Source organism: Zootoca vivipara, chromosome 11, assembly GCF_963506605.1.
Source record: "Zootoca vivipara chromosome 11, rZooViv1.1, whole genome shotgun sequence".
Taxonomy (NCBI): domain Eukaryota; kingdom Metazoa; phylum Chordata; class Lepidosauria; order Squamata; family Lacertidae; genus Zootoca; species Zootoca vivipara.
In genome coordinates this window covers 6566065-6687960 of record NC_083286.1, presented here as the reverse complement: position 1 = coordinate 6687960, position 121896 = coordinate 6566065, and the positions used below count along the sequence as shown (strand labels likewise).

The 121896-nt window shown below is 44.5% G+C and overlaps 2 protein-coding genes across 4 annotated transcripts; both read left to right on the top strand.

Moving 5' to 3' along the window:
• The first annotated feature begins 1062 nt into the window (after positions 1-1062).
• Positions 1063-47621, top strand: RASEF (RAS and EF-hand domain containing). Of its 3 annotated transcripts, XM_035099748.2 has the most exons (18): positions 1063-3162; positions 16398-16418; positions 17579-17725; positions 20476-20566; positions 22719-22814; positions 24222-24299; positions 25576-25691; positions 25797-25865; positions 26602-26686; positions 27803-27894; positions 29199-29433; positions 30468-30605; positions 31423-31570; positions 34610-34691; positions 36087-36201; positions 37551-37670; positions 38072-38148; positions 40053-47621. In XM_035099748.2, exons 1-18 carry the CDS (start codon positions 2735-2737, stop codon positions 40156-40158), a joined length of 2244 nt encoding a protein of 747 aa, XP_034955639.2. In that variant the 5' UTR covers positions 1063-2734; the 3' UTR covers positions 40159-47621. The 3 variants fall into 3 exon arrangements, with proteins under 3 accessions (XP_034955639.2, XP_034955637.1, XP_060136060.1); XM_035099746.2 differs by lacking the exon at positions 16398-16418 and having other exon boundaries at positions 1064-3162; positions 40053-47620; XM_060280077.1 differs by lacking the exon at positions 16398-16418 and having other exon boundaries at positions 3051-3662; positions 40053-47620.
• A 25466-nt stretch (positions 47622-73087) lies between these two features.
• On the top strand, positions 73088-83069 carry LOC118076957 (splicing factor C9orf78-like). The gene is made up of 3 exons (XM_060280206.1): positions 73088-73209; positions 82063-82285; positions 82389-83069. The coding sequence occupies exons 1-3, from the start codon at positions 73088-73090 to the stop codon at positions 83067-83069; spliced, it is 1026 nt and encodes a 341-aa protein (XP_060136189.1).
• The last annotated feature ends 38827 nt before the right edge of the window (positions 83070-121896 follow it).

The window sequence follows — 121896 nt, the reverse complement described above, 5'->3', positions numbered from 1 at the left end:
TCTTTTTCAACAGACAGCGAGTCTGTTTCTGTCCTTGTAATATATGTAGGCAATACAATCTAAGTGATATCTGTTAACTGTAGTTAGAGCAAAGAAACCTGTTCAGCAAGTGAGCCCTTTCTTAGCGAATCCCAACCTCGCAGAACCAGTGTTGCAACTCTAAGTCACTTCCTTTCTCTGGTTCTCAGGTACTGTATTCTATTTTGAGCACACTGTTCTGCAAGCAGAAAGGTCAGAGTGTTTAATGTTTAGAAGCCACACACTTGTAAAGTCTAGACTTGTTACTCTTTGAAATGATCCCTTATATTAAGGAAAAGAGGTTAGATTCCTTTCAGTTTTTCCCTTATATTCAGCAATAATCCATACAAGATGAGAGTTTAGTGGCACAACACATGGAAAGGTCTACTAGGTCCTTTGACCAAGTTTTTGAACAAGGCAACTAAAAGATTTCAGACTACAGGAACACAGGGAAATATATATGAAAACTTACAAACTGTGGCTAGTTAGACCAATGGCCAGCCACAGAATTAAAAGGCAGCTTCTTGAGCATTTTGCTTGTAGCCTTCCATGCGTTTTTTGCCCCCAGGATGTATACACTCCATTTTAAAACACATTACTTCCCCCGAAAGAATCCTGGGAACTGTAGTTTGTTAAGGGTGCTGGGAATTGTAGCTCTGGAGGGGGTAAACTACAGTGCCCTGGATTCTTTGGGGAAGGCATGTGCTTTAAATGTGTGGTGTATGCAGAAACTCCCAGCAGCAGCACCCAGTCAGGAATTATGGGAGTTTTAGTCCAGTAGCAGCAGCAGGACCACAGGTCCTTTTTTATAAGAAGGTAATTCTACCGGTATAAGAAGCGGGGCGCGGGTGGCGCTGTGGGGGGTTAAACCACAGAGCCTAGGGCTTGCTGATCAGAAGGTCGGCAATTCGAATCCTCACGATGGGGTGAGCTCCCATTGCTTGGTCCCAGCTCCTGCCAACCTAGCAGTTCGAAAGCACATAAAAGTGCAAGTAGATAAATGGGTACTGCTACAGCAGGAAGGTAAACGGAAGCTGCTCTGGTTTGCCAGAAGCGGCTTTGTCATGCTGGCCACATGACCTGGAAGCTGTATGCTGGCTCCCTCGGCCAATAATGCGAGATGAGCGCCACAACCCCAGAGTCGGTCACGACAGGACCTAATGGTCAGGGGTCCCTTTACCTAATTCTACTTCACAGAAACCTATTTACTGTAGATAGTTTACCTTTCCCAGACTCTCCACATACATATCTATAAGGAAACTGTCTTAGTTGGAGTGTGCCAAAAGATGTGTCACCACACCACCTCACAATCCTGCATTTTGCCAGTGCTGCACATGCAGTGTGTTGCCCTGAGTGGTTGGCCTGAGACCCAGGTCTCTCAAGTTCCATTTTGAATCCAAGACTCTTTCTGCCCTCACAAATTTGCCGGACAAATACAAAATGCTGAAATGCAAGTGAGATAAGGGAGGGAAAAGAATGTCTCCATGGACAAGATGCCTTGTGGTGAAAATTCCATGCAATTTTAACACACTCCCAGTATGTTTAATGGGACTTAGTTCTGAGTAAGTGATTTTAAGTAGAAGCCTAAATAGGCTGTAGTCCTATGTATGCTTATTTGGGTATGAGCAAGCCTCACTTGCTGTATAATCCTAAATGTGTTTACTCAGAAGTAAGTTCAACTTGTTTAGGATTGTTGCAAACAAAAACATGTCTGCTACCTTAGCTAAGCAACTGAAATAACTTACAGCACAACCCTATGTGAGTTTATTTGGAAGCGAGTCTCATATGCAGTTGGACTTACTGCTGGGTAAGTGAGCGCAGAACTGCAGCCTCAGGTATGCAAGAGAAATAACGCCCATTGTGTATTTGGGCCATTGAAGGGATTTTCCACGGGTGGCTTTATAGGAAGCAGTGAACAGGAAGCTTTGAACAGGTAAGTGATTTTTGTCCAAGATAAAGAGATTCTCAAAGCAACCTTCTCTACTTAGGCAGAAAAGCCGCCCTGGGCAAGAAAAAGCCAAGTCTGTTTGCAAAAGTTTTGGATAGAATCCTTCGAAATTAAGATGGAGTGTTATAAGAGACATCGGTGATAAAGCTCAAGGTCCCACGTTTAACTCCCGGTACTTTCAGCTAAGAAGGAGGAGGTAGCCGGTGCTTTAAGAGGCCAACCGTGGATGTGCTTTTAGGCGGGCTACTTCTTGTATTCCCTACGGACTACAACTCCCGTCATCTATGGTCATTGGCTGGGGGCCGCAGGCTGCCTAGTCCGGATTAAGCGCTTTCAGCAAACCCTGAAATCCACGCCTTGGCGTCTAGTCTCCGCACTGTGCTCTGCACCCTTGGCTAATCCTAAAATCGAGACGAAAAGAAAAAGAGAGTCTCGGAGGCGTGTGCTCCGACGTAATAAGCTAGGGCGCGTTTGCAGCCCCGCTACCCTCCTCCTGGCTCTGCGTTGCTCTTGGAAGGCGTCGACGGCGGGGCCGCCTCTCCACCGCCCAACGCAGCGCTCCAGGTGAAGAGGCGGGCGCGCTGAATCGCTCTCCACTCTCGGAAGAAACTTTCTTCGCCGAGGGGGTGGAGCGCCGAAGGGGCGGCGCCGAAGGTAACAGGCACCAGCGGGGGCTCCGCGCGGGCAGGGTGGCTGGGCTCAGTCGCGGGTGCTGCTCGTCCCGCTTCCGATCGTCCTTCCGAGCCGGATCCAGCCTCCGGGTGCCCGATGGGCTCCCCCGGGGGAGAGCAGGGGCCCTTGGACGACGTGTCCTGGCTCCGCTCGCTCTTCGTGGCCTGCGACGTGAACGGCTCGGGCCGCATCGAGCGCGACGACTTCGGCGCGCTGTGCGCCGAGCTGCGGGTCCGGCCGGCCGAGGCCGAGGCGATCTTCCAGCGCTTGGACACCAACCACGACGGCGCGATCACCTTCGCCGAGTTCGCCCGCGGCTTCCGCGGCGCCACCCAGCGCCGGAGGCGGCAGCAGCAGCAGCGACGGCGGGACAGCGCGCAGGAGCCGTCCGAGGACGCGGCGGACGAGCTGGGGCTGGGAGATGCCCTCGACGTCTTGAGCCAGGCGGCAGCGGCGATGGAGCCGAGCCAGGCTTGGCGGGAATTCGAGCAGCGGCTCGGGGACGAGGCCGGCTTCATCCCCAGGTAACCCCCGCCATCTTCCCCTGCCGGACTGCGGGGCGAGCGAGGAGAAAGCCGCGGGGAAGAAGGCAGGCAGGCAGGCAGGCGCAACCTGGCCTCGGCGCCCGAAATGCCAGAACCTCGTGGCCGGCTAAGCCCTCGGATGTGTTCAGGGTGTTATCAATGGTTAAAAGGGCTTCTGAGCATGTGCCGAGTAGCGTTGCTGGCCTTTTCCTCTCTGGCAGCGACTAATTACAAAGTAGACAACGGTAGGAATTCCTATGCACCTTTCCGCCTGGAAAACTTGTCCACCTTTCAAGAATGATGGAGTGATGTGGTCCTCCAGAAACGGTTGGACTCCCAACGCCTCTCGGCCCCTGTCAGCAAGGCCAATGCTCAGGGATACAGAGAGCTGTAGTCCAACAACATCTGGAGGGCTGTAGATTCCCCCATCCTAAAGTGTGCACAGGGACATCCTGCTTGGAACAAGGCAGCATCCCTTTTGTCATGGATCAGCTTGTGAGGTACCGTATTTCTCCGTGTATAACACCCCCCCCCCTGTATAAGATGCCTCTATTTTGGGGGACTCAAAATTAAGAAAATGGGGGGAGATTGCCCCCGTGTATTAGACTACCGCCCCCTTTTAAACATTATTTTAAAGTAAAAAACAAACCTAGTCTTAAACACGGACTAGTACGGTATTTGTTAGTTCTTTAATTGTGTGTCCTCCCCCACCCCCAATTTTATCCTTACAGCAACTCAGTAATTAGGTGGGCAGAAAGAGTGTGACTGACCCAAGTAAGTTATTCTAGTGGACCTTTCACCCTGGGATTTCTCAGGCAATCATTTGGCACTAGCCACTGAACAACACTGTCTCTAAGATAAAGGAGTAAAGGGAAAAAGCTTGTAAGTCGAAGCATTTCATTTCTAGGCATCCTCTTGCAATTTCAGAAATTAACTGGTGGCAACAGCACACTCCAGATGTATTTTCTGTCCACATAAACATTTTTACGGGTGTGTTATTTAAAAGAAAAGAAAACACACAGAGAGAGCCTTTTCTCTGCCCCCCCATTGTTTGAGATAAAACATTAGGCAGTGGCAATCCAGTCAGGCTGCAATAGGACTTTGGGATGGGAGAGGGGGGAGCAATAAATAATGACAGAGGCCCTTAAGAGAATATTTTATGATGCAATCCATATCTTTGAAATATCCCGTGCTACAAGTCTGCAAGGTGCCACATCGCTTCTGGACTCTCTTTTTTGTCCATTACTGCAGCCGGCTGGTGCTCCTCTCTTTGTGGGTTTCAGGTCTTTTCTCTTACTGCTTTTGAAACCCCAAAGCAAGCAGCAGTGGTTATTTGAAGGCATCCCAGTTCTGTAAAAGTTTGCAGAACACATTGCGAAGAAGAAGAAGGTGTACCTTGCCACTCCCTCCCTATTTTTGGAGCGGACAGTTGCTGCCCAGCTTACAAGGAAAATACTGAACACAAACAAATGAACAAATAAATCGTTATCTTTTATTGCATCTCTTCCTGTTTAGTGTTGGGGCTCTATTTTCAGCTGGAATAGAAAGGGTAGTTGTGTGGCTATTTAAGACAGGCCAGGAAGTTCACCCTTGTGCTGCTTTGGCTCTTGTGAAAATACTGCCCCTTGCCCCATCTGTAGGTGATCCATCTGCTATAGCAGGCTTGTCCAAATGTCAGCCCTCTGCACTGGGGTAGGAGCAGTTTTGAAACAGGCTCTTCTCACGCCACACTCTGTGTCTTTTTTTGAGACTTGATGTGCCACTTCCTACGACTTCAAAGCAGAGGCCGAAAAGCAGCCGGAAAGAGAGAGTAGAATTTTGTATAAAGAAGTGTTTGAAACTCCTATTGTTCTAGCCACAGTTTGTGACAGGGAGTTCCATTAGCATGAGCAGCTTCTGAACTCTGGGTGCAGTACTCCACTGTCCCTCAGACCTTGTGGGGACGGACTATATTTTCGGGGAGGGGGAGGGAGAAATGAACCAATTCCTATGCCCCACAAATCACCCAGAGATGCATTTTAAATAAAAGCACACATTCTACTCATTTAAAAACACGCTGATTCCCAGACTGTCCATGGGCCGGATTTAAAAGGCGATTGGACCGCATCCGGCCCCTGGGCCTTAGTTTGCCTACCCGTGGCCTAAGATTTCAGATCAAAACTGCAGTGTGGAAGGAAAGGAGGACCTTTTTCTGGCTCTCCACTTCCAGCTACTCTCTGAAGTCTGGAGAAGAGACCCTCTTAAGAATATTACGGGGGTGGGCAGGGGAAGGACTGGACCATGTGAAAAAATGAACATAATATTTTAGCTGCAGTTCATTCATTTTCAGCTTTGTATTCTTGCTATAAAAAAGTGTGCCTAGACAATTCCATTGTGGCGCCCATAACTTCGGTTTAAGGTGACATTTAGCTTCTAGCTTTCATATCTCAAGTTTCTAACGCTGGTATACAGGCAAATTCGTTCACTCTGCAGAGCAGTGAAACCAGAATTTTGTAACTGTTTTAATGCACACATGTACAGGTTATCAGCTAGAAATAACTTTTCATATGTGAAATGATCAAAGCATCCAAAGGTTCCTCTCTATCACATGGATGGTTTAAATTGGAGGCAGTCAGGCTTCTGAATACCAGTTTCTAGAAGTCACAGGAGGGAAGCGTGCTTTTGTTCTTGGGTCCTACACCCAGTTTCCCGCAGACTTTGGGCTGGCTACTGGGAGAACAGGGCGCAATCTAGATGGGCCACTGGCGATCCAGCAGGCTCTCCTTAGGTTTGTGTTCTCTCCCTCTCTCCATATGTATGACAATAACACAAGTTCCCATTCAACTTGAATTGCAATTCAGCTTGAGGAAAGGGCATAGCTCGGTGGTAGATCATCAGCCTTCCATGCAGAAGGTTGCAAGTTCAATCCCTGACAGCTGCAGGTAGAGCTGGGAGAGACGCTGCCACTCCCTGTAAACAGTACTGAGATAGATGGACCAATGGCCTGACTCACTGTGAGGGAGCTTCTTATGCTGCTGTGGAAACCTATGTATCCTATGTACCTGAGACTATTAATGCAATCCTGTGCATGTCAACTCAAGTGAGTCCTGCAGAGTTCAGCAGTGCTTAAAGGTAAAGGGGCCCCTGACCACCAGGTCCAGTCGTGTCCGACTCTGGGGTTGCAGCGCTCATCTCGCTCTATAGGCCGAGGGAGCCGGCGTTTGTCCGCAGACAGCTTCCGGGTCATGTGGCCAGCATGACAAAGCTGCTTCTGGCAAACCAGAGCAGCGCACGGAAACGCCGTTTACCTTCCCGCCGGAGCGGTCCCTATTTATCAACTTGCATTTTGATGTGCTTTCGAACTGCTAGGTGGGCAGGAGCTGGGGCCGAGCAACGGGAGCTCACCCCGTTGCAGGGATTCGAACCGCCGACCTTCTGATCAGCAAGCCCTAGACTCTGTGGTTTAAATCAATCCTGTGCATGTCAACTCAAGTGAGTCCTGCAGAGTTCAGCAATGCTTACTTCCAGGTAACTACGTACAGGATTGCATCCTCAGGCCCACTGAACTTGGTGGGCTCTCCCTCTGAGTAACAAACATGCATAGGAAGTGGTCTTTCTGGGCCCGCAACAGCTATTGTCGAGAACAAGGATTTAGGCTTTGCATTCATAATCCTGTGAGGTGATAAATTATCTTGTGACAAGCATATCACATTCCGTGTTTGCCTTTATGGATGGGCCCTGTGTTTGCGCAGTAAGAAGGCTCTGCTTGTGATAGCTGATCTATGATAGCCATTTCACCCAACCATGCCGTGACGTGAAAGGTCCAGTTACCAAAGAGTAACGGTGACACCCTGGGATGCCAGAGGAGGGAGTGGTCATGCTAAAGAAATGCTTCTTTCATCTACAATAATTGGTTACCATCATTTTGCTTATAATGTTAACAGTTGGGGCTTGATGTTCTGAGAAGATTATTTGATGTGAGGTCTCTTCTGTCAGATTTCAAAGGCCATTTTGCTTCCGCTGTACTATTGAACTTTGCATGACAGAGAACAGCAAAGATGGGCTTTCCTTCCAACTGTATATAATAATTTATACTGCACTTCCTTTGGTATCTCCCAAAAGCTTTCCCGCTTTTTGGCAGCAGGTAAAGCTGTTTGCCTGGCCTTCTGTAGGATACTATAGCTAGTATGGGGCTTCAGTTAAGGAGTCAGTGAGTGGCTCTAAGTGGTTTTATGGAAAATAAAAAAATTCCTTCAGTAGCACCTTAAAGACCAACTAAGTTTATATTTTGGTATGAGCTTTCGTGTGCATGCACACTTCTTCAGATAGTGTAAAATGTTTGCTAGAGTCTAAGTTGCATTCTCAGGCTCAACAGCATTGAAGGTCTACATGCTGGCCTAGTGCTGGACTCATCACTGTCTTAATTATACTAGGCCCTGCCCTGATGGTTGCATTCCAGGAATCATGAAGTTTTCAAAATATTGTTACCAAAAAATAATTCTTCTTCATTGAGTATTGGGTGAACCACAATGATTCTGTTTAAGTCCAGTTTCTGGAAAGGCTTTGAAATAATATGTTTGCTGGGACTGAAATAGCATTCCCCCCAGGTTACTAAATTGCAAGTGCTGTTAAACCTTCCTAGATTAGGAAACAAATATATCCATCATCTCTCCAGGTCACTAAGAGTCTCTGGAAGGAAGTCTCTTTGGGATGTTGGGGGAGAGTGTTAGGGGCCTTTTAACTTTAGTCCAGTCATGTGCTTTATAAAAATTCTTGCTGAGCTGTTCCATTTCTGGAAGAAATGCAACTTAGACTCTAGCAAACATTTTACACTATCTGAAGAAGTGTGCATGCACACGAAAGCTCATACCAAAATATAAACTTAGTTGGTCTTTAAGGTGCTACTGAAGGAATTTTTTTATTTTGCTTCGACTCAGACCAACACGGCTACCTACCTGTAACTGGTTTTATGGACTGTGATTTTAAGGATTTGTTTATCTGCTCTTTTAATAATATTGGAATTATCTATGTATTGGTCATTGTACTGTACCCTGGAATCTTAGGCTAAAGGACAGACTTAGAAGTGTTCTTAATAAATAAAACACAATAAATCAATTAAAGAATTTTAATTAGTCACATAGGAAGAGATGTTTAGGTTTCGATTAAGGCTCCATCTAGGCCAGTGTTTCCCAACCTTGTGCCTCCAGCTGTTTTCGGACTACAATTCCCATAATTCCTGACCACTTGTCTTGCTAGCTAGGGATGATGGGAGTTGTAGTCCCAAAACATCTGGAGGCACAAGGTTGGGAAACACTGATCTAGGCCAAGGGCAGGTAACCTGCCATATTGGATTCCAGTTCCCATCATGGCCGCTGGTTGGGGAGTCCAGAAAGATCAAGAGGGCCAAAGGGTTAGCTAGTCCTGATGTGGCCCCACATCCTGCTTGGGTAGCTGTTAGCCAGATGCCTCCTTTATTTAAGAGCCATAGCTCAGTGACAGAGCATATTATCTGCATGCAGAGGGTACCCACTTCAATCCCTGGCATCTCCAGGCATCAAAGGTCAGATTTATGTGCTTTTCCAGACAGCAGCAAGAAAAAAAACAGGCAGTGCAACTTAGCTTTAAAAAAATGGTAAGAGTTTCTAAATTATTTGTATAGAAACATAAAGATGGTTTGCTAAAGCCATGCCGTCTAAGCTTGGAAAATCCATCTTAGGCAGCCTTACTAGTTGGATTCACATGGTGGAAGAGAACAAAGTGAGAGGGTGTGACCTAGCTAAACCTGGCAGGACAGCTGACTCTATGATCTTAACCCCTTCATGCATTAATTACACTTAAGCATGTTGGTTATATGAGGCTGCGGAAGGAGCAGTTGATACTGCTTGTTATGAAAAGGAACTGAGATGTCAGATTTCCAAGCAAAGGTGAAAATTATCATTGATTTCCTGGAACATAGGAAAAGGGGATCATTGCATTGCTGTGCTGCCTTATACTAACCACTTTTGTTCACTTGAAGACTTGAGTCTTGTAACTTGATCCATGTATTGATTTCCATGGTGTTCTGAGTGGGCTTAATAAGGCCCTGGCTCTTTCATATAGAATTACATACGAACACTGTTTCCCCTAGTTCTGGATGCTCCTTTGACATGAAATGTGAGAGTGCAAATTATTATCCACCAGGAGGCTGTTGAAAGGGATGCAAAGAGAGCTATGCTTCCATCTAAAGAGCACTAACCTTTAGTGGTGAATGTACAACAAGCAAAGCTCAGTGCTAGAAACGCAGTGAAGGAGACTCAAGAGTACACCATACCTGCCAAGTTGCTGTCAGAGAAATAAGGGACCGGGCCAGAAATAGCAGTAACGCTGCCGCCATTTTGGAACTGGGCGGAGCATGCTCAGAAGTGACTTTTGATGCTGCTTTGCCCAGTTCCAAAATGGCCGTCGTGCCAGAAGTCGCACTGCAGCCATTTTGGAACTGGGCAGAGCAGCATCAAAAGTCGCTTCTGAGCATGCTCTGCCCAGTTCCAAAATGGCTGCCGCGCCAGTATAAACCGGGGGAAAACAAAAAAATCCGTTTTTTCAGCTAGGAACAGCTGGAAAAACGGGGATTTCCTGGGGAAAACGGGAGACTTGGCAGCTATGGAGTACACTGGGAATGGATCTACATGAAACAACAAGAATCTAATTAAGCTTAGTATGCATTTGCCATATAAATACTTAAAATAAGCTGCTTACACTTGTCAGTCATTTCAGTAGCTTTGCAACCATTGGTTAGGACACTGGAAGATTGGTTCAAATTTCATTCTTACTGACCCATCAGCTAGAACACTGTAGCTTGTCTTTTCCTGTATATTTCTGAGTAGAAGGGCTAGAGGGTTCTAGGTACTGCTTCTAGTTAGATAAGCGCTGATGTGTTTCCATGGCCTCTTTGTAGCCTGTAATGATTCTAATATGAACTTGCAAGAGCTGCATAATTTATATTTCTGTTTTATTGAATCAGAAACTCATGTATTGAAAATATTAACTGAAAATAGATCACAGTTGCCCATTTGAGATATTGGGCTTATGTAGAATAATGCAGATGATCAAGAACTTTATAGGCCGTTCATTTATCTATTCAGTATCTTACAAAATTGTTATAACACTATTTTTAAAAAAGATTGGAAGGACAATTTCCCTAAAGTCTTCATATCTACCTGTCTATCTATCTATCTATCTATCTATCTATCTATCTATCTATCTATCTATCTATCTATCTATCTATCTATCTCTATCTACCTACCGGTATCTAATCTATCTCTATCTCTATCTATCTATCTATCTATCTATCTATCTATCTATCTATCTATCTATCTATCTAGTGTGGGTGTGTTATCTTTTAAACAACATACTAGTCAGAAAGGTTTGCAGAATAGGTGCTTTTTAAACTTGGAAGCGAGTCCTTGGTTTGTCCTGCTCTCTGAAAGGAAACGTGCCTTCTTTCTGCAGTTACATTTTTGTAAGATGTTGGTTGCCAAACAGAAGCTGCACAGGTACAAGCAGATTGCTGAGTTGGTGGTGGAATGAGGCATGTGCAAAAAGAGTGTTTGTGTAAGCATCTGCCTCCCTTCCAGCAGCTAGTCCTTATCTCAATGCCATGGATACAATGTTTGTCATAGCACTTTGAATGTAGTCCAGCTGCTTAATAGGGTGGTAGAGTGAATTGCCATAGCTTTGTTTGGTGTGAGTGTGCAAATGCCTGGTTTGATTCTACTGAATGGCAATTCTCATGCATCACTTCAGACGGAGCGATGGTCAAAATGGGATAGCTGAGGTGAATCGAGACACATGGCAAAGTTAGGCACTTGGTGGTGCAAACCAGTCTAATCTGGACTCAGGTTCACTATCCCACGTGAGGGGAAAGGAGTGCTTGTTATCTCCAGCCAAACATCACGCTCACCTCCTACTTCCTTGGGTGTGGGCTGTGCACAGAGTAGTAATAATGGGGGCAGATGTACTGATGCTTAGTCATAGTTTTGAGTCTTTTCTCTGTATTATAGCGCAGCAGGACTAGTCCAAGACGCTTGTAGCCTAAGGTGAAGAACAAGATGACAAGCTCCCATTCTATGTCCAGTAGCTGACTGAGCTGGTAGCTGGATCTTGTTTTAACTCTGGCAACGAAACTTGGTTTTCTCCTGCACTTGAGGGCAACAGACTAGCTTAGGGGGCTCAGAAGTGGTCACGTGGCACACAGCTCTGTCGTTCACCATCTCAATGCTACTCCCCACTCTACTGGGATGGCTGGGAACTTTGGTTGGGACAGCTTTTAAAATGACTTTGTCCTCCAGCCACAAGTGAAACTCCAAATCTTAATGAACTTCTTCAAGCTTGGGTGACTCAAGCTTCAGGTTTGACTGCTGAATGTAGATTTTTCGTTATCATTTCATTACCTGGAAATGTATTTGAGTGTATGTGGATCAGAAATTCCTTAAAGTGATTCAGGTATTTGTTATTTTGTTTCTGACTTGTCTCTGATGCAGAAGCAAAGGACAAAGTTAATGGGAACTTTGAATGGACTAGGAAACCGTTTTTTTTATTTTTTAAAAAGTAAAACCTAGGTAAATAACAATGAACATTTGGCTCCTTAATAATTCATTTTCAACAAATGGTCACAATATTTGGCAGCAGCATTGATGAACCAACTTGCAAATATTTCTCCTGGAATATGGCAGTCTTTAAGTTATCAGGGTGCCATTTCCAATCAGCTGAGCTACAGTAAGAGGTAATGATAATCCGGGGTAGAGGTTGCTCTGAAACAATAATCTCAAGTGATCTGAAACATGGGGTTATATCCTGTCTTGGTCATACTTGCAGTAGACCCATTGAAGTTAATGGACATGATTAACTTAAGCCCATTAATTTCTGTGGTTATACTCTTACTTGAATACAAACTGCAGGAGGGAGGAATGATTTCCACATGCCCCTTCTTCTAAATGCCCCTTGCAAATAATAATAATAATAATAATAATAATAATAATAATAATAATAATAATAATATATTATTTATACCCCGCCCATCTGGCCGGGTTCCCCCAGCCACTCTGGGCGGCTTCCAACAAAACATTAAAATACAGAAATCCATCAAACATTAAAAGCTTCCCTAAACAGGGCTGCCTAGAGATGCCTTTTAAAGGTCTGGTAATTGTTGTTCTCTTTGACCTCTGATGGGAGGGCATTCCACAGGGTGGGTGCCACTACCGAGAAGGCCCTCTGCCTGGTTCCCTGTAACTTGGCTTCTCGTAGCGAGGGAACCGCCAGAAGGCCCTCGGAGCTGGACCTCAGTGTCCGGGCAGAACGATGGGGGAGGAGACACTCCTTCAGGTATACTGGACCAAGGCCGTTCATGGACTAGCTAGCAGAGCAGTAGTCTTCAACATTTTTGAGCACCTGCCTTTAATCCAAATATGTGTTTGGGAACCCAGCTCTTTTCCTATATACCGTATAGGTATATATGTCTGCTGCTGCTGCTGCTGCTGCGACCGACCTTAAATCAGGCCACAATCTGAAAGTGGGACCCAACCCAGTTGAAGCCTGGGCTGCTTGTTAATCTGTATTTCTCTATTGCTTTGTAAATCTCTATTTCTGGTACCCTGTGCCTCTGTGAAGGTGCTGTGGGGTTCCTGTTGAATGGCCCGTACAGTGCCCCCCCCCACAGAAGCCTTGAACTGGTGGCGTTGCCATTGACTCAAGATTAAGGGCGTCTTTGCCTTCCCATCTGACTGTAGTTAAAAAAACTTCTCTGTTTCCAAAATGGCTCTGGGGCTGGTGGCAGTGGTTGCCAACGTGTGCTTTTAATTCCAGATCTCATTCAGGCTTTTTGTATATAAGCATTCAGGTGAGTGCCCACTGTCGCCTCTAATTTAAAAAGACTCCATCGCCTCCTTGTGACTCCCGGTGCTTCTGGAGAGGTTTGCGCTGTTGCGCTTGCCTGTGGTGTGTTTTCTCGCTCCTTGCACCTGACTGGCACAGCGTAAATGTCGGCCGCCGGAGTCTGCTGAATCAAGCTCTTTTGACAGTTGTAATTGGGCCAGTGAGGAACAATGAAACCGTATTGTGGTTTTTGAGATCAAATAAGCTGAGCAAACTCCCGCAATTGCCGCCATATGTTTGTGACAGCAGAGGCTCTTCCCAGCCGAGCTCAGCAGGCACAGACTGAACAGCATGGCTGGGGGGGGGCAGGGGCGGTGAGCCTTAAGCTTTCCAACCTCCCTTCTTTCAGGCTTCTTGTTTGTTTAATCTTTGAAGCTGAAAAATCTCCAAGAACAGCAGCTGTGACGTGCTTGTGAGCCAGAACAAAAGGTAGCACTGTCAGAATAGGGCCAGGAAGCCGGCTCCTCAGCTCCCAAGGATAGGTTTACAAGGGCTCTGTGGAAAGCGGGGGCAGGGCGGTGGGGAGATGTGTATTTGTTTGCCAGCCCATGCAATTTTTTAAAGTTGAGATGGTGGGGTGTAGATTAACAAATGGCCTCCGGGTTTCACCCATCTCTTCTGGCTACACCTGGCTACACCCAGCACAACTCTGATGCATGCATGCCATGGGCCATTATGAAGAAACAAAACCCATTGCTTCCCACACAAAGTGGCTTAAATATGCCTGACAGTAGGTGGTTTAAAAAAAACAACTTTTATAAGCCATCATTATTAAATTGGCTTGGTGCCTTCCAGGTGTTTTGGGCTACAGCTCACTTTGTTGTTTAGTCGTTTAGTCGTGTCCGACTCTTCGTGACCCCATGGACCATAGCACGCCAGGCACTCCTGTCTTCCACTGCCTCCCGCAGTTTGGTCAAACTCATGTTCGTAGCTTTGAGAACACTGTCCAACCATCTCGTCCTCTGTCGTCCCCTTCTCCTAGTGCCCTCAATCTTTCCCAACATCAGGGTCTTTTCCAGGGAGTCATCTCTTCTCATGAGGTGGCCAAAGTATTGGAGCCTCAGCTTTATGATCTGTCCTTCCAGTGAGTACTCAGGGCTGTAAGAATGGATTGATTTGATCTTCTTGCAGTCCATGGGACTCTCAAGAGTCTCCTCCAGCACCATAATTCAAAAGCATCAATTCTTCGGCGATCAGCCTTCTTTATGGTCCAGCTCTCACTTCCATACATCACTACTGGGAAAACCATAGCTTTAACTATACGGACCTTTGTCGGCAAGGTGATGTCTCTGCTTTTTAAGATGCTTTTAAAGATGTTTGTGCTACAGCGCACTATTGCAATTCAAAACGTCTTCCGGGAACTAGGTTGGTGAAGGCCGAACATTTCTGAGCTATGAAGTTTAAGCCTCTTTTTTGAATCTCAGCCTGGTGCTGAACCCCCTAAATGACCCTTATCTCTCCTGAGATTCAGTCTTACATACCTAAGAACTTTGAACCAAGGCTGTGGTGATTTTTATGCAAGTAGGTTGTTAAAAACAAAAGGAAAGTGTGGCTTTTAAAAAAAGTGAACCTGCCTTCCTGTTCTGCTTGTTGAAAATGACGTCAGGATATTTGATGCCTCTTATAAGGCCAGTCCAGAAGATAGTGTCCCCAGTACGATGCTGTGTCCAGGAGCATAGCTGCCAAGTCCGGATCGTAAAGATCCGGGATCGGCAGCGCGCGCATGACCGGAAGTTGCGTCACGCCAGAAAATGGCGGCGCCAGCGCCGGAAGTCGCTTCCGCGCATGACCGGAAACACGTAAAAGCGACTTCCGGCGCCGGCGCCACCATTTTCTGATGCCCATAGAAGGGCGAAGCGCCACCGGAAGTCGCGTCACGCAACTTCCGGTCATGCGCAGAAGCGACTTCCGGCGCCGCCATTTTCTGGTGCCCATAGAAGGGCAAAGCGGCACCAGAAAAATGGCCGCCGGGAAGAAGCGAATTTAAGGGACAATGCCGGGATTTTCTGCCAAACGGGAGACCGCCGGGAAACGGTGAGAAAAAAGGGGTTTTCCCGGCGGATACGGGATACTTGGCAGCTATGTCCAGGAGATTGCCTGTCCACCAGTGTGTGAGGGAAGCGGCACAGACACTTCAGACGCTTTCTCTGATTATTCAGAAAGATATCAACAGGCCCAATAACTGAGCCAAATGCCTTGGCCAGACTCTGCTGCATCCAGCCCAAGTGCCAATTCTTTTCACCTACCTCCTCAGGCCACACTGCTGTTCTCCTTCATAATATCAGCCATGCCATCCAGGGTCGGCCTCTGGCTCATTCCCCAACGCAGTGCGTGCTTGTCAGCATTGCTCGTCTGTGGTCAACGCAGGACAAACAAGTCAGTCTCTGCACAAAGGAGCAAATGGGAAAGGAAGCTGATATAAAGAAGCGGCAACATTCAAGCAACAAGTGGGCGAACATTTCGGTCTCCCAGGACACTTTGCTCACTGACCTGGCAGTTGTCAGTCCAAAACAAAGGAACTTCAAAGGGAAACCACAGTGTGAAGTTGTTGGGCTAGAATTGATCGGGGAATTTGATTCTATTTATTAAGCCTTGAATAGAGACAATGGCATCCCCTCTCACTACAGGGGTGAGTTAACGTACTGCCATAGCGAATTGCCACTTTGCTTATCTTATATACATTTGAACGTTGCATACAATTGTCTCAGACTGGGCCTCTCGCTGCTGTTTTGCGCCACTGTTGTTGCGCCGCTGCTGTTTTGCGCCACTGTTTAATCCCCCCCCCATTCCATTGTGCATACCTGCCAACTAAGGAGAACAGGTCGGGCACCTGACAAGGTTGGCCCTAGTCCACAGAATTTTATGCCATGATAAATCTGTTAGTTTTTAAGATGACGTAAGACTGTTTTTGTTTTGTTTTTGCGGCAGCCAACTGACACAGCTACATGTCTGGACAATTTTACGGAAGATGCACTGAAAATTTGCTTATCTTCCTGTAAAAATAAAATTGGGCACCCGCCCTGTGGAATGCCCTCCCACCAGATGTCAAAGAGAAAAACAACTAACAGACTTTTAGAAGACATCTGGAGGCAGTGTTTAGGGACGCTTTTAATGTTTCACGGACTATTGTGTTTTAATATTTTGTTGGAAGCTGCCCAGAGTGGCTGGGGAAACCCAGTCAGATGGGTGGGATATAAATAAATGATGGTGATGATGATGATGTTTTGCCATGAAAGTTGGCCTCCAAAACCACCTCAGTTTGCCCTCATTCTGCCAACACCAATTCCAATGAGTATTTTGGTTGCAGTTCCTAGATATATATTGACTATCTTTAATTATCCCAACAGGAACGCCAGTGGCATCCAATGGTAGGTTATTGGTTGAGTTAAGTTTCTTTTTGTTACAGCATCCTAGAAAAGCTTTCATCGTGCTGCCTTTCTTACTAACAGTGCATGGGAGTGTGCTTGCTGGTTTCTGTCCACTTCTCTAAAGTTTATCCTGCATCTAAAACCTTGCACTATATATATTCTTCACATTGGTGAGCAGAGTTGGCCCCTTTGGCCCTGGCCCCTCCCCAGGCACCCATGCATTGGGGCACACATCTGAATTGGAAAAAGCCTGTGCTGCTGGGTGTGTGGTCTTCTACACAATGAGGCCACCCATGTGACCAGGAGAGCCACTTGCATGGAAGCCTATGAGCAAGCAGCTGCTCACCCAAAGGCTTCATAAAAGCAGGTACCTGGTCCCACGCATGGATGCCTAGGAGGTGGGGCCAGCAACAGAGAATCGGAGAATTCTAGAGTTGGAAGGGTCCACGAGGATCATCTAGTCCAACCCCCTGCAGTGCAGGAATTTTGCCCAGTGTGGGGCTCAAACCGATGACCCTGAGATTAAAAGTCTCCTGCTATCCCAGCACATGCCTGGACACAAAACCAGTATCATAGTTGGCATTTACATGGATCAAAACATTTTCTACCAAGTTTACATAAGGTGAGGAACCTCGGGCCTCGGGAGCCAGATGCGGCCCTCCAGGCCTTTCTGTTTGGCCCTCCAAACTCTCCCCAGGCCACACCACTCACTGGCCTGGCTTTGCACCCCAAAGAGTGTTTGTCCGGCTGCAGTTTGCCTTTGAACTCCCATTATACCTCTTCCTTGTCTGGATGGAAGATAGAGATGCCTCACCCTCCCACTGGCATGTGACCCTCAGAAAGTTGTGCAGAAGTTGCCTCTGTCCCCACAGTAAAAGCATTAATTATTGTGCAATTACACTGTTTCCCAAACATTTTGCAATATTGTTTTGAAGAGATCCACATCTCTTCTGAGTTGATGCCATTAACCAAAGAAATGCTAACAATTTTGTAAGGGTTAAATATAATTGGTTTGTGGTACAAAAGCCTAACCCATGAAAACTAAATAGGAGTGCTTTTTCCTTCGCCATTTCCACATCCACCTCTGCATGAGATATAAACTGATTTTTTGTGAGAAAATATGCAGTATGCTTTAATTAGTGTTTCCCCCCCTCTTCCAGGCAAGAACAGGTCAGTGTTCTGTATCAGAACATCAATATTGTGGAACCACGATTAATTCAACCTTATGAGCATGTTATTAAGAACTTTATTCGAGAGATCAAGCTTCAGAGTGCAGAGATGGAAAACTTAGCCATAGCTGTAAAAAGGTAAGAGTCAAATGTTTTGTACTTCATAGTGAAACAATTACCATTTTTGTCCGCAGTACATGGTGTTGTTTAAAGTCACACGATATTGTTAATGGCAGCATTCAACTGCCAAAATTTCACTGTGAGTTGGATGAGGCTAGTGGGTGTGAGAAGTCAAAATTAGCATTGGTTGTCCTGGAATCTCTGAGAAGCTGAATGAAATGCTTAATATCCAAAGGCAGACTATTAGCCTAATATCATTCTTTTTCATGCTATGTTTTTCATTGCAATCATGAAATTATTGCAATGAAAAAACATAGCATGAAAAAACATAGCATAAATCATGCAATTATATCCTCAGAGTAGACCCACTGGAATTAATGGACACACAACCAACTTAGGTTCATTCATTTCAGTGGGTCTTCTCTGAGTATAACGTGGCTGGATACAACCAAAATTCCTTCCTTATGGAATCAGGATTGTAACTTTTTTTTTAAAGTGCTCTCAGAAGTCTATTTTACTTTAAAGTTGTACCTTTGAACACACATATGGAAAAGGAAATAGTTATCCGTTATAGACTGTTTAAGCAGTATGACATCCAGGCCGATGTGACTGGTGAAATGTGTTTGAACTTTTTGTTGCTTATGGTGACCCAATATTATTCCATGTGAAGCAACAGTTATAAGTCCCAGCTCATTTAACTTTTTGTGGAAACACATCATAGGAAGTTGGCAGCAGAGAGGGAAGGGGAAAATGAAGCTGCCTTCTTTGTGCTGCTGTTATAAGATGTTCAGATTGGTGAGTGGAAAACCAGTTCACATACAGTTCTGCACATCATTTGCAGTCACAAGAGCCGTCATAGAGTCCTTTGTAGGTTCTCCATTCACCACGGGGCAAGTTAGGGCAGCTGCCCTACTCTAGAAGCAGGGCTGGTGGGCAGAGGCGGAGCACAGCCCGGCGGAGCGCGAGTTCGCCATTCCCGCCGCGCTGCGCCCTCCCTCCAGCTCCCCGTCGCACCCTCTGGCAAGGCCAAGCGCGGCGGGGAACCAGGGAGAGAAGGACCCAGAACAAAAGCGTGCATGCCCTTATATAGACATCTAAAATTGCCCACCCTCCAGTCCAAGGCCATCCCCAGAAGCGCATAGCTGCCAAGTTCCGGCCTGAGAAATAAGGGACTGGAACGGAAGTAGCAGACCGGAAGTAGCGCTGCCGCCATTTTGGAAGTGGGCGGAGCATGCTCAGAAGCTACTTTTGATGCTGCTTTGCCCTGTTCCAAAATGGCCACCACACCAGAAGTCGCGCTGCAGCCATTTTGGAACTGGGCAAAGCAGCATCAAAAGTCGCTTCTGAGCATGCTCCGCCCAGTTCCAAAATGGCCGCCGCGCCAGAATAAACCGGGGAAAAACAAAAAAATCCATTTTTTCGGCTGGGAACAGCTGGAAAAACGGGGGTTTCCCAGGGAATGCAGGAGACTTGGCAGCTATGGAAGCGTTATACATACATCACAGAAGGGGTGTAGCCCAAACCCACCCACCCCAGACACAGCATACCTGCATCACAGAAAAGGGTGGTCTACAGCAGAAATCTGAGCACCTTGTTTATCTCCTTTCTGGCAGTTTACCTGTTAATGTTGGATTACCTGGGAGCCTGGCCATTCTTTTGTTATTCTAACTACTCAATTCTGGAATCCAGGTCCCAGGTCCTAGGCTCACCCCATTCACACCTTAAATGTGCCCGTAAGGCAGGACCTGAGAGCACAGAGACAATGGGGAGGCTTTTCCATTTCCTCCCTCCTTTCAGAGAAACATTTGGTCAGTTTGGGGAGAGTCAAAATGGCTTCAGGATGTCTTCTTGCATGTTTTAGCTTGGTACATTTATGAACATTTCTTATATATAGATAAGACCCTAATTTGTTTATTTCACAGCCTTGGTACCGCTAATTGGATGTCCTAAGCAGCTACAATGCTTGGGATATCCATATAGCATGTACCATGCTAAGAGAATTTTGTTGCTTTTAATGTCAGTAAGAGAATCAGGTGACTTTAATTTGGAGTTGCCGATCTGCACTATACATTTAAAGCAGTATCATACCACTTTAAACAGCCACAGCTTCCTGCCTGAGAGCTTGTTAGGAAATCTTCCCAAAGTGCTACAATTCCCAGAGTTTCCTGGGAAGAGGGACTGTTTGATGAACTATTCTGTAGTGTAGATGGTCGCTCTGTTACTATCATGGGCAGGCATAGGCAAACTCGGCCCTCCAGATGTTTTGGGACTACAATTCCCATCATCCCTGACAACTGGTCCTGTTAGCTAGGGATGATGGGAGTTGTAGTCCCAAAACATCTGGAGGGCCGAGTTTGCCCATGCCCGATCATAGGGAGCTCATATGTCAAGCACTCTTTATAAACTACAGTCCCCAGAATTCATTGGGGGGAGCTGTTATTGTTTAAAGTGGAATGATGATGCTTTGCAGATGAGACCAAGGTCTTTGTTCACCTTTCCTCAGATGCCTGACTAGGGTTGCCAGACTCAATAGAGGACAGGACTTCTGTGCCTTTAATTGCCCTGCTCTCTTTTGAGTCTGGAAACCTTAAAGAGAAACCAGCAGACCCTTTGTTTAATTTCCAATTGTCCTCTATTGAGTCTGGCAACCCTATGCCTGACTTGGAACATCTTGAGCCACCGATTCAGGTTAGGGATGGAACAACCATGTATTCTCAATTTCCCTTGAAGTTTCTCAAGATGGCCTTGTGTGAATGCTTACCTTTTAGAGCACAAGATAAAGCAACAATGCAGCTTGGTGAACTAGAAGAGGAGATGGACCAGAGAATACAGGCTGCAGAGCATAAAATCAAGAAGGAGGTGAATAGTTGATGTTTATAGCCCTGATATTTTTTTTAGAACTGGCTTCTCTGCTTAAGAAAATTAGTGAAGAGATTCTGGCTTCTGTGCCCGAGGCTTCATGCATGAAACCTTTCTCTGCATTCTTTCTCCTCCAATTTGCCATGGATGTGAAAGGTATGAAGGTCAGAGCTTTCTCCACCTCAGTTTTTGGGCGGGGAGCATTAATAAGGAAAGGGTGGCTGGGCTGGTGTTTTCAGTGCCTACAAAGAGGCTGGTGTGCATTTTAATTGGAACTTTTCTTTTCTTAAATGTACATTTTTAACTATTGGTTGTATCTATACCAGGGGTTTTCTTTTAGCTCAGCTTTTGTGTGTGTGACTTATCCAAATGATGGACAAGCAAATTGCCTGCTGTGTGGCAGCAGTTAGCATACAAATCCCTTGAACGTGGTGGCTCTAAAACTGGCCCTAACAGAAGAATTAGAACCAGTTGTTTCCTGACCAGTAGTAATACAGAAGTTTTAAGCTGCTGCATTTCTGCGTTCCATTTCTAAGTACCTCCAGACTGCACATCCAACAGAGCCCAGGTTCTTTAAACTGCATGCAAGCGATTCTTCCTCCCACCCCTTTCGATTGCTTAGTTACTCATTGAAGGAGCCTCTGAGTTGTCAAAGGTTGTGTCCACAATCGAGAGGGCTATCTCAGTTGTGCCTAAGGTGCAGGTGATCGACATTGGGCTCCTCAGTTACGGCTGGTCTCCAGTTCCCATCTGCATGACAACAAGCCAGGGATGAGGGGCGTTGAAGGCCAGCAATATATGGAGGGCCACAGGTTCCCTACCTCAAGCCTAAGGCAAGCTGGCCCAAGTTGTGACTCCCTTAGGCAATTGACCCCACTGGCCATGCATACCAAGGTGTTGATAAACCTCCTCCTTTTGCTGTCTTCCAGGAACTTCACATGGGGGGAGGGCTTGTTAAGCATCTAGTTAGGGCTTGCTGATCAGAAGGTTGGCGGTTCGAATCCCTGTGACGGGGTGAGCTCCCGTTGCTTGGTCCCAGCTCCTGCCAACCTAGCAGTTCGAAAGCACGTCAAAATGCAAGTAGATAAATTGGAACCACTGCAGCGGGAAGGTAAACGGCGTTTCCGTGTGCTGCTCTGGTTCGCCAGAAGTGGCTTTGTCATGCTGGCCACATGACCTGGAAGCTATACGCCGGCTCCCTCGGCCAATAATGCGAGATGAGTACGCAACCCCAGAGTCGGTCACGACTGGACCTAATGGTCAGGGGTCCCTTTACCTTTACCTGAGTAGCAGATTACTTTTCTCTTGTGATGTGTGTACTGTAGAAGAAATGGCAAGTTGTGCAGGCCTGCCCTAAGAGCTTGTGCGTGCCCAGCGATGGAATGGCAGGGCTGCACATCTGACCCCATGTGACTTCTAAAATGTCCCCGAGGCTCTGAAGTCTTTTGCTACGCTGTTGAATTAGTAGGGGAGGCAGTGGGGTGGAGGCTGTTCTTTGTGAAGTCCAAACCGCAGCTGGTAATTCACAGCTGATCCCACAGATCTCTGAGCACTGGCCTTCCCATGGACTTTGAACCCACCTTATAAATGTATCAGTATCTCCCTAAGCGTGCGCACACACAATGGAATGTCTGAGTTGATAAGCATCTTGCTAAGTATCAGTCAATTTACCACCTAGATAGAAATAGCAAGGCTGGCCTGGTGATGACTTATTTCACTTATCGTTCTTTACTCTGTTCACTGCTGCTCGCAGTTTTAAGAAGTATGACACCCCAAATGTAAATGCACTCCTTCAGTGATATTTACTTTGTGGGTTAGTACCGAACTATAAATTTTAATGGTAACCATGTACACAGTTGTTACTGATGCAAGGCTCACTTATGACACAGTCACATTGTACTTTACTTTGTGTGCTTGTCGGTGCCATGGGGTTTCCCTGCATTTCTTTTCATATTGTGGGTTGCACAACATGTATCCATAAGCTTATGTACAACTCTCACACATGCATAGCCACCTGTAGAAACATTAAGGGTAGCCCCAAATATTTTTGTTGCACTGTAATGAGAAGAGATGCCTCCTGGGCACACAATGGTGTAAAAATACATTGCTTAAGTCTGCCATTTGTAATTTAACAAATATATCGTGCCTGTAGGAGAAGCGGAAAACAGAAGAGGCTCTGAATGACCTCAAGCGCCAATATGAAGCTGAAGTGGATGAGCTCCAAGTGACGATAAAAAAACTTAAAATTGTAAGTTGCACTGACTTTTGTGGTCTGGCGCTTGTGACAAATTTATTGGGACTCTGGTCCTCTGATACGTTCACTGCTATCTTTCAAGTAATTAAGGGCATATCACACTTCAGAGGATGAGCCTGGAACTTCATCTTGCTGGAAGATTGTTTGTAAGGTTGAAGTCTATGAGATGAAGCAGAAGACGCGCTGCAAAGCCATGCTTTCTGAGAAAGGAAGGAACCAGTTGCTTTCAGAGTGCTTTCATAAACGATGATGCCAGGTCTCACTTCACTCAAGACTGCATCTATGGTGCTGTGTGTGTGTGTGAGTGCATAGCTGCCAAGTATCCCGTTTTCCCCAGTAAACCCCCATTTTTACTTACCTTTTCCCGGTGGTCCCCCGTATCACTTCGTCTCCCGTTTTTCTCCGTTATTTTCACCTGCCGGCGGCCATTTTTTTCCCTTTCTGATTTGCCCTTTTATGGGCACAAAAAATGGCCACCGCTGGCTTCAAAAGTCGCATCTACGCATGACCGGAAGTACGTAGACGCGACTTCCGGTGTCGGCGGTGGCCATTTTTGGTGCCCATAGATGGGCGGGCCTACACCGGAAGTTGCGTCGACGCACTTCCGGTCATGTGTAGAAGCTACTTTTGAAGCCGGCGGCGGCCATTTTGGTGCCCCTAGAAGGGCAAAGCGACACCGGAAGTTACGTCGACACAACTTCCAGTGTCACATGGCTGCCAGTCCCGGATTCTGCAGTCCGGGACTTGGAAGGTAAGGTGTGTGTGATAGGAGAACTGTTCAAGAATTACTGTTTTATATTATCCCAATAAATGCATAAAATTATTAATGTTTACAGTTACTAAAGCAGACTTTAAATAGCCACTCACCTATTGCTTGTGATGGGCGTGAATCCTCTTTAGCTAACCAGATGGGGAGACGTTCCTTTCATAAATGGAAAAGCAGTCAGTTCCTTGCCTTTGTAGGTTATTATTGGCATACCACTGTAGCTCAGAGGCAGAGTATCAGCTTTGCGTACAGAAGATTCCAGGTTCCTTCCCCAGTATCTCCAGTTAGTTCTGGGAATGTCCCGTCCGCTGGCTTGAAACTTTGGGGAACTGCTGCCAGTCTAGACACTAAAGAGGTAGGTGGGCCAGTGGTTTGACTCAGTAGAAGGCAGCTTCCCATGTTCCACAAATGGGCTAAAGTTGCAAAGAGCAGGCAAGCTGGCAAGGAACTGTTTTTGTGATAGTCATTTATGTCTTATTTTCAAGGGTGTACTGCTTTGTAGTTTGTCTGTTTTTGCTTTTTTTAAAAAAAAAACCACTGTACTTTCTCAATCTCTTTCTACTGCTCTTCATGCGTTCTAATGTGTCCATCAAAGGTATTTTGTTACATCAATCACACTGTCTTTACTGTTTCAGCTTGAAGAGCAATCTAAAAACATTCATCACAAAGAAGATTTGGTGGCATTAAAGAACAGGATACACGACCTGACCTTGGTAGGAGCCGCATTATAATTTTCCTACTCGGGGTGATCATTGTGCCTGTTGTGTTTCGATATGATTGGTATCTTTACCACCCATCATATTTAAGTAGCTTGTTGGGCGATGGCATTTTCTTGAAAATTGTCGAGGTTGTAAAGATGGATGACTCGCATTTCAGAGGGAGAAGAAATTATACTGTTTAAGCTGCGTATATCATGCTTGGGTGTCATTTTCACACATTAGCAATGGAGAATGTATAGGTATTGTGAGGGACAGGGGCTACAGACAACCCCCTCCCATCTTGAGAACCAGTTCTTCCCCGAGTACCAGCGGGAGTGGGGAGGGGGAAGAGTCCAGCGGGGAAGCAGGAAGTAGAGGGCATGGCTCTGGCAGGGTCGCAGAGCCCCTGCTCCGCTTGGGAGAGGAAGGAAGGGAGAGGGAAAGGGGGAGGAAGGAAAACACGGCAAGAAGACCTTTCCCTCCAGTTCCGGAATTGTGCAAAAAGAAACGGGGGAGGAGATTTGGGATTCCCAGACTTCTTTGTTGGAAAAAAACGCGGGAATCGCCATTCCAGGGTTCTGACCCAGACTGAGAACATGTATATTGTACAGCTCCAGCACTGTAAATAGTTTGCACACAATAAAAGCATGAAAAGGCAACGTTCTGGAGAGTCGTTACTCTAGAGTAGCCGCAACGCGCCTCCTATGACAGGTATTATAGGACTCTGGATTTTCAAAGTAAGAATAACGTTCTCATTTCTTTCTCACTGAAAATATTTTTGACCAGTTCTGTTCTGTGGACCCAGTTTCTTAACAAATATTGCCTCAAGCTCTTTAAGGGAGTTTGGGTTAATATTAACTGATCTGGGGCCAGCTAGAATAACTTCCGTGAGTCACTTCTTCATATTGCAAACCTAATTGGAAAGTGTTATGTACCTGTTGGGTTTACTTTTCATTTCATGGAATTTCCATGCTGCCATCACCATTAGCAGACATGGGAACTTACAGCAGTGACTGGAGACCCTTTCATGTCTTAGTGGCGTTATATGGTATGTCTTCTCTACAGATGTTGTTTGTGGAGGAGTCTCCATGTAGGACTGTAATACGTAGATGGCCTTGAGGCATTTATGCACTTTAAATGGGCTATGAATTTGCACATCAATCACTTTCATATTATCATTTCATAGTTAGTAGCAGTGAATATTTTATTTTTAGGTATTTCTGAATATGCATTACATATGTAACAAGTGATTTTTAATGAGATATATTGTTTTTCCCTGGTTTATTTCCAGGAAAACCAGAAACTTAAGAAAGATCTTATGGAAGCACAGACAAATATCGCTTTCCTTCAGAGCGAGTTAGATACTTTGAAAAGCGATCTTGCAGATCAGAGCTTGAGTTCAGAAAGGTAAGAGTCTTCAGTAGTCGTATTTGTAGAAAATTGGTTATTTAGTTCCCTGTGTATACTCTGGTCAGTAAAGAAAAAAATAATTGTGCAAATTTTGTTTTGTAGAGATCTAGAAATGATCAGAGAATACACGGAAGACAGAGATAGTCTGGAGAGGCAGATAGACATTCTACAGTAAGCTGCCAATAAACCACTTTTTATTTATGGACTTTTATACTTCAAACTTGGGCACCTATAATAAAATGAGAGAAAAGCAGATGCACTTGGCTGTAATGAAAAGTTTTGCTGGTTCCCTAACCTGCATTTCAGCCTTCCCATTTGATATATTAAATATTATGGCCTGATGGTTAAGCCTTTGGACTGCATTCCTTGAAGGCTGTTTGTTCACATATCAAGAAATCATTGATTTAGTTAGTCATTTAGTGTTTTTTTTTACATTTATGGGGTCTTTCAGACCTGCAGTATCTTAATTATGCCTTTTTGCATTCTACTCGAAATCAGCTTTGGCTTTGAATTTAGCAAATTGCTGACAGGTTAATGCCTTTATATCAGCTGCTACATCACCCGCCAAAGGAACTTGCAAAGCTAGACCCCTGAAAAATAACAGAACAGTCAAGCCCCCCTCCCCATTGTAGGACCATTCAGGGAGCATCATGTGATCTGTGAGAATCTCCTCCCCTACTTTGGGGTAACTGTAAGAGTCTAAATGGCATTAATGTGATTCCTTATGCTGTCTTTGATGCAATGATTTATACTGATCCATTGTGCCACTATCACAAAAGTCAAGGTCACCTCATTAAATGCCCTGCTATCTGTTGGCTTTCAAAATGCCAGATGATTATAATTCTACAATCTATTTCTGATACCTTCTGAATGTGAATAATTTTGTTTGTCCTCGCTTGTTTTTTAGGTCGGCCAACAGGAAACTTCACGACAGCAACGATGGCTTAAGAAGCGCATTAGAGAATAGCTGGAGCATGTACAACAGATCGCTGGTAGGCAGCAACATTGCATAAGCAATATGTTTAAATAATTGTGCGGTAATATAAATATTTGCTCTTGGTTATACCAATATAAGCCATAAGATAGTGATGGAAATAATGTAGTCATTCTGGTTTGATGCCAAAGTAACTCACAGCGTGATCCTGTGCACCTTTACTCAAAAGCAAGTCCCATCAAGTTAAATGAAGCTTACTCCCTGGTAAATAAGGGATTATGGTTGCCACCAGAGAGTATATGTTGTTCTCCTCTGCAAAGCTAATGTACTGGAACTTTTCTCCTTATAGGTTAAATTATGTTTCAGTCACATAAGGAAAAACAGGTGGGCAACAAACAAACAAAAAACCCTCACATGGAAATCCTTCATTTACACTGATTGGACCACAGAAAAGGGGCTGAATGCCATTCAGCTAGTATAGCTCTTGCTTTGTGTTTTATCTAGTGCTGTCTGTGCCAAAGTGGACCAGACTTCTGCTTGCAAAGCAGGACTTTACCTTCTTCTCTTCACCCCACAGCCCTCTGTGCAGCCTCAAAATCCGTTTCGGGGTGGGGGGTGGGGATCGTTGCCCTACCTGCCCAATGTCGAATACAGGGCCGGCTCTAGGTAGACCCCCGGTGGTGTGGTGAGGAAGGGCGCCGTGCCGGCAGGCAGGGCACTGCGACGCCCTGCGAGGGCACCGGAGCGATCTCCGCCCCTCTGCACCAGGGTGCGCGACCTGCTCGAGATGGCCCTGGTTGAATACTACCCTTTGGCTTTGAACATTCCAAAATAACACCAAAAAAATGTCCAGAATCAGGATTACGGTTTGTTAAATAAAGAGTACAGTGGTACCTTGGTTTATGTAATCACTTTCGGAAGTCCGTTCTTAAACCAAGGCGTGCTTTCCCATAGCAGCAGAGGACTCAATTTACAAATGAAACACACTCAACAGGAAGCGAAACATGTTTTTATTCCAAGGCAAAGTTCACAAACCAAAACACCTACCGGTACTTCTGGGTTTGCATCGTTCTTAATCCAAGTTGCTCATAGACTAAGCTGTTCTTAAACCAAGGTACCACTGTATGTTGTAAGCCAGGTGTTCTGAAAAGCTTTCTTTACCTGTGTTTTTCAGCGGCTGACAAACACTTCCCCAGGAAATACTCTCTCCAGAAGCAGTCCTAAATGCAGCAGCGGCCAATCTCCCCAAAATCCACGATATGACAGGTAGAACTGATACAGGTGTTTCTTTATTTTTTCAGATCTTAACAATTTATAGGATACCTTTCAGGCAGTGATCCTTAAAACACATGCACTTTGTGAGAATACTTTTCGCTGAAATTGATGAGACTTTGTTCAAAGCAACTCTGTTTCGGATACTGATGCTATCATTTCTTAAGTGTAGTATAGTCTAGGCCTGGAATGCCAGCAAAGCATCACAGTTGAAACAAACTGTATCTGAAGAAGTGTGCATGCACATGAAAGCTCATACCAATGACAAACTGAGTTGGTCTCTAAGGTGCTGCTGGAAGGAATGTTTTTATTTAGTTGGAACAAAGTTAGAGCTAAGCTTCTTCCCTCCGTATCAGTTCTGTTTGTGTGTGATGGGGGAAGCCACTGTTCATTTGAACTTGCCCTATTTAAATCCAGGAGGACTGGGAATGCTTAATGCCTTTCGGAGACATGTAAATAGCACAGACTCACATCCCTAATCTTCTGTTTTAAGTGATTAAAGTTGCTGCTAGATCCAGATGCATTGATTGGCTGCCTTACCCCATGCTGCTCTCTAGTGGAGTTAATGATCACCGAGCAACAAGAGACATGCTTCTGCCAGCTCTATTAGGAACAACTCATTTGGATTTCATCCAGAGTAAAGTTAGCACATCTCATACACTAACTGTTCTCGGCATTTCTACCCCGATGAATAATTTTGCAAAATTGGGGTTGGCACTGCAAGAGTTTCTAGAATATCATGTGGCAGCTTCAAGGACCGTGAATGTTCATCGAGCTTCAGAGCAGGGTCCTTGCAACGTTCTTTTCTTGAACATGCATTGTTCCTTGTTCAGTGAAGAACTGGAATAACTTTTCCATATCTGCAGAAAGCCAAAACATTAATCAATCCTATCAATCCTGCAGTGGTTTACCATTGTGCTTTCTTTAATGTTTCCTTAATAAAGTGTATCTCAGGGAATTTGGAAGCGATCTTCCAACTCTACAATTCTGTGATTCAAAATTAGAAGACGATTAACCATGTGCACTGGATGTGAACTAAGAGGTGATGAGGAAAGGAAAATGAGAGGGTGGTGGTAGCAGAGAGAGAACTCGAAACAGTGGCCCAGCTTGAGTGATTGTGTGTATGTGTGCAGGATTAGTGGGAGAAATGGAAGCAGGACTTGCAGTTGGGCTGTTCTGGAAAGGCAGGAAAATGGCATACAATGTGTGTCTTGTGGCTCTTGGGCACACCAGTATTATTTGGCTGTAGATAAGGAACTTTGTCAACCAATGTTATGGAATGTTGTTTCTCCATTCAGGTCATACCATTCGTCCTATATGGATGAAGACTACGATTCCCTGGCCCTTTGTGACCCTATGCAGAGGACAAACTGTGAGGTTGACAGCCTGCCCGAAAGCTGCTTTGACAGTGGCTTGTCTACCTTGAGAGATTCAAATGATTATGATTCAGAAGTGGAATCCAAACACCAAAGGATTTCTCAGAGGCCACAGGGTCTGCGTGAAAGCTTTACGGGTGATGCTTCTGATACAGATGTAAGCTCCAGACTTAACTGCATTTTAAAAAGAGACAAAATTACTACTTGCTACCTGTTGAGTGAACCCAACAGTTTCATATAAGAAAGAAATAAAGCACTGGGTCTGATCTGAGTTATTACTGTGTATGCACAGACCAAAAGGGGGAGGAATCAATATGTATAAGGTGGCTGTGAGGTTTATTTTGTGGAATGTTTGCTCACGCACATTTGATTTGTGAGCACACAGGATGGTTTTTGTAGAGACCCGATTAAAATAAAATAAAATTCATGAATGAAATGTATGCTAATCCATAAAGGACAGCATGTTTGATATGGCAGTGATCTACTCAAGGCCCACATATCAGAGAGAATGATAACTATCTATGGTAATTCACAAGCCCCCCAAAATCAAGATTGAGGAAGCCACTTCTTAGGTATTATGCAAGCCTTCTTCCTATGTTTGAAGGATACTCCATATGGAAGGGAAAGGGGGATGTACTGTGCCCCATCCCATAGCTCATGTAGCTCCTTGGCCCTGTGTCTCTTGCCCTCCCCTCATCTCCATTCATTGAGGCTGTGCAGAAGTTGCAAACCCTGGACATCAGAGGGCAGGGAGAAAATAGCCTTCCCTGCTCTGCTAATATTTTACCTCTGTGTCAGTGTTTCTCAGTCTTTTTTTAACCCTTACCCCCTTTTAGCCAACAAAAAATCCATGACCCCTTAGAACCTGGCTCCCCTAATTGTTTTATTTGGATTTTCAAAATGATTGAAATAGTGTGTCACTTAATTATTACTACTTACATTGTACATATTTTTGGGGGAACCCTCTCTCTCACACCACCCCCTGCCTGAGATCTTGTTATGCTTCCCCTGGTGCGGCTTGCCCCACTGGTTTCAAAATGCTGCAATGTTTATATCCTCTGTTGAAAATGCAATATGAAGTTATTTACAAAAAAGGAGAGACATTGCTATATGCTTTGATCCACCTCTGCCCTTCCTAAGGCTAATTTGAGGTTATTGTGGAAGTTGGTAACTACTTGCTGGTCTCTGCAGGTCCCAGATATCCGAGATGAAGAGGTATATAGTCCTGATGATGTTGGCACCGTGTTGGACTGGAAGCCCACCCAGCCAGTCAGTCGAAGCAGCTCTGGAGCTTCAACAAGGAAATGTATCCCTGTCATGTCTCCCCAGGTGTGTTTCCACAGGTTTCACCTGAAAGCCATATTGACTGGGATCCAACAGATTCTTTCGACCCGGGGTGGATAATTTTTTAGCCTGGGGGCTAGTCCTGGAGGCAGGGGGCATTGGGCCCCAGGCTTAAGGATCCCTATTTCAGCTTTAGACATATCTAAGGGTTTGAACAGTGTAATATTTGACTAGGTAAAGGTAAAGGGACCCCTGACCATTAGGTCCAGTCGTGACCGACTCTGGGGTTGCGCGCTCATCTCGCATTATTGGCCGAGGGAGCCGACGTATAGCTTCCAGGTCATGTGGCCAGCATGACAAAGCCGCTTCTGGCGAACCAGAGCAGCACATGGAAACGCCGTTTACCTTCCCGCTGTAGCGGTTCCTATTTATCTACTTGCATTATGATGTGCTTTCGAACTGCTAGGTTGGCAGGAGCTGGGACCAAGCAACGGGAGCTCAGCCCGTCACAGGGATTCGAACCGCCGACCTTCTGATCAGCAAGCCCTAGGCTCAGTGGTTTAACCCACAGCGCCACCTGGGTCTAGTATTCTTTTAAATGGCAGATTTCTTCCCTGGTGCCCTGCTACCTCATGAAATTTAAAAACTCGTGCTCGGTTTCTAAAGACATTTGCCAGGTGACATGAAGGGCAGCTGTTTAAGAAAGACAGCTCTGACACGCCACTGGATTGACTGGAATAGACACGTGCTTCTGTCTATTGAAGATGCAAGCCAGCGTAGGAATGAGATTGTTGACTCTAGACAAGAGGCGGTTTGTACACTTTCATGAATGTTAATCTTGCGCGTGTTTGTTTGCCTTTAGTTGGACTCCCCAGACTGCAGCTCCAGATACCCAAGCTCAGAGAAAGCTTACAAGATCGTTCTTGCTGGGGATGCAGCTGTTGGAAAATCTAGCTTCCTTATGAGGCTTTGCAAAAACGAATTTCGAGGGAACACCAGTGCAACTCTAGGTATGTTCCCCTTCTGGGGTGTCAGCAGCCTGGTCACAACAGACTGGAGTGATATTGTATCACTTTGGAAGGAGGCTTGAGCCAAAATCCTCGGTTTAAAAAAGAAGCAGCAGTGGGTGTGTTCTGCTCCCAATGGACACAGTAGATATATGTGTGTAATATGTAGCAGGCAGCTCCCTATCTTACCTTGCTTTTTCTTAACTAACTGCAGGCAACTTTCATTGTAAAGGCAGCAATTCAGGATGACCGGCTTTTTTTTATTTAAGCAGCCAGGGACCTTGGGGTGTGTGGAGTTCCCACTGGCACAAATGGAGACTAATTTTGTAAGACCACATGGTGAGGGGGACCTCCATTCTGATCACTGGCAGGGGGTTCGACTTTATAAATAATTTCTCTTCCTGACATGCTGCCTTTATAGTGAAAATTGGGCTCCCTGTCCCTGCAGTTAGTTAAGAAAAAACAAGATACAATGTAGCTGCCTGCTACATATGTTAGAGAATAAGAATCAGCAGGGCCGGCCCTATGGCCAGGCTGGGTGGCGCAGGGCACCATGGCGCTGGCCCGCCAGGAGGGCGCCGCGAGCTGCGCCCGCCCACTGGCTGGCCGGTCTGCCGGTCCGTCGTGCAGCTGCGCCCACGGCAACCGCACTGTGCCTGCCCGCCCACCGCACAGCAGCGCCTGTGGCAGCCGCGCTGTGCGCTGCGCCCGCCCGCCCGCCCGCCCACCGCTGGGAAACGGGGGGCGCCGGAGGGATCCGTCGCTCCACGGCGCCAGGGGCGCTTAAGACGGCCCTGAGAATCAGGCTCTCCTGCACCAGTTAAGGAAGAACAATGTACGCCAGGCATATGCAAACTTGGCCCTCCAGATGTTTTGAGACTACAACTCCCACCATCCCTGACCACTGGTCCTGTTAGCTAGGGATGATGGGAGTTGTAGTCCCAAAACATCTGGAGGGCCGAGTTTGCATATGCCTGGTGTACACAGTTGCGTGCTATGTGTATCTGAAGAAGTGTGCATGTGCACGAAAGCTTATACCAGAACAAACTTCTTGTTTAGTCATTTAGTCGTGTCCGACTCTTTGTGACCCCATGGACCAGAGCATGCCAGGCACTCCTGTCTTCCACTGCCTCCTGCAGTTTGGTCAAATTCATGTTCATAGCTTCGAGAACACTGTCCAACCACCTCATCCTCTGTCGTCCCCTTCTCCTTGTGCGCTCAATCTTTCCCAACATCAGGGTCTTTTCGCAATTGCCTGCTATGTGTATCTGAAGAAGTGTGCATGCACACGAAAGCTTATACCAGAACAAACTTCTACCGGACAATTTTTAAAATTTATTTTGCCTGCTATACAGTGAGGGTGTCTAGTTTGACCTGGCTGCCATTATTGTGGAAGGAAGAGGCACAGTTTGGACTCTTTGTCCTATAGCAGAGATAGAGGAGGAAAATGGCAGCCGTCCAGGAGGCAACAGCCATTTAAAGAAGCCATGGTTGGAATGGGGGTGGGGAATGAAGCCTCCCAGTAACTGCCATTCGCCTAATATTGTGAGACTTCCGCATGAATAAAGGCTTCCCCACTCTCAGCCCTGTGGGCTACTTGTATTGTGAAGGCGAAAGGCACTATTTATATACTTCAGTCCTTCTTTAACTGCTGCAAGTGGTGTGCATTTTTACTCTGCTATCTGTATTCTGTGCATGTGGATTTTGTAAAGACTATTTATCTGTGCAATGATAAAATGCACTTACGGTCTGTTAATGGAGAATCTCATTTGAGTCCCTGTCGGAAGACAGCATTCTTGTCAACCAGTAAGTGTCTGGGCAGGGCACTTAACACTGACTTTGTTAAACCACCTTACTATTATTCACTTGTAATTGCATCAGTGATGCAGTTTTTAATTTATGCCGGGCATGTCCAACAGGTCGATCGTGACCTATTGGCCAATCGTGGGGTGCCCCTGGTCGATCTTTGGAGCAAAATAAATTAATAAATAAATAAAGCACAGACCTTTGCTGGTCTATGACTGTAATAAAGATATTATTATTATTATTATTATTATTATTATTATTATTATTATTATTATTATTCTAGCATAGACCACTGCAGTTTCTTTATACTATGAGTAGATCACAGTCTCTTGGGAGTTGGACGTGCCTGAACTATCCAATCTGAAAATGTCAGTGGCTTTTTGTATGTTTCTTTCTCTTAAAGCCTATGTTAAATATAAGTCCTATCAATATATGGAAAGGGTGTCATACCTGTGCCAGGTACTGAAAAATGTAGTTAATATATAATTATTTCTGTATATATTTTAATATTTATTAACAGGAAAGTAACTTTAATCAGGTGTAGCCAACATGGGCCTCTCCAGCTGTTGTAATAATAATAATAATAATAATAATAATAATAATAATAATAATAATTTATTATTTATACCCAACCCATCTGGCTGGGTTTCCCTAGCCACTCTGGGCAGCTTACAACAGAAAAATGAAATAAAATCTATTAAACATTAAAAGCCCCCCTAAACAGGGCTGCCTTCAGATGTCTTCTAAAAGTCTGGTAGCTGTTTTTCTCTGACATCTGATGGGAGGGCGTTCCACAGGGCAGGCGCCACCACCGAGAAGGCCCTCTGCCTGGTTCCCTGCATCTTGGCTTCTCGCAACGAGGGAACCGTCAGAAGGCCCTCGGTGCTGGACCTCAGTGTCTGGGCAGAACGATGGGGGTGGAGATGCTCCATCAGACTCAGACAGCATGATCCATAGATAGGGGTGATGGGAATTGTAGTTAGGCAGCACCTGGAGGACAGCATGATGTTCACCTCAACTTAAATATTGTCATCACAATTGTCGTAGAGTTATGTCAGAGTGTCTTCCAGATATTATTAGACTCCAAGATGGCATGGCCTACGGTCAAGGATGATGGGACTTGGAGTCCAACAATATTTGGAGGTTGGGGAAAGCTGCACTAAGATATTCCTCTGCCTTCATTTACTTCTCCTCTGTTAAAGGATATAATGGATTCTGTTTCTTTCTTTTTTTAAGGTGTTGACTTTCAAATGAAGAGGCTCATTGTTGACGGGGAACCTACAGTGCTGCAGCTGTGGGACACGGCAGGACAAGAGAGGTTAGTATGACCTGGGGTTAGATCTCATACCAAATTTCAAATGGAGAAGCAATAATTAAGCTCAAATCTGTGAAAATGTAAGCCTCAGTCTTGATGTGTACTTGCATAAAAGTGGATTGAATTTGCTGGTTGAAGATATCCATGCGATATGAAAAATGCATTAGTAGGTAAGCTGTAATGAATTGGAATTGTTATTAATTTAGCAGTTAGGTCAGGGAGATTGCAACTTTTCTATAAACATTTTCCCACTTGTGTATTACTATGAAGATCTGGGGGTGGGAAAACCCATAAGATCAATATAATTCATTATATTTTTGCAAATTTCCTTTTTCCTTTTTTTGCCATTCCTACCATATTTCTTGAAAGTTATGTACAGAAAAGCTTCCTAGTGCATCTAGTACATTTATATTGAAATCCTTCGGCCTTGGATGCTGAATGCCTTGAGGCAACATACCGTGGTTTTCATCAATTTCCCTTTTCCATTATATTAAAACTGTTTGGTACAACGAAGGATATTCATTCAATGCAATACATTTATACATAAAACATGAGTGGTGACAAGTTTCAGAGAGGGAAAGAGACCCCCAAATTAATCACACATATGACTCTGTGGAGGTGTATTAATAACTAAGTCATCTTTAGACAGGATGGCATCTCTGCACCAACTCAGGAAGCTTTCAGTATAGCCTTAACTATATAACAATATAAATGGGCACATATATTTCCCATTCAGGTTTTTTATCTGTACAATTTAAGGGTAATTCTGGCATGTTAGCCTTTAAAGTCCATTCTGGTCCTGTGCTCCCCACCAACAATGTTTGAATCATGCCATTACTTTCAATGCCTTACACAATCTACATTTTTTTAAAAAATGAGGTGCCACCTTCCTTAAGTTTAAAAGTTAGCACAAAAGTTTGTACATCTTGCACTAGGTCAGTAATGGTGATGCTAATAGTATCCAAACCAAATTCATGCTACCCATCAACATCCAGGGGTCCAAACAAAATAAAAAATTTCCTTCAGTCGCACCTTAAAGACCAACTAAGTTTTAATTTTGGTATGAGCTTTCGTGTGCATGCACACTTCATCAGATACACGGCTACCTACCTGTATCCAGGGGTCCAGACACTGGGATGCTCTGCTTTCTGTTTCCTTGGAGGCAGGTTCTTATCTTAGAAGACTTGGCCACAGGTGGGACTAGTGGGTGCCTCCTGCTTCCTCCTGAGAGCCAATATTTTTCCAGCCTGCACAACAAATGGATTCAGGTCTCTGGGTCTGGTCTACTGAGTTCATTGAACTTGTGTACAGATCGGACTGGAAAAAATAACAACAAAAGAGTCAATATCAGTGTGGTAAAACCTAGTGTGGTTTTAAATGTAACTTTTCCCTTAAAAGGTTCCGAAGTATTGCTAAATCGTACTTCAGAAGAGCAGATGGGGTACTTCTGCTATACGACGTTACCTGTGAGAAGAGTTTCCTGAATGTACGAGAATGGGTGGATATGATTGCGGTAAGGATTTTGGCCATGTGAAACCTGTGGAGTACATAAGATTCCCACTTAAATCCAGTGAGCTTATTCTGGAGTGCTGTATTTATTTCTGAGACTGACACCTGACCAAATTCAAAGGAGGTCACTGTAACAGCCAATAAGCTGATTGGCAACGACAGGGAGCCCCTTTGAAGTCTGGAAGAATTTAAGATTAGGATTATTACAGACTTTGAGTGAAGATTTGGACATTAGAATAAAGACGGCAGAGTGGACAGTTATAAGGAATCTCCAAATTTTGAAGCATGGGAACTCAAAAATTTTTATGAATTGGCATAACATCCGGTTTAATTGATATGTATTTGTATAATTTGAAATAATGGATGTGATATAATTGTGTTTTAATTGGAAAATTAATAAATAGATTTTTTAAAAAAGAAGTCTGGAAGTAGTAGCTCTGATTCAAACTACCGTACTTTCTCCAGATGCAACATTTTCTCCTCTGCAGGGGGGGGGGGGGGAAGCTCCTTTGTAGAGCAAGTGGTTGGGATTCAAACTGCTGCTCCCAAATGGAGAAAGCAAACATGCTTGACCGCACTAGGAAGTTCTCAGCTGGCAACTCCCTAGTGCAGCTGCGCCCAGTGGGGATCCCTGTCAGTGCCCAACAGTTGCTTCACAGATGTGGCCACACCTGCCCCCCACCTCAAATCACACCTGACATCAGGAGTGGGACAAGTGGGCATGGTTCCTCACCAGTGGTTTTAGGTTGTAAAAGGGATTTTGTACACAGGTAACTGCAAGCAGGCCCGGCTCTAGGTGTAGTCCCGGTGGCGCGGGGCGCCAGGGCGCCGGGCTGGCGGGGGGGGGCACGCTGTGTTACGAAGCCGCGCTGCACGCTGCAAGGGCAGGGGCGCCGGAGCGATCTCCACGCCTCAGCGCCAGGGTGCCCGACCTGCTTGAGACGGCCCTGATTGCAAGCATTGCTCTGAGCCACTATTGAGTTACAGGAAATGTCTTTTTTGCTTCCCTGGACAAACAGCCATTTCATGTATTGACTCAACCAATGTAGGGCAAACACTTGCTTTCATTAATAAAGGCTTAATAAAACATTGACCAGGAAGGTTCAAGGTGGGGTGTCCTTTTCTGTTATTTACAACTTCCTTTGTTTTTAAATGTTATAATCAGATAATTCCGTTTCAGTGTGGTCATCATATTCAATATAGCTTCAATAAATGTGCCTGTATAATCTAACTGACGTCCATTGAAATTTGACCTTGTACTTTTTGACAGCAGAAGTTTAAATGTTTATTTGGAGCTTAGTGTCTCAAGCTCCAGCAACCCCCCAAAACCGAAAACAAACTGTGTTCTTGCAGGATGCAACTCATGAAAACATTCCAATCATGATGGTAGGAAACAAAGCCGATCTTCGCCAGGTGCTTGCTGAGCAAGGACAGAAATGTGTGCCAATAAACTATGGAGAGAAGCTGGCCATGGTAAGAACTACAGAACCCATCGCTCCCAATTGAGAAAGACTTGGCAGTAGGAAGTGGAGGATTGGATGAATGTATTAAAATGATAAGTTTCAGATTCATGAGAGTCAAATCATAAAGCACTGAGATTGTAATTCACTTAAAAACATTGGTATTGGATGACACTTAATAAGTGCTTAGTTTGAAAATTGCTGCAAATTTGTGCTTTGTCGCTGGCTAATGTGTTGGCAACCTTTATTCAGATAGGTACCTCAAAGCACGCAGAAACAATTGTGACTAGTGAACTGTACCTCCTGTAGGTTAGCTTCTTCCCCGGTGTTCTCGTGTCTTTTAATGATTTTATTGGAAGGAAAACTTCCATGCATAGGTGCGTAAGCCTCTTCTGCTTTTGTTTTTCCACCTAGACCTACAGTGCATTGTTCTGTGAAACAAGTGCTAAAGATGGATCTAATATTGTGGAGGCAGTACTTCATCTTGCTCGGTAGGTTGAAATATATGAATTACTTTTTCTTAACCCCATTTACAGTTTCTTTTTTCGGGGCGGGGGGAGTCAGATCTACTAAATGGAATTTCACATGTCTTAAAAAATAAATCTGCACAGATGTTTTTTCTGTGTAAAATGAACACGAACCTCGCATTACATGTGATGGTGTCTCCCAGAGAGCTGCTTCCCAAGTGCGAAATACCCGTGTGCTCTTGTTTCATGTGCTGAGCGATACACTGTTTTCCCATGCATTCCTGTGTGGAGTTGCTTGCTGTGCAGGAACTTTGTAACTTAGGAAGCAGCCTCAGAGGGCTTTTGAAACCTTAAGCAGAAGAACATACTGTGTACCCTCAGCCTCTTAATAATTGTCTTCCCAATTGTAACAAATGCTGTTTGTTTCAGTACCCAAACATAAATTATTTGTCCCTCTGCTGCTTGAAATATATGGCCTTTCATATGAAAAAATTAGGTAATTTCTGGAATCATTTTTCTATATTTTATGGCAAGCTGTTTTGTTTTCAAGAGCCCTTCTTGAATTAATAGAAATAAGTATGGGATTCCTGGAAAGAGCCAAAGCTGCTTGTTCTTATCTTCCAGTGGCAACAGGTGCAGCAGAGGTGTAACAATCCACTTATCTGGAAGTATCAATTCAAAGTTAATTGTTGCCTTGTGGTATGATTCATTTCCAGGAATTTCCAGGCACTACGCTTTAAATAGCGCAGTGCATTAGAGATTTCCAGGGAGCAAGTACAGAGCAATTATATAACCCAAACAGTTGGTGGAAAACAGACCTCTTAGTTCTAATTTTCAGACTACTAAATGAATTATTCGAGACCTGAAATGTTCTCCTCTTTATGACAAAATGGAGATTTTAACCATTTTGTTCATCCTAGAATGGGAAACCTGTTTTCTGGGGGTTATATTTGAGAGAGGTTGCGGACCACGAACAAACATACTCCCAAACTCTAGAGCTGCTTTAGTGGTGATCTTTCCTGACTGCCTCCAAAACAGAAGAAAATAATTTGCTTGCTCCAATAATGTTTCCAGGGGAAGCCGAGGAGGTCTCCTCCAGATATTGTTGGACCAACTCCCACCGGCTCCCGTCAGCATGGCCAATGTCAGCCATGAATAGAATTGGAATACCAGCAAGATCTGTGAGGCACACATTGGTTACCTCTGCCACAGCCTTTTGAGCATGTGGATGATAACACTGCATTTTAATTTCTTTACTTTTACATGGCGAAGGACCATAGATCAGTGGCAGGGGCCATTGAGCATAGAATGTGCCAGGTTCAATCTTTTGAGTTCACTTGTTAAAAGTCTCTCAGGGTAGCAGGTATTGAGAGAGGCTCATGTCTCTCTGAGACCGTGAGAGCTGAACAGGGAATGAATGGGGAACATGAATGGGCCATTTGTGGTTCCTCCAGATGTTGCTGGACATGGCCAATGGTCAGTGGTAAAGGGTTTCGCTATCCCTGGAGCAAACATTGCCAGGCTAGATGGATAAATAGTCTGACCTGGTGTAAGCCTGCTTCCTACGTTACCAAGAGCAAGTAGGACCCAATATAGCAAGCCATTCACAGGACTGCAGAAAATAAAGGTAATCCAACTACATGTTAGAGCAGTACCTTGTATTAGGCCAACCAGAATGTCACAAAAATAGTGTGCAAGTGTTGGAGTTTCCCAGAACTTTTTATGACGCGAGATAGTAAACAACAAGGGGAGAGGAAGAGAAAATGCTGGCTGGTGGTGAATCCACGGCATTTGGTTTCAAGGTATTGCGATTCAAGCATGTGAGAGGCAGCTAGCAGGCTCAAATTTGGGCGCGATTGAGTGCTTCTGCAGGTTTTGGGGTTGTAGTCAGGTCTGCTAGTAATCATACCAAACTCTTATTTTTGCAGAGAAGTGCGAAAAAGGAGTGACAAAGAAGAGGACAAGTCTGTAACAAACCTGACTGGGACATCATTGAAGAAGCCGTCTCTCGCCAAAAACTGCTGTGGTGTTTAGAGACAATCCAGCCCTCTTTTTTGCCCCAAAGAAACAGATTTCAGTGGCTGGGGCAGAAAAGGAGTAATGAAGGATTTAGGCATACATTGTTCTGTAGAGAACTAGAGAACCATTCCTCTTGAGTTGCCACATCCATTCAGATGCTTTGGAACCCTGTTGAGCAAAACCAAGCCAGGGAGTCTGGGACCTTCAGTCCAGGAGCAGAGCCAGACGCTCCTGGGAGATTGGTTCCTGTGTGCAAGAAGAACCAGCTGCAAACCACCTGTGCCTTTTGAAGACAGCCCATTCTCTGACCTCCTGGGAGACATTTGCTGCTGTTCGTGAAATTTCACCCCCAACCTGAAACTTGCCCCATGTCTATTTTGAGCGGAGTTCTTCAGTTCTTAACTTCCCCCTGCATTCTGTGCTGCATCGGGTTCTCGAGGAAACATGGCGGCGGTCAACCTCTAGGCAAATGATCCTGCACTGGAAAGGAAAGTGTGGCTGTGTCAAAAGCTAAACTAATCATGCATCCCTGTGTCCTTTAGCAACTTTTGGGAAGAATTAACCATTCAAGCTTGCTTCTCCTTTTAGAAGCCATACATGTCAGTTGATCAGGATAAATGAAATGTGTCTTAGCTGTCACTGGGGGGATAAACCCGTGTCTGGGCTGTACAGCTTTGCAGCGCTGCCAGTTGCAGGTGTGTGTGTGTGTGTGTAGTAAAATGTAAATTAGCATGTCTTGAAGAAGGCTAAGCTAGAATCTCTTTCCCCCTCGGGCATCTTGTTTTCTGGGTGGAGAAAATCCAGCTAAGTTCTACTCAAGAGTGGATCCATTGAAATTCATGGGTGAAAATTAGTCGTGCCTATCAATTTCAATGACTACTGTGAGGACTAACAATGGACAACAGTCCAATTTTTTGTTATTGAAGAGAGTTAATTTGTATGCATCCCACATCTGAAGAGGTATAGCCCAAGCACAGGTTCATGACCTTCATGAGAACTAAGTCTGTCATGTGCCCTTTGATGGAAAACCTCCTCCCCACATGCCAGTATTCTCATAATGCAGAGTGGAGTGAAATATGGGTGTTTTCTTCCCACCTTCAAAATAATGAGCTTTAATGCTAACTGATTTAGATAAGCCGCTTCCACAGACTGCACCCTAAGTAGTCTGTACTTAAAATTAGAGGGTTGATTCTGACCTCTGTTACTGATAACTAATACCTGGAAAGAGGTATTTTTTTCCCTGACCCGTAGCTGTGCAGATGTGGAACTGGACGTTGGTGGAGATTTGTACATGCAAAAGTTTGTTGACGGAGCTAAGAAACTTGGGCTCTTTTATATACATGTTAAATATTTTATTGGATTTATAGGTTCACATCTTTTTCCTTATAACTAATTTATAAAAAAAACTAGTCTATTTTTATAGATGTATAGATTTTATTTTGCTTTTCTGTGCTTTATCATAGGTTTGAAGTGAGGAAAGTGTTTGCAATTGAAACATTGGTTAGCTGTTCATGTCTGTGAAACTTACAGCAACCTAGTCTAAATTCTGCAAGTCTCAATAGAACTGCCTGGGTTGTGAGGAGTGGGTGGGTGCATTGCTTTACTTGCAGCTCAGGAGTAGCTAACCTGTGGCCCTTGGAATGCTCTTGGACTTCTGTTCCCTTCAGCCACAGTGGCCAAAGAGAGCGACCTTTGGAGGGCTAAGGTGCTCCATCTTGGTGTAAGCAATGTATCCAAGGAAAAACTGCAAACAGAGAATTGGCGACACTTAAATACCACCAAAACTCTTATAGTATTTCAAAGCACACGTACCAGTGGAAATGTTTAAAATTGGGGTGAAATGGAAATACAAATGTTTGTAATTCAGCCAACTCGGATGCAAATCTCTGTCGAGTAGGACACTGTAAGTGATTCGCATGTTCTCTTTTTATACATACATTTATACTTGGTCCTAACAATCTAGCCCAGAATTTCCAGTTTTCGCAGGTTGATTTATTTTAAAGATTTCTATGTGTTGTTTTAAAGCACCAGTAGCAGTAATCTTGAAGCATTCATGGTTACAGGTTACGAGTCTGAGACGCAAACAAAAATTGAAGTGTCAAAATAAGTATAAACTTCTCAGCATTGCATCAGGGTTTTGAAATGCCTTTGCAGTAGCAGGGGCCGCCAAATCCAAGTACTAGTTTTGTTACCTTGACAACAGACAGCAGTTTAAACCAGCATGATTGCACTTTTGCGACTTTAGTTTCCATTTCTGAAGTTGCCAACTTCCAAGCAAATCATCCTTTATAGATTGGAGCGGCGAAAATACGAATCCTGCCACGTGCCAAGAAATCCCTGTCTATTTCAATGGAAAGAGCAGTTCCATTCATGCCATATAATGTGGTACAGGATTGGGGAACCTGTGTCCCTCCGAATGTTGCTAAACTACCACTCTTTCCATCCCTGACTGTTGCCCTTGCTGGCTGGGGCTGATGGGCGTTGGAGTCCAATAACATCTGGAGGACCGCGGGTTCCCCCATCCCTGCTGGAGTGCAAAGAGGTCTTTCCGTTCTCCTCCATTCACAGCAACTCATTGCGCAACGTGGGACACTGGACTGGGACATGTCAGTCCTGAATATGTTTGTGCCCATATGTTTGGTTAGCAGAGCTCAGCCACTTTGTAAAGCTAATTTTCTCGTTGATTTGTTGGGTACTTGTAGCGTATGTAGTCCTAACGGCAAAAGTAGCCTTTATTTATTTAGTGACCATGTTACCATATACATGTATATTTATTTTTGATGGAAAATCTTTATATGATTTTGTTTCTCATAAATTATGTACATAAGATTTATTTTTATGCATTTAGCACTTAAATACCATTGTTTGTCACTTGCTGTCTTTAGCTTCTGAAATGTTAACACATACCATGCTGTTTTTAAAGCCAATGATCTTTGTGTTTTGGCCTCCTTAAATAATTGATCTGCTAGCAAAGTGCTTTGGTAGCTGGCCTTTAAACACATGCTAATAGTTTTTATGAGCCAAAATATGCCATACCAAAATGTCTTAGAATTAAAATCCTCTATAAAACATGAATGAGCACTCGATAGTTATTGAAAATGTCATTTTTGAAGTCTTTCTAATATGGTTCTGTTAGGTAGTTGCAAACATTGCAGTCCTATGTTTTTGCCCACTCAGAAGTTAAGTCCTCTTAAGCATTCAATGGGATTTGCTCCCAAATAAGGACGTGGGTGGCGCTGTGGTCTAAACCACTGAGCCTAGGGCTTGCCAATTGGAAGGTTGGCAGTTCGAATCCCTGTGACAGGGTGAGCTCCTGCTGTCCAGTCCCTGCTCTTGCCCACCTAGCAGTTCGAAAGCACATCAAGTGCAGGAACTGTAGATAAATAGGTACTGCTCTGGCAGGAAGGTAAACACTGTTTCCGTGTGCTGCTTTGGTTCGCCAGAAGTGGCTTAGTCATGCTAGCCACATGACCCGGAAAAACTTGTCTGCAGACAACGTCAGCTCCCTCGGCCAGTAAAGTGAGGTGAGTGCCACAACCCCAGAGTCGTCTGTGACTGGACCTAACGGTCAGGGGTACCTTTACCTTTAAGATAGTGTAGGATTGCCATCTTAGTAAGCGTGCCTAATTAAACCATGTGAAACTGAACTCTGGGCAAACACACAGACGGTTGTTCTGTAAGTCAGAGGTGAGCAGAATCTCAACTAGGATCTCCTGGTGGGCCTCTAGGTGATTTGAAGTAGATTTGCATTGGTTTCTGGCTCCTAATTGTTTAATCATGAAGACAACATATGACCTCCCCACCACTGAAAACGGAGGAGGAGGAGGATATTAATCAGGAGTGGTTTTCTTCTTCTTTTTGTATAGGACTGTGAGTTCAGTCTAATTCTGTTGCTCAGAACAAATTCCTGGGCTAAAAATTCTTTCATTCTAAGTCAGGGGTAGGCAACCTAAGGCCCATGGGCCGGATCCGGCCCAATCACCTTCTCAATCCGACCCATGGACGGTCCGGGAATCATGTTTTTACAAGAGTAGAATGTGCCCTTTTATTTCAAATGCATCTCTGGGTTATTTGTGGGACATAGGAATTCATTCTTTTTTCTTTTTCAAAATATAGTCCGGCCCACCACATGGTCTATAAGGGATGGTGGACCGGCCCACGTCTGAAAAAGGTTGCTGACCCCTGTTCTAAGTTTATGTCTTTGCACCTATTTTTTAAATTCATATGTTCATTTAAATAATGAATTAGGATTCATTTCACTTCCACAGGGCCATATATTCTCCCCCCTCCCCCGACAAAGTTGTGTCGCTGTGTATGGATATTCAGTGACTTCTGAGAGGGGTGGGCAAGAAAGTATAAGATGGCGGAGGGTTTCCCTCTTTTACACATCTGAAGAAGCTTTACCAGCACCTGGCAGGTGGCTTGGTTCCTCTCAGCAGTCCTGCTTGAGTGCAACAGCGCCTCTCCCCTCTGCGCCATAACATGAATATGCCACAGCCCTCCTTCCACAACACTCAGCTGTTTCCTCACTGCTCAGCTGTGTGGTTGGGTGGATTGGAGGTTGAGGAGTCTCTGTGAATCGGTTCACCCTCCACAAACCACCCAGCTATTTGCCCATGTCCTGCTCATCCGTTCACAATGTGCGCACAGATGGATGGAGGGAGAGGTGTGTGAGAGAAAGAGGGCGATTATCTTTCCTCTATCTCATCCCATGTATAATGTACATAGACACGCAAACAAACACACTCTGGGTGGGTTGGGGTCTGCACCCGAATGTGTGAGGATTGGCGTCTTGATCTACAGTGAATGCAGATTTAACTTGCCTGCGGCCCTGTCCCTCTCCCCTCTTGCATATATATATATATATATATTATTTCAAAAACATAGTAGATGGTAGATAGCAACCACTACAAAATACCAATTGGCAATCTTACCTGAGTGAATAAAGAAACGAAAGGCAGGGCTATTCCCAGTTTTTCTGTCCTTGCATTTTTTTTATCCCTACTAAAATTATCAATACAGACATAATTCTAAATCTAAATGGTTTCATGTTTCAGAGCAGAAAGAAGTTTTTTTTAAATGGTGGTTTTTCTTTTTCTTTTTCAAACTGCATTTTGTCCTCTCCAGTACTATGCAATGCACTTTTTTGGGGGGGGGGAATAAATGGATAGGATTTTTCCTTCCTCATGAAGGCTCTTTCCTTACCCCAAAACACACACTGCACAAAGAGGTGCCACTCCTTTCAAAATACAGATGCATCAATGATAAATTCAGACGTGAAATTTCATCTTTCAATGCCCAATCCAATACAGATTCTTCGTTCATTGGCAGGACATTTTGGCAGCTGAGGCGAACCACAAAATGGCACCCCCACCCTGTGGGGATCCACAGAATGCTGTGTGAGAGAGTAAGTCTGCAGGCCTGAGTGCACTAGTAAAGTGAAACTGGCTGATGCAATACTTTCTATAGGAGTGCTGGGTCAGAATGACTCAGCAGTAATGTGCTGTCAGTTGATTGGTTGTCATCGGTTTAAAAGGGAAACCTTCCCAGCAGTGAGAGTGGTGGTGTTGTAGAAGGGCGTGGTCAGCGAGAGGTTTAGAGAGAGTATGAACTGCTCGTGTATGAACTGCCTGTAGATATTTGTATATAGCTCACAATAAATATACTGCACTAAAGAAGCTGGAACGCTTAACATTTCTGCTAAAGCGCCGTGAAGGAATTCGTGACACACCCAGCCAGGAAATAAGGGATAAGTGGGTGAAGACCTACACCGGGAACAAGGGGACAAGATCAAATCAACAGTTTGTGGGAAAGTGAGGAAGCCTCTCCTCTTCCCAGAGAGGAGGTGTGAGCAGGAATCGCTTCCCGAGTCTGTAGGGGGGGTTGTGGCCGGACCCTCTGCATCATTGGAGTCCTGAGTCCGTGTCACGCACTCCAGTCAGCCAATCCGGCGGGCTGGTGGGCGTGGTTTAGCTGTTTAAAACGGCCGCGGGTCCCACGAGCTGCTCCTTCTTGTTCCTGGCTTCCTCAGATCACCCGCCTGCCCGCCCTTTAGGCTTTGCTTCGGCACCTGACCTTGCTATGGACCTCGGTTGGTCGCCTTGGTTGCCCAAGGGTAGGAATTTTCCCCACTTGGCAGATTGGCTCCAGCCACTTGGTTTTTCGCCTACCCCGTAGCAAATCGCCACAACTTTGTAAGGTTTGGCGGCTAGGCATTGGAAATGCGTTGTGTGTCAGCGGGGAGGTTGTGGCCATCACCTACCCTTGAAGGGTATTCCATTAAAGGAATCTGGTGGTTGTGGTTCCTGTCCGATGCCCAGGTGGTGGCTAGGGCCATAGCACGACCCTCCGGTGACTCTAGGGCAGGGGTGGCCAATGCCCAAGAGACTGCGATCTACTCACAGACTTAAAAAGAGGCAGTGATCTACCCCATTTTGGGGGGGTTCAGGTTGTTGAGCTTTTTTTAAGGAAGAAAGTCCGTTTTTTAGGGGTTCAGGTCAAAGTTGTTGAGTTTTTTTAGGGAAGTCAAAGTTGTTGAGCTTCTTTGAGGGGAGCCAGTGATCTACCGATGATCGACCACAGATGTCCAGTGATCTACCAGTAGATCACAATCTACCTGTTGGACGTGCCTGCTCTAGGGGAAAGCTTCCAGTCGATTTACATCAACAAGCTCCTCCTACAGGTTGTTAACCCTTGTGTGCAGAGCGGGCGGGAGTCAACTATAGTCTGTTCAGATCCAGTGCCTAAGCCAATACCACTCACATTCTGTAACCAATAAAGTTGTGGCCTTTTTTTAGCCCATTAACCTAAAATACTTGTGTCCATGTGTCTTATTTCATCACAAAGCGCAGAGCTGGGCTTCGACTCACAATCAAAGGCTGCCGTCAGAATCACAGTGGGTGGGTGCAAAGTCCAGGAGACCCCAGAGGGCTGCCCCTACCATTTCCTCTCTAGGGATGGGAGGAAAACAGCAGTGCCTCCTATTTACCTAGAAGCCCCTGCAGAAGCAGAATTGGGGGTGGGGGCTGCCGAGAAGGTGTATGATCCGGCCCCCATGGAGTGTCATTGTCACTCCAGCTGCTGCAGCAGGCAATGCATTCCTTGGAAGCTGGATCTGCTGCTCCTGTGAATCCTGCTGCCCAAGGCGACCGCCTCATATTGCCTCATGGGTGGGCCGGCCCAGGCCACTGATATTTGCGGATTCTCCCACTTCCCCATTTGTCTTTGCAATCCTCCATGCTTTCTTAAATAATTTCTTTTCGACCCAGATGCTTTGAGAATCTCTAGCTATCTTCAGCCACGCAATTTCTTCTGTGCATAGCGGTGTGTAGCTCCTCGCCCCACCCTGCGACAAACTCTCTTCTCTTTTTACAATCAAATATAAGACCACATGGAGTAATTCAGCCTTTCAGAGCAATCAATTCAGAATGATTTTCTGTCATTGCGATGCAGGCAGCACATCAAAGCTTTCAAATCTCACCTTGCAGCGCTTGTAATGAAAATAGCCATGCAGAGAGAGAGAGAGAGAGAGAGAGAGAGAGAGAGAGAGAGAGAGAGAGAGAGAGAGAGAGAGACGCTTTTGGTTCCTACAAGGAGCCCCTAGCATCATTCCGTGTAATACAGACAAACTTGCAGTGTTGCTCACTTACTCTAGTTTCACATTCCTGCCATGGTTTTAGTCAGATTTGCAGATTTTGCTTCCTTTCAAATTTATTCAAGCTAAAAACCCCTTCAGTTTTTAGATATAGAGAAGTTGTTCTGTGGTCCAAAAGAACTGAATTCTGCAAATGACAACCAAGGAATTTCAATGGAATGAAAGCTTATGCATTTATTAAATATATATATATATATATATAAATGCTACCACATGAGGGCAGCATTGGCCAACTGAACCCCTTCTTTTCCAACAAAGATAATACCTCAGGACAGATAGGCATAAAGGAAAATAATCATTAAAAATATATGTTTTTTTTTTTAAAAAAACCTGGGTTATTGCAGAGAGATGTTTCAAGCTAAAAGTCTTGTCAGGCACTCCCTCTCCTGGAGGATATTTTTGTTTAACCATTTGACAATAAAAATAAAAATGATGTTTTGCTCTAGGGCCTAGGCAAAGCCTGGCACATAATATATTAACCTTAGCGTAGTTATTGTAACCCTGTTTGATCAGGTTGGTTGGGTGATTAGAGATATTGAATGTGCATTTTCATGTTTTGCTTTAAAGACACTGTAGACGTACTGCTGTTGTAAATACTGGTTGTTGTTCAGCCATTTAGATTGTGGGGTGAGAAGAGGAATCGCTAAGAAGCTAGGGGCACTTTCATTATTTTCATTATTTTGGGGTGGTATTCAATCACCTACCCAAAAAAATTAGGTTACAAACTGAAAGTTTATTGGCAGGTCTTGAGCAACAAATCCACTTTTTGCTTTAGGTAAAGTGACAGGAAGGTGTGCTGGAAAATGCAGGATAATGCCCTTGTTTTGAGACGTCTAACCTCCCTGCAGACAAATCAGAATTAATGCTCATTAAACAACCAACCTTGCCTAGCCTCTCAAGGACGAGTGTGCAATGAATCTGGAGGTAAAATACTACCGTGATCTAACTTGTGGTGGACTGTGCCTCCACATTGGAAGCACATTGCCCAGTAATGGTAGTTTGTCAGTAATATGTGGTAATGGCTTCTTAGTTAAATCATTCCTGTTACTAATAATAATAAAATCCTTATTGCGGCGGTGTTGCTAGCTTGCTTTAATTAAATCTGGTCACTTGTAGCACAACTGACCAATCTCTGCTGCTCTGCAGCTTTTCATTTTAATTGCATGTAGAGCACTGAGAACTGAAACGATCAACCTTTAGGGTATTTTCATGAATTACTGGAAAGTCATCTGCACAAATTCTCTGCATCTGTTTTGATGATTGCACTGCCAAAGCATTTTGTTGCTCTAAGCAGAGCCCAAGTCCTTGCCACCAGGGGTCACTATTCCCACTTATTTTCTGATACAAGCAGGGCTTTTTTTTCCCAGCAGGAACTCAGATGGGTGCCATTGCCATTATAAGAGAAAAAGGGAGGCGTTTATGGTTACTTCCGGCACCTCTTTTTCTAGAAAAACAGCACTGATTACAAGTATCATTTTTGCACTGTGTATAGCAGTGTGTGAGGGTTGTGTGTGTGTGTGTGTTTGTAGTTGGATGATGGGCTCATCTTTTGGCCAACCTTGTTATAGGTGTTGTGCTTTGTTTTGTGGTGTCTTTAAGTAAAAGATGACTAAGGTTTACATTCATAGGCACCTCTCAAGCATTACTGCAAACGTACATTATTCACATTAATGGCAAATATTAAGCTTTATTAACTGATAAAGCAGATAAAGTACAGACCAGTTATTATTATTTTTAATATATATGACCCAAAATGGACTGCAACTTGAAAATAACATCAATTACAATAGGTTGAAAAGCAACAGCTGAATCGACAAATGGAACAGCCAATGGATCAGCAGCCTTCCCAATAATTCACTTAAGAGTGGGTGGGTAGGCTTCTACTAAAATACCTACTGGAAGTAGCTGGTGGTTCCCTGTCTGTGACACACTTAATGCTGGTGCTGACACCAAGAAGACCCTGCATCAAACACTGAGCTATACTCAGCAGGGCCTAAAGCACCAGGAAGATCCCTATGGGATTAGGCACTTCCTGCCAAGCCCTCAATAGAATTTAACATCTCCTACATTGTGGTTGAGAGGCTGTAGATCGTTCTATTGTTTGCAAAGATGCCTGAATGTGCTGGCAAGCAAAAACGTCAGCTGAAATTAACGATTCATTTTTTCAGCTTCATTTGCACGCCCTCGGGTTTTGCACTTGCTTTTCGGCACATAGTCTGGGCTTGCTATATCACCGTATGCCATGAACGATCGGTTTGGACTAAAGAAAAATCCCTGTGCATCTTTTGTTTCTAATTGTTGCTCTACTCCTTGATTATTATTTTTTTAATTTTTAAAGAAGGAAAATGGCTTTTTCCTCTTTAGCAGTGGGGGCAGTCAGAGGCCTCTGGGTAGTGAATGGCTTTTTCCTGTTTCTCTATTTTTAAAAATGAGTTGCATGGGAGACCTCAAAAAGCCATGTTCTGTGATTGTTTTTGCATTGCTTCAGTAACTCTGGAGCATTTATCCATGTAATAGCATGGTCTTCTGCTTCACTGCCTGCACAGGCCTCATGCTTCAGTAACTTTGCTTGATAGGATTCAGATGGAACACTGCTTAGTATATTTTATGTATCTGGATGAATATTACAGCAAACAAGACATAATCGGCTTGACTTGGAGGCTAATTAGGCTTTCACTTTAATATATAAAATTATATGAGTCTGAGCCATCTTGTTTACGTGGAAATGCTGTCATTCATTGTCATGTGTTTGAAACGCGAATTATTGGCAAACAAATATGGAGAAAAATTCAATAATAATGCCTTTTTGCATTCACAAAAGATTATTAATTTCAGTGTCAAGATTTGGGCTCTGGATTGCTAATTCTATGCGTAACTTTGCTGGCACCTTGAAAAGATTCCACAGGGCTGGATCAAATAGGCAAAGGGTAACTGTTCACATTTGGATGGCATAAGCTGTCAGAGGGCAAAAAGTAAAGCTCTGGCATAGGGTTGTGGGAACCTGTGGCCCTTGAGATGTTGCTAGCCTCCAACGCCCATCATTCCTGACCATTGGCCATAGTAGCTGGAGCTGATGGGAGTGGGGAGTCCTGTAATATTGCGATGGCCTCAGGTTTCCCATCCCTGCTCAACACAAGCTGATTTCCTAATGCTAGACATGGCGACTGAGGATTGGAGCTTCCACAGTAAGTAGAGTGGTGCCCCAGATTCAGCTGAGCCCTGAGCCAAATTGGACCTTTTTGGAGAGACTTAGGTATCAGAATAAAAAAATTCCTTCAGTAGCACCTTAAAGACCAACCAAGTTTTTATTTTGGTATGAGCTTTCGTGTGCATGCACACTTTATCAGATACACTGAAACAGAAAAAACCAGACCCTTATGTATATTCAGAGGGTGGCGGGTGGGGATGATGGGAATGGGTGATGGGCTGATGGGAGTGGTAAACCTGTAGATGGCTGTTAACGACTGCTGATGACTGCAATTGGTCCTGCGGGGGAAAAGCAAGGGCTGAGGTGCTAAAGAAAGCTTGATCATGCATAATGAGATAAGAATCCAATGTCTTTGTTCATCCCAGGTGGCTCCATGGTTTTAAGCTTAGTAATAAGTTCCAATTCAGCAACTTCTCTTTCCAGTCTCTTCCTGAAATTTTTCTGTAATAAAACAGCTGCTTTGAGATCTTGTATAGAATATCCTTAGGTATCAGAGTCAGGGATGGACAGCCACGAACCATCAAAGGTTGGGCTGGATGGCCGAGAGCAATCCATGGCTGTCAGGGTGGGAGGACAGGCAAGCATCTAGCAGGAAGAGCCTGTCAAAAGGCCAAGATCTACCCTGACTGCTGGCTGCATCTTCCTGAGAGGAGCTGCCTATTGGCTCTCCTTTCTGCTTCAGGCCTATCCTTGAAGCGTCACCAAGCAGAATCAATGGCCGTCTCAGTGGAGGCATTGATGCAGGGCTGGTGCAGGGCTCTCATTTGTAAGCAAGGGCGCAGTAGGTGGTCCCTGGCTTGCCCTAGGGTGGTCAGCCTGACTGGAGACTGCCAGCTCAGGTGGTTTGGGAGGGGTGGCTGCTGCACACAGCCCTCATATAGTAGTACGTTGGCCTGGTTGTGTTTATTTGTCAGATGCTAGGGGTGAACAGCTGAGATGGCAATCACCACCTTGCTCTGCTTGCAAGTGCTCTAGGGCCATCTAGCCGGTCAGAATGGCAATTCTGAGGGCGAGTGCAGACTGAAGCATTGCAGTGTTTTTGTTGCCCTTTCTGGAGGCCAGTTAGGGAAACAGTGACTGAAATAAGGACAGACCACAGAATCTGAGAAATGTACTTGATACGGCAATTAGACACCCTTCTTTCGCAGAAGTCGAGAAAGGGGAAGAGATCTTGAATCGTGAATGAGTTTGAAAATATTGTTGACACTGCAGGGAAATCATAAAACTGATTATTAATGACACTTAGCATTTATACGGCACTTTTCATGTTCAAAGCACTTCAGAGTAATTAACTAATTACTGCAATCTCCTCCTCCAAACTTAGCAACTGTGTTCCTGCCATCAGCCCCACTGGCCTTCGTTTAATTTTAATCCTCTTTCTTTCCTCTGTCTCTCTCTCCCCCCCCCCTGCATCTCTTGCTTTTATTTATGGACTTCATGTGCTTCGTCTGCCTCCCCACAAGAATCTCCATTCTAAAAAGACATCTATTAGAAGAGTGCAAGTCATAAACCTAGTTTAGAATATAACATTTAATTTACTGCGTTTGCCTGTGCATCAGATTCTAGCAAATTAACCGTAAATTTCTATGTAGCGATTTACAGTTGGTGCTGGCGTTAACACTGCCGATTTATTGAGAGTTTACTGTGTATAAATATTCATGGTAAATAAACAAATGCATTATACAGATAATGCTAGCTTTAGCACTGTTAAAAAACAACTCCAAAATTTGTAATTGGGGGAGTATGCAGTCAAGTATTAATAAACTGTTATCATAAAGTTTACTGCTTGCATCATAAATGGAGTTTTTTATTTTTTTAATTGAGATCACTGAATAAGAATTGAATTAACCCAATTCAGGATGGGAAGGCCAGATATTGGGGCCAGACATGAGTAGGCCTGATGGCTGGACAATCAGCAACTATCTGCCTGCAACAGGGGGAACTAGATAGCGTTATTTATTTTAATATTTAGAAAGTGCATATTCATCAAAAATAAAACAAGGTGATATATCACCTCAACAAAAGCATTGGTAAAGACAGGTTGTTGTGTGTGTTGTTGTTTTTCTTAAAAAAGTCACATTCCGAGGTCTGTTTGAACGGTGCACTTTTAAAAAGACATCTAAAAGAAAGCAGGGATGACTCCTGCAAGACTTCAATTGGCAAGGAGTTCCACAGGACAGAACCTGTTGCACTAATGGCTTGGCCCCTGGTGGGGGCTGACTGAGCCTTAGGGGCCAATCAAAAGATCTCAGTGATTGAGGTGCAGCATAAGGAATCAGGCCCAAGTCGTCTGGGGCTTTTTGAATTAACACAAGAACCTTGAACCTGTCCCAGTAGCATAGATCTGAGAAAAGATATTCTGAAGTTTATTAAGGGTTGCTGGAAATTGTAACTCTGTGAGGTGTAAACTACAATGCTCAAAATTATTTGAGGGAAAGAAAGTGCTTCAAATGTGCTTTAACAGCCCAGTTGTGTGCACAGCCTTGATCACTAGGGGTGGATTAAAAACATTTGCACAGCATCTCTCTCTTTAGTATTGTGGACATAAAATGGAGGTTTTCTTGCATTGCATCCTCATGCTAGTGGCCAATTGGTCAGCTCAAGACAGGGATGATGCTCTATCATTGAGTGACAGCCTTTCGCTGTCAGCAAGACGTGGGGCTTAGCCAGCATCCATTGGACCTAAGAAGCTCACTGAACACAGCAAAGGGCAGCCGAAAGCCTACACGAAAATGCATAAAAAGGCACAATCCTTAAAAACATCCACACAACAACTCATAGCAAATCACTAAAGAGCAATTACTAATTGTAGCAGCAATTCATATATTTGTTTAATGAAAAGCCTCCCAGAAAACTGTAATGAGATGAGGCCAGATGCACCTTAGTAGGGAGTGGGTTCAATATGTGAGGGGCTACCATGGAAAAAAGGGACCCAGGTGGCGCTGTGGGTTAAACCACTGAGCCTAGGGCTTGCTGATCAGAAGGTCAGCGGTTCGAATCCCTGTGACGGGGTGAGCTCCCGTTGCTTGGTCCCAGCTCCTGCCCACCTAGCAGTTCGAAAGCATGTCAAAATGCAAGTAGATAAATAGGAACCACTACAGTGGGAAGGTAAACGGCGTTTCCGTGTGCTGCTCTGGTTCGCCAGAAGTGGCTTTGTCATGCTGGCCACATGATCTGGAAACTATACGCCGGCTCCCTCGGCCAATAATACGAGATGAGCGCGCAACCCCAGAGTCGGTCACGACTGGACCTAATGGTCAGGGGTCCCTTTACCTTTACCTTACCATGGAAAAAGACTCCACCCCCCACCCCATGTACTTCATCTTATATAGGGAGTGGGACCACCAACAAGGGCTTCTCTACCGTTCTTAAAGCAGGGGCTGGTCAATATGGAATAAGGCATTCTTACAAATCTTATGGTTCTGGTCTCTTAGAATCTTGGAGAACTTTGGGTTCCTGCAGATACTTGAATGCACCCTGGCAAAGTTACACTCAGACAGGAAAACAAAGAAACCCATTGCCTTGAATTGTCCGTTTTGCCTCTTGGCAGGATTGTTTGGGAACTTTCAAAAGATGTGATTTATGCTTCTAGTTTATTATTAGAAGAAACAGCGTGGAAATGGAAGTGTTGGTGGCTGCATACCAAGGCGACCTAACTCGGCATAACACTTCAGAAACAAATTATGTAGGATCATTGCAAATAATTAAGCAGTGTCATTCTTGATTATCTTGGTAATGAAGAGGCGAGCCAAGAGCTACTTATTACACCTCCAGGGCCTGGCAATGCTGCCTTGTGTTTAAGCCCTAATTGATTTTTGATTGTCCTACCTGAAGAAAATATCTCATTTTCTTAGAACGGATCCTTCTAGCTATTTGTAATTACGATCCTGATCCCAGGGAGACTCGTTCTTTCTCAGATAACAGCAGAGGAATTATTGGAGGGAGTAATACATGTTGCGCATCTTAAACCTGGCAGAGGAGAAAGATGTTGTGAGAATTTTAGACGTGTGATCAGAAGTTCACTGGAAGTCCTTTCCCTGGCGTAAAGTTGTTAGCATGCCTATGAGGGCCGCAGCACAGGTAATGGGTTATTTTGAATTCCAAGAACCTAAATATATGTTACATTGAGGACCTGTGAGTGAATCTCATGGTGTGTTTGGTCCTTTCCCTTCAGGTGCTTGTCTTTCCTCCTATCTGAGGATGCAGTTTAGATCAGGGGGAAAAGAGTTAAATGCCCCTTTCTTTAGGGCCTCATTTTTGAAGCCCCCTGAAATGTTTGGAATGCCACTGGTTTTTTTAATGGTTCCAACTTACCACAGTCTGATGTGGTTCCACCACAGGTTTCACTTCAGATTTTCTCTTTCTGCACAAGATTACAGTAGGCAGAGGGCCTTCTCGGTGGTGGCACCCGCCCTGTGGAACGCCCTCCCATCAGATGTCAAAGGAAAAAACAACTACCAGACTTTTAGAAGGCATCTGAAGGCAGCCCTGTTTAGGGAAGCTTTTAATATCTGAAGGACTATTGTATTTTAATTTTTTGTTGGAAGCCACCCAGAGTGGCTGGGGAAACCGAGCCAGATGGGTGGTGGTGGTAATAATAATAATAATAATAATAATAATAATAATAATAATAATAATATGTGTATTGGTACTACAAGTTTTAAAAATAAAAGCACACTACTCTGGATTGTTTGTATGTCTACATTTCCTTGAGCACATGAAGAGGAGGAGGAGGAGGAGGAGGAGGAGGAGGAGGAGGAGGGAGAAGAAGAAGAAGAAGAAGAAGAAGAAGAAGAAGAAGAAGAAGAAGAAGAAGAAGAAGAAGAAGAGTTGTTTGGATTTGATATCCCGCTTTATCACTACCCGAAGGAGTCTCAAAGCGGCTCACATTCTCCTTTCCCTTCCTTCCCCTCAACAAACACTCTGTGAGGTGGGTGGGGCTGAGAGACTTCAAATAAGTGTGACTAGCCCAAGGTCACCCAGCAGCTGCATGTGGAGGAGCGGGGAAGCGAACCCGGTTCCCCAGATTATGAGTCTACCACTCTTAACCACTACACCACACTGGCTCTCCATCCCACCACGATGTATGCTTCCATCTTTCAAGTAAAAATAAAATCACTGGGAGATCCAGTCATGGATCTCCTGTGTGATCTGTAGTTTGGGCTGGAGATTAAATGAGCTGAAATGTTTATTCTGTGGCCTTTTCTATGGTATAAAACCATATGTAACCATTATGTAACAGCATAAGACCACCCTCTTGGAAGTTGATATTGAGAACTGTCATTTGTTGAGAGTGCTGAGTATTTATTTCCCCTTAGACATTATTGGCCCCTATGTTCTTTCAGAAGAAGCCATGCCTATCAAGCCAGTTTAAGCCTTTGCTATAGATGGGGCCTATAGAATTTGAAGTGGAATGTGTGCATTGATTTGCATGTGTGAGGAGAGGTGCTATGTACATGTGCATGTGTGGGATGTTGTGGGTTCCCCCCGCCGCCAGATGCACAACTTAAATAGTTCCATAGCGAGAAGCAGTGCTCTGGAGATGCAAATGGTTCCACGTCCCCAGATGACCTGCTTTGTCCTCCTGCCATCTTTGTATCTGTTGAACATAGTTAAAACATTTTCAAATGAAAGTCTAAGAGCATGACTAGATGTTGTTATACCCTTTGGAAACCGAAAAGTGCCTGCCCTCTTGAATCTCTCTTGGCTAGTAAAAAGAATTCTGGCTTCACAGCTCCAATGTCAGTGATGTAAAGCCATAATCAGTCGAAACGTGGTACGTTTTGAGCAATATATATTGCACTGCAGGGTTCATGGGTAATAATCTCTAAATGCTCTCTAGCAAAAGATAGTTTCCTGAATAAATGAGGCACAACTGGGCATTGTTCCAATGAAAACGTTGGCTAGATGCTGCTGCTCTGGCTAAAGACATTGTGAATGGAATAGCTTCAGGCCACTGCTGCAGAAAAGAACGGCATCCCCCCATCCAAAGGGAAAATAAAATTGTAAAAGTGTGAAGCTGCCCATAAATTTGAAGAGGGGAGCGAAAAAACCAGGAGCTGTATTTTGTGGCATGAAGTTGCTAATGCTGGAAGCGGTTGTGTACATCTCAGAACTGTTCCTAAATTTGGGCTGGTAGTCATTTTCAGGTATTAAATATAAAATGTAAAAAAAAAAAGAGCAAAGCTTTTCCATTCCTGTTTGGCAGTGGAACAGAAGAAGCATTTGTAGAAGAGATTAGAAAAGGCCTAGCCCAATGCAGTAGGCCACAAAGCTGTGGGTCTGAAAAAGTATGCATGTTATTATATAGGTTATGTTTGGGATGAACAGCACCTCATAAATTGTCTCTCACGCTTCATATTTCACCGTATGAATGAAACTGCCTGATCCAAACTCAGTTAATTTGTCCACAAAACCTGGTGTTGTTCACCCTGACTGGCAGTGGGTCTCCAAGGAGACAAGCAGCCCCCTCCCATCTTCTTCTCTTTCCTCCACTTTCAACTGCGGCTGCCCAAACATGCAAGATCCTGATAGAACCGGGGGCGGGGGGGGCATGATAGCCGCTTCCTTTAGTCTCAGAATGTGAAAATTCAGAGTGCTGACAAAGCCCACACGATTCCTTAAAAAGTCTATATGAACATGTCCTTAGGAAGAAATAGAGATGGAGAAGACATGCCAATTTAAGAAGGTGATTTTTTAATTATTATTTTTTGCAAATGCAGCTCCATACTGCTGACACTACCATTAATTCAGAAGAGATGGAAAGGGCTAAGTGATGAAAAATGCTTGGCTGGAAACATGAAGAAATTATCTTGAGGAACTCATGTAATAGCAGAAGGTAGTCACAGGTTTATGGTCTGTATTGATTAGCTAATAGCAAGGAAAGGCAAAGATCATGATATTGCAGAAAAGAGTTGGCTACTTGAACCAGAAAGAATTGTGTTCCACTGCCAATTTGCAAGTTCTTAAGAAGGATCAGTTTCTAGAACAGGCATAGGCAAACTCGGCCCTCCAGATATTTTGGGACTACAACTCCCAATCATCCCTAGCTACCAGGACCAGTGGTCAGGGATGATGGGAGTTGTAGTCCCAAAACACCTGGAGGGCCGAGTTTGCCTATGCCTGTTCTAGAACAACTGAGCCTGTAAGAGGAAGGAAGGATTTATGTGTTGGCACCAATTTATGAGATGTATTGATGGTCATGAATTTGGATGGCTGTAAAATGGGTTCAAATAACCTACCAAAGGCTAGAAGCCATGATGGATACATACTACCTCAAGTGTCAGCACCTCTGAATGCCACTTCTGAGGAGGACATTGCCTTCATGTCCTGCGTACGGTGGACTTCCCTTCGGCATCTCATTGATCACTGTGAAAACAGGATGCTGGATACTTTTTATGCAGCAAACAGAAAATATGTCTCAACTTCAGACCTTTCCATATGACAAAAACTTAGCAGGAACTCAGGGCCAAACTAGACATGTGTGAATACAATTGATGCACATGCCCTTTTCATTTTTGGAGGTTGTTATGTACATAGCAACCTGGAAACCCTGGGGTGTAGGGTAGGGAGGAGAAGTTTAACTTTTCCCCACCCTGCCGTGATCTTAACACTTCTCAGGAGCTGTGATCTCTATTTGAGGCACCATGGTGGCTATTTCCATAACAAAAACAGGCAATTTCATTTACAGCGGTGTCTCCCTCTTCATGACACACATTTACGAATGTGTGAATGCACGAGGTCACTGGCGGTGCTGGTACAGGTGAATCATTTCCAGGGAGAAAGCAGAGGTCAAGGGCTGCCCAGGGACCACTTCCTCCAAAAGAACCTGATAGTAGCTCTGCATGTGTAGGGGAAACTGATATCTCTAGCTACAACAAAAGTGATAAGGCCTACTGCACATTTATTGCACAAATGAGAGGTTGTCAAATTACTACAAAATGGTGATATAAAGATAGCTTTGGTGAATATATAAATAAACCCCAAGCATAGCCATTCTGGGGTGCTATTTGACTGTGCAGTAAAGCAAGCTTGGAGGGGCTGCCAGCCTCTACCATGCTTCAAATACACATTCACCCTGCCCTGCTATGTGAATAATAATAATAATAATAATAATAATAATAATAATAATAATAACAACAACAATTTATTTATACCCCGCCCATCTGGCTGGGTTTCCCCAGCCACTCTGGGCGGCTTCCAACAGAAAAATAAAACACAGTAATCTATTAAACATTAAAAGCCTCCCTGAACAGGGCCGCCTTCAGATGTCTTCTAAAAGTCTGGTAGTTGTTTTCCTCTTTGACATTTGTTGGGAGGGCGTTCCACAGGGCGGGCGCCACCACCGAGAAGGCCCTCTGCCTAGTTCCCTGCAACTTGGCTTCTTGCAACGAGGGAACCGCCAGAAGGCCCTCAGTGCTGGATCTCAGTGTCCGGGCTGAATGATGGGGGTGGAGACGCTCCTTCAGGTATACTGGACCGAGGCCGTTTAGGGCTTTAAAGGTCAGCACCAACACTTTTGAACTGATGTCTTGGTGTATCTGACTTACGTGTAAATTAAACCCACATTTCAGTGTGATTTTTGTCCCAAAAGTGACCTGTGGATGCATTATCAGGTATAAAAAGCATAGGACAAAATGGAGACTCCTGTTTACTCAAAATTCATCTGGATTTGTTTGCATATCCAGCGCCGGGGTGGGCACATATCCAGCGCCGGGGGGTTATGCAGTGCCCGCCGTTTATTGAATATTTGTTTGTGGGGAGAGAACACAATGTTGCATCAAGCAACTGTCATTCTATACTTCCCAGTGCTGCTCCCCGTAACTTTCTTTACCAGCAAAAACTTCTTCTTGTTTTTTAAAAGCATGTTTATTGTGCATGAGTGCTAAATTCACCACCATCACACAACCTGAATTTGCCACTATGCAATTGAAACCCACCCACAAATTAGCAATGGCCTTGATGCATCTTTGTTTAGCAATACAGTAGAGGTAACTTCAGTTCAAGTCTTTAAAGAAAGCTTTTTAAAAAAAATAAAACAACAACAACTGGGATCCTATTTCCCTTTCAGCCCCATCCCTGAAACACCAGATACAAAGCGCTGCCAATTTATCAAAGCCATACCTGTCCGGAGAGGACTGCGATTTTATATTACTTTTGGCCAGGGGGTTCATTTTACAAATCTGCTTGTGCATATACATTTCTTTAGGTTTAAGAAACCCACTTCAAATGCTGCCTTGCCGGAGAATCTTTAATCTTGCCTAATATGTCAGCTGTGCTAGCAGAAAACGAGACCACCCATGTTTGTATACTACAAGAGAAAACCAATCCTCTCTTCATTATTCAAACCATCAGCCCATGGACAAAAGGGAGAAACAAAGAAACAAATCACTACAGTGACACCCAGAGCTTTCCTATTTTATCTTGACAGGATTTTGTTTCTGCTGTGTTGCCTCTCTCCCTCCCACCCCTGGCTATTGCCTCCTGTTTCTCTTTATGGTAATTGAAGCTGGACCCAAAAGCCCTTAGAGGCTTGTATCCTCTCTTCACATGAGTGACGCTTCAGTGATAAACTTGAACTTAAACTTACTGAGGTGTAACTGAGGGTTCATTTGATAGCTAGTGGTTTTCAGCAGCACTGCGGGGCTTTGGGGGCCCGACGTGCCGTGAGATTGTTAATGTCCTGTGAGGGAAAACAATAACACATTTCATTAATGCGTTCATGTGTGAAGCATCCATTAGTGCACTCTAGGTATTAATGACGTTATGCTTTAAAATGACATGTGGGGCATGACAGGAATGGCAAAGTCTGATGAGAACAGATGACAAGATAGGCAAATATTTGAATGGCTTCATTTGCCTGCCGGTCAAAGGATGGGCAGAGGGGAAGTGAACAAGGGAAAACCTGGAAATGATTCCGTTCCATCTGTGTGCGGATTGAACTGAGTGGAAGTCGGAGGGAAAAAAGGATTTAGCACTGATTCAGGAAAGGATTTACACAAATAGCTTTAAAGCTTTTAATGTGCGTGTGTGCATATCTGTCCATATGTATGCCTGTATTTATGTATTTATTCCAGAAAGACAAAGGCATGGGTGATATCCAAGTAAGTCCTACATTGCAGGGGGTTAATTAACTTGAAATAAATACTCTCTCTTTATTACAAGGGTTAGACTGCAGTTCTATGCACATTTCCCTGTGAGTATGACCCGGTGAGAACAATGGGACTTACTCCTGGTTTACTTTTGGTTGTTTTTAGTATGATGTAGAGAGTGGAAAGTGGAGAGCCCTCCCTAATTTAGGAGTCTGGAAAACTCAAGACTCAGTGTTTGGGTAACTGGTGAAAATGCTCTGAAAACAGGAGAAAACAAATGCCAATTGTCAACATATTTCCTTGCATACATAAATTAAAAAGTACCAAAAGTGTGGCAAAGTAGAATAATTGCCTTGTTCTAACACACACACACACGAACCTAGTTCAGGGGCCTGATCTGCTCCACCCGCAAGCATTTTTCTGGCTCTCCAAAGGTCCCACTGACTTTGGCAGTGGTTGGGGGGGGGAGGAAAGACACAACACTGGGAGGAGTGGAGTCTAGTGCTGTGATGAGCAGGCAAATTGCTCCTTCCCTAGTCATGAGACTGATCATTTAATAAGCAGATAGGGCAATAACCCTCCTCCACAGGTGATCTGCACCAATCACCTGGGGAGGCAGTGCAACTGTATATTTGTGTGTGCCTTGTGCCTGTACAAGAGCATGAGAGAGAAAGCATGGGGTGACCACGCCCACTTTTTGCCATACACACACCTGACATGTTGGCTAAGGGCATTGGCAACCCTCAGGCCAAAAAAAGGTTAGCCACCCATGTTTTAGGCAGATTCTGGACCTGTGCAATGCTGAGCGAGGTAGTAATTAGCCCATGAGAGTCTAGCAGTGAAGCCAGAGAAATGCACTTAAGCACCTGGGACAGCTCTTCAGAAGGATTGACCATTTGGAAACTATGCACACATGCAACCACACTCACTTCTCTCTCTCTCCCCCCCCCCAGTCCTCAATTATTGTTGTTGTTGTTTAGTCATTTAGTCGTGATCCCATGGACCATAGCACGCCAGGCACTCCTGTTTTCCACGGCCTCCCGCAGTTTGGTCAAACTCATGTTTGTAGCTTCGAGAACACTGTCCAACCATCTCGTCCTCTGTCGTCCCCTTCTCCCCTTGTGTCCTCAATCTTTCCCAACATCAGGGTCTTTTCCAGGGAGTCTTCTCTTCTCATGAGGTGGCCAAAGTATTGGAGCCTCAGCTTCAGGATCTGTCCTTCCAGTGAACACTCAGGGCTGATTTCCTTTAGAATGGATAGCTTTGATCTTCTTGCAGTCCATGGGACTCTCAAGAGTCTCCTCCAGCACCATAATTCAAAAGCATCAATTCTTCGGCGATCAGCCTTCTTTATGGTCCAGCTCTCACTTCCATACATCACTACTGGGAAAACCATAGCTTTAACTATACAGACCTTTGTTGGCAAGGTGATGTCTCTGCTTTTTAAGATGCTGTCTAGGTTTGTCATTGCTTTTCTCCCAAGAAGCAGGCGTCTTTTAATTTCGTGACTGCTGTCACCATCTGCAGTGATCATGGAACCCAGGAAAGTAAAATCTCTCACTGCCTCCGTTTCTTCCCCTTCTATTTGCCAGGAGGTGATGGGAGAGAGTGGCCATGATCTTGGTGTTTTTTTTTTTATGTTGAGCTTCAGACCATATTTGTGCTCTCTTCTTTCACCCTCATTAAAAGGTTCTTTGATTCCTCCTCACTTTCTGCCATCAAGGTTGTGTCATCAGCATATCTGAGGTTGTTGATATTTCTTCCGGCAATCTTAATTCTGGTTTGGGATTTATCCAGTCCAGCCTTTCGCATGATGAATTCTGCATATAAATTAAATAAGCAGGGAGACAATATACAGCCTTGTCGTACACTTTTCCCAATTTTGAACCAATCAGTTATTCCATATCCAGTTCTAACTGTAGCTTCTTGTCCCACATAGAGATTTCTCAGGAGACAGATGAGGTGATTAGGCACTCCCATTTCTTTAAGAACTTGTCATAGTTTGCTGTGGTCAACACAGTCAAAGGCAAAATAAAAAATTCCTTCAGTAGCACCTTAAAGACCAACTAAGTTTATATTTTGGTATGAGCTTTCGTGTGCATGCACACTTCTTCAGATACACTAGAAACAGAAGTGTCAGACCCTATATATATACAGAGGGTGGTGGGGGTGGGTGGGAATGGGAGATGGGCTGATGGGAGTGGTAAACCTGTAGATGGATGTTAATGGCTGCTGATGGCTGCAATTCGTCCTGGGCTGAGGTGCTAAAGAGAGCTTGATCATGCATAATGAGATAAGAATCCGATGTCTCTATTCATCCCAGGTGCTTCCATGGTTTTAAGCTTGGTAATGATTTCCAATTCAGCAACTTCCCTTTCCAGTCTGTTCCTGAAATTTCTCTGTAATAAAACAGCTGCTTTGAGATCTTGTATAGAATGTCCTGGGAGATTGAAGTGTTCTCCTACTGGTTTTTCAGTCTTATGGTTCCTGATGTCAGATTTATGTCCATTTATCCTTTGGCGTAGGGTTTGGCCTGTTTGTCCAATATAGAGAGCTGAAGGGCACCGTTGGCATTTGATGGCATACACAATGTTAGAAGATGAGCAATTAAATAGTCCTGAGATGGTATGTTGGATGTTGTTGGGGCCAGTAATGATGTTGTCCGGGTGTATGTGGCAGCAAAGTTGGCATCTGGGTTTATTGCAGGCTCTGGTACCAGTGTCCATGTTAAGTCTGGTGGTTGTATTATTGTGGGTGAGGAGTTGTTTAAGATTGGGTGGCTGTCTGTAGACCTTTCATTACCAGATGCCAACTTTGCTGCCTACCTGTAACAGTCAAAGGCTTTTGCATAGTCAATGAAGCAGAAGTAGATGTTTTTCTGGAACTCTCTAGCTCTCTCCATAATCCAGTGCATGTTTGTAATTTGGTCTCTGGTTCCTCTGCCCCTTCAAAATCCAGCTTGCACTTCTGGGAGTTCTCGGTCCACATACTGCTTAAGCCTGCCTTGTAGAATTTTAAGCATAACCTTGCTAGCGTGTGAAATGAGCACAATTGTGCGGTGGTTGGAGCATTCTTTGCCACTGCCCTTCTTTGGGATTGGGATGTAGACTGATCTTCTCCAATCCTCTGGCCACTGCTGAGTTTTCCAAACTTGCTGGCATATTGAGTGTAGCACCTTTACAGCATCATCTTTTAAAATTTTAAATAGTTCAGCTGGAATATCCTCACTTCCACTGGCCTTGTTATTAGCAGTGCTTTCTAAGGCCCATTTGACTTCACTCTCCAGGATGTCTGGCTCAAGGTCAGCAACCACACTACCTGGGGTGTATGAGACCTCCATATCTTTCTGGTATAATTCCTCTGTGTATTCTTGCCACCTCTTCTTGATGTCTTCTGCTTCTGTTAGGTCCTTTCCACTTTTGTCCTTTATTATGGTAATCTTTGTACAAAATGTTCCTTGCATATCTCCAATTTTCTTGAACAAATCTCTGGTTTTTCCCATTCTGTTGTCATCCTCTATTTTTTGCACTGCTCATTTAAGAAGGCCCTCTTGTCTCTCCCTGCTATTTTTTTTAAAAAAAATCTGCATTCAATTTCCTGTATCTTTCATTATTTCCCTCGCATTTTGCTTGCCTTCTCTCCCTCTCAATTATAGTGGTCATTATATTTATTCAAGCCTAATTTCATCATCCAGGGATTGAGATACTGTAGGCACCATTGAGATCCTGTAGGCACCCCTCCTAGTGCCTGTGTGCCCATAGGTGCTGCGCTGGCAACACATAGGCACTGTATCAGAGGGTGGCCAGACTATAGAACAGAAAACAAATTTGCCTCCATATGTTGCTGGACTCCAATTCCCATCAGCTCTAGCCAGCATAGTTAGTGGTCCAGGGTGAAGGGAGTTGGAGTTCTACAGCCTTTCCATAAATCTTGATATAGGCCTGCTCAGCTAGTACTTCAGTTGACAGGATCTTAAAGAGGCAACCTCTTGACTTGGAGCCTTGAACTACCATGTGGCTTCTGCATGCCAAATCAAGCAGAGTCTAACAGGGGAAGGAAGGACCCAAGCGTGTTTGTGCACTGAGATGAAAAGACTAGAGCATGCAGACTCTGGGTTAGCGAGGTCCAGCTAATTTGACTCAGGGTCAAAGAGAGGCCTTCTGTTTCAGGAGCTGTGTAGGTTATTCCCCGTCCGACCGGTTTCAATGAGCTTGGAGGGTCTGGGAGTTCCCAAAGCAGCTTCCTCCTGAGCCGCGTCATTACAGGCTGCCTGAGGCCGGGGGGTCATGACACTAATATGCATGCAATAATGGAGATTATACCAATGGGGTTGGGGCTGTTCACAGGAAGAACCTAAAGCCGGGCAAATGATTTCAGTGGACAGGTTCACCAATAGGTCACTAGACAGCACTGAGACATTTCTCGATGGGAAGCTTGGGTTAATATCCTTCCCTCTCCAACCTTTGATTCTGACTCTTTTTGTTTTGCTTTGTCAGGCCTGTCTGTTTGGGTTTTCGTGATAAATTAGCAGATAAGCCTAGCTTGGAACATGGCTGGGTTCTTGCACAAGATTCGGGAAGAAAACGGATGTGACAGCTGCACAAGCCACTCGTTGGATGACAGTACTGCACATCTCAATGCCATCAAGAATAATTTAACATGAATGATCTGACATGCTTGGCAGAGTCTCTGAAGAAGAAGGGAAGGGAGGGACAGTGGGGGAATGGAGAAGGCACAATGTTTTGCTAACTCTGATCAAAAAGGCCTTCTATGGCTACAATTTTTCGATTTAGCCCCAGAATAGAATTCTCCGCTTGGTTAACATCATGCGGCCCACATTAACAGACTGTGTGTAGCTGCTGTTGACTAGGAAGAACAAAGGAAAATTACCTCCCCCCCCCATCTTCAAGAGTTAGTCTTCAAGAGAATTGATCGTATACTTGAAATATTCAGAAGTCATCCATAGTCAGGGTGAGGTTTCGCCGTACACTAATTCTCCTTTATTTTCCTTCTTACCAATCTTGATTCCAAAGCCAGGTTGAAGACATTTGTTACCCATATCAGACCTCACTCCTGCCCAGTTAATGATTTCAAACATTGTTCAGCTTTCTTTAAAACCAACCAACTAACCAAAAACAACCACCTTTGCTCAATAATGTTGCCTGCAGATTTTATATAAAATGACTTTAAATGGAAATAAGCAATACATTATTGAAACTTACAAGCCCTCAAATGTCCAAGTAATCATTAATGGCGTTGTTCTCCTTTTTAGTCATTTTTATTTTATCTGTAAGATGCCTTGAGTCCCTTTCAGGGGAAAAGGCAGCATATAAATACCATAGCAATAACAATAACAGAATAATTTATTGTGATAACAAATACATTTCAGAGGTTTTCCATTCATAACATTTTCCCACCAAAGTTAAGAGAAAAATATGACTAGGGAAGAGGATTTTTACTAAGATTCTGATATCCATAAATTTCAATGTTTCTTTGCTTGGAAGGGGCTTGAGATTGCATGTAAACCCCTTCATTAGTATCCATTAGTACCTAATTAATTTAGAATTAATATCTATTAATACCTACCTATTAAAGATTACCCACATCTGTAGTATGGCTGATAGAGCTAAGCTTTGTGATAAATTGTTTTCATGTTAAGTCAGTGCTTTACTAGGTATTAGTTGCTATTATTATTACAAAACATAATTTTTAGATAAATGAAGTGATAAAATATAGCCAAATAATGGGCATTATTCATCTTAAGAGTTGCTCTAGTGGAAGCCATCACAATGAGTCCTGCTAGTGCAATGGGCATTTCTCTGCTCTCTTCTCCTGTGCCCCCCCAAATCTACCCCAAAATAGCACAAAGAAATGGTGTAGGATTTGTCCTTTGTCCTTTATATGTCATTGCAGGATGAGCACTTTCAGCCAATTCATGTCCTTTATTTTTTTCCAATTTATATTAAAATTTTATCATGTATGCTTTTACAACAAATAACAGTAAGAATAATAGTGTATGGAAGTTCTATGGAAAATGCTGCCATGCGCCTCTGCTTTGAGTTTTTTAAGGACATAGCAATACTCCTGATGCGAAGATAACTCACGTTATGTATGGTAACTATTGATTGAATTGTTCTGCTCCTTTACAACATGTCTCAGAGGCTATCCCAAGTAGAAATGCTTCAAATAAACCAAATGGATTTTAAAACAAAGCCTGGGTTACCACTTTTAAAAATGAATATACCGTAACTTGATAAGCAGGACATTCCTGGTGCCTACATGAAGAGAATGCTCAGATCTGTCTGGTCACTGTTGATGGTTCTTCTAACACGGCTAGTGATGGAGGCCGTTATGCAGCGTTGATTTTTAATATAAACACTGAATATACAAGATGAAGAATAAAAACACCCTCTCCGTATGAATTATCCAGTGGCCATAGAATAGCACCTGAGATATTTTGACCTTTCTGAGTAGAAAATCACTAAGGGTAAATGGCAAGAAGCCAGAGGCAAACCATGACATTCAGGTACAACATAGCTGACAACTCTTTCTTCATATTGCATACCTTGCAGTAGAGGAATGACATATATGTTATGGACCGATATCCCTGATTTGGTTTCAACCCAAATAATTCCTTAACAGTGTTGCCTGTTAAATCAGCCAAATTATGATACAAAGGATTGGGTCTAGATGAAATGTTTGAAAATTGTTCCCTGTTTGGAATGTATTGCAAATGTAGCTAATGGTATTGTTTCTTTATTATTATTATTATTATTATTATTATTATTTGTTGGCTGTCTTTCTTATGAAAAAACGGTACATGGGGATTTGCACATGATGGATCATTGTGGGTACCTAAGAAGGTGTGAAAGATAAGATTTACTAATGTAAAAAAATTCCTTCAGTAGCACCTTAAAGACCAACTAAGTTTTTATTTTGGTATGAGCTTTCGTGTGCATGCACACTTCATCAGATACACAGATACACATTTACCGTACTAATGTGTCTGATTACTCAACTTTCTATTTGGCACCAGTATTTGAAATCCAATGATTTTTGATGTTGGAATCCAGCCTTGAATATTTGTAAGAGTTGTCACTTATGTATAGAATATTTCCCTTGATTAATCTCTTAAATAAAAATTCCTATTACCATAACCTCAGTATATGCACCTTTCTGAGACACTGGTGACAGAGTGAGATAATTTGCTATTTAATACACAAAGGTACTATTATTTAATTTACACTTGGCATTTTATATTGCCCAATAAACCATATATTTCTTTGCACAGTTTTGCATTGTCAGAAGGTACCATCCTTTTTAATAATTTGTTTTCATTCCCTGTTACAATAACATACCACAGTCAAAATAATGCCAAAAAACAACAAGCACACTTCAAGCTGTTGGCCCTTTCAATTAAAATTGGCCTTCATCGAGCCCACCTGATTAATCAACTAAGAGTGAAATTCCACCCATGTCTACTCAGAAGCAAATCCCATTTAATTCAACAGTGATTCCCTTATAAATGTGTGTAGGATTAGAGGCTAAATTTTAGATAATTAATCTACCGCTTAAAGTGATTTAAGTTTGCAGCTCTGACAAAAATTGATAACTGACATGCAGTATGTCATTTTATAGCTGACATTGATTGGATTTAGTATTTGACAGGCATTATTGGAACTCTGACAATATTTAATAAGTGGGAGTTTAAGGCATTTGGTAATTTACACTTGACAACAATAAACAAACAGATATGAAACTGCCAACACATTTAAAGAACGTCCATTAAAAAAAACCCCATTATGGTCAAATTCAAAGTTTGTAATGTAAAATCTCCATTTATGTATAACTCTAGTTCAGATTTAGATTGTTATGCAGATTACAAGGAATAACAACAAATTAAACTCAAAAGTAATGAAATGATGTTTTTATTTCTCCCCTCTTAGTCAGTTCTGAAGTTCTCCCGTATTTTACCTTTTAACCAAGTGTTCCCTCTTCTCCACTAAATTTATCCTCAAGACCAACCTCAAGACCTCAAGACCAACCTTGAAAGCAACAACCTTTCCTAAAGCATCCCAATATCACTTTTATAGCTGCATGGCAAGCAGAACCCCAGAGTCGGACACGACTGGACCTGATGGTCAGGGGCCCCTTTACCTTTAGTGTCAGATCACCCACGTCAATAGAGGTGAACACCAGGTCTAAGGCATATCTGCAACTATGAGTTGGGCCAAATTTATTCAGGGACAGCCCCACAGAGGCCATGCTTTCCATGAACTCCCAAGCGACCCCTTGTAAGGTTGTGTCGGCATGGATGTTAAAAATCCCCTAGGACAACCAAACTAGGTGTCTCCAGGAGAACATCTGCCATGACCTGAAGCAGCTCAGGCAGGGAATCCTTGGTGCAGCAGGGAGGTCAGTACACCAAAAGGAATCCTGTACTGCCCCAGAAAATACACTCAGAAAACTGGGTCTTCCCAATAGGATACCCGGTGTAAGCTAGTGACTTCCTAAAAATCACTGCAACCCCTCCTCCCCACCCATATGACCCAGGTTGCTGTGCGTACGAGAAACCTGGTGGATAAGCAGTGGCAAAAGGACAGGCCCATCTGTTTCATCCAACCAAGCCTCTGCCACACATGCCCGGTCAAGTCCTCCACCCACGATCAAGTCGTGAATGGCAGTGGTCTTATGAATCATTGACCTGGCATTGCACAGGAGCACCTTCAGGCATAGCTGCCAAGTTATCCCTTTTTTAAAGGGATTTTCCCTTATGCTGAATAGGCTTTCTCGCAAGAAAAGGGAAAACTTGGCAGCTATGACCTTCAGGTCATGTGGGAATCCCTTGCTGATTCCAGTATCCATCTGGTCAAGACCAGATGCGGAGGCAGGGATAGTCCTCAAACAATGACTAAACCTGCCTCCTCAGTAATGACATGGTCTGGTCTTAGCGTAATTCCTCCTCCTACCCGTGATCACTGAGATCGGTTGTCCCAGTGCATGCCCCCCTGTGGAACCTGCCCCAGCCATTCTGTTGGCTGGGGCCCACTCCCAGGCAGCCCTGACCATCTCCCCTTAAAAACCAAATAAAAACTGTATAAAGCAAGAGAAACTAATTAAAAGCAAACCAAAAAACAATACAGTTATATTAAAAGTTAAACTAATCCCCAGCCCCAACTAAATGTTAATCCCACCCCAACAGAGCAAAAACCAAACCATGAGCCAAAACTTTAAACACAACAAATTAAAACTATTTAAAAACATTTAAAAAGCAGTCACTGAAGTAGGGCAGGGTGAGCCTGGGCCCCGCCCCCCAAGCCAGATGGAAAGGGCCTTGCAGGGAGTGGCCTTCAGCACTCACAGCTGTTAGGTTGCTAGACTAAGATCTGGGTGACCCGAGTTCTAGTTCCCATTCAGCAATGAATGACCTTGGGGCAGTCATTGTCTCTTAGCCTCACAGGGTTGTTGTGAGAATAAAATGGGGAGAGGAGAACCACCTTAAGTTCCTTGGAGAAAGGTAATAAAATGAAACAAAGATTTATAAATAAATAAATAAATAAATAGATCTTGCATCAGATATTCCGCTACCATACAGAAGTCTGGATTGGATAAGCATGTGTTTATCTCTTTCTCTCTGAAATGGATGTGACTTTAAAGTGGTTTGGCTGCCTGCTGTGTCATATCTGCTGGGTGAAGGGGGGGGGGGGCGGATCTTGATATGAAAGCTGCATGCAGGGAAGAACACACCACTTCCCTCTGTAGTTTGTTCCAATTACCTTGGGTATAAAATTTGTTCCTGCCAGCCATTTTGACTCCCCCCACCCACTAGCTATAATTTCTAACTAAATGGATGGGTGAGTCTGTCCTCCCTGGCAGAGAGCCTGCTCGAGGAAATGGGATTAGGGAAACCATCTGAAATGCAAGTCAGAGATTGAGTACCACCAGCCCTTGAAAATAATGGCAAGCAGTTTAGATTTGATTAACCGTGCAAAGAGGAGCCAATGGGAGGTGTTCAATGAAAAGAGTGAAAGGGTCAGATCAACAGCAAGAAAATAATTACTCGCTAATTGACAGCACTCAATAATTGGTAATACGCCTCCCAACATTAATATGAGTTAGCAAGGCACTACTTCTCCTTCTCCTTCTTTTTTTTTAAAGAGTTCAGCTTTATATTCTGAATTCCCATTCAGTAATGGAATGATCGCCCCTGTGAATATTTTTCTTGATTCCTATTTAGAGAGAAGGCAGCAATCCAAGCACAGCAGCCTTGTCTACTGTGCCACGGCATTTTGTACTGACAAACATTCTAATAAATCAACTGAGGCATGGCATATTTCATTTGGATCCTAATTGCAGTTCTCTCTCATTATTGATATTAATGACCCAGTGGTTCTAACAGTTAAGTGACGAACTGAGCAGACAGTATGGCCCATAAGCTTAGCTGCTTTCTTTCTTTCAAAGATTCAAATGTGAATTTGAATATGCATGCAAATTGGAGCCTAAAAGAAATGGTTGCCTTTCAGCACTATTGAGTTAGCTCATTTTATTGGAAATCAAAGTAACATTAACAAGGCAGTGTGTCTCAGCCACAGCATTTAATAGTGCCTCATCTTCACCGACTGTACTAGGTGTCACTAAAGGAGCTATTAGCAGGCTCCATGGTTTAACAAGGAGAGCTTTTTTCTGTCTTCTTCTCAAATCTCTTCTATTTAGATAATTAACAGTTTCTATTATATATATATATTAACTCAGTGGGAGAAAACAAAATTGCTGCTTGAATGCAACCCTCTCTTGAATACACAAAAATAAATTTCCTTAGGCTAGGTTGAAATCCATCCCCACTGAAATATATTGCTACAGTTTTAATGAGCCCAGCCAATTCTGAATTTGAAACCTGCATTGCTTATATCAGGGGTGGGCAGCCAGAAAAGAAAAGAAAAAGTTGAATGCTGCAGTACCTTGGAGGCTGAATACTGGGATTGCAATCAAAAGTAGGCAGGGCTTGAGTCAAAAGTGGGGGGTGTTAAGACTCCCAAAATGGGTGGTGCTTGGACCAAAAGGGACCACCCCATTCTCTCTCCTGGCTGCCACTCTTTTTTCTCTTTCTGGCACTCCTCTCCCTCTCCCTCCCTCTTCCTTCTGTGCCATCCCTCTTTCCCCTCTCCTTGCCAGCTGCATCTAATGAGGCCAAGGGCTGCATATGGCTGAAGGTTGCTGACCCCTAGTCTATGTAGTTAAGCAGAAAAATGGATGTGATGATACTAAGCAATATTCTTATTTACACACAGCTTCATGCCTGCATTTTTACTTTTGTAGCTCTGCTTTTTTGTCTGTTCTCAAATTTAATATGAGTTATTATGTGTTGCCACACATGACAATTGTTTTACAATCTTTCTCTTCCTGCTTGAAAATGCAGACTTCCAGGAAGAATGTCCCAAGGTTCTTCTGGTTAATTTGTGCCATGTCCAGCTGTCCTACCAATGTCCTGGAATCCAGCATTTTCTGTTTTCTGCAACTAGTCCTTTAAAGGTGAACACGCTGGGTGACAGTATTGTGTAGTGCCACAGTGTACTGGTGGCACTAAATGTAAGATTTATTTATTATAACAGGATCAGGTCACATCGCTTCTACTAATGCAACATCATATTCTAAGATAGATTCCTGTATTTTTTTAAAAAATAAAATCTTATTTCACATATCCTAAAATGTAGAGTTCAAAACAAGATATAGTTCCTTTCTTGATCCATTGAGGTCATTTTGAATTTCAACACTTGAAAGTTACTTTGTTCCCTTCCAATCCTGAAATCTGCAGTAAAATATTTGCCAAGCGTTTTTGCTGAAGGCACTGAAGTTCTGGTATATTCTCCCTGTGGAGATTCATCAGCCTTGCTCTTTACTATCTGTTAGAAATGAATGGAGAATGCTTTTATTTCCTCAGGCTCTTCATCAGGGCCAGCCCAAGAAGTTTTGCTTCCATTGGTGAAGCCCAAGATGACGCCCTCTCGACTCTGTGTTTCAGAGCCAACTCGACTGGTAGCTGAACCTTATTTCAGCACTGCTGACAGAACAGCATCTTCTGGGCAGCAGGATAGCATAATGGTGCAGGGTACGAAGTGAGGCACACAGCTCTGTTCCCAAACTGCTCATTGCTGTTGCTCACCCCCAGAATCTCCCACCTGAGGTGGCTGCCTCATTCCGTCTAATAGTAGGGCTGGCCCTCCTTTTAAAGTTCCACTCTGCTGCTGTTTTTTATTTGACTTCTACCGTAAGTGACTGATGCTCTTAATTGTTTGCAATTTTTTGCAATACAAAAAATTAGGGCAGACTTCAACTACCTTCTCCCATTTCCACAAGAATTTCCATGCATGTAATGCAGCCTCCCTTTGTCTGCCCCCTGTGCCCTCCTCAAATCTGCTCCAGAGGGTCAGGGGAGCCCCTGGAACAGATTTAGGGAGTGCATGAGGGGAAGGGGGACAATGTTCTGTGGTACAAGCGTATATCCTTGCGCTGATGTAACAATAGACTTAGCACCATGGTGGTAGTTCTCTTTTGTGGTTAAGCTACTCTGATTGCTGTATGAGCAGAATAATGAGACCTAAAGGTAAAGGTAAAGGGACCCCTGACCATCAGGTCCAGTCGTGTCCGACTCTGGGGTTGTGGCGCTCATCTCGTGTTATTGGCCGAGGGAGCCGGCGTACAGCTTCCGGGTCATATGGCCAGCATGACAAAGCTGCTTATGGCGAACCAGAGCAGTGCACGGAAACGTTGTTTACCTTCCCACTGGAGCGGTCCCTATTTATCTACTTGCACTTTGACATGCTTTTGAACTGCTAGGTTGGCAGGAGCTGGGACCGAGCAACGGGAGCTCACCCCATTGCAGGGATTCGAACCGCCAACCTTCTGATCAGCAAGCCCTAGACTCTGTGGTTTAACCCACAGCGCCACCTGGGTCCCTATATAATGAGACCTAAATTTTAAAATTATACTCGTTTCATCCTGATGCAAGCAGCAGTTATTTCACAGCAGAGTTGTAGTTTTGTTTGCAGATTGATCAATCTGCAACAGAGTGGATTGATGGCTTTGTGGGCAGAACTTGCCCTTCGCCTGAGCTGTAAGTACAGTGCACAGTCTATTTTCTTGTGGGTAGGGAGGGAGGGTAGAGTGCTGTGGAGACAGATGAAATTTCTTTGGCTGCTTATAAATATATTAATTAAGATGCAGGCAACCATCTTAAGAGAACAGGTGCTGGTCATTGAGGTAGCGTCACATTCTCAGAAGCAAAACAGCAGGATTGTTTGGTTTTTCCATGCTGTGGCCCATTTGTAAGCCACCAGCAGAGCATGCTGGGTGTGTCTTACCCACAGGCCACTCATGCTAATGGAAGAATGCTCTTAATGCCACCAAGCTTGTGCTTAGGTCCTTCTTACAGGTTTTCCACTGGCATCTGGTTGGCTACTGTGAGAATAGGATGCTGAACTAGATGGGCCATTGGCCTGATCCAGCAAGCTCTTGCGTTTTCTTCTTTTCAGATAGCTCCAGAAACAGAAAAGTAGCTCTCATTGCCTATTAGCAAATGAGAAAGTTACACACAAACTATGGTCCCTCAACAGCACGCAAAAAGCATTCTTGCCATAATATATGTCTGCAGAACTTAACTCCAACTAACAATAACACCCACAACGTAACTGGCTGTGTTTAACTATATGAATTCTTTATTCATCATATAAACATACCTCTTTTCATCTTATCAAATTAAGTAGAAGCAATTAAAGACCAACATTTTGAATAGGGAATACAAATAGATCAGTTCTTATATACATAATGTCGAAATAGAAGCTTTTTTGTGTGTTCCACGTATGTCTTTATGAATACAAGTGTCAGACGTGACAACTTTAAGAAGCAGTACTTGCAGAAAATGAACTTTTTCTTTGTAATGTTCCACATGTGCCTTTGCAAAGTATAGTTGTTGTATGCAGTTGCTGTATGCAGGTATCAGATGAAAGATACGAAAAATCTTAACATATGCCTTTGTAAAATATAGTTACTATGTGCCGGTATCGGGCGAAAGAACTTCCCGGAATAATACCTTGTTTTGCCCTGCCAGGCTTCATCAGCCGTGCATACTCTAAATAATACAGATAAACATAATAATGTAGGTTTTTTTTGAGTATGCACAAGTTCTGCCAGAAGAATTAGTACATGTAACTGGTGATATTGCAGAACTGATCTTAAAAGGTGGCCTGGTGTTGCCTGTGCTTTTTCTTCCTTTCAAAATCCTGAAATGTGTTATTATCTAAAGTAAATAAGAACAAAATATGTACAGCTTTGATGTAAGTAATAATTGAAATATGCTTGTTTGCACAGTACTTTGAGTACTACCAAAAAAAAAGGTGTGTTCCTGCTAAGATTATATGCATAAAGTCATAAGACTTGGCTCAATATATAAACAAAAATTAGCACAGACACTCTAAGAATATAAGAATAGTTTCTTAGATCAGGCCAGTAGCCCATCAAGTGCAGCATCCTTCTCAACAGCAACAGCACTCTTCCCTCCAGGGTTTCCAGCCCTGCCTCTGACAGCAAAGGGAGAACACAGCCACCATGTTTAGTAGCTAGAGATAGTCTTATCCTTCATGAATTTGCCACTTTAAAATCCTCTTTTTGTGGGGATGATTAGGGAGGCAGGAGAGGATATATTATTTAATGATATCCTTTCTAACTTGCGCTAGCAAGTTCCATATTCTAGCAGAGTTCCAAACATCCCCCTTTTTAAATTATGCAGCGATCAGCTTGTTGCTGACTCATCTGAGTCTTACTATTAAAGATTCCTTCCTGGTAAAATCCCTTCTAATCCCTCTTAAAAAACAAGACTCTGATTAACATTAATATAAAAGTAGTTAATAATAATATAAAAGTAGTTAATATTCACATGTAGTGGAAGTCTGTCCCAGCCCAGGAGGAAACAGGAAGTCATTCTCCTGAGTGCTATGAAACATCCCCTAACAAGTCCACTGTAGGAATGTTGTACAGTACTTGACTGCAGTTTTACACCCCACACTTTTAACTACAGCAACTTGGGTTTAAGGTGCTACATGGACAAAGAAAATAATAATAATAATCTGTTTTAAAGAACTTCAGGAAGTTCTATTCCTGTGTCATTTCTTAGTCTTGTTTTTCATGTGCTTTTGCCATGGGAAGCAACAAACGTTCCAGCGGATGTAATGCTTTGCCCATAACTCTTTGCTATGAGATTGTGTTAAGAGCTAGAGGGGGAAAGCTGTTTCCTCTTGTTTCTGGACCAGCCACATGACGTCATCCTGGGCAATTCTCCTTTCAAATACAGGCTCCTTTTTGATAGGCTGAGAACAACCTGAGCTCAGTGCTTCTACCAAAGTTGAGTAATGGAGTGTGTTCAGCTATAGTGCTTTGTCGTGCACTTTCCCCCCTCTTAATTTATAGATCTAGTTACTGCAAAGTGCAAGAAATGTTAAATCCATATTGGATCTACCTATTTTCAGTCCTCTTGGGCTGTACAATAAAACATCCGCTGCCAGCTGACGTATGAATAGGGAGGGCGCGCCTGGGCCTTTGATTTATGCCTCCCCAAATGGCAAAAGTGTCCAGGATACAACTCCCAATAGATGCTTTAGACTGGAACATAGAGAAGTATTTAGGGGGCAGGAAGTTTACGTTGTCTTTCTATTATTGTTTATGAATGAGGAAATTCATAAGCAATAAAGAATGTTGTTGCACTTTAACCTTCATTCAATCTTAACCAAAAAATTTTACACTAACAGGTTTGGGTGTGTTTTTAGTACTCCAGTGAGATTTCCAATGTCTATTGGGGGAGATTTCAGACCCTAGGAATGTTTTTTGTGTCTGTAGTGTCAGATGAAGTGTGCTTGACAAAACCAGAACATACAGAGCCAGAAAACAATGATTTGGAGGTGGTAAAATCATTCTGTGCAGTAAATACTCGTGCATATTGAATAAATAATAGAATCGTAGAGTTGGAAGGGACCCTGAGGGTCATCTAGTCCAACCCCCTAGAATGCAGGAATCTCAGCTAAAGCATCCCTGACAGATGGCCATCCAACCTCTGCTTAAAAGCCTCCAGTGAAGGGGAGTCCACCCCCTCCCGAGGGAGTCCGTTTCATGGTCTTGATAAAGAGCTACCCAACATTGCAGATAACTGAAGGTCCAATGGCGAAATGCACCACTAATACAATTCTATAATGAGAGCCCTGTAATGTAACGAACAAACTCTGAAGGATGGGATCTTGTCCCTTTTAAAAATTATTATTATAAAGCCTATGGATTATTTTTCTCCCCTGCTACAGACGCCGTGGAGAGGAGAGAGAACTTTAAGGATTCCTCATTTATCTTGTTTTCCTGTTTAAGTTTCGAGTTCTTGCAGAGTTCAGGTGTAATCACAGCCTTCTGTTGCAACAGGAACCACCATCTGCTGAGGCATTCTGTAAGCAATCTAACATCTCCCTAGAGATAGTTTAGCATTCAATTCACAAAGAAGGATGGCAGGGACATGTAAACAAAAGGAGACAACTGAAACAGTGAAGAATGGGCTGTGCTCTAAAGATTCAATATGTTCCTTTATAGTGGAAAAAGCCTGTAATGCCATAAAAGCCTAGCAGAGAGTTCTGATGTATTAATTGTTTTCCCCCTGCCTCCTCCCTTCTGTGGCTCCATTAGAGAGTTGAAAGTAACAACCTGGGGTTCTCCGCAGCACTCAAATGCTGGCGTTGATAGAAATCTGGTGCATGCCCCTGGTTCTTGCCCGTATGTGACCTTCTGAGGTATGGTAAGGAAAACAATTAAGGTTTTTCATCGCAAGTGTTTCCAGAAAGCAACTAGTTGAGGAAGTCTGAGGTAACTCAACCACAAAGCCTTTTTTTAAAACAAAGGTTAGCACGTGGCCTTTGCTTTCTCTTTTGTTTTAGCTAAGCTATCTATTAACCTTCTTGTACTTCCGTGGGACGTGGGTGGCGTTGTGGGTTAAACCACAGAGCCTAGGGTTTGGTGATCAAAAGGTTGGTGGTTCGAATCCCTGCATTGGGGGTGAGCTCCCATTGCTCAGTCCCAGCTCCTGCCAACCTAGCAGTTCGAAAGCATGTCAAAGTGCAAGTAGATAAATAGGGACCGCTCCGGCGGGAAGGTAAACACCATTTCCGTGCGCTGCTCTGGTTCGCCAGAAGCAGCTTTGTCATGCTGGCCACATGACCCGGAAGCTGTCTGCAGACAAACGCCGGCTCCCTCGGCCTATAGAGCGAGATGAGCGTCGCAACCCCAGAGTCGGACACGACTGGACCTGATGGTCAGGGGCCCCTTCACCTTTACCTTTACTTCCAAGTAGAATGATAAGAAGCATAGCTGTCAAGTTCTCCCTTTTTTAAAAAAAGGAAATTCCCTTATGCTGAATAGGCTTCCTCGTGAGAAAAGGGAAAACTTGACAGCTATGATAAGAAGTGTAGATTTAAAAACCACACACGTTCAAATGGGTGAATTGGAGATTCTAATATCTATTCATAATTTTGTATATGAACTGTCCTGGTAGGACGGCCCTTGCAGAGGGCAGTGTGAATTGGACACCTCAGGCAGCTGACTTTGCCTGTCAGGAAAGTGCAGCTATTAAATTGTTGTTGTTGTTGTTGTTGTTGTTGTTGTTGTTGTTGTTGTTGTTGTTGTTGTTGTACTTCTTTTGCCTCTGGGAAGTGGGCGGGTGCTTGCTGGATTTTGTGCCCCAGGTACCAAAATAACTTTGCATTCCTTGGCTGAGATGGGGTGTGGTGACCATTTGCTTTTCCATCCCAGGAAGGAAGGGGGAAAAAAGGTCATTGAATGCTCCTCGTAATGATGGTATTATTCTGGTTTAATCATAGCTGCCAAGTTTTCCCTTTTCTCGCGAGGAAGCCTATTCAGCATAATGGAAAATCCCTTAAAAAAAGGGATAACTTGGCAGCTATGGGTTTAATGCAGAATGTAAAGATGTAATGTAGCATAGGTAGCCCATCATTCATGTATTTGCAGTAAGATTTGTTTTGCAAGTCACTTTGAGTTTTTTAAACAGCATAAATATAAATATAAACAGTAATAAGTATTAACAATTGTAATTTGCAGTATGCAAACAGGAATGCACAAACGTTCTGGTGCAATAAACCTACTGGTTTCATCTACTCCTAATGTGTAGTGCCTAGTACATAGCTGGGATGAGCAAGTCGTTGCAAGTGTTAGGGATCAAATCTATTTGCCTAAAGACTGTGCTGATGCTGTGGGAAATTGGATTGTCAGGGAACTGAGCAATGTTTTGTTCCGGGGAAAGCAAGATTTTCCTCCTGTAAATGAGTCCTGTTGTGATCTGGAATGCTATGTTGATGCTCTGAGAGGTGTTTCCCAGGCACCTATAGCTGAATGCTCTCCTGCTAACCCCACTCAAGGGGAAAGAGGGAGAAAAGGGAACACTTGTATCAATCCCTCAAAACACTATACAGTGGTACCTCTGGTTACAAACGCTTCTGGTTACAAACGCTTCAGGTTATGAGCTCTGCTAACCCGGAAGTAGCTGCTCCTGGTTGCGAACTTTGCCCCAGGATGCGAACGGAAATCGCGCGCCATTAGCGAAAGTGTGCCTCAGGATTAGAACAGTTTCAGCTTAAGAACGGACCTCCGGAACGAATTAAGTTCGTAACCAGAGGGGTAGCCACTGCCGAGGCTCTGCCTTCCCAGCAGGAATGCCCAACCATTTTGTGAAATTCTCTCTCATATCCTCCCGCTCTTACAGACGTCTTTCTTCCATTTTTTAATAAAACAATAAACAGGATATAAACAGGATAGGACATTCATTGAGGACAGTTTTCTACCTGCATAAAGACTTTAAATTGAGTAATTTTTGGACACTTATCTTTTTTTATGCATTGGGAAAGTAGTTGTGAAAAATGCATAAAGAAAATGTTACTGTGGAGAATTGGAAATTGCACAATATTTCCTCAGTGAATTTTAAGATGACACTTAACAGAGCATTGTCAAACCCGTTGGGAAAATTCCTGGCACTATCTTGTCAGCCCGAAGCATTAAGTGGTCCTTCATTTCTTCTTCTAATGACAGAAAAATGTTTTGTGTAGATTTATTGGAGAAGAGGCAGACTGATACCTCGTGTAACTGGTTGATGCTGAAATATAGCTTGGACAGTGTGCTATGACTGAAAGCAAATGGCAGAAATATCTCTTAGAGGTGAACCCTGAAGCACAGCTTTCTTTGGTCACGAGAGGCCATAAGTCACCGAATGCAGAAGGGGCTTGCTTCAAAATAAAGGGTCCACAATTTTAATTCTGCTGTGCTGTGTGAAAGCCCAGGGAAGATTCAGACATCACAGAATAACACCATGGCTTCTTTCAGTCTCACAGTGCGGCAGCAACATCTCTATGCCCCCCCCCAATAAAAAATTTCAGATATTGCCGTACTCTGAGATGACCATTCATCTCAGCACACAGCAGCCATATTTGCATGTGAACTGGTTGCATATAGCAATCGCCAGTGGCAGCACTGATGCTTGGACAGAGTGAGGCCACCTCAGACAGTAGATGCTGGTGTGTATGGGGTGTGTGTGATGACACTGCCCCGCCATTTATCTGGAGCCCCTTAGCTCTTCCCCTCTGTTGGAGGGTAGAGCTCTGTGTGCCACACAGCTGCCTCTACCTACTAGACTAGCCTGCTGACCCCCAATGCTGTTGGGGAAGCCCATTGCCACTATTGAAGTACAGTGGTACCTCGGGTTAAGAACTTAATTCGTTCTGGAGGTCCGTTCTTAACCTGAAACTGTTCTCAACCTGAGACACCACTTTAGCTAATGGGGCCTCCTGCTGGCCCCGTGCCGCCGGAGCACGATTTCTGTTCTCATCCTGAAGCAAAGTTCTTAACCTGAGGTACTATTTCTGGGTTAGCGGAGTCTGTAACCTGAGGCGTTTGTAACCTGAAGCATTTGTAACCCAAGGTACCTCTGTATTTCTGGGTTAGCAGAATCTGTAACCTGAAGCGTCTGTAACCTGAGGTCATAGCTATCAAGTTCTCCCTTTTTAAAAGGGAAATTCCCTTATGCTGAATAGGCTTCCTCGTGAGAAAAGGGAAAACTTGACAGCTATGCCTGAGGTACCACTGTAAACCTTAACTTCCAGTCCAGCTGGCTTCTGGACTGCTATCGGGTAGCAAAATGTTTTGGGCCAGCCCTGGTCACGACCGCCATGCAGTGAAGAAACTGAAAATACAGGGGCTCCTCTCTCAGTTCCATAGTAAGAATCCCATTTCACACCCCATTTGGTTTTGCCTGGATGAAGTCACAGGAGTTGACAGTGCATGGATATGCATGTAATTTGACTGACCATGGTACAGCAGTCTGGCTCAACCCATATTTTTGGTCTCATTGTGTCACAGTCTGGACACACATTGAACCACCATAGTCCTTGCTAACATGCTCAAAACTGCCGGAAAAGGGTCAAGCTAGATGTGATGTTATTCCAGCGACTGGCCCTAGCATGCTTGTTCTTGCTATACTAAAGCACAGCCTTTCCCAGCCGCTGCCACCACAACCTGGACCAAGACTAGGGGCATGGAGGAAAGTGTGTGTGTTTACCCTTAACCCCTGCTTGCCATGGTCCCAATGTGCCTCAGGGCCTCTGTGGCTGGATTTGCCCTGGGAGAGAAGCTGAGACTGGCTGCTATTTAATAATAATAAAAAAGGAAGCATGCATGAACCAGTCATGTGCTTAATGTCACCTATAGCTTGCTATAAGTTAACAATATTAATCAGGCCTGTCTCCTCTGACCCCAATTTCAGATTGAACCTTAACGTTCTAAATCTTCCTATTTGGGCAATCATCAGAAAGTTGGGGAAGGGCAAACAATATCTTATTAGTGGATTGGTGGTGGTCATCTTTTGTTGCACTTTTGTCTAACAGGGAAGGAATTAGGGTCCGCCGCCAACGCAACCGAGGACAAGCCTGCAGGGATGCCTTCCGTCGGAGGAAGGTGGACTCTGAGGATGATGATGATGCGCAGGTCACCGAGGAGGTCCAGCTAAAACTAGAGGAAGCAAAAGAATTGCAGAGTCTAAGGAGGAGACCAAATGGAGTGGGTGCGGCTGCTCTGCTCGTGGGGGAGAAACTACAAGAAGAAACTGTGGCCCTCCTGATGTTTTGGCCTACAACTCCCATGATCCCTAGCTAACAGGACCAGTGGTCGGGGAAGATGGGAATTGTAGTCCAAAACATCTGGAGGGCCAAAGTTTGAGGATGCCTGCTTTAAAATAAAGACTGGTGGAAAGGTGGACATGAAGAAACTGAAAGAACGGGGCAAGGCCAGGATCAGCGAAGAAGAGGACCTCAACCTCGGGACTTCTTTTGCTGCAGAGACCAACAGGAGGGATGAAGATGCTGATATGAGTGAGTACATTGAAACCGAGCTGAAGAAAAGGACGGGAATTGTGGAAAATGAGGAACAGAAAGTGAAGCAGAAGAACCCAGAGGACTGTCTGTATGAGCTGCCTGAGAACACTCAGGTCTCTTCAGCTAAGAAGACTGAGGAGATGCTGTCCAATCAGATGCTGAGCGGCATTCCAGAGGTGGACCTCGGAATTGAAGCTAAGATCAAAAACATCGTTTCTACCGAGGAGGCCACCACGCGATTGCTGGCTGAGCAGCAGAACAAAAAGAAAGACAGCAAAACCTCATTTGTCCCAATGAACATGGCTGTCAACTACGTCCAGCACAACAGATTTTATCACGAAGAGCTGGATGCACCAGTACGGAGAAACAAAGAAGAACCCAAAGCCCGTCCCCTCAGGGTGGGAGGCACTGAGAAACCACAACCTGAGAGGTCCCCACCAAATCGCAAACGCGGCTCAGATGAGAAGGCTACCAACGACTATCACTATGAGAAGTTCAAGAAGATGAACAGGCGGTACTGAGGCTGGCTTTTCTAGAACACAAAAATTCCTCTTCAGAGAGGGCAAATGCACAAGGGACTTTGAAAAGGTGGGGGTTCACTTAGAATCATCCCTGCAAGTGGGAACTTTTTTTGTAAACAGCTTTGATGTTTTTGCACTCAAGCAGTGTATATGTTTTATGAAATAAAAGAAATAAAATCAACTCTTGATAAAAGGTGGGCATTATAAATAATCTAATTCAAGATTATTGAGGTTGCAGCCCCCCATTGTGGCTGTAGTGGGTAAGGGTATTGTACTACAGGGCTGCGTAAACTGTGGCCCTCCAACTTCCATCAGCCCCAGCCAGCATGGACAGTGCTCAAGGAGGATATGATTTGTAGTCTAGCACATAGCGGCCAAGTACCCCGTTTTCCCCGGGAAACCCCCATTTTTACTTACCTTTTCCCGGTGGTCCCCCGTATCACTTCTTCTCCCGTTTTTCTCCGTTATTTTCTCCTGCCGGCGGCCATTTTTTTTCTTTCTAATTTGCCTTTCTATGGGCACCAAAAATGGCTGCCACCGGCTTCAAAAGTTGCATCTACACATGCCCGGAAGTGCATAGACGCGACTTCCGGTGTCGCTCTGCCCATCGATGGGCACCAAAAATGGCCGCCGCCGACACCGGAAGTTGTGTCAATGCACTTCCTGACATGCGTAGAAGCGACTTTCGAAGCCGGCGGTGGCCATTTTTGGTGCCCATAGAAGGGCAAAGCGACACCGGAAGTTACGTCGATGCAACTTCCAGTGTCACATGGCTGCCGGTCCCGGATTCTGCAGTCCGGGACTTGGAAGGTAAGGTCCAGCAGCCTCTGGAGTGCCACAGTTTCCTCGCCCCAGTCCTGCCAGTTTGCTAATGTTCTACCTAGTGTAATGCCTAATTGAATAATCCCCTCCATTTGTTCTATCTCCACAGCTAGAGGCAGTAACATTTCTGAGTACCAGTTGCTGACAACCACAGGAAGGGAGAGGGCTCTAGTCAGCTTGAGGGTTTCCCAAAGGCATCTGGGTGGCCACTGATAACAGGATGCTCGACTAGATGTGCCATTGGCCCAATCCACCAGGCATTTCTTATGTACTTAGTTAAATCCTAGTGAATATTCATAGAATACTATGATGGAGCAAGCAGCAACTTGGGCTTTCTTGAGTTCTGCTAACAAAGTTTTCACCCCTTGCTTTTTCCTGCAAGACCAATTGCAGTCGTTAACAGTTGTCAACAGGTTTACCACTCCTATCAGCCAATCATCCATTCCCACCACCCTTCTGAGTAATACCCCTCCCCACCCTCTGACTATACATAAGGGTCTGGTGACTTCTGTTTCAGTGTATCTGAAGAAGTGTGCATGCACACGAAAGCTCATACCTATTCTCTAAGGTGCTACTGGAAGGATATTATTTTTTTTGTTTTGTCTACGTCAGACCATCACGGCTACCTACCTGTAAAAAGTTTTAAATTGCATTTATGAAAATGCCTGGTGATTCTGTATGACCCACAAGGTAAAAAATAGCATCTACCAGGAAAGGTTTGCATCACTTTCTTCATTCATCCTTGGCGATTTCTTTGGTCTGATGCTTAATTTCCAATGCGGCTTAAAATGGAGCGATATTTCCATTGGCTCTGACATTGGAAAATTGAATTGTGCTGTTGTTGCCTTTAACATCTTAACTGTGAGTCCACTAGGAAGCCAACATACTCACATGGCTGATTGTGACCCAATCTCTGAAATATCAAAGTGGGAGGTGCAGTTCAGATTCTTCATCCCTTGATCACTGCTGTCAAACGGTGCAGATTTATTCCCACAATGCATGGGGGTGACATTAATTTTATGATGTTTATGTACTCTCGCCATAAGGTTAAAGCAGTTCCTACTATTAAGCTAGATGAAATTGCATTACCGTAATGAAATGCACTTTACTGATAAAGAAGAATGTCACTTTCACAAGTGGAAGCTCTGTTAGCAAATTTTTACGAGAGAATTCCCAAAATCATATCTTAATTGCCTGGACAGCTGTGTAGTTTACATAACGAGCAAACAATGCCAAGGTTTTTTATTTCCTTTGTCAGCTGTACTGGATGTTAGTATGCATGGTGGACCTTTTTTAGGCCTTTTATTACTTGATTGCAAATCATTCTTCATTGCTGCCCAAATTTATAGAAGGACATTGCTCCCTGAGGTGCTGTATCCTTTCAGGTCTGTAACTGAACGTGACTGATGGCTCTAGTGTAACAGTTGCTTATTACGACGCTCACTGAGCTATGATTGCTCCAATACTTTATGTTGGCAGATGTGTTTCCCTTGGAACAGCATCTCTGAGACAGAGGTCATTGATCAAACCCCCCTCTGGCTGTTCCATTATGTGCAAATTATTGCTAAAAGCAGAGAGACCAAGTCAGTGTGTGTGTGTGTGTGTGTGTGTGTGTGTGTGTGTGTGTGTGTGTGTGCCTGGGCCCATGCGGTGCAGTCATTGCAGAGAAGAAGGAGGGGAAAACCTAGGATAATGAAGCAAAAGAAGAGAGAGAGAGAGAGAGAGAGAGAGAGAGAGAGAGAGAGAGAGAGAGAAGAATTCCAAGATTCTAAGTCTGCAATTTACAGTCAATTCATGCAGCAGGAGCAATTTTACTTCCATCCCTTAGAAGGAATGGCATATGAGAAAGAGGCTAGACTGTTTCAGCAGCCTGACCAATTAGGGGCAGGCATGGCTGTACCGCCTTCCAACTGTTATTTCCATCTCTCTGCAGAGGTGGGATTAGCCAGACAGGGCCAAGCAGGAATGATTGGCTCACACCCTAAATTAGTCACAATAAGAGATTGTTTTTTTTAATTATTATTCTTTCACACTATCAAGAATTGGCTTCATTCGCCTTAGGCTGAATTATAACTGGCAGGTTCAATATGGGTTGGAGACACATTGGGGACTGCACCCTGCCAGTAGTAGGTGGGGCCAGAGGCCAAAAGCAGGTGGAGTTAAAGATGGACCTCTAACCTTCATGCAGTCAGCTACATTCCAGCCATGCAAAAGTCAGAGGTTTCTACACACACCTCTCTGTGCAGGCAAGCAAGGGGCATTCACACTGTTCCATAACACATTTCAGTCAGGGGGGAAAAAACCATTTGAAGAGGGTGTGGCGCAGGACCATTGACAAGTGTGGCTTGGGAAAAAGGGATGTGGCCCCAAAGGGAGCTCAAAGATCAGATTGAGAGGCCTGAAGGACTTGGGACCCCCCCATGCCTGATCTAGATGAATCCCAACTTTGCTAACTTGCATGGGAGGAAAGACCACACTGATTAAGCATTTCTGGCAGCTACCATCATCTAAGCGTTGCCATAACTCATCTTAAATCTGCTTAACATTTCCAGTTCCAAGATCCATAAAACTGGAAGATCTGAGATGAAAGGAACTGAGAGAGAGAGAGAGAGAGAGAGAGAGGAGAGACATTATTATCAGTGTATAGGGGCTTCCGGTCTGTCGCGGCAGAGAGAAGGACGCAGGGACTTCGCGCGCCGAAGTCCCTGGCTTCGCGGAGGGGGGGGAAGTCCGCAGAGCGAGCGGACTCCCCGTAAAAGCACCGGGTAGAGAGTCCTGGTGACTCACGCGCCCAGCGGCTGCTCCGTTTTGCGGATCCCCCGCTGCCCGAGAGCTCAGTAGAGCGATCGAGAGCCGGCGGGGTGGAACCGCGGGAGCCACTTTGGGCTTAATCTTACCTCCGAGAAGTGAAGCTCCGAGTCCTGACCCAGCAAGCGGCAGATTCTTCCAAACAAAGTTAAAGGTTTCCATAAAGTAAGTGGAATTTTGATTACGGACTCTAAATTCACTAATTGGAAAAATAGGAGAGACTTTAAAGTAACGGAAGTCGGTCTCTTCCTAATGGAAAACTGGGAGGCGCTTTAAAAAATCTTAAGCCGAACGACGAAAAGTATTTGGAATTGTGGACCCGAGAGAAAGAAAGACTTTTTCGAACCCTCTCAACTCCCGAGTCCGGCACCCCTTGAGGTACAGCATTATCAAGGGGGAGAGTGCTTTGACAGCTGTCAAAAGCTGTCAAACTGTCAAAAGACCGGGTGGATTTATTGCATTGTTGTGATTAGTAAAAATTGACTGAAAATGTGGTAGAACTATTTAATATTGGAACTAAGAATGGATTTGTGATTGAATCAAAAGACAAAGGAAAAGAACAGCCAAAATGGAGTCGATCGTCTAAGGAAGGAATTTTCCAGCACCCTTTGTTCTCCACCTCCTGTTTGTCTGCGGTTAGGAAAAGTATGAAAACAAAGTACTCTCGAGCCTTCCAGGAGGCTGTGCTAAACTATCTACAAATATGGGAGGACATTTACAAGGAACGGCAACATCCCAATTCACCAGCAGCTGAGGTTGAAGTCCAAGTCCAGGACTTAGAGGAAAATTTGAATTTGGAGACTGTGGAGATTGAGACTGGATGTCAGGAGAAACAATTTGATGAAAATTCTAAAGAGGACTTGGACTATAAAAAATATGCTTGGGATGAAGCAAAGCATGGACTGCAAAAGGAAGAAAAACAAGCAGAGCAAGAAAATGAGAAGCAAAGGAACTTGAGGTTTAATGGACTTGAAGATCCTGGAGGGGTTGGAATGTGGGGTGATGTCAGTGAGGAATGGGAAAGACAGGGGCAGAGGGGGACAAGGGCCTGGAGACGGATATGGGAAAGAATGGGAGTGGGATGAAAATTTTAGTTAAAAGTTTTACTTTTAGTGTTTGAAAGACGGTTTTCGAAATTTTGGCCTGTTAACGGAAATGCTGATCCAATTGGGGGAAAAGACTTAGGGAGAGGAGATGGAGTGTAAAAATGAAAGAAAATAAGCTGGGTTTTCTGGAGGGAGGCATAAGAACGGCTTAGGAAAGTATTTAAGTTAATGTAAATTTTTGTAAGTTAAGTTAGGTTCTAGGCAGAAAGCTGCCTACTCTCCTCCCCTTACTCTGAGACACTCAGTGGCAGGGAGTGCTCGGAGGGGTGAGGAGGGGATATAATGGAACCTTGGAAATGCTGTGCCCTACGGGTTCCTCTTGTGGCAGGAGGGGGCCTGTGGGAGGGCAGCACGGAAAAGGAGGAGGATTGAGTTAATATTATAAGAAAAGGATTTTAAACTGAAATAGAAAACCCGCCATAAGCTTTTAGATTTTGTTTAGGGAAAACCAGGAGGGAGACTATCGAGGAAGTCACAATTATAAGGTTAAGATAATAAGAATTGGGGAGTTAAAATTCTCCCCTACTATTGTTATGTGTATATTTGTTTAAGTATGTTTATGAAAGAGCTGGGGGAAACCAACCCTCAGAGCTCATCCATTCCTGTCCCTTCAGTGGCAGGGGGGGGGAAGAGGGGGGAGGAGGGAGGGGGGGAGGTCAAACCCAACTTACAATGGACCCCCTTTGATTCTCAAAGCGCACGGGTTTCACTGGTGGCAGAGGTGGACCAGTGGGTGGAGGGAAAACGAAGGGACAGCGTTGTATTGTATGTTTGTGTAGTTGTGTAGTTTGTTTAGTTTTGTTGGAAAATTAATAAAAATTATTAAAAAAAAATTATCAGTGTATAGGTACTTCAATTGTCTGTGCATTTCTGCTCAGTGAAAAGGAAACTGACAAAATGGATCCCTGCGAGATGCCATATTGCCCATTCCAAGAAGATAAAGAACCAATAGTACTCGATTCAAGGAATAAACAAAGTTAGAGGTAAAATGTTTGCCAGAGTCTTAAGTTGCATTCTCAGGCTCAACAGCATTGAAGGTCTACATGCTGGCCTAGTGCTGGACTCATCAATGTCTTAATTATACTAAGCCCTGCCCTGATGGTTGCATTCCAGGAATCATGAAGTTTTCAAAATATTGTTACCAAAATAAAAAATAAAAAAATTCTTCATTGAGTATTGGGTGAACCACAATGATTCTGTTTAAGTCCAGTTTCTGGAAAGGCTTTGAAATAATATGTTTGCTGGGACTGAAATAGCATTTCCCCCAGGCCACTAAATTGCAAGTGCTGTTAAACCTTCCTAGATTAGGAAACAAATATATCCATCATCTCTCCAGGTCACTAAGAGTCTCTGGAAGGAAGTCTCTTTGGGATGTTGGGGGAGAGTGTTAGGGGCCTTTTAACTTTAGTCTAGTCATGTGCTTTATAAAAATTCTTGCTGAGCTGTTCCATTTCTGGGTTTCCTTCCCCTAAAGTACAGTACTACGGTAGTTTTCTAAAGTGCCAGTGGAAACGATTCAATCTAAAGTGATAACTCTTCTAAGTATCCCTGGTTGAAAATAGTATGTAAATATGTGCAGCCAAAAGGATCTGAGGCAAAATATATTCTGTGAATGTAAAAATAATTCATCCTGATGAGCTCATGTTTTGGAATTGATTACCAGGCTGCTCAATAGTCAAGATACTAGTTTTAAGAGGGCCTCTCACTTGCGATAATGAGAGGAAACCATTTTAATTAGCCTGCCTTAACTATGCAATCAAACATAGATGACCTTGTATACAGAGACTAAAAAGTCTTTTTCTCCTTCTCAGCATTTCTCTGCTGATTAGATAGTTTTCTAATATCAAAACTGCAAGCTCTATACTGTAGAGACTTAGATGGTCTGATCCAGACCCCGAGGGCCAAGCTAGACCCAACAACAAAGATGAGCGAATGCTTCTCCATCACTTTGAAGTTTTGTGCATTTAGCAGCTGCTGGGGGGGCGGGGCGGGGGAGAGAATCCAAATCAGAACGTGTGTGTGTGTGTGTGTGTGTGTGTGTAGGGAGTTCATCGCTTTACCCATGCACTATTTTGAAGCTGTTGTTTGTCGTGGTCGGAAAAGCAAATTTTCACACATATGAAAGAATGCATTTTCTTTTAATTCAAATAATTTTTACCCCACTCTTTCAAAGAAAAAGCCTCCCAATACAGCCGACGTTTGACCAATAAGTAGAAGATAGCCCTTGACCTCAAGCTTATGATCTAAACCAGGCATAGGCAAACTTGGCCCTCCAGATGTTTTGGGACTACAACTCCCATCATCCTTAGCTAACAGGAGCAGCGGTCAGGGATGATGGGAGTTGTAGTCCTAAAACATCTGGAGGGCCAAGTTTGCCTATGCCTGATCTAAACACATGAAACAAAGTGGAAGGGGAATAAGAGGAAGAGGGGGGCAAACCCGGGCACTTATTTTGGAGTCGTGGAGGGTTTCCTTAATCCCCCCCCCCGTTTTAAACAGATACAAGGTTTGCTCCTTCTTCAAGTGTATTGGCCACTTCTGTTCTATAGTATGCCTGACGACTGCTACATCAAGGTCACAACAACCGTGCCAATAACTGAAGCAATGTTGTTGCTGTTTTCCCAGTGTCCCTGAGAACACTGCTGATAAATTTACACAGGAGTCCATGTTGAAAAACCTTATCAAAAATTCCTATAAGTCCAAGAACACAGTGTCCATTGAACCACCCCTAGCTACAGTACATGTTTGTTGACACCCTCTAAGAACTCTAAACAGATAGTTGGGTAGGATTTCTCTTTTGCTTAAGCCACCTTGATTCTGTGCTGTGCTTGATAATTTTACCTTTAATCAGGCGTTCCACAAATTTACGCAGAATATGCACATATTTTTTTTAAAAAATCTTTATTAATTCAATTGATATTCTACCCTCCCTCCTAAAAGGAGCCCAGGATGGAAAACACATCCATAATAACACAATTTGAAAAAATACATTCCACCAACAAGGGTTCATGTGCTGATGGTTCAGGGTTGGTTGATACTGGACCTAGTGCTGACATTGTGATATCTATTCCGAGCACAAGAAAGGAAGTCTGAAAGCTGATCTAATACAATGAGGAGGGGGGGAGATTTCCAATAAATTATTTAAATTTAAATTATTTAAATAAATGTCGTATGGGGGAAATTTAACCACAACATCAACACTTACAGCTGTGTGTATATGAAAGAGACACCTTCTTTTCATTAAAATCTTGATGGGAAAGGCTTAATTTGGGAGGCGGAAGAGGAATGAAAGCTGCAGAAGAACATAAAGCTATGTATGCTCCAAGAAAAGTGCCTTCTCCGTGGGAACGAGAGATGTTTTGAGTGGTCTGCAGGTCAGAGATGCTGCTGCAAGGATATCAGGGTTGCCTTAGAAGCAATTGGAATTGATCCTTTTGAGGAAAAGTGGGTAGACTAAGAGGCTGACTTTACAGTGTATTCCCTTTCCAAGAATGTGTTGTAGCAATCCAATTTGATGGGCGAAAAAGAAATTGGGCAGGGTAGCAAACATACCGCAGGGCCAAGAAACCAGAAGGGCAGTGAATAGAAGGGGGGCTGTACAGATTGCATTCATTGAAAGCTCATTTTCCATGCCCCCCCCCCTCATCCTGGGAATTGCTGGGAGTTGCAGCTTTCTGAGCAGTAAACTACAATTTCCAGGATTTAGGGGGGCGTCAGGAAATCAGCCCTGAGTGCTCACTGGAAGGACAGATCGTGAAGCTGAGGCTCCAATACTTTGGCCACATCATGAGAAGAGAAGACTCCCTGGAAAAGACCCTGATGCTGGGAAAGATAGAGGGCACAAGGAGAAGGGGACGACAGAGGACAAGATGGTTGGACAGTGTTCTCGAAGCTACGAACATGACTTTGACCAAACTGCGGGAGGCAGTGCAAGACAGGAGTGCCTGGCGTGCTATGGTCCATGGGGTCACGAAGAGTTGGACATGACTAAATGACTAAACAACAACAACAACAAGGGGTTTTAAATGTATTGTGTGCAAGCACCCTCGGTCTCAATCAAAAAGTTTCAACTTCAACATGGGGCTACTTGAGTTAAATTATGAATGAATTTATAAGTTTACATTATGAGTGAGGGGAGGGGAAAAGAGGGCAATGGAAGCAGTCAGGGCTTCCTCCAATCAGACTGCTCCCTCTGCCCACAAGGCCAATGGAAACCATGTACCTTGTGAGAAAGAAGAAGAGAAACAACTTAAATTTATTTGGTATAGAATTTTTAAAAACTTTAACCCACTTTGGATGCCTTGACAGCAAGGCTGTGTACAAATCCAACAAAGAAACAATTTTCAATTAAAATGGATTTGATCACAACAACCTGAAATATTAAGAAACTCTTGACTACTGCAACAACAGACACCAAACAAACAAACAAACAAACAAGGGCCCCACACAGAAATAAGACAACAGTATGGAGGAGGCACATGGAATGAAAATGTAGCTTTAACTCTGAACATAGATTAGGATCTACTGGCAGATCTCTGGGTGATCTTAAGATAAGATAAGATAAAAGATAAGATATCTTTATTGTCATTGTCCCCTTGCGGGAACAACGGAATTACTCAGTTGCTACATCCACTCAGATAAAGCATTCCGCATAATCCAAAATTACAAAACCTAATTAAAAACAGTAAATATAATACAAATAACAATAAAATAAGATGACTTCAAAGTCCAGGCTTTCCATTTCAGGCCAAAATCGCTCTAGAGAAGAAACTGTTCCTGAGACAGCTCGTTCTTGCCTGCATTGTTCTATATCTCTGTCCTGATGGCAGGAGCTGAAAGAAATGGTGACCAGGGTGCGTTGGATCTCTTGATAGGTCTAGTGCTTTTCTATGGCACCTGGTGGTATAGATTTGTTCTAAGGTGAAGAGTGAGCAGCCAATAATGCTTCCAGTAGATCATCAAGGATTTCTGACTCCCCATTTTTCATAATAGCAACAACAAAATGAAACCCTGCTCCCTCAATTTGTTTGCTGAAATGTAGAAAGCTTGGGGAGCTAGAATAGGTGGAATAGTATGGGAAGACTGTGAGTTCAGTTCTAGTACTTACAGGGAAGCCCTGTGCTCAGCAGCTGCTCAGAGACACATGTTCTTTAGTTCTAAGCATGTCTTTTGCTCCTGGGTGCAGTTCATGAATGGCGCAAATGCAAATCTGTCAATCTTCAGGAACAGCCTTTTTTTTGGTGGTGGGGAGTGTGCATATGTTGGGTGCTGCAGTGTGTGAGAGAGAAATCCCTTCTATCAGCTGTTCAGAGGATCCAGAGTTTGCAAGCTTTAAGCACATCCAGCCAAGAAGCTCTTCAGATGGTAGGTAGGTAGACAGAATGCCAAAATGTCTGGGCAACACAGTCTGGATGCTTGTGTATGTGCATGTAGTTTTCAAAGGCTTGACATTGTTGTATGAAAGTATTTCAAGCTTAGGAGCAGAATCTTTACTTACTGGGAATATCACACGGACCCAACAGTTTTGCTGATCTCAGAGCAATTAACTGAACAGCAGTGTGATTATGTTTTAATTCAAACAAAAACCATATGAGCTATTAGTAAAAGATTATGGGTTATGAATAGAAGTACTGGGAAAGGAAATAGGGAGCATCGTCAACAAAAGGAACCCAATGGATCAACTGAAGGTTTTACTGCAGGAAATAATTAATGCCCTAGATAATTTGAAAATACAAATTTGACCTTGGATGGAGCCTAAACTTTTATTATTGTTCCAACGGTATGAAGGCTATAGTTTAATCTGAATAATAATATAATGGCAAACCATGTGAAGAGAAGTTACTTATACTGTATGTATATATTTTATTTGCTACATATAGTATAGACCAAGTTAGAAGTTTCAGGGAGGGTTAAATGATTTCCATGAGAAGAAACTTAATAAAAAATTAAATGGTAAAAACAGAAGTGCAGTTAAATAATGGCTCACTCAAGGCTCTTTATTTTTAAGTCTAAAGTGTACAAATAATGTTCCGTCAAACCCAGAACTGTTTGCCACATGTTGTCAGAACACTACCACACCTTCAGAACATCTAAGATCTAATTTATTTAGCTACAAAATCCATGGCAAAACCTTATAATATCAAAAAATTCAGTCTGGATGATTTCATCTCACTCTTGGCCAAATTCAAATTCCTGTGCCCATGAGAGAGGGATAGAGAAATTCACTCCACCATAACTGTGTGTGTTTGTGTTTGTCTCTGTGTGTGCATGACAAAATTGCTGAAATTTAAGTCTTCTGTAGTCATTTAATCTGCCTGATTGGTTGGCATCTATCTCTCTTTGGAGACAGTGGAAGACTGCACCTTTGGGGCTGAAGTCAAACAGTTGGGGAGTTACAGCGCCTGCTGTGGCTGTAGAGACCAATATGGGAGAGACATGCATTGTTGCAGCTGGGGCAGATGGAGGTGTCCAGTTGTGCTGATGCAGGTGTACAGTGGCAGCTTGTTATGCTCCTAAGATACTGTTGGCTGAGGGGCTTGTGTGACAACATCCCAGTGACAGGCTCCAGCTGAACAATCAATGCCCAGCAAAAAATGGAACTGATGTATCAGAGTTTATAAGCTTTGGGGTGTACACCAACAGGATCCTCTGCTGATAGGAACTTGTATTCGGATCTACACCCAATAGATAGTCAATTGAGAACAATTTAACACCACAGTTGTAATAAATAATAATAATTTATTATTTATACCCCGCCCATCTGGCTGGGTTTCCCCAGCCACTCTGGGCGGCTTCCAACAGAAACATTAAAATACACTAATTTCTTAAACATTAAAAGCCTCCCTAAACAGGGCTGCCTTCAGATGTCTTCTAAAAATCTGGTAGCTGTTTTCCTTTTTGTAAATAATTAAATCAGCACACCAGTATGTACACTGGTTGATACACCTTTGTCCTCAGTTCCTTGCTATTGCAGCACATTTTATGGTGAGGACAAAAGAACACTCATAATTTAAAATAAATTAAAATGTCTCTTTCCATCCCCCACCCCCACAAAACAACACAAAGAGCTTGTTTTATTTGTAACTAGTGGCAGTTTATGCAGTCTTCAGTATTTATGGTCTGCCTGATTTAATTCCAGTACTGAAAAGAGAGAAGGGCAATGGGTTTTATCCTTTTCTTGTGGGATTGATACTGCTCTTCTTAGTTAGAAGATACAGACTTTCAAGGAAAGTAGAAAAAATATATTAGCCCCTTAAACATAATGGAATATGAGAAAAAATTATTTTCCACTTCAACTAGACCTGAAGGAAGGTTTTATTGATGTGATTTCACCAGACATTCCTTTTTGGGGGGTGCTTGAACAAGGCAATTCTAATGACTCCTTGGTCTAGTCTCTAAAGCACTAAATTTTGTCAGCCCTGAAGTTAATTTATAGTGTGGTGCACAGCCATGTAGCTAATATCTCCCATTAATAACTGTGTGCATGTCTGATTTTCAACACTCTTTGCTGAAATATATAATCCTTTATTCCCTAAATAAAACGGAGAGGTCAACAAAATAGTGGGAGGCTGTGTGGTTTCTTCACAGTCTGCTCTTTTTGTCCTGTCACTAGTGAGATTGCCAAAGTCCGTAATTACCTGTTCATAAAATGTATTTGTCCACAAAGTAATGTTCAGCAGTATTACAAATTGAGTAGCATTTCTTGCAAATGTTCTTCTCTGTCTCAGAAAGTAGAATGGGCTTCTGCATATGAAAACCATGGTTGAAAGCAATTTTGGGGTACACTGTTCAGTAAAGAAAATTTCACAGAAATACACCTGTAATGTATGCTCTCTGATCTGTCACCTGTGCAGTAGTAAACAATGCCCCCAAATTTCAGCCACTTACTATTTTACAGGTTTCTTTCTGTATATAAAAAACACCTGAGACCATCTTTACAAATCTTAACAAACTGGCTTCTCCTTCTTCCTTTACTCTGACAATGGGGTGAAATAATGTTCTGTGCTGTTTTTCAAACAAAAACTCACCGAGTGAAGGAGACAAGTGTCCAATATCTGATACAGTGGAACCTCAGTTTACGAACACCTCGGTTTATGAATTTTCGGTTTACGAACGCCACAGCCCCATCTGGAATGGATTAATTCACTTCCCATTACTTTCAATGGGAAAGTTCACTTCAGTTTATGAATGCTTCAGTTTATGAACAGACTTCCGGAACCAATTATGCCCATGCTTCGGGTTAAGTACGCTAAAGGTTCAGTACTCCACGGACCCGTCTGGAACGGATTAATCCACATTCCATGACTTTCAATGGGAAAGTTCGCTTCAGTTTATGAACAGACTTCCAGAACCAATTGTGTTCATAAACTGAGGTACCACTGTACACAGGGCAACATGAGCAGCTAGGGGTGTGAAGGGAGAGTCTTTCTAAACAAAGCTTAAGTGAGGTTTTAGAGCATGTGAGTTGCAACATCAAAATGGAAGTACTGTAAAGCTGAGAATATGAGTGATATCCAGTGTGAGCCATAGATAAGAACATAAGAACAATGTGCTGCACCAGGCCAATGGCCCATCTAGTCTAGCATCCAGTTCTCACAGCTAGTAGCCATGGATGGCCGTCTCCTCATTCTCAGAACAGACCCTTTAAAGACTGTGAACAAAAGTAACTCAAGTTACTTTTATAACATTGGTGGTGAACCTTAGGCCAGCAGGTGAATGCAGCACTCTACATCTCCCTGTCTGGCCTTCAAAACTCTTCCCAGGCCACATTGCTTGATGGCCCCATTTCACACCCTCCTTAGATATATCTGCCTGGCTGGAATGTGCCCTTGAACTCTGATAACTCTCTGCCCTGGCTGGAAGACAGAGAGGAGTGCTCTCTCACTCTCTCTGAGTAGAAACCAACCTGTTGTACTAAGGTAATATATACATTGTGCTGGAGGAGACTCTTGAGAGTCCCATGGACTGCAAGAAGATCAAACCTCTCCATTCTGAAGGAAATCAGCCCTGAGTGCTCACTGGAAGGACAGATCGTGAAGCTGAGGCTCCAATACTTTGGCCACCTCATGAGAAGAGAAGAATCCTTGGAAAAGACCCTGATGTTGGGAAAGATTGAGGGCACTAGGAGAAGGGGACGACAGAGGACGAGATAGTTGGACAGTGTTCTCGAAGCTACCAACATGAGTTTGACCAAACTGCGGGAGGCAGTGCAAGACAGGAGTGCCTGGCGTGCTATGGTCCATGGGGTCACGAAGAGTCGGACACGACTAAACGACTAAACAACAACAACAACTCCCTTTTGCCTGTTTCTACCCACCCCTAGTATATGGCCCTTGGAAGACTACTCTGAAGAAATGTGGCCCTTGCTTCCTGGCAATAGTTGCAAACTGAAATCCTTCACCCAGAGCCACTGGCACATTATTTACAAAGTTTATTTTACAGCTATCATGCTGGCTATTCTATTCCATTTGAACGGGACCCCTTGGGGCAAAGAAATGGTTTAAAAATGAAATGAATAAATAAATAAATAAATAAATCATTTTGGTTGGGCTTTATTTTATCATTTGGATGCCCTGGTTTGGTGGTTGTCTTGCTACAATAACAAAAAGGCTCTAAAAATTATGCTTCCATGTTTTGTTTGCCTTTTATCTCATGTACAGACTTTGCAGTTCTCTTGGCAGGTGTTAAAATGTTTCTTCCCACTTGAGGGCATCAGAGCTGTTCCAACAAGCTAAGGGACAGTTTCTTGACTCTTTACTACAGAAATCATGAAGAATTTGAGTGTGTGAGGTGCATTTGCTCTTACAAGCCTTTTCTAGTTTGCACTTCTGGTAGACTTATCCATTTTCCATGTAGGAAGGAAGGCTTCATAAAATCAATTTACATCCTTTCTTTGCTAACCATGAAAATCAGACACAGATCTATATATAGTTATACTGATCATATGTGAACTGTTAGAGACTGTCCTGGATGTCCACTACCTTGCCATTAATAGTAACTTGCTACAAACAGACCTATATTTAAAGCACAGTAATGTGGCCCCTGGAATAGTAAATATAAGCAACTAAGCTAAATGATGCTTATTTTAACTACTGGCTTAGAATGTGGCCCCAGTGATGAAATGTATAGGAAGGGGCTATTTAGAGAGATGCATACACAGCAAATTTCATCCTTTGTGTCAAGAAGAACTATTGCTCCCCCCCACCTTACGCCATAAGTGAGAATATTAAAGAAAGACTTTCAAGAGGAACTGAGCAGAGACGTTTCCCCAGTGTATTCTCATAGGGCCTCTGTTATGTACTGAGCTGAATCCTAGAACAATAGGATTCAGAATCAGCGGGAGCTACCCAATCCAACTCCAGGTGGAAGTGAATCCGCAACCTGATTGGCCTGCTGGAGCAGCCAATCAGGCGGCTGGCAGAAGTGAATCTGCTACCTGATTGGCCTGTAGGAGCAGCCAATCAGGCTGCAGGCAGAAGTCAATCCACAATATAATTGGCCCACAGGTGTAGCCCTGAAGTAGCCAATCACGCAAGGCCCATTGTGTAAATAATGTATATAAGCAGATGGTTTGGGGAAAAGAGCCATTCGTCTTCTCTTCTCCTCCTTGATGATTATGAGCTGAATAAAGAGCATGAAATTCACTCTTGACTCCGAGTACATTTCACTGGCGACGAAGGTGGGATCCTGCTGAGCTGACCGCCACCACGCACTGCACCGCAGCACCGCCACCTGCTGCACCGCTGCATCGCACCGTGCATCCAGGCTTCAGCTCCAGGACCCAAGGAACCCAGAATGGCAACCGACAGCAGCTTCTCGCCATTCAAACCAGCATCAGGAGACTGGGAAGGGTACGCCGCCCGTTTCAACTTCCTCCTGCAAGCGAAAGAAGTCACCAACGATGCCATGAAGAGGGCGACATTCTTCAGCGTCTGTGGAGAGGAGACGTTTGAAATCGCCCGGGCTCTCCTTGCACCTAGAGATGTCGCTACCGTCTCTTACAAAACAATAATGGAACGGCTGAAGGAGCACTTTTCACCACAGCCCTCGGTGGTAGCTTGCCGAAATGCCTTCTACGCAAAGCGGCAAGCCCCGGGGGAAACCATAACTGGGTTTGTGACCTCCCTCCGCCAAGCCGCCCGGTTATGCAACTTCTCAGAATTGGAGAACATGCTTCGTGACCGCCTCGTCGGTGGCCTGAGGGACGAGATGTTGCAACGACGCCTCTACGCCAAAAAAGACCTCACGTTCCAGATTGCTCTGGAGGAAGCCCTGGCAACCGAAGCCGCCGAGAGGTCAACGCAAGAGGCACGACCGGCCCCGCCATCCCAACCGAGGGTCTACCACGAAGACCTCACCGACGAATCCGAATCTGACAGGGAGGAAGTACACCGAGTACAGCGGCGCACTCAAGCAGCACACACACCACAGCAGCCTCGACGAGAAGGAGGGAACTGTGCAAGCTGCGGGGAGAACCACGAGAGGAGGACCTGTCGTTTCCGCAACGCAGAGTGCAGGCAGTGCAGAAAATTGGGACACATCGCCCGGGTGTGTCGGGCTCGACTCACCCGTCGACAAGCATCAGATGACCGACCCAGGAGCCCCAGGTCACACGGCACCATGCACCAAGGCAACTCGACGGAGATCACGGACTACCAGGTATTCCAGTTGCCCCATCCCAGCACAGAGAAAATTTATATAGAGGTACAGATAGAGGGAGCCCCATGCCGCATGGAGCTGGACACGGGTTCAACTCTATCCATAATCTCGGCCCGAACATTAAGGGAACTGTGCCCTAATGGGGGTCCCAAACTAAGGCCGGCCCCATTCACCCTCCGGGACTTCCAGAAACGTAAGGTCCCTACTATGGGGGTGGGGACCTTCAGGGTGCAATATCGAGGGCGAAAGCAACAATTGGACTTGCTGGTAGTTAAGGGCCCCTACGTTAGCTTACTGGGACTGGCATGGTTTGGACCTCTGGGGCTAGCCGTTACCGGGGTGAACCGCACTAGCTTACAAGTGGACGTGGACGCCATATGCAAAGAGTTTCCAGGGGTTTTCGATGGGGCATTGGGACGATATACAGGACCCCCCATTGCCCTACAGCTGGACCCCGCTGTACGACCCATCAGGCACAAGGCCCGCCGGGTCCCGTTCGCCCTGAAACCCCGCATAGACGAGGAATTGGACCGGCTCGTGGAGCAAGGAGTGCTGGAGCCGGTGCCCAACGCCCCCTGGGAAACTCCAATTGTCACACCCGTCAAGCCTAACGGTTCGGTCCGCATCTGTGCAGACTACAAATGCACCATAAACAAGGCTCTCACGGCCCATGCATACCCAGTGCCAGTGGTCAGCCATGTCCTCGCCACCCTGGCTGGGTCAAAAATCTTTGGCAAACTGGACTTGGCCCAAGCGTATCAACAGTTGCCTGTGGACGAAGCCACAGCAGAGGCTCAGACGATTGTGACGCACAGAGGGGCATTCAGAGTTAAGCGGCTGCAATTTGGCGTTAGCGTGGCACCAGGCATATTCCAGAATCTAATGGACTCTCTCCTTAAAGGGATTCCTGGCGTCACCCCCTTCTTCGATGATGTACTGATCGCCGGGCCCACACCAGAGGAATTTGAGGACCGCCTCCGCTCCGTCCTGCACCGTTTCCAGACGGCGGGCCTCAAGGTGAAGCGGGAAAAGTGTTTACTGGGAGTGCCGCAGGTGGACTTTCTGGGATTTAAGGTGGACGCAGAAGGGGTCCATCCAACCGGTGACAAGGTACGGGCCATTTGTGAGGCCCCAGCGCCCAAGAGCAAGCCCGAACTTCAGTCATTCTTGGGACTATTGAACTTTTACCATGCCTTCCTTCCCCATAAGGCAGCGGTAGCGGAGCCCCTACACAGACTCCTAGATAAAAGGGCCCCTTGGGTGTGGGGCCAGCGACAAAGGGCCGCATTCCAGGCAGTCAAGGACTTGCTCGTCTCGAACTCGGTCTTAGCACACTTCGACGAGAGGCTGCCAGTGGTGCTGGCATGCGACGCCTCTCCCTATGGCATCGGCGCTGTCCTGGGACACCAACTCCCGGATGGAAGAGAGGTGCCGGTGGCATACTTCTCCCAGACGCTTGCTGCAGCCGAACGAAACTACTCACAGATTGACAAGGAGGGTCTGGCAATCGTGAAGGGCGTAAAAAAATTCCATGATTTCTTGTACGGGCGGCCCTTTACCATAGTGACTGACCACAAGCCGTTGCTTGGCCTGTTTGCCCCTGAGAAGCAGACCCCCCAAGTGTTGTCTCCACGTGTCCTCAGGTGGTCAATTTTCCTTGCCGGCTACCAGTATGCACTAATCCACCGCCCTGGGAAGGCGATGGGCCACGCAGACGCCCTCAGCAGGCTACCACTACCAGAAACAGGCCCCGACCCAGCGCCTGCGCAAGAGGTTATGACCCTGGAGCTGCTTCCCGACCGACCCATTCAGGCACAAGAAGTTGCGCACCATTCCACAAAAGATAGGGTCATCTCCCGGGTCCTGGACTGGGTGTGGCGAGGATGGCCCAGCAGCAGCCCCGGGCCAGAATTCGCTGGCTACACAAACCGCAAACATGAACTGTCGGCCCACAAGGGGTGCCTGTTATGGGGAAGCAGGGTTGTTGTTCCCCAGCCCCTCCGCAAAAGGGTCCTCACAGCCCTACACGAGACACACCCAGGGGTAGTGAGGATGAAGGCCCTTGCCAGGAGTTATGTGTGGTGGCCGGGGATTGACAGAGAGATAGAGGCCTGGGTCCAACACTGCCAGACCTGCCAAGAATCCCGCCCGGATCCCCCAAGGGCCCCAGTCCAGCCCTGGGAGTCCGCCCGACATCCATGGTCACGCTTGCACGTGGACTTCGCTGGCCCCTTCCAGGGAAAAACATTCTTCATAGTGGTGGATTCCTACACCAAATGGCTGGAGGTCGCACTGGTACCGTCCACTTCTACGGCGGCAGCCATCCGGGTACTACGTAAGCTGTTTGCAACCCACGGGCTCCCTGACACCCTCGTCTCGGACAATGGAACCGCATTCACGTCAGAGGAGTTCCAGACCTTCACAGCGCAGAACGCCATCCGCCACATCCGCTCAGCACCATTCCACCCTGCCACCAATGGCCAAGCGGAGCGCATGGTGCGGACCACCAAGGACAGCCTCCGCCGCATAACACAAGGGGACTGGGAATACCGCCTTGCCGCATTTCTTCTAGCACAGCACAGCACCCCAAGCACAACGACGGGCCGGAGCCCAGCTGAACTACTCATGGGCCGGCGCCTTGCAACTAGACTGGACCGACTTCACCCCGACAGAGCTCAGGATGAGGTAGTGGTGGGGAAAGGCAGGAACCCCCGGACATTTGTGGCCCAGGACCCAGTGTATGCAAAGAATTTTGGGGCAGGCCCAGCATGGGTACCCGCCACAGTCACCAAGGTGACCGGTCCCGTGTCGTACGAGGTACTAACGGAAGGGGGGCAATGTTGGCGCCGCCACTGCGACCAGCTACGACGACGATTCCCAGGAGGAACCCGGGAGGAGAGCGGGACAGAGGGGTCCCAAGGGGACAGCAGGGCAGTGAGGCCTGTAGAGCGAGAGGGGTGGGCAGGGGAAGCAGAAGCAGTAGGCACAGAGGGGCGCCCCGAGGCTGGAAGGACACCGGAACCAGAGCTACAACCTAGTGGTTCAGTGGCGCCAGACCAGACAGCCCTGGCACAGCCAGCAGCCTCGGAACACGAGCCAGAACCAGAACCCCTGACCAAGGAACACCCCAGGCCACAACGCACACGGAGGCGGCCAGCAGACCTTGGGGACTACGAATGCAACTTCCCGGGCAGGACTGGAACTTAGAGGGGAGGGGTGTTATGTACTGAGCTGAATCCTAGAACAATAGGATTCAGAATCAGCGGGAGCTACCCAATCCAACTCCAGGTGGAAGTGAATCCGCAACCTGATTGGCCTGCTGGAGCAGCCAATCAGGCGGCTGGCAGAAGTGAATCTGCTACCTGATTGGCCTGTAGGAGCAGCCAATCAGGCTGCAGGCAGAAGTCAATCCACAATATAATTGGCCCACAGGTGTAGCCCTGAAGTAGCCAATCACGCAAGGCCCATTGTGTAAATAATGTATATAAGCAGATGGTTTGGGGAAAAGAGCCATTCGTCTTCTCTTCTCCTCCTTGATGATTATGAGCTGAATAAAGAGCATGAAATTCACTCTTGACTCCGAGTACATTTCAGCCTCATAGCCACTTTAGACCTTTTGGATCCTGTAAATCTGGGACTGTCCTGGGAAAATAGGGACACTTGGAGGGTCTGCAAGGAGGTTGAACTTTGAAGACAATGTCTGAGATCACCTGGAGCTTCCATGACATTTAGAAGCCTAGAAGCCACAGCGTGGCAGGAAATCCTCACAGCTGGAAATCTGATAGCATCAAGGCAGAAGAATCTTACATTCAAGCATTCATGCTTTACACAAAGTCAAATACAACTTCCTTTGCAGACAGTGAGAGATTAAGAAAGAAACAAACCACACCTCTAACACTAACACCTCATGCTCTGTCACTTTGAGGAATCTACTGCTGAACCACAACCAAAACATGACCAGCCCACTCATGAAGGGGACTGAAGGAGTCACATTGGGTGGTGGAATCCTGCAAGGCAGCACCCTGCAAGCACCCCACCCGACCATTGCTGCTGGGGCTGCATGGCTGCAGTAGCAGCTTCTGGCAAGATCTCATGAAATCTTGTAAGCTCTTGCTGGAAGCTGCCACTGCAGAGCCTTGGTAAGTGAGGCTCAGTGCTGGGGGTGGGTGATATCTTCCTGCTTTGCCTCAGGCGGCAAAACAGGATGGGCTGCTCCTGGCCCCAGGAAACCTGCTGCTTTCATTTCTCCGCTTCGGAATGGGCAGTCATTAGGGTTTCATTCCTTGTATTTCCATCTCCCCATTTCCTAAATCTTGCTATCTTTCTGTCCATGCTCAAACCCAAGCTGCTGACATTTGCATTTGAGCATTCCTTAGGTGCATTCCGTTGTTCGGTCCCAGCTCCTTCCAACCTAGCAGTTCGAAAGCACATCAGAGTGCAAGTAGATAAATAGGTACCACTCCGGCGGGAAGGTAAACAGTGTTTTCGTGTGCTGCTCTGGTTCCCCAGAAGCAGCTTAGTCATGCTGGCCACATGACTCAGAAGCTGTCTGCGGACAAACGCCGGCTCCCTCGGCCTATAGAGCGAGATGAGCGCTGCAACCCCAGAGTCGTCTGTGACTGGACCTAACGGTCAGGGGTACCTTTACCTTTAGGTGCATATAGGCCTCTATTTTGACTGGAGTCGTATTCTAACTAACCATTTTTTCCTGTTCTGCAGACATTGCATTTGGTAATTAAGCCACAAAGCCATTTTACATTGAAACAGCATTTTGGCACTGTAAATAAGGAAACAGTTGTACTTCGAACTGAAGGTGGGACTCAGTGGTTTTTGCTAAGACCCCAAGAAATTAAGGTAAGCAAGGTAATGTGCAATCTAGCCCCAGGCAGGCAACAACTTTGGATAAAAGATCTCAAACTGTCATCCCTTCATTGTTACCTGAACATCAACAACTCACCCTCTGCTGTAAGGTCTTGGGGTAGGGTTACATCTACCCCCCACAAAATATAATGAAACAAATAAAACAAGCCCGCTCCCAAATACAGTATAGTACAGTACAGTATAGTACAATACATATCAACAGTCTGGATGGTGCATAGGGGAACACTAATAGTGCAAGCCAAGGAGAAGAGAGGCATCTCCAATGAGCACCAGATGTAAAGAGACAACACTGGATGCATCTTTATCAAAGCCATTGCAGAGAAGGCTGTCACATGGGATATCACCCGTTGCACCTCCAAGGGAAATGCCACTATAAACAGAATCTGTTTATAGTTCATCTGTTTATAGAAACCCCCAAACTTAGAAGACGAAGAGTTCGGATTTGATACCCCCCTTTATCACTACCTGGAGGAGTCTCACTACCTGGAGGAATCTCCTTTCCCCTCCTCCCCCACAACAAACACTCTGTGAGGTGGGTGGGGCTGAGAGACTTCAGAGAAGAGTGACTAGCCCAAGGTCACCCAGCAGCTGCACGTGGAGGAGCGGAGATGCGAACCCGGTTCCCCAGATTACGAGTCTACTGCTCTTAACCACTACACCACACTGGCTCCCTGGTTTATGGTTCCTCAACTGAACACTTCTAGGTTTCTCTTCCATGCTGCAAGCACAGTCTGTGAGGGTCTGACAGAGATGGGCATATTTGGAGCAGGGTTGATGCACAAAGCACCACTGCCCCTTCCAGCGACTATGTAAATCCTTGGAGGACCCAGTTTTACTTGCCTTCCTTGTAAGAATTCTCATATTACTCCACTCTCTGCTTCCTGCTGCTTAAGCAGTTACTAGTCCATAGGAAAAGAACCAGTTCTCATATCCCATGCTACATTTATTCAGCATCCTTTGGATAGGGATTTACTCAAGATATTTTTGGAATTCCAAAAATATTTCCACATTGTCACTCCTATCAACACACTCAATGAACTCCAGAAAGTTGGGAGGGGAAGGCAGGAAAACTGACTCTATTCTGTATTATATTGTCTTAATAAAGTATCTATAGGTTTTCATGGATCAGTCTGTTATTTCCTAGATTCTCCATATCCTATTAAAAATGAAAAAAGAGAAATATCAGTATTATGTTGGTTGTTTTTCAATTCTCTGGTAATTTCAGAGACATTGCATGCTTTTATTAGAATTTCAGTGAGTTCACATTTAAGTTCTTTAAAAAATGTGGTTAGATGCTATTATGATCCAGTGACGATACACTAGAAATTTCATGTAGGTTGAGGTCCAGATTTGTCAAATTATTTTGAATGTTGCAATGTGGCAGTGTTTGCATTGTAATTAAAAATATACTGTCTTGATGTAGTCAAGTCACAGTTGTCATTTATAAACCACCTGTTTCACAAATACACTTCTGTACAAAGCAATAAACAGTCTACAACAATAGTACATATTTATAATACATAATAGGGACCCAGGTGGCACTGTGGGTTAAATCACAGAGTCTAGGGCTTGCTGATCAGAAGGTTGGTGGTTTGAATCCCTGCAATGGGGTGAGCTCCCGTTGCTTGGTCCCAGCTCCTGCCCACCTAGCAGTTCGAAAGCACATCAAAGTGCAAGTAGATAAATAGGGACTGCTCCGGTGGGAAGGTAAACGGCATTTCTGTGCGCTGCTCTGGTTCGCCATAAGCAGCTTTGTCATGCTGGCCACATGACCCGGAAGCTGTCTGCGGACAAACGCCGGCTCCCTCGGCCTATAGAGCGAGATGAGTGCCACAACTCCAGAGTCGGACACGACTGGACCTGATAGTTTGGGGCCCCTTTATAATACATAATACAATAGTTAAAATATCACTACAACATAACACCAACAATTATTAAACATTCATTTAAACAATATCTAAAAGTAAGTATAGAATCTCTCAATAGACAAATCAACATTTTACACCCTGAAGTAGCCCCCAAAGGCTTATGGCAATAAAATATGTCAAACCTTCCCCTGAAAGTTTTATACCAATTTGTGATAAACCCACTTCACAGTTCTAAGGCTCCTAGAGTGGGACGAGGCAGGTAGTCATCCCTTGATGGAAAGCAGAGACCAGGGTCATATGAAACACTAGGTCAAATCATGGTTTGGTGCAACCAAGGAGACATGCAGGCTTCTAGAACAGATACGATGGCTTCCACACCCTTCCACAGATCCTACTGCTGCAGTGTATGGAGCTAAGCCATAATTTGATGTAGAATTACATCTGTATCCAGGCTTGTGGTTTGTCTCCCTGAGAGAAACTCAAGTGGTAAGCCAAGAACAAACCTTGGTTACAGCTCTTGGTTATCTAGACCAAGACAAACCATACGCCCGAGTTGGGATGTAATGCTAAGTCAAATCATGGCTTAGTCCTGGGCAGTATGGCAGCAGCAGGACTAGAGAAGAAATGCTGTAGCTCTAAGCTTCATTCTGGGAACCTGGACATTTATTTGTTCATGCTAAGTCATGGGTTGCCACAGTGTTACTTGTGGAGGTTCCTTCCCCTTTACTGTCCTCATCATTCTGCCATTACTGAGAGCAGAGAATTACCTAAATTCTACTCTGAAATGAAATAGGTCCACTGTCTGGATGGATACCTTTCAAGAACCCCATATTTGCTGTTCTGACCTCCTTAAAATTAAGAGTGTATAAAGATCATGAATAAACATGACATAGATTGTCTCACCCTTCATTTTCCGAATATCACCGTTCGTTTTCAAATGTATTTTTGAATGAAAGTACAAAGGAATTTTCTGTTAGAGGAATTCTCGTTTAAATTGATTAATACAATAAATAATTTCCCCTAAATATTAGACACCCCCTTGTTTCTGATATCTCTCCCTAAAGACCTTGCAGGTCTTATCCTGTTGAACTCTTGGAAAGATTATTCGCATGGGATCAACAGATAAAGCGTGAAGCTTCCTCGATTAAAGGAAGGAAGGTTGTGATAGCATCTTAGGCACTACTATAACAGCTTCACCTGACGCAAATAGAGAATCCCTCCCAGTCTCCAATAAGGCATGTACTTGCGAACCAAGACCTCCCAGAAATTCCCCACCAATAACTCAGACAGACACATTATTTTAGGTTTTGTTTTTGGCATAATTTTGGCCACAACTTTATTAAAAAATTACAATTAATTTTGAGTGTTGGCCTTAGGCTTTGGTTAATCTTCTGCCCCACGGTGGGACAGGACCAGCTCTGACTTCCTGCATTAGGAAAGTCAAGTAAACACCCCATGGTGGAGGAGATAGCGGAGCCCAGGCAATCTCCCCCCCACCGGAAATGTTCCCCAAGGCTCGTGCTCTGTATTGGCCCCAGCCCTGCACCATTGCGGGGGTGTAAGGACTAGAGCCCCGGAGCCCCAGGATTCCTTTAACGGAAAACTTCTATAAGAGCAACACTGAGGGGCATGCACCTCCATGCGATGCCCCTCCCAAACTCATCAACCAAAGCCTAACCTGCCAACCTAACAAGTTGTGACTATTGCTAAGCAGTAGGCGAAAAACCAGATGGCAACAGCCAATCAGCCAAATGGAAAAAATTCCTACTGGCCCCCGAATACAGGCGGCACCATAGCAAGGTCATCCTAAACCAGCAAAGAAAAGGAGGTGGGCGGGAGGGAGATTGAAATCACTAGCAGGAAGGGACTCGTCCCCAAAACGCTGAGTATTTAAGGCTTCCCCTTGTCAATCAAAAATTAGTTACATGCAATTCTCCCCAGCAACACTCAGTCCTCCAATCAACTTCTTCCAATTAGCTTAAACCCACCCCACACTCTCACACAATCATTTCCTCCCGGTCTGGCCGCATCACTCACTATACCCTATGGGGGTTAATGAGCTTTATTGATTTCTTTGTGCAGATTTCCCTATCACTGTAGCAAGAATATAGTGAAACAAATTATATTCTTAATTTGAAAACCCAAAAGGCAAAAAGCAGTAAGCAGCATATGCAGCATACACTATTATTGTCGACTTATCACTCAGTCTTCATAAGCTTCTGGCTTCAACCATCCCTGACTGTTTGGTCTTTCGAGGCATTTGAAGGAAAGCCTAAAGGTTGAGTTCAAGAAGGCTTTGAAATCATGTGAAAAAGAGTTGGTCATGTGGGGGGGGGATGAGCACTGCCAGTAGATGCAGCCCCATTCCAAGAACCAGGCCTTGTATGTGCCAATGCAGCCATGCCAGCCCAACCTCATTTGAAACAATATTTGGGTTTTTGGATTATACCAGTGAGGTATAATGGGTAGAGTATTAGTAGAGCAGGCCAGCTCACCTGTGAGGCAAGGTGAGGTGACCTCAGGCAGCAGGTACCACAGGGGCAGCAGATCCTGATGTAGATCTTTAGTCCCCCTGTTGTGCCTGATGTAACTCTTCACTTACCCCATCTTCTCTGGTGGGGCCTCCTGCCTTTTTGTGGCCCACATCAGGGGCCAAAATATCTTGGACCAGTCCTGGCTTAGGGCCTGGGAAACCCAGGAATTTTCCTGCAAACAGATTGGTCTTGTTTGGAGGTTTTACCTTCCTCAGAGTCACAATTTTAGACGGGTAAGGCATTGGGTGGCACCCTGACTCTAATATCAGGTCGGGGTGAAGTGGTGAATCACACCTATCCCTAACGAGAAGCCAAGCATAGGGGCAGACGGGCCACAGAGCTTCTGGCAGCAGCCTTGGGGGCTATCTAGGTAGACCCATGTCTTGAGGAAGTCCTCTAATCCCAGGCATGAATCTGCTCAAGTGTCAGCTCTCCACCTGGAGGCTGAGAATGCATATATTTCTAATGTCTGAGCCAAAGCCTATCTACAAGTGTAATCATTTTTTCTGTAGCACCCTGTGTCTCAAACACATTATTGCACCTAGAGGCCAATCTCCCCTCGGTAGAAATACAGTTCTGGCGCTGGACATTCAACTTCTGGCTCCGCCTAAACTCAAATCCCCCCGGTCTAATAGCCCTAGTGCAACAAGACTGTCACAAGAGTGCCTGGTCTAAAATTGTCAATCAAAAACTTCCCTCTTGTGGTTTATCCCCACAACAGCTACTCACTGTGGGTTATAGTAAAGCAAACAATCTAATTTGCCAACGCCTAAATGATATTGAGCATCAGAACAACTTGGCCACAATAAGGAAATTTTGTCCATGGTATGACCATTTTCCATCCTCCCACATTGAATATAACAATTCCAAAATATAGATGTGCCTCCACCCTCATGAGACTGATTGTACTGCCCTCTGCTGTACTTGAGGGATGATTCCAACAGATTCCATACGAAAAATGCTTATGTCCCTGCGGAGATGGCAGCACCGAATCAGTGGTGCATGCCCTCCTCGAGTGCACTCTTTATAAAGACCTGAGAGATGAGATTATTACGCCTCTTTTATTGACCATTCCAGGTCGCCCAACCACTGCCACAGTGTCATTTCTCCTGGCAGATCAAGAGGAGCAGATGACTGCAAAGGTTGCAAGGTTTCTAGCTGGGGCAATCAGAATAAGGTCCACTATTTGACTGCTGATTCAGGACCCTAAACTGTGTATTATATAATCGACTTCTTATTTTGTTCTGTGTATATCACAATGGGTTTTTTGTTGCTATGGCCGATGGCTGACACAAACAAAGTTTCATTCATTCATTCATTCAGTGTAATCAATAAAAGTGTGACCAATTTTAAATCCTAGAATGTTGTCTTGTGCAACTATTTTGCACCTATCATTGTCCAGAGTCCAGACCTTTGTTTCCTGTGGTGGGGGTAACTGCGAGTGGGTCCACAATAGGGTATATATGTGTGCCGTGGAATTCTGCAAACTTTAATGTGTAGGCATAAGCCTGAATGCTTCTACTGATTCCCCCCCCATTAGGAACCATAGCTGCCAAGTTTCCCGTATTCCCTGGGAAATCCCCGTTTTTCCAGCTGTTCCTAGCTGAAAAAACAGATATTTTTTTTGTTATCCCCCGGTTTATTCTGGTGTGGAGGCCATTTTGGAACTGGGCGGAGCATGCTCAGAAGCGACTTTTGATGCTGCTCTGCCCAGTTCCAAAATGGCTGCAGTGCGACTTCTGGCATGGCGGCCATTTTAGAACTGGGCAAAGCAGCATCAAAAGTCACTTCTGAGCATGCTCCGCCCAGTTCCAAAATGGCGGCAGCGCTACTTCCAGTCTGCAATTTCCAGCGCGGTCCCTTATTTCTCTGACAGCAACTTGGCAGGTATGTTAGGAACCCCAGGTATGGACACTGTCTGTGCCCAGTCCAGCCATGCATGTGAGGCCGTGAAGAGGTTGTGTTGTTTGAAATCAAAAAGTCTAAATCCGAGACCTTCCCTTTGCAAAGCATTTGCTCTGCTATTGAGCCTATGCCTGGTCCCTGATTACTGCCCTAGCTGGAGAATGAAGGAGTTTAATCATGCAGATCTGGTAATCTCACATCTGGTAAATGCTCCTCACTGTGATTGCTCTGGTTCTGAGGAGCACAAGAGTGAATTGCGCTGTGCCTCCTTGTTTCTTCCTCTTCCTGGCACCCTGTGCCAGTTCAGGTAACATTAGTAACTATGACGGGTCCCACACAGCACCTGGGTAACTCTGCCTGCTTTTACCTCGAGCGATAATAATGTTTTCCCTGTTTTATTACAGTCTCTTGAGATGGCGACTGATTTGCATATTCTCCAACACTTAATTAACGATGTCACCTTCCCAGTGCCTTGAAAACAGTTTTCATTTTTTCCTCGGCAGACCTCCAACAATTACCTCCCACATTTTCTGCTGAAGTCCTTTTTATTACTTTAATGACAAATAATTGGACAGATTCTGAGTAATGAGGGTGAGAGCCAAAGGACTGTTGCATAGGAGACGGCTGCTTGTTACAAGACACTTTTAGTGGTCTCTAAATCAGACAGACAAGTAGAGTAATGATCATCTCGCTGTAATGAGACACAATTAAGAATCGCTGCAGCAAATGACAGAACAGTTCATTGAACAATAACCTCCTACTTCTCTCTCTCTCTTCCCCCCTCCAAAAGAGATCGAAGCTTAATTATAGCATCACCATTCACAATGCTATAGTTAAGGTTGTGTCACCATTTCAATTTGAAATGTAGTATTTTTCAAGGGGTTATAGCGTGTGTGTGTGCATGCGCATGTGTACTCTGAGTTGAAACTTTATTAAGATGGGATGTCATTTTCCTCTGGACTTTTTCTCCAGCCTGGCCAAGGTTGAAATTTCACTGGTTGAAGTGCAATAGAGGCTTCATTTATCAAACATGTTTGGAATAGCCTCATTAGCTATAATATTCTGGAATTTATGGTTTGCCAATTCCAGCATCTGGGACTGAGGATCCTTTAAGTAGAATTGGGATTGCTTCACGTGCTGCTTTCCTCCTCCTCCTCCTCCTCCTCCTCCTCCTCCTCCTCCTCCTCCTCCTCCTCCTCCTCCTCCTCCTCTCCTCCTCCTCCTCCTCCTCCTCCTCCTCCTTCTCCTTCTCCTTCTCCTTCTCCTTCTCCTTCTCCTTCTCCTTCCCCTCCTCCTCCTCCTCCTGACAACACAGTGATACCATGTGAGTATCTACAGCATGAGCAAATAGTTTGAATAAGTCTTGTTTTAGGTAATTGCTGTGCCTATCATCTTTTTAATCTGTGTACCTGGAATGAAAAATACACTTATAGGCTACTAATACAATATGAGTAAATAAATATCATTTCACATTTGGACAACTTGATCCATAAAAAACTACTGAACATCAATAGGATTTTATTTTATTTGTGTTGGCACCATTTTCTCTCTCTACCTCAGATAGTCTTGTGTTCAGATAAGCCATCCATACTAAGGATGGATAAGGCTCCTGCCTTGGTTTGGAAGGGGTTCAAATAAAACAAATAGTTCTCTATCTCCAGAAGGAGAATTACTTATATACAAGTGCACTTTGAAGTTTGGGCCCAGCACCACACAACAGTATCACTGTGAGCAAGTCCTGGATCCTTTGGGGCCTCTCTGCCCCTTCTGCCCCACTTCTGCCCCTTCCACAAAAAATGGTAATGGCAGCCACTGGTAGCATGTTCAGGGTTCACAGTAAGGAAGACTGGTTCTAGTGCCTACTCTCTGTCTGAGAATACTGATGTCACAGCGCCCTGGTGTTAAGGGATGCCTGGGGAAATGTAGTTTTCCAAGGCTCCCAAGTCCTTAGAAACTAAATTTTCCTGGCGATAGTATTCCTGGTACATAAGTGACTGTGAAGGCAAATGGGGGGCTACTGCAGTGGGGAGGAGGCCTAGCTTTGAGGATAGCACCAAATCCATTCCAAGGGAGCAATTTGGAATTCTGCACCAGCATGGGAAATGTGGGTGTGGTTTTTCCAAAATGGCCTGACGATTCTGAGTCCTAGTACACTCAATTAGGCTTGTAGCCTGGAGGTTCTCTAGCCCCGTCTTTGCATGACTAAAGAGTACAGGTCGACACAGAAAGAACTAGCTACAGTAGAGATGCTTCCAGCAGGTGGGCTACCCTGGCTGGAGGTCATGCCACTGGTGAGTTGGGAGAGGGGGGCATGTTCTACTCTTCTTTGGATGTCATCCAGAAGGTGGCCCCTGGGGAGTATTGTTTGGCCCTGTGGAACCTTCAGTGTAGACTTCGAAGTTTTCTCTCTTAAGCAGCGTGGCTGCTGATGCGCTGAACCCAAAGCCTGGCCATTATCAGGACTGGTTGAAGGCCAACCGACAGAACCTCAATCTAGATAAAACAGCACTTCCTCAGTCTGCATAGGAGAGGCACAACCAATTCTAGAAGGGCTCATACGCCTTATGGAGTAGGTACAGCTCTTGGAGGAGGTGAGTTCTTGGATTTGTTACTATCACTGAGGCATGTGGCGTCTGGGGTGTGGAGCGCCTTCCACTGGTTTTGCCTGATGACACTTCTGCAATCCTGTTTGCATAGGGATACCCTGGTGTTGATGGCCTACACTATGGCTGGATCTAGACATGTCAAATGATTCAGTTTCATAAGTGATTCAGTTAAACATGTCGGGAAATCCAGTAGGGAAAGACAGGATTCTACAGCGCCATCTGGTGTCACTGTGTATATGCATATACAATCCATATAAAACTTTTTCTGTATCAATATAGCTGAGCCCTCTGGGAAGCTTTAGATTATACTACTGCAATGTGTTGTACATTGGGCCGCCTTTGAAGATGATTTGGGAGCTGAAACTAGCACAAAATTCAGTGGCTAGACTATTGAAACCAGATTTGGGTTTTTGCTTGACTGCAATGTTCATCAATTTGTTTCCACGCCCAATGCTACGTCCTAGTTCTGGCCACCTATGCTTTGCAAGGTCAGCATTTTCTTGTATTAACTAACTCATCTCAGACTCTGAGTTCGATATCCAAGGTCTTTCTCTGTGTGCCCTGTGGAGAGATGATTGGAGAGGGAGAAGAGAAAGGGCCTTTTTTATTGTAAGCCCCACCCCACCAAATTTGTGGAATACTTTCCCCAGGAAGATTTGCTTGGTGGCAACACCGTCATATTTTCAGAATTCCTGCCCCTGCCCAAGCCATTTGCACAACAGAGGTCAGCTTTCAGTGGCTGCATCTTGGTGCTCATGTTTGTGTTGGGTGGGAATGGATATCTTTGTTTTTAGGTGGCTTAAGTGATTGTAGTGTATTTGTATTGTTTTACTAGAGACATTGTTATGCTTTGTTTTTCTTTCTGTAAGTCACTTTGGGACTTCCTTTGGTTGCTGGAAGCAATGAATAAATGAAGTAAACTAAGCTAACTAAACTAAACCAGACTTGCGGTGTTATATCACCCCAAACTGATCTCTATGATACCAAGAGAGTTCTGCACTTTAGGGAAATGTTTGTTTTACAATTAATATTTCGAAAGGTCCTTGGAAGGGCATGCTAATGGATAGAGTGGAAATGGTTTTCTCCCTACCATGCTCCGATAAAGCCTTTCCTCACTTAAATTGAAAACGTGTTATCATCTTCCTCTCTCAGATGCTGTAAGGTATGGATTACAAACCACAAACGAGGGGAAATGAGAAATGAACATTCACTTCTTATAGTTTTGGTAAGACTTTTTGCATTGTTCCAACGGGAGAAAGCTGTATAACTGCCAATTTATAAAAATGATTAAGATGTTTTTGTATTGCTGATGAGAAGGGTTAATGAATTAATTCTATATAGATCCTGTCATGGCCACATTCTGCACATGAGCAGACTTGCAATTTACACAAGAAAGGTTTTCTAACTGTCAGAGGCATCTATGGCAAGGATCAATTGTCATCACCACCAGATTTTGGAGCTGTGAAAGTTAGTCAAGGAACAATGCTAGCCATCAACTACCACCATGCATCCACACTGTTGAACAAGCACATACTTTGACCTCATCCTTGATTCTCTTCTTTGTCCCTCATTTGTAGACTGTTGCCAAACCATATGGCTTCTCCCTTTACAACACGTTGCAGAAATGGACTGTTTCCTCTTTATACCCTCAGCAATTACTCCGCTCCACACCCTGGACATCCTTCTCCCAAACTACTGAAGTCTTCTCCTCTCTGATCACCTGCCATCTCTTAATGTAGTTTATTCATTGATGTACCACCTTTTAAAAAAGTGGTTCCACTATACAATAGAAAAAGTAAAACATAAAGTGCAAACCAATAACAAAACGCAACCATAAAAGCCATCTAAACCTTACAGCAGCAAGATGTGGTTCATGTATTGGTTGAAGAATTACAATTTAGGTAGCTTTGCCTTTAAATGCAAATGGAATCGAATTTGCCCCATCCTCACCATGCAAACATGGGCACAACAGCTGCATCACAGGATTCAGTGAAGACCTCTGAGCAGAAACAGGGTTTTGCCAGAGAGCCATTTTGAGAAGCGCTTGGGAGTGAGTGTGCCGAAGCCACATCAACCCAGCAGTCTGTCAATGCACCTGTCCCCACACATGGCTTTTATCCCTAGACTGGCAACAGGAGCAGGAAATACCTCACAATTGAAGCAGTCTGGCCCAAGAGTCCTCCATGGCCAATCTCTAGTCTACTACTGTGCCATCTCACTTCAGTTGCATGTGTTTATTGTATTGTCTGCATTCTTTGTTGTGTGGGTGTTCCTGATTTTGGAAAATTTGTCTATGTGTTTACAAATGTCTACCTTGCAAACTCTGTTACTGTTCTTTCTCCATTCCTTTGCAAGATCAAATCACATTTTTTCTTTTCAAGCTTATATAAAAAGCAATGGCAAGAAATCTCAATTCCCCTTTGCTTTGCAGGATATCTACTGTAGCATGTCCTGAGCCTTGTAGGAGTTAATTTAGCAATACGTTCATTTCTCTCGTGATTTCTTTTTGTGCTACTACCTCTCAACATTTCTGTTCATTTTAAGAGTACAATGATTACACAATTCAAGGTTCTTCTTTGTGGTTTTTATGTCTATTTCTTATTGACTTCAGTCTAAATTAGATAAGAGATGCCTATTATTGCTTCTCCCAGCTTCCAGGAATCTTTTGCAAAATACATTTCAGAAATCCACATATCTATAGGTGCCCAGATATCAATACTTTTGTTAAGGGCTGCCAAACACCACTGTAAACCATAACTTTTGGGGTGTTTTGCGTTCAGATTATTAGACAATGTGTTTTATTCAGCAGATTTGTTTTAATCTAATTACATAGGTGATTAAAAATTACTGCATGCTGGTGCATCTAATGTAAGTTATCTATTATTCACACCACATTTACTTTTAATATTCATGCAGATTCCCTTTGACATAACCTACTGTGTCACAGTTAATCCAATAAAGATAAAATATAGCTCAGCAAAACACCAGTCGATTCCAGCTTTCTGGTAATTATTAAAGACTATTTCACACTGGTTCCTTCAATGAATGCATTCCCCCTCGGATGCGATAGTGTTCATCTTTGAAGCTTTCAATCCTCCCAACAGATTCGGAGGAACATTCAGGCATTCTGGGCCTCAGAGGCAGTTCAAAGAACACAACAAGTCATCACAGGTTTATCCTCAAAGGCTGACACTGTCTGTTTGATGTATGGAGACTTAAAAAGTCATCTCTGGAAAAGCATGTGTTTGCTACCAGTCTATTGAATTGGCCATTTATCAGTTTATCTGTATGCACTCCGCACACCTACTAACAGCTCAAAGGATAGCGCATCCCCATTGCCTCCTGGACCAACTATTGATTCAATTCACTTCTCTAATTTCCCATTGTTCAGATGTCCAATCACCGGAGCAGCCACATCACCTTTGTAAGCGAACACAGATGCAACATGCTGGTGCCTTCGGCTTTGTGTGTAATAAGTACAGCGAGAATGAAGTGTTGTCATTGTGCAAGGCTTAGCACTCCAGTCGCTTCCTGAGCCACAACACTCGCAATCTTTTCTTGCTAACATTTGCCAGGTACACATGCTGCTGATCAGGCCATGATATTGCAACAACCTTTGTGCACCCAAAATATAGAGCAACAATGCATCACCCCTCCTTTTGCTTCTTTATTAATTTATTTTTAAATACACACCATCAGTATGAATAGGAATGGGCTTCAGTCAGCAGCAACACATGCAATAACTAGATGAGGAAACATCGAGTGATACTGAGAATTTAGAATAGAACAGAATAATTTATAGAATAGAATAATTTATTGGCCAAGTATCAGCCATACTTGGAATTTTGCTTTGACTACATTGCAATGTAAAGAAAAAACGTACCTCATACAAACACTATTCCCCTCACAATACAACAGCACATCGAAAAGACCCCATTACCACTAACACGAAGTACAAAAAAGAGATAATTTTGAGAAGTTTTGGATAGGCATGGTTTGTGTGGGCCATTGCCATTTGATTCAGATTAGTGGCATCACTAGGGTCAGACCAATGGGTACAGGTCTGGGACACCACAGCCCAAGGAGCCTCTAAACCGGCAACACCAGTAAGCATCACCCTAAATACACGTGTTGGGGAAAACAAGAATCATGCCAAGCTTATGTGTTTTTAGTAATCTGACCAGCTGCTGCTGACCAGATGTTCTATGAATGAAAAGTGCAAGTCTTGTGTGAAGTGAGGAGATGTGGGTATCCTGTGTGACCTCTGAATGCAATGACAGAAAGGGCATAGACATCATCTTGGATCTATGGTTGGGTTAATCTTTCAATTTCATTCCCCCCCCCACTTGTCATTTTTCCAATTTCAAATTATGTTTGTTCCATTTTCGTATCAGTTTGTGAATTTTTTAAAAATTAAAAAGTCTGTGTAAGAGGCAGGGAGTACAGAACCCCCCCCCCCTCTAATCAGGAGCAGCTCATTGACCAGTAGTCGTGAGAGCGCAGACTCAGCAGAGGCTAAGCAGGAAATAGGAAGAGGGAATCAGGGCTCTGATACCTTGGCAGAGCCTGAGCACCACAGCCAGGAAGGAGGGAGAGGAGCAGGGGGGAAAGGGAAAACATGGAGAGCAGACCTTTACCCCTGGTTCTGGAATTGAGGAGACGACGGAAAGGGAGGAGACTGTCAGTTCCGCGGCTTTTATGTTGGAAAAGGGGGCGGAGAGGGGCAGTCCCGGATTCTGGATCGGACTGAGAAGACATGTGTTGTGACACCACTTTGCACTGTACATAGCATGCACCAATAAAGACTATTTAAAGACAAGCAGGTGCAGAGTCGTTACTCCAGAGTAGCCATAATAACCTCTGACAGTCTGCATGAAATTTCATACTAATTTCTCCTAACACACACATTTTTCCAAGTAATTTTCTCCAGCAGAATGTGTTTTTGCAAGCTAAGTATCTTCATATTAAAATGTGAACTGAACAAATTTATCCCCACATCCCTGGTAGAATCCCCCAGATCCTGTTCTCACAAGGTTTGGAAACATGAGCACCTTAGCTTCTTCTTCCATTATTTTGAGGGAACTTCCATAGCCACCAAGTCTGGTTGAGGAAGACATTTTCCTGATAGGGTTTCCTCTGTCAAGAATGCCATGTGTTGTATCCACCTAAATCATTGCATGTGTGAAGTTACTTCTGTGCACCCAGTGAAACTTCCTTTTCCTCCCCCCCCCCAATATGTCCCATCTCCCCTGGGAGTTCACCTAACCCTCTGGGAAAGATTCAGGGGCAAAACAGCTGGCAGGGGAGGGAGGGGAAGTTCCCTTGAACTTGTGGAAGTTGTTCCATGCTCCCAGTGATTTAACTGGGCACAACCCCATATGTTCAGCATACCTACACCCAAATAAATTATAATGGAGGCAATGAATATGAAACCTTTTCTTGAATGTTTCCATAGAATTTCACTTCACCTAATCAGATCACTGGACCATAAAGAAGGCTGATCGCCGAAGAATTGATGCTTTTGAATTATGGTGTTGGAGGAAACTCTTGAGAGTCCCATGGATTGCAAGAAGATCAAACCTATCAATTCTTAAGGAAATCAGCCCTGAGTGCTCACTGGAAGGACAGATCGTGAAGCTGAGGCTCCAATACTTTGGCTACCTCATGAGAAGAGAAGTATCATTGGAAAAGACCCTGATGTTGGGAAAGATTGAGGACACTAGGAGAAGGGGACGACAGAGGACGAGATGGTTGGACAGTGTTCTCGAAGCTACCAAACTGCGGGAGGCAGTGGAAGACAGGAGTGCCTGGCGTGCTATGGCCCATGGGGTCACGAAGAGTCGGACACAACTAAACGACTAAACAACAACAATCAGATCACACAAATGGTTAGATGGCTCACTTAAGTGAGTTCACTTAACCACTAAGTGCCGCAACCCCAGAGTCGTCCATGACTGGACCTAACGGTCAGGGGTCCCTTTACCTTTTTATGAAGAACTAATTATATTATTATTCATGCTAGTATTCAGCATGTCAATCATCCTGGGTAGACAGTCAGGGGTGGAGGAAGGGGTGTGGGTCACCCTGGGTGTCACCACTGAGGGGGTGACAAAACGCTGGGCTGCACTCACCGAAGGGCCTGCAGCATGCCCGATCCACGTGTCTCTCCTTGTCGAGACGCGGTGGCTTGGGCATGTACAGGCTCTGCGCTGCCCAAACAGTAGGCCCACTGCCTCACCCCCCAGCTATAGGGTGGCTGAGTGGGAGGTGGCAGACAGATTGCGGAGGGCCCGCAGTGTGCTCCGCCCCTATGGGCGGCTCACCCTGCCCTCACCCCTGGGCGCACCACCCCAGGCACCTGAGTGACTTCCTCTGCCACCATGGGCGTACCCAGGATCAAAGCTAGGGGAGGGCACACCAGCCACGCCCCCCAGCTAGCTGGCAATGACATGGCCAGGATCCCCCTAGGAGGCATGGTCAACGTGCACGCCCCACAGAGAAAAGGGGGCCATTTGCAAGGCAGCACACGGAGCCACCCGCGCATGCACTCCTGCCTCGCCCGCTTCTTTAACGGCAGCGGTGACTAAAATGAGGCAGCAGCAGCAAAGCTGCCTCTGTTGAATGAAACCTAGACCTGGACCTGGGCTAACTTCAGCCCACACTCTTTCAAGTCACAGCGAGCACAGCACAGAAAGTGCTGCCCCACAATGCTCCGCAGCACTTCATTTGCATGTATGCATTGTGGGGCAGCAGTTTCTGTGCTGTGCTCGCTGTGACTTGAAGGAGTGTGGGCTGAAGTTAGCCCAGGTCCAGGTTTTTTTCAATGGAGGCAGCTTCACTGCCACTGCCGTTTCGCTTCAGCCAAGCAGGCTGAGGTGGAGCACAGCAGGCAGCGCCCCTGTCTGTCCTCTGCAGCTGCCCTGCTTCTAGGGGAGGGCAGCTGCCCCCCTGCCCCATGCTGTGTACGCCCATGTCTGCCACTGTAGATAGTTCCCCCACCTTATGTAGTTAATGATTTGGTTTTGTTTCCTTAGGCTACAGTCTTATACCCACTTATCAGGGACTAAGTGGGTACCTATAGGATTTATCAGGGACTAAGTGGGTACCTTAGGATTTTGTTTGTAAAGCAGAGAAGCGGTCGAAAATTAAATAACATTTTGAGCCTGTTCTGTGACAAGCAAGTCTGGCTATGGGAGTCTGCTGTTCTAAGCACCATGCAACCTGAGAGGTGCATCCCAGAATCCCCGGTGACTGAGGATTCTGGAATAGAGCTCCTTGGATTTCATGTAGCTATGTGCACCCCAACACCTCCTGTCATGTTCCAAGGACTAGCCTTTTTGACTTAGGGGAACATTTATGTGCATATGTGTGTGATTACCTGTGCTTTTGATCTAGGCTGGTGCAGGGAACTAACTCATTCTGTGTAACATGCAGACTGGAGGTTAATCGTGTTTCGATCTTGCAGAACTGGGAAGTACATTTCAATGCAGTTCTTATAAATAAGTAAGGTAGCCATGCGTGCTACTTTGCAGAGAACAGTCCTCTGTTTTAAGCCGCCCTTTAAGCAGACCCAGGTGGCGCTGTGGGTTAAAGCACAGAGTCTAAGGCTTGCTGATCAGAAGGTCAGCGGTTCGAATCCCTGCAACGGGGTGAGCTCCCGTTGCTCGGTCCCAGCTCCTGCCCACCTAGCAGTTCGAAGGCACATCAAAATGCAAGTAGATAAATAGGAACCGCTACAGCAGGAAGGTAAATGGCATTTCCATGTGCTGCTCTGGTTTGCCAGAAGCGGCTTTGTCATGCTGGCCACATGACCTGGAAGCTGTCTGCGGACAAACGCCGGCTCCCTCGGCCTATAGAGCGAGATGAGCGCCGCAACCTCAGAGTCAGACACGACTGGACCTGATGGTCAGGGGCCCCTTTACCTTTTTATTGAAGGGATGTCTGGTCCAAGTCCAGTTTAAAAATAAAAGAAACCCAAGAAGGGAAAGCAGAGGTCTGGAGGTCATCCACTAGCAGTGAGCACATGAACAGCATAGCAGGCCTGCAGTCACCGGCTCACAGCCTTCCTCACTATGGTGAGACGTATTATGTTTCCACTTAAATGTTTGCAATTGTTTCTAAACTTGCATCTAGACATATGAATTAACTTATGCAAATGTTATGCAAATCTGTCTTCTTCTTTTTTTGGGGGGGGGTGCATTTATTCATTTCTTATAGTCAAGAGGACTTTCTTTAGCCATGGCAGTTTTAGTATGAAATAGGCCTCCATTTATTCTCTCTCCTCTTACCCCAAATGCAGTATATTTTACGTAAACACAGTGCACTTGGAGAAATGCAGAAATCTATCCTCATGTCTTCATTAAAGCACCAAACTCTATATACTGAAATGTGAATATTGCATTTCCCCATCCTTACATTGGCTTATCACATTAACTACCAAACACTCGCAGTAAGCAATAAAGTCGTGGCAGGGCATAAAAGTGTGTTGAAACTCCGTGTACAGAATTTCAACATCTTAGTAAAAAATGTTTCACAATATATGGCCACTTTCTGCAACTTTTGAGTAATTTTGTGATTGCAAGATTTGTACCTCTGGAAACTACTTTGTTAAATTGCATGCATTTTAAATCATGACCTAA

Excerpts from the sequence above, each read along its gene's own strand:
- RASEF (XM_035099748.2), top strand. The coding sequence starts at position 2,735 with ATGGGCTCCCCCGGGGGAGAGCAGGGGCCCTTGGACGACGTGTCCTGG. Across the intron at positions 27,895-29,198 it reads CAAAATCCACGATATGACAG|GTCATACCATTCGTCCTATA; the intron begins GTAGAACTGATA and ends TTCTCCATTCAG. Across the intron at positions 29,434-30,467 it reads GTGATGCTTCTGATACAGAT|GTCCCAGATATCCGAGATGA; the intron begins GTAAGCTCCAGA and ends TGGTCTCTGCAG.
- LOC118076957 (XM_060280206.1), top strand. The coding sequence starts at position 73,088 with ATGACGCCCTCTCGACTCTGTGTTTCAGAGCCAACTCGACTGGTAGCT. Across the intron at positions 73,210-82,062 it reads ATAATGGTGCAGGGTACGAA|GGAAGGAATTAGGGTCCGCC; the intron begins GTGAGGCACACA and ends TTTGTCTAACAG. Across the intron at positions 82,286-82,388 it reads AACTACAAGAAGAAACTGTG|TTTGAGGATGCCTGCTTTAA; the intron begins GCCCTCCTGATG and ends GGAGGGCCAAAG.